A 120550-nucleotide genomic window follows, 5' to 3' on the forward strand; every position below is an offset into this window, starting at 1 on the left:
CCCCACACACTTTATTTTTTTGCTGAACCATTTGGAAGCAAGTTTCAATCAACATGATACTTCTCCCTTAAATATTTTAGCATGCATACCCCTAGATTGGAATAAAGATTTTCCTACGTAACTATAGTACTATCATTACATCTAAGAAAATTAAGAATAAATATCACCTAATATGCAGTGCATATTCAAAGTTCCCCCAAATCTCTGATATATAACTTTTATAGAAGTTTTTCCTTTAAGTCCAAGATCCAATCAAGATTTACCTATTACATGTGGTCATTAATATTGTGACCGAAAGTGGGGTCCATCTGCTCGCTGCTCAAAAGCCATTAAAGAGGTCAGCCTGGTGGAAAGGAAAGTTTGCTTTATTTCAGATGCTGGCAACTGAGGGAGTGGGAGGGTGGAGGGCAGACACCTGTCCAAAGGCCAACCCTCCGCCCCCCGCCCCGCACCAGCCACAACAATCAGGGGGCAAGAGCTTTTATAGATGGAGGGAGGGGGCTACATGCAGAAACAGCACAGTCAGCTCTGACAGTCATCTTGAAATTGATCATCGGTGGTCTGACCAGAGTCATCTTGATTGTTTTAGGTACAGCTAATCTTCAGTTCCATGATCGGTTTGTTCCCATTTCCTTGAGCCCAATTCTTGGAATTGTGGGAGCTTATGTCATAGCTACAGTCTGGTCATCGTGTAGTTAACTTCTTCCACCTGCTGGGGGTTTCAGAATCTGTAAGACAGCTCACAGGATGCGGCTAAGAATATTATCTATAGCCCTTGAGTAGAAACTAAAGAACCTTGACTATGCTCAATGACTAAACTATTATTACTTAGTCTTGTTGGACTACTTTTCTTTGCTTCTGCATTTTCTCCCTTCTCTGGTTAAACTCATTCTTTGGCTAAAGTTTTTCCACAGACAAAAGGCAGGCTGAGGACATGGTGGGGCATAGGACCATAGGGCCCTGCTCCATTTCAGTATCTCTAGTCTCTTTTATAGTAAAATAGACACCCCCTTCCCTGCCTCTCCCCTACCCGCCTGCCATTGTTGACTTTTTGGAAGAGCCCTCTCTTGCAGAATGCATTCTAGATCAGTGTTTCTCAGCTTGGGTGATTTTTACCCCCATGGGAAAATTGGCAATGTCTGGAGACGTTTCTGACTGTCACAACTTGGGAGGTGTATCTTAATCCTTTTGAGCTGCTATAACAAAATAGCATAGACTGGGTGGTTTATAAACAACAGAAATTTATTTATCACAGTTCTAGAGGCTGGGAATTCCAAGATCGAGGTGCCAGCAGGTTCGTGTCTGGTGAAGGCCCACTTCCTGGTTCATAGACTTTTTTTTTTGCTATAATCTCACATGGTGAAAGGAGGAAGGGAGATTTCTTGGGCTTCTTCTTCTTCTTTTTTTTTTTTTTTAAATCCATGTGGCTTGTGGGATTTTAGTTCCCTGACCAGGGATTGCACCCGGGTTGGACCTCTTTTATAAGGATACTAATTCCATTCATGAAGCCTCTACCTTCACAACCTAATCACCTCCCAAAGGTCCCACCTCCTAATGCTATCACTTTGGGGATTAGGATATCAACGTATGAACTTTGTGGTGGGGGGCACGAACATTCAATCTATAGCAAGGTGCTACTGGAATGTAGTGGGTAGGGGACAGGGATGCTTCTAAACATCCTACAATGCACAGAGCAATTCCCACAAGAAAGAATTAGCATCCTAAATTGTCAGTAGTGCCAAGGTTGAGAAACCCTGGTCCAGATTTATCTGATTGTTTACTTATGGTTAGGTTCAGGTTTGACACTTTTTTGGTGAGAAACCTACACAGATGATGTTGTGGCTTTTTAGTAAATCTCATCAGGAGGCACTTCTTGTCAAATTGTCCCTCTTGGTGGTCCCTAAGTCTGATCCTTTGGTTAGAGGGGAGACTGCTGAATCTCTCAACTGAAAAGCTACCTTTCCCGCTTTGCAGTTAATAAAAACTACAAAGGGATAGTTTGTAGTTTGGGGTGATACTTGGAGATCTTGTAAATATTCTATTGCCTCCAAATATTTTACCCAATAATTTAGCATCCATTGATAATCCTTGCCGGAACCAACTATTACATGGGGGATTTCAGAATGGTTGTTTTCTTTTATTCTATCATTCCTTCTATGATTTTTAGCTGGGATCCTTCTGTAAAGAAGAGCTTTTCATTTCTATTTTTCTTCATTTTACTATTGCTATGGACTAATGGAAAATTTAATTAACATATTATAAACAATTATCATCGTTAACGCATTTCGGTGCGCAAATTGCCACTAATTTGGCCAATGGGAGTCACTTTAAGCTGTCTCCTATGTCCTTTTGACATTTCCCTTAGTCTTTGAGCTTTCTTTAGTCTTCTTTTTTTAAAAAAAGATGCTTTATTATTTTAATTTTGACTTTTCATAGTTATTGGCCACATTCTCCACACTGTACATCTCATACCCATGACTCATTTACTTTGCAACCGGAAGTTTGAACCTCTTCGTCTCTCTCACTTATTTCTTTCCTCCCCCACCCTTTTTCTTAGCCTTCTTAGTCTTCTTTGCTTTCTGGCACAAAATACGTCCCAGGCTCACCTTCTACTTTCCCAGCCCCTGCCCTGGAATCATCTGTTTCTCCAAATATTCCTTTTTAAAAAAATTTTTTTAATGGGGCATAGTGTTCAGAACCAAGAACTGGGTGTGAGATATGTTCATTGCTACTAGAGTATCATTGCTTCTAAGCCCTTTCAGTTGACAGAGCAAAAATCATGAACTCTTGAAAAACATATGCATTTGAAAAAATCCTAACACCACCAATTCAAATTCAACAAATACCACTAGATCTCTGTCCTTCTATATTTGTAACTTCCTTCTCGCACAGTGAGAATCCTAGTTCTCAATGAAAGCAATACATACTTGTGCATTTGTTCTACCCTATAATATATCCAAAATTGTTTGCGGATTACTCCCCAATAATGATTTTTATTAGCCTGTGGTTTATCCCTTCCTTTTGTGAAAAAATTAATACAGATAGAAGTATTTCCAGAAAGGCGTAATAAAGGTCTCTGAAAATCTGGTCCTCCATTAGAGCAACAAAAACACGGGCAAAAAGGTGAAAATCAACTTTTTCAGAGCTCTGGAAATTAACCAAAGGCTTGCTAAAATTTGAGAAGGTTTTATTCAAGAAAAACAGCTAAAACTAGGTAAGAACAGAAAGCTTTCTGGAATTTTAACTTACCCTATTCTCCTCCCCTTCTCCTTAGCTTTGCAGTAGACATGAAACTAGTAGCTATGAAAACAAGCAGCCTAGAAGCTCCTGGAGGGGACAGAGTAGGTTTGAATCTCCCTGCAAAATCCCCAAGTTAGAGAACTATCACTATCTGATCTGTCTGGTAGCTCTCTAAGAATCTCCACTCTTAGGGCTTGTTTTTATTTGAACTGACTCAGAGCTCACTCCATGCAAACAGCCCTATCACCAGGGGATCTGTCGAAAAAAAAAAATCAGCAGTAATTGTTTAACATCACAGCTGCCAGAGGTGGTAATACCAGTTGGGGCTAACAAGGGGCTGACCAAAGAACTTGAAAGGAAAAGCTGGGGAATGAGATGTCCATAGAGGGCTTTGATAATATCTGACTTATTCTTGGAACTCTAGAAGGAAACCTGCATGTGCAGGGCTGTGCACATGTCCAAGAAAGACCTGAGAGGCCGCAACCTATCACTTCTGGCCAATCTTGAGGCTCTGCACAAGCAGGAAGTGAAGGATAAGGCAGAGTTGTAAACTACCTGCTGAAGCATTGATGTCATGACCAAACGCACATACAGAGCCCCTTGGCAAAGGCTGGGAATCTCTGTCCAATTATTAGCTGATTGTTAAACTAATTGAGTAGAGACTTCAGTGGCTGCATAGACCAGAAATACAGACTTTACAGAATTATTCCAGGAGAGTCGTTAAACAACAAATAGCAACAGCATTAATGACAAACTGGAACAACAATAAATTCTGGGGAGTTGGGAATCTGATTTCCAGAGTTGCCACATTATATTATTTAATATGTTCAGTTTTCAAGAAAAAAATTATGATTCATAATGAGGCATCATTCATTTCTGGACATAAAAGAATGGCCCATACACAGGAAAAAAAAGCAGTCAATAAGACCTGTCCCTGTGAAAGTCCAGACATTGGACTTACTAGATAAAGATTTTATTTTATTTTATTTTTAATTTATTTTTTTGTGGTACGCGGGCCTCTCACTGTTGCGGCCTCTCCCGTTGCGGAGCACAGGCTCCGACGCGCAGGCACAGTGGCCATGGCTCACGGGCCCAGCCGCTACGCGGCACGTGGGATCTTCCCAGACCGGGGCACGAACCCGTGTCCCCTGCATCGGCAGGCGGACTCTCAACCACTGTGCCACCAGGGAAGCCCTAGATAAAGATTTTAAATCAGCTATTATAAATGTGTTCAAAGAACTAAAGGAAACCATATCTAAAAAACTCAATTAAAGTATGAGAACAATGCTGCACCAAATAGAGAATATCAGTAAAGAAATGGAAATTATAAAAGGGGACCAAGTAGAAATTCAGGAGTTGAAAAGTATAATAACTGAAATGAAAAATTCACTAGAGGGTGCTAAACAGAAGATTTGAGCCGGAAGAAAGAATCAGCAAACTTGAAAACAGGTCATTTGATATCATCCAGTCTGAGAAACAGAAAGACAAAAGAATGAAGAAAAATGAACAGAGCCTAAGAGACCTGTGGGACACACATGGTCGAGCATACTAACTTATGAATAATGGGAGTCCCAGAAGGAGAGGAGAGAGAAAAAGAATAAAGAAATAATAGCAGAAAAATTCCCGAATCTGATGAAAAACATTCATTTGCACGTTCAGGAAACTCAACTAATTCCAAGTATGATATGCTCAAGTGATAAGTGATGCATACCTAGCTGCATCAAACTGTTGAAAACAAAAACCAACGAGCATATCTTGAAAGCAGCCAGAGGAAAGTGACTCATCACATAAAAGAAAATAATAACATTAACAGCTGACTTCTCATCAGAAACCATGGAGACCAGAAGGCAGTGGGATGACATATTCAAAGTGCTGAAGGAAAAAGATTGTCAACAAGCATTTCCATATCCAGCAAAATTATCCTTCAAAATGAAGGAGAAATTAAGACCTTCCCATATAAACAAAAACCAATAGAATTCATTGCTAGCGGACTTGCCCTAAAAACAATACTAAAGGGAGCCTTTCAGGCTGAAATGAAAGACTCAAATCCACACAAAGAAATAAAGAATAGCAATAAGCACATGAAAAGATATTCAACGTTATTAGCTGTCAGGGGAATGCAATTCCAAACCTCTATGTGGTACCACTTCACACTCACTAGGATAGCTAAAATAAAAAATGTAGACAATCAACAAGTGTTGGCAAAGATGTAGGGAATTTGGAACCCTCATACAGTGCTGGTAGAACTATAAAATGGTGTGGCCACTTTGGAAGACAGCTTGACAGTTCCTCAAAATTCTAGAGATAGAGTGGCCATATGAGCCAGCAATTCAGTTACACAAGTGAAATGAAAACATGTGTCCACACAATTTGTACATGTATATTACAGCAGTGTTGTATGGAAATCACCCACATGTCCCTCAACTGATAAATGGATAAACAAAATGTGGTGTATGCATACAGTGGAATATTATTTGGCCACAAAAGGAAACCAAATATGGATACATGTTACAAGACGGATGAATCTTGGAAATGTTATGCTTAGTGAACAAAGCCAGAACCAAAAGATAACATGCTGTACAATTCCATTTATATGAAATGCCTATAAATCCATATTCATGGAAAATAGATAAATGTTTGCCAGGAGCTGCGGGAAAAGGGGGATAGGGAGTGATTGTAATGAGCAAAGGGTTTCTTTTGGTGTTAATGAAAATGTTCTAAAGTTGGTTGTGGTGATGATTGCATATCTTCATGAATATACTAAAAACCAGGAAACGTGTACTTTAAAAGGGTGAATTTTACATTATATGATTTCTCAATAACACTGTAATAAAAATTAGGAAATATAGACAATATAGGCTTATTTCCCCACTTTTTTCTTAACAAAATATACCATACTATACTTTTGAACTCTGCTTTTTTTTTCACTTAACACTATATCTTGGCATTCTCTTCATACTAGTACTTAGAACTCTTCATTCTCTTTTATGGCTATGTAGTACTCAATTGTGTAGCTGTACTATCTTTAATTCAACAAGTTTCTTATGTAGGTGGCATTTGGGTTGTTTTTAATGTTTTGATATTAAAAATAATGCCACAATTAATAACCTTGTGCATTTGTTGTTTTATTTTTTGCAGATGTATCCCCGGGGTAAATTCCTTTAAAAGGGATTACTGAGTCGAGGTAAATGCCTATGAATATACAGTTTTGTTAAATATTGCCAAATTTTCCTTCCATAGCATTTGTTCCGTTTTGTTCTTCCAACAGCAGTGTAAGACAGTGCCTATTTTCCTCACAGCCTCACTAAAAGGGTAGGTTGTCAGTCAACCTCTTGAATTTTTGTCAATCAATGAGTGATAAACAGTATCTCTATAGTTTCATTTTGAATTCTACTTTGAGTGAAGTTGAACATCTTTTGATATGTTTAAAGAACTTTCTATGTCTTTTTTATTTGTTTGTTTGTTTTTGCGGTACGCGGGCGTCTCTCTGCCGTGGCCTCTCCCGTCGTGGAGCACAGGCTCCGGACGCGCAGGCTCAGCGGCCATGGCTTACGTGCCCAGCCGCTCCGCGGCATGTGGGATCTTACCGGACCGGGGCACGAACCCGCGTCCCCTGCATCGGCAGGCAGACTCCCAACCACTGCGCCACCAGGGAAGCCCTCTATGTCTTTTTTAATGAACTGCCACGTCCTTTGCCCATTTGGGCTTGTTTTTCTAGATTTTTACAGAGCTCTTTATATATTCTAGCTATTGACTATAAATATCATGTAAACTGGTGACTCCTAAACCATATGCTCATGCCTGAGCTCCAAATTTGCATATCCAACTATTTACTTTTTTTTTTCCAACTGTCTACTTCACACTTCCACTCAGATAACCAATAGGCATCTCACATGTACCATGGGAAAAACAGAACTCTATATTTTCCCCCTCAGTAAATCCTCACTTCAATAAATAAATATATCTCAATACCCAACATCTGACCATTTTTCTGTATCTTCTCTGATATAACCCCGACCAAGCCACCATCATTTATCTCTCTGACTATGGCAGCACTTCCTAGCAGTCCTCCCCACTTCCATCTTTATCTCTCCCCTCCCCCATAATCCATTTTCCCAAATTGTGAGCAGGATGATCTCTTTTTTTTTTTTTAACTTTTCCATTTTAATTAATTAATTAATTAATTAATTTTGGCTGTGCCGGGTCTTAGTTGTGGTATGCGGGATCTTTGTTGTGGCACGCGGGATCTTTTAGTTTTGGCATGTGGACTTCTTTTTTTTTTTTTTTTTCCGGTATGCGGGCTTCTCACTGTTGTGGCCTCTCCCGTTGCGGAGCACAGGCTCCGAACGCGCAGGCACAGCAGCCATGGCTCACGGGCCCAGCCGCTACGCGGCATGTGGGATCTTCCCAGACCGGGGCACGAACCCGTGTCCCCTGCATCGGCAGGCAGACTCTCAACCACTGCGCCACCAGGGAAGCCCGGCATGTGGACTTCTTAGTTGCAGCAGGTGGACTTCTTAGTTGTGGCATGCAGACTCTTAGTTGTGGCATGTGGGATCTAGTTCCCTGACCAGATATTAAACCCGGGCCCCCTGCACTGGGAGCGCAGAGTCTTACCCACTGGACCACCAGGGAAGTACCCAGGAAGAGCTCTTTTAAGAGTGTAAATCAAATCCTGTAGCTCTTCTCTTTAAAACTCTCCAGTGGATTCCCACAGTAGAAGGAATAAAATAGAATAGAATTCAATCCTTGTTGTGGCTTCAGTGTCTTACAGGATTTGACCCTTGCCTACCTCTCCAGGTGTTTCCCACCACTCTGGCCTTCATTCACCTTGCTCCACTCATCATGGCTTTCTTTTGTCTCCTGAATGTTACAAGTTTGTTACACTCTTAAGACTTATACTTTTCTCCTCTTTTTGCAAGAATATTCTTCCTCTCCTCATCTTCCTATGGCTGCCTCCATCTTCCCACTCAGGTCTCCTCCAAAGTAGCCTCATCCTCTATTGCTCTAGTTAGTTTTATTTGAAACTTCTTCCAAAACCAGTTGCTGCTCTGGACATTTCAGTTATATAAGCAATCAAATTCCCTGTCTTTTATAAAACCTATTTGAAGTTTTTTTACCCTCTTGCAACAATGATAAGTCTGGTTAATATATTTATAGAAATTTATCAACAATAAAGGTAGGGAAATAATGATTTGGGTACAGTTGCCTATTTATCTGAAAAAATTAAGTCAGATCCCCTACCTCTTATGATATAAAAAGTTATTCCTAGTAGATTAAAAAACTAAACATGAAAAACCGAAACTAGGGACTTCCCTGGTGGTCCAGTGCTTAAGACTTCGCCTTCCAATGCAGGAGGTGCGGGTTCGATCCCTGGTTGGGGAGCTAAGATCCCATGCGCCTTGCAGCCAAAAAACCAAAACATAAAACAGAAACAATATTGTAACAAATTCAATAAAGACTAGAAAAAAAAGAAAAACCAAAACTATAAAAATATTAGAGAAATATTGGAAAACTATTGAGAATACATTTATGAATTTGGAGGTGAGAAAGGCCTTCTTGGACAAGATAAAAAATCCAGAAGCTCTGAAAAGATATATAGGTTGACCATTAAAATGTAAAACTTCTGTAAGTAAATAACACGATTAGTGTTATTAAAATTAAAAGACAAATAAATAACAAACTGGAAGAAAATACACCATATAAAACATACAAAAAATTACTATCCAGAACACTTAAGAGCACGTGCAAATCAATAATAAAAGACAAACAGCCAATGACAAATGGGCAAAAGATATATAAAATTTATTGTAGATGAAATACAAACAGCTAGTAAAAATATGAAAAGATTCCTAACCTCACTGATATTCAGGGAAATGCTTATTAAAATGACATTAGGGACTTCCCTGGTGGTGCAATGGTTAAGAATCCACCTGCCAGGGGCTTCCCTGGTGGTGCAGTGGTTAAGAATCTGACTGCCAATGCAGGAGACATGGGTTCAAGCCCTGGTCCGGGAAGATCCCACATGCCATGGAGCAACTAAGCCCGTGAGCCACAACTACTGAGCCCGTGTGCCACAACTACTGAAGCCTGCGTGCCTAGAGCCTGTGCTCTGCAACAAGAAAAGCCACTGCAACCAGGGAAAGCCCGCATGCAACAACAAAGACCCAATGCTGCCAAAATAAATAAATTTATTTAAAAAAATAAAAAATAAAATGACATTAATATACTATAATCTTTTGTCCATCAGATTAGCAGATATAAAGAAGATTGATAAAAACCAGTGTTGGCACAGATGTACAGAAACAAATGTGTTCATACACTGTTGGTATATCATTGGTGTGATACTTTTTGAGAGTAATTTGTCAATATCTATTAAATGAAAAAGTGTTCATGACTTTTGATCTAGTAATTCTAAGGAGGTAGGTAAGTCTCCTGAAAAATCACTCATATAAGTGCCTAGATAGGTATGCATGCTCCTTGCAGCATTGCTTGTAAGCAATGAAAAACTTTAACCTAACCATTTACCAAAATGGAAAACTATGTGGGAGTTAAAAAGAATGAAGTAAAGCCATAGGTATTGACTATACTGTTGAGGAAAAAGGCAAGTTCAGAATAAATGTACAATATGATCATATCTATGTGAGGAAGATAAAACAGAGGTACATGTTTCTGCATGTTCATAGATGCATAAAAAAATGTCCGAAAGGATTCATACAAAGCTGGTAACAGTAGTTTGCCCTGGAGAGGGGTGTGGGATTGCGTGAGTGTTGGGAGGAGGAGAGGTTGAGGGATTACCTTTGCTTTATCTGCATCTTTGAAAAATTATAACTAGAATTTTAATCCAGTAATCTGAAAAAAATAAACGAGAAATAAAAAGAAGCATAACTTTTGGAGATATCATTGAAAATTCTAAAAATGCATTCAGTTGATAATAACATAGAAATGTAGGGGTATTTGCTGATATCTGATAGACACGGTTAGCCAGCACTGACAGCAAAAAGGCATACACTTTGGAGTGAGACAGACTTGGATTTGAATTCTAGTTCTTCCAGTTACTGTGTGACATGGACACGTCATTTAACCTCTCTGAGTTCTAGGATAATAAATGGAACCTATTGCAAAGGGGTGTTATGAGGATCGAGGAGAGAACACAGGTAGAATCTCTAGCACATAGTAGGTGCTCAGTTAAGTGGTGGGTATTATTATTATTATTGCTGGTTAAAATATGGTCTGTAAGCCAATGAGAAGTGAGAAGAAGATGAATGGTGATCAAATAGAATTGAATCACACAGGTTTAATCTGCAGACTAGACCATCTCACCATCAAGGATTCTTCATTATTTGCTCCATATATTCCTATTGTTATTCATTTGTTCATCCATCAATTCACTCATTCATCCAATAGGTATTTATTGAGCACTTCTTTTGTTAGGCTCTAGATATACATGAAATAAATGACTGTCCCTATTTTCTGGGAGTTGACATCTTCCCCCAATGGGAGGAAGAGACACATAGCTAGTTGGCAACAGAGCTCGGGAGTTACCCACCTGGGCACTGGACCAGACAATCTGGGTCTGATTTCCAGCTCTATCACTTACTGCTCTATGACTTTAGACGCATTATGTAACCTGTTTGGTCCCACCATCTATAAAATGACTTGACAACTGTTCCTGCCAGTTTAGAGGATTAAACGAGTTGATCCAAAGTAAAGCACTTTGTCCAGTGCCTGGCACATGGTATACACTAGTAAATGTTAGCCATTTTTATTTCCAGGCAATTATGCCACTGTGCGGTCAATGTTATCACAGATGAATTCTGAGAGAAGGGAGTAACTACCAGATCTAAACATACTTGTCTATCTAGCAAAATACATACATTAAATAAATGGATCCCTCTGTATTATTAATTTTTTTTTTTTTGGTATTTATTTGGCTGCGTCAGGTCTTAATTGCGGCACACGGGATTTTTGTTGTGGCATGCAAAATCTTTTGTTGCAGCGTGCGGGCTTCTCTCTAGTTGTGGCGCTCAGGCTCCAGAGTGCGAGGGCTCAAGTTGCCCTGCAGTCCGTGGGATCTTAGTTCCCTGACCAGGGATCGAACCCGCGTCCCCTGCATCGGAAGGTGGATTCTTAACCACTGGACCCTAGGGAAGTCCCAATCCCTCTACATTATTAATCACCAGTTAATATAGAACTGGAATAAGAACTGCTAGTCAGCATGAGATAAGCAATGTGATATAATTTCTGTGCAAAGCAAAGAAACTTCACATTTTAGTCTTGGGACATTATCTAGTATGAATGGGACAGTTCTGTTAGGCTTTGAAAATATTGGAAATTTCTGCCCCAGATCTCTAGGAATACCTTCAGGGACTGAATTCTAAGTTCCAGGGACCTGTCTTCCCCAGGATGGAAACTACTGATCTAGGAAAAAAAGGAAGGAAAGGAGAGAAGGAGAATAGGAAGTAGACATTTACAGAGCAACTACCATATATATATGTTAGGGGTTAGGTGCTTTATCTCTTTAGCCCTGCTGATGTGCCATAAGGCTGGTCTACTATCCCCATTTTAGAGATAAGTGAACAAGGGCTCGAAGAGGTTAAATAATGTGTTCCCTGGTGGTCCAGTGGATAAGACTTCACCTTCCAGTGCAGGGGGTGTGGGTTCGATCCCTAGTTGGGGAGCTAAGATCCCACATGCCTCATGGCCAAAATATAAAACAGAAGCAATATTGTAACAAATTCAAAAAAGACTTTAAAAATGGTCCACATCAAAAAAAAAAAAAAAGTGTTCTGGGTCAACAGCTAATCTGTGCCAGAATTCCAGGTCTTCTGATTCTATGCCTGGACCTCTTCCCTGGACATCAACCTGCATCTCATGAGAGTATGAGAGAGAAGTCATCCTTCTGTTTGTGGCACTCTCCCATATGTTTCTCAGTTGGGAGAGGGATTGGGGGAAAGACCAGTTGCAGCGATGATCACTGATCACCGTCTTCCCACTCCAGATCCTAGAAGGGGAGCTCGGCTTTTTTTTTTTTTTTTTTTTTTTTTTTGCCATGCTGTGTGGCTGTGGGATCTTAATTCCCCGACTAGGGATTGAACCTGGGCCCTCGGCAGTGAGAGTGTGGAGTCCTAACCTTTGGACTGCCAGGGAATTCCCTCATTGTCTGCTTTCTATGTCAGCTAAAATTTCATTTTACATCTAATCACCACTTTGGGTTCAAAGCTACTGCCTGACACTGACATGCTGTAGATATAGTATGACTATTCCTGTATGTCTCTATCTATTGATGAGGATCCTGTTCTTGCAGTATTACAAGCTAGTACCAAAAGGGGATAATCAGTGAGAGAGGGACCAGGCTGGGGGATTGTGGCTGAGGATATAATGGTGTCTGTCCCTGGTGGACTCTTCCTGGGGAACTCTTAGTGAGGAAGCCAGCATCCAGGTTGGGACTTTCCAAGTCTCCATGTGCCTGTGGGGAGACAGGGCCCCTGGGGTAGAGGCCCCTTGAGTCTTGTCCTTCCCCCACCACCTGCACTGAAGTTACCTATTATTGAAAGTCAGAGAAGTATGGTGCCATAACCCTACTCTTTGGTCCCTTTCTGCCCTTGAGGATCTGGGTCCTCGAGAGAGAGAACCCCAACACTCCTGTGTACTATCAGCTGATTGCCAAGTTGGGACACCTGGTCTGATAGCTATGCCTGCACTAGCTAGAAACCACAGGATAGAATTTTGACATGGAATTTATCCAGGAAAATTTGGTTTATCTACTCTGTGCCTACTGTCCACCTTCTGGGTTCTTGTGAGGAGTAAAATGAAATAATAAATGAGAAAGTACCTAGTAAACTTTAAAATGCAGCAAACTTATTATGGTCATTAGTATTATAGAATCGTGAGGCTGGAAATGACTGTAAAGATGATCTAGTCTAGTTCCCCAGATGTAGCAGGAATCCTTCTATACCACCTCTGACCAATTGTTAGCCAGCTTTTTTTTTTTTTTTTTTTTGTTAGCCAGCTTTAATTGTACACTTGCAGTGACAGGGATCTCATTTCCTGAAAGGTAGCCCCTTCTCTCTGGTCAACTCTGAGAAAAAGTTCTTCTTTAGTACCCACTGACCTCCAGGATTTGAGGACAGTCTTCACAGCCCAAGTCATTTTTAATTTTTTTTTACCCCCAGAGTACTTTTGCCTGATATTTCCATCAGAGAATAATTTTCAGATTCTTCATTCCCTGGGACTCTGCCCACACCAGCCGGCAGCGTATAATGGTGCCCAGAACAAACACAGCTAGCACTGCTGATGTGACCTAATCAGGGCAAAGTGCAGGACAGGCATCACCTCCTGTAATTTACACACTGTGACTCTTTTTTTTTCTTTTTTTCCAATGGTGAATTCTACCAAGAGTCTCTGTAGCTCTATTAATGAAGCCCGGAATGAGTGCTTTTCAGCAGTTGCATCGAATTTGCTCATTTTAAGTTTGTAAGTGGCAAATATTCCCAAATCTTTCTCACCTAAACGACATCAGCTTCCCAGGTTTACAATTAGTTTAAATGGACCCAGGTTAAGAAATATGATATTGTCAGCACCATAGAAGATAGGCTTTTAGGTACTATCCTTTATCCCATGCACTTCCCTCCCTGGTTCAGGAATCACTGTCATGGCTTCTGTGATGGTGGTTCTCTTTCCATCTTTATAGTTTACCAAGTATGTGTGCATGAGGTTTAGTTTTGCCTGTTTTGGAACTTTATATAAATGGAATCATGCTGTATGTATTATTTTATAATTTAATTCTTTTTCTCAAAGTTATGTTTGTGAGGTTCAACTCCATTGAATATGTAGCTGTAGTTTGTTCATTATTATTGCTGTAGCATATTCCATTGTATGAATATTTTAAAATTTATTTATCTATCCTGTTGATGAACACTTGGGTTATTTATTTATTGTATTATAAACTATGCCACCTTAGATATTCTTGTGTCTCCTATGGCACATGTACAATGTAATTGATAAGCAATCATTACATGTCTTTAAATCTTATCTCCCAATTTCTTTCAAAATATAAGAATCATATCTTTTACACTTAATAAAGGCTTTGAGCACACACTAATTTTCTTTAAAACATATGCCTAGGGGGTGGAATTCCTGGGTCTTAGAGTTTACCTAAAAATATGAAAATGTACATAACCCCTGCGGGCTCCTATGTGAATTCCAAATTGCTTTTTCAACCACCTCCTTTGCATGGGGAGCTCTATGTGTTTAGATCAGCAACCTGATCCTTTCTGAGTGACCTTGATCTTGAGGGCCTGGCTTCAAGTCCCAGATTATCAATGGCAATAAACATGCCTCTTGCTCACTAGGAGGAGCCCCTTTTGTGGAGGGCATCCGCATCTGCTATCTTTATGGTTCCTGCCTTGTGTTGGTCATCACCAGAGAGAGGGTGCACTGGGCTGTCCTATCCTGGACAAAGGTCTCCATGTTCAGCATGGATCTGCTTATCCAGGAAAGTCATTTAATGGGGGATTGGGGAAGCCACCCTGCTTGCTCTATAAAAGGCATACCGGCCATTCGAATATATTAACTGCTTAAAAAACTCAAGTTTGTATATAGGTCCTTCCCTAATGTTAGCAGGGTTTGGGGCAAAAGTACAAACAGATGCAACACGTCTACCTAAATTATTTAAAATTATAGATCACTCCAACTGTTAATCTTAATATATTCTATTCTATCTTGACAAATATGCATCTTTAATGACATGGAAGACCAGGTTCAAATTTAGAATTCCTGGACTCCTCAGGTTTATGCATTTGAATGAGGTGCTGGTGGGAGCGCTGGCCCTGGCCCACCTGCCATCTTTTTCCGTCTCTCTCTCCTGCACTAGGGATCTGTGTACACAGAAGCTCAAATGTCCAAGTGACGTGCCCCCTGCCCCAAACACAGCTGCCCCTTAGCCACTTCTAGGGATCCACAGACTCTGCCTTAGAGAAGATGGACCTGGGTAGAGCCCAGCCATTTGGGGAGGGAATTCTGGGGTCACAAGTTCCCAGAACTTGGTCCTGAAGGAGAGACACAGACACCATGTGGGCATGTCCCCTAGAACCTGTGGAAGGAATGTGGACAGAGCTGGGGTAGAGGTGCGCCTCTAATATATGGTGCCTATGCACAGGTGTAAGGGCGGTATTGTCTGCCTATCTCCCCTCTCCCCTCACGGGTGCAGGAACTGTGTCTGGCAGTATCCCCAGCACCTATCACGGTACCTGGAACTTAAAAGTCACATCCTATATAGGTGCTTAATGGAAAGGACGTCAGACATAGTTCCGCACACTTCACTTCATTTAAACTTTTAATAGCCATTATTGCAGACGAAGGCTGTGAGGTTCAAAGAGGTTAAGTGACTCGCCCAAGGTCACACAGCTACAACAGACAGTGGCTGGATTTGCCAGCCACTACTAGCCTACTCTCTCGCCCTTCTTTTCATTAGTATTCTTTCTTTGCCTCTGTGCTGGGGTGGAGGGCCCGGAGCGGCCCCTGCACAAGGCCGGGCCTTCCCCGCCGCCACTCTCCTTCTCTTCCCTCTCCCCCTCCTTCCCTATTCAGCCTCCCCCTCCTCCACCCCACCCTACCCGCCGCGCTCCCACAGCCCGCCCCGCTCCTCCTTCAGCCTGCACTCGCGCCGCGCTCCCCAACCCTTCGCGAAGCCCCGCCCCTTCCCTCAGGGGGACGTCACGTGCCGCCCCATCCCCCCGCGCCTGCGCGCTGCTTATTTCCCGCTGTCAGGATGAGGAGGCGGAGGTCGGCGCTCGGGTCCGTCTCTGCCCGCGGCTGTGGCGGCGCCGGCGGCTCCAGCCTTAGCGGTTCCTCCCTGGGCGGCGGCGGCGGCGGCTCGGTCGACGCCTCCTCCGCCAGCTGAGCCTGTGGGAGCCCGGGACGCCGCTTCCCCGCCCATCCCCGCTCCCGGAGGCCGGCCGCCCGGCCATGGCGCAGCCGGGCCCGGCTCCTCAGCCTGACGGTGAGTCGCCCACCATGGCAGGCGCGGCGGGCGCGGCCTGCCCGGCGCCGGCGTCGCGGGGAGACCTCCGGGCGGCGGGAAGGGCGCGCGCAGGCCCCGGGGGTGACCCTGCCGGGCGGAGGCGGGAGCGCGCAGGTTACGGCGCCGGCTGCGCGCGAGGGCGGTGCGGGGGCCTGGGCGGCCGTCGCTGGGGAGGGGGCGGGAGGTGCCGGCTTTAGCCCTGGCTAGGGTGGGGGTGGAGGGAGGGGCGTGAGGGGGCTGCTGGGGACCAGGCAGAAGCTGGGGAGCGTGGAGAGGGAGCTGCTGTGGGTAGCGGTGGGGCCGGCACGTGGGTTCTGCCCGTGGGGAGGATGGAAATCAGGAACATGTGCTATATTCGTTAAAGAAAAAAAAAAATTGCTTAGGTAGTGGTGATGTGCCCTCCCCACGCCCCGCCCCCCATCCATGCCACTGAACGCTTTGAGCTCAGTTTTGTGGCGTGAAACTGGTTGGGATCAGTTGCTGGATTTAGTAGCGTTCCTTGAGAGGCATTGTGGCTTAATGGTAAGTGCTGGGGCCTGGGCGTCTGCAGGACCTGGAGCCTTCACTAACAAGCACTATGCAGGTTTCTTAGCCTTTTTGAACTTGAGTATTCTCATGAAAAGAGGTTAATTCGAGCCTTTATATTTTACTTAGAAAGGAGGCAACATGTATTATGTAAACCGGTTAGTATTATTAAGGCGTTTTTTGGAAATAATGAGGAGAATGGTGAAGTCAAGGAAGCGTGTCTTTTATAGCACTTATATCCAAGGAAGGAAAAAGAGCCCCATCCTAATTAGTCCCAGGTGGTTGTCAGTCCTTCATGACCTTCTGGGAAATTGGCTTAAGCTCTGCTTCGGAGATTGACCACGTGGTTCCAGGTTTTACTACCTGGAGTTATGTTTGGAAAGACTGTGCCTGGTCCTTGGCAAGGTACTGCTGTATCTGGGCAAGAGAGTTCTTTCAGGTGTATTTCTGTAATCAGCGTGTGTGCTTAGAATCTTGTGTGAGTGGAATGTCGGGATTTGGTGCTGGGCCCATGGTAGGTGCTTAAAAACCTGCCTTTGCCTAGGATTGTCTCTTAAAATAATCTTTCATGAAGACCTTACTCTCTTTTGTTGCCTTTGAGGAACCTGAAACAATGTTATCAGATTTTAATGCTAGCTGCTTTCTTGGAAGTGTGTTCCAAAGCCTTTTTGCCTCTAGTTTTAGGTTTTGTTAGTTGCCTAAGGAGACATGTCTGGTACCCACATCTGGAGTTGTGTAAGAATCTGGTTGCTGTTTCTGTTTCAGTAGAACAGAAGGGAGGCATTTCTGGTGGACTGTTACAGGAAACAGGGATGTTTTCAGGCTACATTTTAATCCTCACCTTTTGCATTTGGTGTCAGGGAAGAAAACTACTTCCCGTTTCCACAAACACCTCTTTGTTTTTGCAGACAGAGGCAGAATAGAGAGAGCCCCAGTGGCTTCTGGTTCTGATCTGGAGTGGTAGGTATGCTTAGCTGGCAGCTGCCTTCTCTTGAGTTGCATGGAAACAAACGTCTAGGACGGCTCAGGTGACATGACAGTCTGGAATCAAAATTCCCTGCCTCTTTCTAGACGTGAAATGGTCTTCCTTGTAAATAGGCAGAAGTGACTAAGCACTTGAAAGAGGCTAGGAAAAATTAGCTTTAGGAAATCTTGTATTCTTAGTACAGGTTTATTCCCTGTTTTTCAAATCCTGTGACCGTGGGATGAGATTTAGTTTGCATAGATTGCAGTATTTATTTTCAGTTAATGTAGTAAATGAGCAGCCACAGCTACTGTTTACAGAAGGAGAGAGAATTCGGTGTATTTGAACGCTTTGTATCAGTGTCTTCTTAGAAGTTCATCTTGGGGATTTAATTTTTCTCTTTGGCTGAACTTAACATAGATCACTTCTTAACACTTCAGCTTTAAGCATGCTTGAATTTCCTAGCCCTGCTGATATTAAAAAAAAACAAAAACAGGGGCTTCCCTGGTGGCGCAGTGGTTGAGAGTCCGCCTGCCGATGCAGGGGACACGGGTCCGCCTGCCGATGCAGGGGACACGGGTTTGTGCCCCGGTCCGGGAAGATCCCACATGCCGCATAGCGGCTGGGCCCGTGAGCCATGGTCGCTGAGCCTGCGCCTCCGGAGCCTGTGCTCCGCAACGGGAGAGGCCACAACAGTGAGAGGCCCGAGTACCGCAAAAAAAACAAAAACAAAAACAAAAACACCAAACAATTGCAGAATTCTTTTGAGTTAAACTGGCAGTAAAAGATAACTTTACTTTTTGACTTTAATCTAGCTTTTATCCCATTTTATTTATTTATTTGGCTGCGCTGCGTGGCTTGTGTGCTCTTAGTTCCCTGACCAGGGATTGAACCCAGGCCCTCGGCAGTTAGAGCGCAGAGTCCTAACCACTGGACCTCCAGGGAATTCCCAGGTATCCCATTTTAGAGGCAGTTTTATTTTACGTTGACATTGTTTTCTTTTTCTTCTTTGACATAGGTTTATTTTTCATGGAGATATCGTAGATTAAGAAAAGAATTCATTTGTGTGTAAATCGACAGGGTAAAATGTAATAATTTTCTTTTAATTCTCTTTAATTTTTTCTTTTGTAAGTTTTTTGAAAACTATTTTTTTGATCATGCATCTTAGTTTACTCGTTTAGAACAAAGGTAACTTTAATAGTCAAAAAAATTTCAGCTTATTATTTCATTTTACCTTGATAATTCAAAGACTATATAGAATGTAAAATTTTTAAAATTTTAATATTTTTAAATCTAAGTTAAACTCTATCTTAGAAGCATTTGCTCTGATTTTACTTCATTTCTTTTTTATTTAAAAACACTGTATTCTAAAATCCTTCCATTAAAAAAGTATGGCTATTAAGAAGTGTGTCTCCTCCCATCTCCCAAAGGAAACCAGTATTAAGTTTTCTATCCTTCTTGATTTTTTCTATAGTTAACACAGACATGCTACCTTTTCCCCCTGAAATGGACGTGCTTTACATACATAGGTCTGTAACTTGTCTATTTTGCTTATAAGTGTTAGCTATAATTATCATATACTTGTAAATGGTTATGTGGCCATATAATATGCTATAGACACTGCATGCATTATTTCAGGAAACCTTCTTATCAGTGAGGTGGGTACTATTATAATATTGTTCCTGTTTTATTGATGAGGAAACTGAAGCACAGAGAAGTTGAAAGTGCCTAGAGTTACATAGCTAGAAGTGAGGGGAGCCAGGATTCAAATCCAGGTCACCTGATGCCAGAGCCCTCGATCTGTTTACTAGATCGTGGACTACTTTCCAGTTCAATGTTATAGATCGACCTCATTCTTGTTAAAGAATATTCTGTCATACACATGTACCACACATGATTTATTTGCCTATATCTTTATTGATGTTTTAATTTTTTCATTATAAGCAGTTCTGTAATAAATATTCTTGTACATATTTTTCAGGTACTTTTGCTTTTACTTCTGTAAGACTGTGAATTAAAGGGCATGAGCTCTGAGTGGATTAAATTTTAATAACCATTGCTAGCTTACTCTCAAAAAGTATCAATTTACATACCTGCCAATAGTATATGAGAGGATGGATTTCCTCTACACTTTTACAAACCCTGGATAATGTCAGTTGTTTTAAATTTGTATCTTCTGATAGACAAAAAAAAAAAAAAAGGTATTCTTCAGTTAACAAATGTTTGTGTGCCTAGTCTAGGCCAAGCCTTATGCTAGGCCCTAGGAAATAAAATGACGAAGAAACCCAAACCCAGTCCCTGTTCCTAGGTAGTGAATCAGAAGGCCGTTAATTAGATAATCCCACAGACAAGTACAAAACTGCTCAACAAATATGAGCGTGTAATACTGGCCAGGCACAATTCTAGATATTTGGAATACATCAGTGGGCAACACAGATAATAAATAACCCTGCCCTAGTGTGGGAGAAACAGATATTAAACAACAAACATAAGCAAAACATATGGATTGTTAGGTGATAAGTGCTATGGAAAAAAGAAAAAATAGAGCAGGGTAAAAGGAATGGGGATAGGCTGGTTTTAAATAGGGTGGTCAGAGTAGCCTTATTGCATAGATGACATTTGACCAGAGACTTGAAGGTGATAGAAGAGGTAATATGAGGATATCTGGAGGAAGAGTGTTCCAGACATAGGGATCAATTCTTGCAAATGCTTTAGGGAAGGAATGTGTGTGGCATGTTTGAGGGATGGCATGGAGGTCAGTGTGGCTAGAATGAAATTATTGGGGCAGTGGGTGGAAGGAGGTGGGAGAGGAAGGGAGAAGAGAGTAGTAGAATATGAGGTGAAAGGTAATGGGGTGGTGGCAGGTCTTCTGGGCTCTAGAAGCATTGCAAAGATTGGCTTTCACTATGGGGAATCATTAAAAATGTTTTGAGGAGAGGAGTGATGTGATCTGACATAACATTAAAAAAAAAAAAAAACCACTCTGGTTGGTAGATTGGCAGTAGAGTAAAGGAAGGCAAGGGAGGCATTAATCCAGGAAAGAGATGATGAGGCTGAGACCAGGGTGCATTGGTGGAGGTTATATTTCGAAGGCATGGCCAACAGGATTTGGATTAGGTATGGGATGCAAAAGAGAGAGGTAGTCAAGGATCATTAGGAAGTTTTTGGGCTGAGCAGCTGTGAGAGGTACACAATGCTGTAATTGAGGAATTTGACCCATTTAGTTAGTCCAGGAAAGGTTTCTGAGGAAGTGGTCCTAGAGCTGAGATCCAGTGGATGAGCAGGAGTCCCTTTTTGGAAGAAGCAGGATGAGTAAGATGACTGAAGAAAGGTCAGTGTGCCTGGGTAGAGATGATGAGAGGGTCAAATAGGTATAGGCTGGCCTGAGTGGGCTTTAGTGTTAGAGCTCCAAGGGAAGCCACTCAACGGTTTTAATCAAGTAGGTAAAATGATGGCTTTTTAATTTGTACTTTCCTGATAGTAATTATATATATTTATTTTTTCTTTTGTTGTGCAGAAAGCTTTAATTTTTATGTAGACCTGATCACTTTTAAAAAAAATATTTATTTTTATTTGGTTGTTCCAGGTCTTAGCTGTGGCATGTGGGCTCCTTAGTTGCAGCTCATGGGCTCCTTAGTTGTGGCATGCATATGGGATCTAGTTCCTCGGCCAGGGATTGAACCCGGGCCCCCTGCATTGGGAGCATGGAGTCTTAACCACTGTGCCACCAGGGAAGTCCTTTGACCATTTTAAAAAATTAATGGTTTCTGGGTTCTTAGGAAGACCTCTTTTTATTAAAAAAACAAAAAACAACCAAAAAAAACCCAGCAACAATGAAAACATCTCATTTTCACCACTTTCATAGTTTCATCTCATATATTTAGTACTTTAGACCATCTGGAATTTATTTTTAAATTTAACAGGTAAAGTTTAATATAAAGAATTATTAATTAAACAGGAGATTACCTAAGAGAAAAAAAAAAAAACCCTAAAGAATACAGGAATAGTAGATACAGGGAGCAGCTACTGCCTCAAGGCTAAGGCAGAGCACCTAGGGAAGGAACAAATCTTCAAGAGGCTGCTCCCAGAACTGAAATCCAGACTTTGTTGGAGAGGGTACAGCTGTGGCCCTCTGAAGGGCAGTGATCATTGAGGGACCACGTCTGTAGAACTTCCTGGAAAGCTGCTTTCTGGCTTGCTGGGGGAAGCTGCCTGCATCGGAATTTATTTTTGATGTGATATAGTGTTCTAACTTTATTTTTCTTCCAAGTGGATAAAGCCAATTTAAAAAAAAAAAAATTTATTTTATTTATTTATTTTTGGCCATGTTGGGTCTTCGTTGCTGCGCACGGGTTTTCTCTGGTTGAGGCGAGTGGGGGCTACTCTTCGTTGCGGTGCGCGGGCTCCTCATTGAGGTGGCTTCTCGTTGTGGAAAACGGGCTCTAGGCACTCCGGCTTCAGTAGTTGTGGCTCGCGGGCTCTAGAGCGCAGGCTCAGTAGTTGTGGTGTACGGGCTTAGTTCCTCCGCGGCATGTGGGATCTTCCCGGATCAGAGCTCGAACCCGTGTCCCCTGCATTGGCAGGTGGATTCTTAGCCACTGTGCCACCAGGGAAGCCCAAGCCAATTGTTTTAATACCATTTATTCAATAATCCATATATTTGGTTTGTTTATTATTACTTGATAAATCTCCCAACTACTAAACTTGATCAGAAACACAAAAGCCCTGAGCTTACCCCACAGTCTGACTAACACAGTCTCACTAACACAGACTAACTAACACAGTCTGTCCCAGCACACAGTAGCCTGGGATTGTGTAATAATCCTTTAATTTGTATGTCTTACCTGACTACCTGTGGATGGAACTGCCTTTGACTCTTAAGGGCTCTGATTTCTAAAATATCTTGAGTACATCATATACTAGGTTTTTATTCAGTGAAATTTCATGTGCTCTTTTTGTGTAATCAGTCATTACATTGAGTTTAGTCTTCATAGGAATATTTAGTAAACAATTCTGTTTATTTTTGTGTAGGACAGCTGTGCCAGGTAATGTGGAAGGGCTGTGGAAATGAACGAGATATAGTTCTGATTTCAGGAATTTTATGATCTAGTGGAGGGAATGGGCCTTAGGCACACTAATGTGAAATGAGCAGGTGCCTAGTGATAGTAGATAGTTCTCTGTTGGATCACAGGAGAAACTTACTACAAGTAGAACAGGGAGAGCTATGAAGGAAGGTGCCTTTGTTCAGTTTTCTCATTAGATACTTGAATCTCTTCCAAGTGGTAGACTAATTTCTGTTTGAATGCCTCTGGAGAGAGAAGGAACTCACGACATCCTAGTTTTGACTAGTTCTCATGTTTTGGTTATCCTTTAATTAACTGGAAATTTGCCTCACCATTACTTTTACTCACTGCAGATGTATTTAACCTATAGAGAGTAGTAGATATAGAGACATATCCCTGAAAAGAATCTTAAAGACTAGAGAGATTTTAGAGATCTCTAAAATTTTAGAGATCATTTTAGAGATGATCATTTAGAGATCATTTTAGAGATGAGGAAATTAAGGACTAAAGAAGCAGAAGTGACGTGCATTGTAGCAGAGCCAAAAGTAGAATTTAGTAGTGGAGTGGGGTTGTCACCTGTCTTCTGGTTACTGCTTCTGTTTATGTAGAATGAACTTTCTCTAGCTGCGTCATCATGACATTGCTAAAAAGGAATTATAGAATGGATGTAACTTGATTACAGTCAGAACGCATGAGACTTTTTCTTTTTTTAAAATATTTATTTACTTATTTGGCTGCGCTGGGTGTTCGTTGCGGCACGTGGGATCTTGGTTGCCGCATGTGGGATTTTTTAGTTGTGGCATGTGGGCTCTTAGTTGTGGCATGCGGGATCCAATTCCATGACCAGTGATCGAATCGTGGCCCCCTGCATTGGGAGCTTGGAGTCTTAACCACTGGACCACCAGGGAGGTCCTGAGACTTCCTTGATAATTATTTATTTTTCAATAATTGTAGATGCTGGAGGAACTGCCCCTGAGAAGGGAGAACCTGAAGTTATCAAGGAGAAAATACATATGGACTAGATCTCTGAGGAATTAAGAGCAGATAAGACGCATCAAGAGCTTGAGTGTCAGGAGGAGAGACAGGGATCTCATCCTCCAAAACAGAAGGGAAAAAGGAAAGGATGTGTGAGAAAGAAAGGTAGAGAAAACTCTTGAGGTAGAAGAGAAACTGACTAAATATAAGTGTAGTCTCCATTCTTTTATTCATTTATTCAACATATATGATTTGAGTATGAACTACGAACAGGGTAGACAAGGTGCCTGTCCTCATGGAAGTTGTTGTTTTGCAACCTTTATTACAGATGAGATTGTTTATACTTGGCTGGGTTCCTCATCTTAAGCACAGAACACAGAAAATAATTTGGCTATGTTCCCAGTTATCCTAAAGGTGATATAACCAGTACCATTTTAGATGCAAAAGAGAGAAGTTAATTCATTATGTACATTGAATACCTTGGGCATTAGGATTTAACTCTGTCATGGAACCTGGGTTGAGAAAGGCTGTTAGAATAAGTACAGGGTATGACTGGGTCCTTATTGTGGGAAGTCCAATGGGGTGGGGGTGGGGGAACCATGATGTGGGTTACTATTCCATTGGTTAAGTGTATGAAAAATCAATACAAACTTGATAGTTACCATTTAGTCCCAAATTGATGTCTACTTGATTGCTTTCTCTAAGCTCCTGCTATATTTATTATTTATAAATAAACTGCTGCTGCCCACCTGGCCTCCCTCCTCCGCCGCCATCTAGATCTTATATTCCCAGCTTTCTTAGCTACTATGGAATAGGGTCTACCTGACACTACTTCTGTCTTTCATTTTATTGTGAACCTAGTAAGCCTCAGTAGACAGTTACAGAAGGGCCATTAACAGGTTAGATCCATCTCTATTGCAAAAATTTGTTCTGCATTTACTCCTGACAGATGAAATCCAGTCTTCCTAGAGCATGGCCACTTTTTGTGGTAACTGTATTAGTAAATTGTTAACTTTGTTGGGCTGAAATCACTTCCCTACAACTTCTACACCATGGTTCTGGCCTCGTGAATGAGTCAAAATTAGTCTATTTTCTCTTCCACACAAAGGGTCTTCAGATATTTAAAGAGCTTGCTTCCATCTTGGCAGTTCCTCATGTGAGGGTTCTGTACCCTCTCCATTCTTTGCAGCTTGTTTTGCTTGGCTAGCCAGATGTTCTAATACCATGTAGTTTGCTAGTGCTCTTCCTAAAATGGTGTCCCTAATATTGGTGGAATATTCCAGACATGGAATCTATGTGACTCGTGCAACAAACAGCAAAGATGTTCTTTTTTGATCAAAACTCTCAACGCTTTTTGATGTATGCTAACGTTCCCTCAAATTTGTTTTATTTCTCTGTATCATATGGGTTCATAATAAAATGGAAGCTGTGATTTATTGAGGTGTTCTATGCCTTGCACTGTGTTGTGTATTTTTTTAAATTAGAGTAGTTTTATTTTCATAGCAAAATTGAACAGAAAGTACAGAGAGTTTCCTTATACCCCCTCCCTGTCAGACTCCCCGAACATCAACATTCCACACCAGTGTGGTACATTTTTAAACAATCGATGAACCTGCACATCATTATCGTCGAAAGTCCATCACTTACATTAGTGTTCACTCTTGGTGTTGTACATTCTGTGGGTTTGGACAAACATGCAATGCATCTATCCATTGACCATTGTAATATCATATAGAACAGTTTCACTGCCTTAGAAATGCCGTGTTCTACCTCCTCATCCCTCTTTTCCCCTGAATGCTTGGTAAACACTGATCTTTTTACTGTCTCCATGGTTTCTCCCTTTTCCAGAATGTTATATAGTTGGAATCATACAGCTATGTAGCCTTTTTCATATTGGCTTCTTTCACTTAGTAATATACATTTAAGGTTTCTTCATGTCTTTTTGTGGCTTGGTAGCCCATTTCTTTTTTTAGTACTGATTAATATTTCATTGTCTAGATGTACCAGTTATTCAGTTATTGAAGGACCTCATGATTGCTTCCAAGTTTTAGTAGTTATGAGTAAATTACTATAATGCAGATTTCTGTGTGGATCTAAGTTTTCCACTCATTTGGCTAAATATTAAGGAGTGTGATTGCTGGATTATATGGTAAGAGTATGTTGAAGTGGCTGTACCATTTTGCATTCCCACCAGCCACAAATGAGCATTCCTGTTGTTCCACTTTTTCCAGCATTCGGCAAGTGTCTGTGTTTTGGATTTTAGCCATTAGAGTAGATGTGTAGTGGTATCTCATTGTTTTAATTTGCAGTTCCCTAAAGACAGATGATGTTGAGGTTATTCACTATCTGTATATCTTCTTTTGTGAGGTGTCTGTTCAGAATTTTTGCTTAACTTTTAATGAGGTTGTTAATTTTCTTATTGTTCAGTTTTAAGAGTGCATTGTATATTTTGGATAACTGGACTTTATCAGATATGTCTTTTGCAAGTATTTTCTCCAAATCTGTGGCTTGTCTTTGCCCTTGACAGTGTTTTTCACAAACAGAAGTTTTAAATTTAATGAAATCCAACTTATAATTATTTCTTTCATAGATCATGCCTTTGGTGCAGTATCTAAAAAGTCATTGCCATAACTCAAGGTCATCTAGATTTTCTACTACGTTTCACTTTAGGAGTTTCATAGTTTTGCATTTTACATTTAGGTCTGTGACTCATTTTGAGTTATTTTTTTTGTAAAGGGTGTAAAGTCTGTAGCTAGATTTTTTTCTTTCATTTTTGCATGTGGATATCCAGTTGTTCCAGCACCATCATTTGTTGAAAAGACTGTCATTTCTCCATTGTATTGCCTGTCCTTCTTTGTCACAGATCAGCCTACTATATTCGTGGATCTATTCCTAGGCTCACCGTTCTGTTCCATTTATATATTTGTGTATTCTTTCATGGATGTGATTTTTAAATTTCTTAATTAAAAGATTTTTTGTGTCAAAAATAACAAATGTTTGTCAAAAATTTATAAGTGTATAATATGAAGGGAAAAGTCCATATAAGCTCATAAGCTCACCCCTCAGAGATAAACACTGATAAGGGTCTGGTAGATATTTTTCTGGTTTTTTAAAAAGAAATGTGTATTCTGATGATTTAAAAGTGGAATCCTGCTATATATGCTCTTCTCAACCTTCCTTTTTCTTTACTTTGTTTTTGATATAGATAATGTCATCATTTTTGAAATAGATCATTTTTGTGGCTGTGTAATACAGATACACTATAATTTTTTAAAGTAAGTCCCCATTGATGAATATTTGTGCCGTTATTATAAAACTTCAGCTAATATCCTTGTACCTGTCTTCACAGGCTCATGTGAGTGTTTTTGTGTTATAAGTTCCTTGAACCAAAATCACTGAGTCAAAGAATATGAACGTTTAAAAATTTAATGGCAGGACTTCTCTGGTGGTCCAGTGGCTAAGACTCCACTCTCCCAGTGTAGGGGGTCTGGCTTCGATACCTGCTCAGGGAACTAGATCCTGCATGCATGCCTCAACCAAGAGTCCAAATGCCATAACTAAAGATCTCGTGTGCTGCAACTAAGACCCGCCGCAGCCAAAATAAATAAGTAAACATTTAAAAATTTAATGGCAAATGTCAAATTCTTTTTCAGAAAGGTTGGACAATTTACAGGCTCACCATCAGGGTATAAGAGAACTTATAGCTCCTTGATTTAAGAAATTATTTGCATATGGGGAAGTTGACCTCTTTATCATGTGTGTAGCAAATGTAGCAAAAATTTCCCCCATTTTGTTTTTTAATTTCGAGATGTTTTGGCATATGGGTTTTATCAGTTTTTTCCTTAATGGCTTCTAGGTTTCCTTCTACCTCTTTGTCTATGTTACCTTCTAGTATTTACTTGTAAATGTTTGATCCCTTTGGAATTTATTTTGATGTAAAGGCTGAGATAGGAATCTAGCTTTTACTACTGTTTATTTTCAAATGGCTAGCCAGATATTATTGCACCATGTAGTGATTAATCCATTTTTCTCAATTGACTTTGAAATGCCACCATTTATTATATGCTAAATATCCAGGAATACCTGAGTCCGTTTCTGAATAATATTGTGTTTGATTGATTTATCTGTTCTGGTGTTATACCCATAGTTAAAATGACTTTTTTCCCTACTTTCTAATGTTTTAGTATTTTAAAGAGCCAGGAACCCTTCATTATTTATTTTCTAGAATTTTTCTGAACTATTCTTAGGTATTTACTCATTCAGATAAAATTTGGAATGATCACATTAAGTCTGCCCACCATGCTCCCCTCTACTGCACCCTTCCCCCTGCCAAAAAAAAGACCTTAAAAAAACCCTCATTGATTTAGTTATAAACTAAGGAGAAAGGTGTATCTTTAACAAGCATCTTTAGAGTGCCATAAAGCACTTTAAGTGCATTAATTATTTAATCCTCTGAATTCTTTAAGGTTGGTATTATCCCTATTTCACAATGAGGAAATGAAAGTTTAGTAAATTGCTCAGGATCCAGGTTCCCATGACTATTTAAATTCCACCCACTATCTCTCAGGTTAGTTTTATTTAAGTAAACTCTCAGATCATTAAAAAAGGGGCAAAGTTAAAACAAAAACCCAAGTTGTGTGTGTGTGTGTGTGCTTTTTAAACCATAAAGTACAAAGAAAGTATAAAGAAAACTGGACTTATAATTCTATCCTTTGGAATATTTTGTCATTTTAGTGTATTTCTGGCCATGTTTTATATCAACAAATAAAATTTTTAACCAGTTGATCATATTGCACATGTGGTTTTGTATTCTGCTATTTTTATTTTAATTATGATGTAAAATATTTCTGTGTTGTAAGCTTTTCAAAAAACGTTGGTTTTAAAAGTCTAATTTATCATATATTTGTTATACATTAAGTTATAAAAATAATTATTTTCCTATTACTGCCTATTTGATTATTTGTAAGATCTTGCTATTAGTAAATAATTCTACAGGAGACATCTTTGGACATTAGTCTTTGATGTCATCTTTGATTATTTCCCAGAGAGTTCTGGATCAAAAAATATGAGGTTTTGATATATTTATATATTGCTAAATTGCTTTCCAGATATCTCGTTCTAGTTTACATTTCTACCATTAGTGCTAATGTCTTTTAGTGTCACCTCACCCTTGTTAACATTAAGTATAGACTTAATTATTACCAGTAGCATAGGCAAAGTGGTATCTTATTGCTGTTTTAAGTTTCTAAATGCAACCTATAACAGCAATAAGATACCATTTTGGTGGGTGTGATTAGGCTTTAAAAAATGTATTGACCATTTGTTTTCTTTGTGCATTGCCTCTTCATGTCCTTTGCCATTTTCTTATTAATTTATAAATATCTTTATTTCATGGACATTGGCCTTTGTCTTTTCTTTGTTACAGATATTGTCCAAGTTTATTCTTTCTCTTATTGCTAATGCATGGTATAGAGAAGCCTAAGAATTCTTTTGAACAAACTTGATAATGCTTTGATACCTTCAAAGACCTGCTTTATCTCAGTATCAATTAGATATCCACTTATACTTTCTTCGTTTTTTTCTGAAATTGTTGGCCTTTTTTTTTTTTCAATATCATTTGAATTTTTAAGTTGTTTCTGTATGAGCTGTTTGTCAGGTTAGGACTTCCACATCTTTTATTAAGTCATTCGTTTTCTGTAAGCAGTTATTTTATAATTTTAGATAAAATTAATACTACCTATTGTAAACAATTTAGAAAATGCAGAAAAGCCTAAAAAAATTACCCAAAGATAATATCCATTCACTTATTGATATGTTATCTTTCCAGGGTTTTTATATGTATATTAATTATTTATTTTTTATTTTTTGGGTTGCATTGGGTCTTAGCTGCAGCATGCGGGATCTTCGTTGAGGTATGCGGGATCTTTCGTTGCAGCATGCAGGCTTCTCTAGTTGTGGCGTGTGGGTTTTCTCTTCTCTAGTTGTGCGTGGGCTCTCTAGCATGTGGGCTCTGTAGTTTGTGGCACGTGGGCTCTCTAGCGAAGGTGTGTGAGCTCAGTAGTTGTGGCACGTGAGCTTAGTTGCCCCACGGTGTGTGGGATCCTAGCTCCCCGACCAGGGATTGAACTCACGTCCCCTGCATTGGAAGGTGGATTCTTTACCACTGGGCCACCAGGGAAGTCACTATATGTATATTAAAATATATGAAAAAAACTCTTTTAAAAAAAGTTCAATGAAAATTCTAATATTTTTATAGGGTGTTGTTTCCACTTAAATTAAGTAATGTTATTGTTAATGACTGCATAGTAATCCATTGTATGGATTCCATAACATGATTAACTAGGTCTCTCTTGGTATATATTTAAATTTTTTTTCCCATTGCAGTTAACACTGTAGTAAACATCCTGCTACATATATCTCTAAATATTTATGCAAATACTTATCTTAATAACCTTTGAAACAACTAATAAGGATTTATGTACATTTAAATTTTGATACTTCTGATATATATACATTTTGATGTATTCTTTTGTATCAGGAATACCTCTCGTAGCAATTGGAAATCCAATCCCTAGTGGCTTAAACAAGTAAAGGGTTTTTTTGTGTGTAACAAGTTTAGAAGTAAAGCATTCCAAGGTTGGTTCAGTTGTTCAAGGATGTCCAAGTTCCTTCTATTTTTTTTCTTTCTTTTTAAAAAATATTTATTTATTTGGCTGCGCTGGGTCTTAGTTGCAGCATGTGGGATCTTTAGTTGTGGCACACAGGATCTTTAGTTGTGGCATGCGGATCTAGTTCCCTGACCAGGGCTCAAACCTGGGCGCCCTGCATTGGGAGCACAGTCTTAACTGCTGGATCACCAGGGAAGTCCTCCTTCTATTTTCTGTTTTCCTCCAGTGTGAGCCTGTTTGCTCACATCTTTATTATTTTTTACTTGCAGATTCACTTCTGATTTCATCTTGGGAGTATTTATTCCTTTAAATCTTTTAGTGTTTTTTTTTCTTTTTTCTTTTAGTATTTTCTTAGTTCTCTTTGTTGGGTTTTCTGTTTTAGGCACATGGATCATCCATATATTGGGCATTCTTTGTTTCTCATAGCTGTTTGCTTTTTCATTGCTTTACTTTTTTTCCTTTTCTTTGTAATTCATTGAGATTATTTCAGGTCTTTTTGATCTCTAACAGAATTGATTAATGGATTTCCTAATGTTGGGACAGATTTTGTATACCTGAGGTAAACTCAGCTTGTTTGTGATGGATTGTTCTGGTATGTATCTAGATTAGGTTTGCTAATGTTTTAACTTTTTTTTTTTGCAAAATTACATTCATAACTGAGATTGGCCTATAGTTTTACATTTTGGTACTACCTTGAGTTTTGGTGCCTTGATTATACTAGTCTAGTAAAATAAATTCGGAGACATTCCATCTTTTATTATGCTGAAGACAGTTTAAATAGCATAGGATATATTTATTCCTTGTAGATTTGATAGAATTTGTTACGGTCTCTTTCGAAAAGGTTTCATCTTGAAACTTGTATAGATACCTCATAATTTGGGGGGTCATTTTTCTGTTGTTAGACATTTGCTTGTTTCTGACGTTTTGGAATTCTGATGCTTTAAAGAAGTCAACATTCTTGTAATTAAATCTTTTTTTTTTTTGGCTGTGTTGGGTCTTCGTTGCTGCACGTGGGCTTTCTCTAGTTGCGGTGAGCAGGGGCTACTCTTTCACTGAGGTGCACAGGTTTCTCATTTGTGGTGCTTTCTCTTGTTGCGGAGCATGGGCTCTGGGGGTGTGAGTTTCAGTAGTTGCAGCATGTGGGCTTAGTTGCTCTGTGGCATGTGGGATCTTCCTGGACCAGGGATCGATCCCGTGTCCCCTGCATTGGCAGGCGGATTCTTAACCACAGCGCCACCAGGGAGTTCCTGCAATTAAATCTTCATGCATACTCATCATTATTACTTCTTTAGGATATATTTTTGGCAGTGAAATTGCTTTGTTGAAAAGTATACAGAATTTTAAGACTTTGGCTGTCGATTACTACATAGTTATCTGTCTTGAAACATACCCTGGATTTGTTTTAATCAGGTATGGTAAGGGGACAGAATTTTAGGATTAGAAGGGACTTTTTTTTTTTAATTGAAGTATAGTTGATTTACAGTGTTGTGTCAATTTCTGCTATACAGCAAAGTGATTCATATATATATATATTCTTTTTCATATTCTTTCCCATTATGGTTTTTTAAAAAATATTTATTTATTTATTTGGTTGCATTGGGTCTTAGTTGTGGTAGGCGGGCTCTTTAGTTGTGGCTCGCCAGCTCCTTAGTTGCCACACATGGGCTCCTTAGCTGTGGCATGCGAACTCTTAGTTGTGGCATGCGTATGGGATTTAGTTCCCTGACCAGGGATCAAACCCGGGCCCCTGCATTGGGAGCACAGAGTCTTAACCATTGTGCCACCAGGGAAGTCCCCCATTATGGTTTATCACAGGATATTGAATATAGTTCCTTGTACTCTACAGTGGGACCTTGTTGTTTATCAGTTCTATATATGATAGTTTGCATCTGCTAACCCCAAACTCCCAATCCATGCATCTCCCACCCTGCTTCCCCTTGGCAACCACAAGTCTGTCCTCTATGTCTGTGAGTCTGTTTCTGTTTCATAGGTAAGTTCATTTGTGTCATGTTTTAGATTCCATGTGTAAGTGATATCATATGGTATTTGTCTTTCTCTTTCTGACTTAACTTCACTTAGCATGATAATCTATAGTTGCATCCATGTTGCTGCAAATAGCATTATTTCATTTTTGTTAATGGCTGAGTAGTATTCCATTGTATATGTACCACATCTTGGTCCATTCATCTGTTGATGGACATTTAGGTTGTTTCCATGCCTTGGCTATTGTGAAAAGTGCTGCTATGAGCATAGGGGTGTATGTATTTTTTTGAATTTTAGTTTTGTCTGGATATATGCCCAGGAGTGGGATTGCTGGATCATATGAAAGCTTTGTTTTTATTTAATTAATTAATTTATCTATTTTATTTTTGGGTCTTTGTTGCTGCACGTGGGCTTTCTTTAGTGGCAGTGAGTGGGCTTCTCATTGCAGTGGCTTGTTGCGGAGCACAGGCTCTAGGCTCACAGGCTTCGGTAGTTGTGGCATGCGGGCTCAGTAGTTGTGGCTTGTGGGCTCTAGAGCGCAGTCTCAGTAGTTGTGGCACATGGGCTTAGTTGCTCCACGGCATGTGGGATCTTCCTGGACCAGGGCTTGAACCCATGACCCCTACATTGGCGGGCGGATTCTTAACCACTGCGCCACCAGGGAAGCCCCTGATGTTTTTAGTTTTTTGAGGAACCTCCATACTGTTTTCTGTAGTGGCCGCACCAACTTACATTCCCACCAACAGTAGGAGGGTTCCCTTTTCTCCACACCCTCTCCAGCATTTGTTATTTGTAGACTTTTTAATGATGGCTATTCTGACCAGTGTGAGATGGTACCTCATTGTAGGTTTGATTCGTGTTTCTCTAATAATTAGTGATGTTGAGCATATTTTCATGTGCCTTTTGGCCATCTGTATGTCTTCTTTGGAGAAATAACTATTTAGTTCTTTTGCCCATTTTTCGATTGGGTTGTTCGTTTTTTGTTGTTGAGTTGCATGAGCTGTTTGTATATTTTGGAAACTAAGCCCTTGTCAGTTGTATTGTTTGCAAATATTTACTCCCATTCCATAGGTTGTCTTTTCGTTTTGTTTATGGATTCCTTTTGGAAGGGACTTTTTACCTGTCTTCTAGTGTGTCACTTTGTATCTGAAGTTCTCAACCCTTCCTATCAGTTTATAACAGATTTCTTACCTTTGTCACTATTGACATTTTGCACTGTATTATTCTTTGTTGTGTATGACTGCCCTGTACATTGTAGGATGTTAAATAAGCAGCATCTTTGGCCCCTACCCACTAGATGCCAGTACCCTTACCCACGCACCCCCGCCCCCCGACCCCACCCCCGGTTGTGACAACCAAAAATGTCTCCAGACATTGCCAAATATCCTCTGGGAAGCAAAATCACCTCCAGTTGAGAACCACTGGTTTATAACAAAATGCTTTAGAATGCACTGTTACCATTCTGATAAAGTTATACAAATGACTTAAAAAAAACAAACCCTAACAGTATAATGCCTTTAGTGTGAAGGACAAGAACTTATAATTAAGTATATATATTTCAACATGTAAATTAACGTGTAACTAAATAAAAGAGCCACCCCTAGAAGGTGGTATTACACTTGTTTATAAGTCCTATATTAATCACTATTAAATACTTACAGTCACAGGGAAATCTTTCTAGGCCATGGCAGGTCAGTGTTTGAACCCAGCTCTGCCACTTCCTAGCGGTGCAACAATAGGCATTTTACTTAATTTCTCAGAATGTTTTCTCACCTATAACTGGGGATGGTATGCCTATTTTATGGTTTGTTTTGAAAATTTAATGAGCCAGTGTATAAAATAACTTGCCTAAGAGCTATATGTAAATTATATAATCCTTGCTACAACCCTAGAAGGTAGTACTATTCTAGTCCCCATTTTTACAGGTAGAGAGAAGGAACCAGTTTATAAGTGGCAGAGCGGGGATTCAAGCATTAATTCCAGAGCCTGTGCTTTCAACTATTATGCTGTACGGCTTCCCATATAATACCTGATGAATAGGGGATACTTAACTGTTAGCTCCTGTTATTTAATTCTTTTTTCTAGCTTTGAGAGACACCCCCTCACCCTCCTCCCCATGTCATTAACATCAGTGCTCTCTCCTGGAAATTTTTTTACCTACTGGTTTCTCATTTCCCCTTCAGGGACATATAATTAATCTTCTTCATCCACACTTAGGATAACTATTTATCAAAATTCTGATGCCTTTCTATGTATGACTTTGATATTTCTGAAAGGCTCATAAATAATGCATTCAACTTCCCTTATAAATAAAATAAAATGCTTGTCTTTTTATTACTTATTTATGAAGAACTTCTTTTCTGATAAATAACTTCTAATATCAGCTGTATGGTTATATTGTAGCCTTTTTATAACACAAGTGTAGGGAGATAAGAAATTACAAATACATTTTAGGTTTTCCATGTTACAATGAAGGACAGTATGTACATAGGGAATTTGATTTGTTTTACAGTATAATCAAACATGGTTCCAAGAGGTATCATATGTTGTGTTAGGCTTGACTTGTTCCTATGTAAACGATAAAAAAAAAAACTTCGAAAAAAAATCTTCAGAATATTCTGAGCAAATTTTCATTTTATATTAAAGGAATTTGGTAACCAGAAGTAATTAAATTTTTAATTAATAGTTCTCCACTGTGAATTGTATGTGTGAATATGTATAATGCCCCTTTATATGGAATGGTGGAGGGATGGTTTTACGGGTACATTATTTTTCAGCTGATTTAGACTTAAGCCCTCAAACACAGAAATGGTAAGACTTTAAAAAAAAAAAAAGCAAACTTAGTCTTTTATATGGAATTTTTTAAACACTTGAAAAGTAAAGAGTTTAGTATGTAGACCCACCACCCTCTCTCTGTGTATGATGATTACCAATGCATGGCGGGTCTTGTTTCACCTATAGCCCTCCCCACCTTCCCTCCTGGATTTTTCTTGTTGTTGTTTTTTTGTTTTTTAATTAATTAATTTATTTACTTTTGGCTGCATTGGGTCTTCGTTACTGCACGTGGGCTTTCTCTAGTTGGTTGAGCAGGGGCTACTCTTCATTGCGGTGCACGGGCTTCTCATTGCGGTGGCTTCTCTTGTTGTGGAGCACGGGCTCTAGGCGTGCGGGCTTCAGTAGTTGTGGCTTGCGGGCTCCAGTAGTTGTGGCTTACAGGCTTAGCTGCTCTGTGGCATGTGGAATCTTCCCAGACCAGGGATTGAACACGGGTCCCTTCCATTGCAGTGGTTAAGAATCTGCCTGCCAATGGAGGGGACCCGTGTTCAATCTCTGGTCCGGGAAGATCTGTGGCACGTGGGACACGGCTCCCCTCCATTGGCAGGCAGATTCTTAACCACTGTACCACCAGGGAGGTCCCCCCTCCTGGATTTTTTAATAGCAAAACTCAGACATTAGATGATTTCATTTGGAAACATTTTAGTATGTATGTAAACATAAAATGCAATACTACTATATCACCTAAAAACAGTAACTAATTCTTTAGTGTTTCTGAATATCTAGTCAGTGTTGAAATTTCCTCAGTTGTCTCAACTTAAAAAAAAAAAACTGTTCAAATCAGGATCCAAAATAAAAGCTATCCTTAAGATTGGTTGGTGTGTCCTGTCTGTTTTTTTCCCTTACAATTTGTCTGTTGAAGAAATCCACCCTGTAGATTGTTCACACCTGGAATTTCCTAATTGCATCCATGTTGTGTTGGTCTCCATATTCTTGTGCCTTCTGTGTTTCCTCTAAATTGGTAGTTTGATCTAAAGTAGTGATTAGGTCCAGGTTTTTGTTTGTTTGAAATATGGTTTTATGTGTTATATTTTTTTGTGGTTTGTTTTGCTTTTTAAAAGAATATTTCAAAGTGGTAGAGTGTACCTCTATCAGGAGGCTCATAATGTCTGGTTGTCTCTTTGAGATGTTAGGACTGTTGATCATTGCCTAGATTTCTCCATTCATTAGGATTTGTAAAATAGCAAGTTATTAGCTGGAATAGTTCTGTAAAGAAAAATTCTCCTTGTATATTTTGCTACCTTATGGTGTAGGAAATGGAGAATAAATGCTTACTACTTTTCTCTTTGGTTACCAGTTTTCAAAATAATGACTTGGTTGCCTAGAACCCTTCAAAGGTAACTAATCAGGGTTTTTTTTTCCTTCGTATATCATCAAGAACACATGGATTTAAATAATGTATATGTTTTGGGCTTCCCTGGTGGCGCAGTGGTTGAGAGTCCGCCTGCCGATGCAGGGGACACGGGTTCGTGCCCCGGTCCGGGAAGATCCCATATGCCACGGAGCGGCTGGGCCCGTGAGCCATGGCCGCTGAGCCCGTGCGTCCGGAGCCTGTGCTCCGCAACGGGAGAGGCCACAACAGTGAGAGGCCCGCGTACAGCAAAAAAAAAAAAAAAAAAGTATATGTTTTACTTCATTGTAGTTACTGATTATATTAGTTTACTATGGCTGCTCCAACAAATTACCATAACTGGGTGGCTTAAAACAACAGAAGTTTATTCTCTCACAGTTGAGGAGGCCAGACGTCCAGAATCAGTATCACTGGGCTGAAATCAAGTGTCAGCAGGTTTGTACTCCTTCCAGAGGTTCTAGGGGAGCATCTGTTCCTTGCCTCTTCCTGCTTCTGGTGGCTGCTGGCATTCCTTGGCTTCCTCACTCCAGTTTCTGCTTCTGTTATCACATTACATAGTCCTCTTTGTGTCTGCTGAGGAACTGCTGTTTCTTATAAGGGTAGATATGATTGCATTTATGGCCCACTGGATAGTCCAGGATAAACTACTCTTTTCAAGATCCTTAACTTAATTATATCTTTTACCGTATAAGGTAATATTTATACGTTTGGTGATTAGGAAATTAATACATCTGAGGGGAAGGGTTGGTTCAGCCTACCACACTGATGCTCAGATTATCTCATCTTTGGCCATTAAATCCTTTAAGTCGACTCCTTTGTTACAAAGGGAAGTCGTTTGATAAAACCCCAGTAGGTGCCAAGATGTTCCAGGTTTATCTTGTATACTTCCTGCCCCAGGCCGGGAATCAGAGTTTTTTCCAAGGAACCCTGGTTACTTTTTGTGGGAAACAGTATTTAGAGACCACATTCTAGGTGCTAGGGGCATAGCATGTATTTTTCTTAGCAATTTTTCTGAAATAAATTACACTTTTACCTTGTTTTCTTAAACAGAGTACACTGGATATCACTGAATCTTTTATCAATGACTTAGTATGAACATTAGTTTTGGGACCAAGCTATATACTGGTGACTTCCCCAGTGCTGCTGAATTTTTTAAAATTAGGTTTGTTTGCTTTTACTTTAAATGTAACCAAATTCCAGTTCAGTTTTAGTCATTGTTTTATTTTTTATTTTTTCTCTGTGACCCAGTCATCCAGTCTGTGGGATTTGTTTCTCACCTATGGGGCTTTTCAACGAACTGCACTAATCTCTAAACTCTGCTTTCTCTATATCCTTTGTTCTCTGACTCTAAGCAAAATTAAGTTTGTTAGGAGATAAAATTGGATCTTATAGAGTATAATAGTAAGTCAGATGGGAAGGGAAGTCTACTCAGGTAAGCATTCGAATGCATGAGGTTTTCATTTCTATTAAGCTTGAAGGCTCTTTTGGAGGTGGAGCAGTGTGGTGGGGATGGTGTGTGGAGGGCTAGTTGCTCTTTGATGCGTGGTGAACAGTGCCAGACCTCTGGTAACAGCTTTAGTAAAGGTATTTATTTATTTGAATTTGAAAACGATTCAGAGTTTAGCCAATAGCTTTAAAAAAAAACTTTATTTTAAAATGGTTTTAGACTTATGGAAAAGTTGGAAAGATAGGACAGAGTTTTCATATACTGCACATCCAGGATCCCTTGTTAAAAACATGATGTATTAGTATAGTACATTTGTCAAAATTAATGAACTAATATTGACACATTACTCTTAACTGAAGTCCCTGCTTTATTCAGATTTCCTTAGCTTTTTCTTTTTTGGCAGAAAAGTAGAATTTATTCGTGGGCGTGAGTAAGGAGGGGACAGTGCCAAGGCTCTCATGAGTCCAGGGCCCGCTATTTGTCCAGGGGCCACGATTAGGGGTGTATTTGACCCCACAGCCATCTGGGATGAGCCACTTTTCTGCCACCATATTTTCAAATTCATCTGTATTAAACTTAGTAAATCCCCACTTCTTGGAGATGTGGATCTTCTGGCAGCCAGAGCACTTCAGCTTGGCCCTGCGTAGGGCCTCAGTCACATGCTCCTTGTTCTGCAGCTTGGTGTGGGTGGACATTATGACTTGGCCTATGTGGACCCTGGCCACTGTGCCCTGGGGCTTTCCAAAGGCACCATGCATACCTGTCTGGAGCCTAGATTGGGGACAGCACACCAGTCACGAACGTTCACTGGAAAGGGCTGTTTCCAGGATCTCTTAGGGCAACCCATACAGGCAACAGGCTGCATACATTACGGAGGAGGCTGCTGTTTGCAGCCATTGCACACCGGGCCCCCACGGAGAAAAGAGCATGGTTGGCTTAATTGGCTGCAAAGCCTTAGTTTTTTCTTAACAAACTTTTTCTGTTTCTAGATACTATCTAGACACCACATTACATTTAGTCGCCATGTGTACTTTGGCTCCTCTGGACTGTGACAGTTTCTCTGACTTTTTGATGACCTAGTCAGTTTTAAGAAGCACTGATCCGGTATTTTTAGACTGTCCGTCGGTTGGGATCTGGCTGATGTTTTTCTCATGTATAGACTGGGATTGTGGGTTTTGGGGAGAAGACCACACAGGTAAAGTGCCACTTTTGTTGCATCATATCAAGGATGCATACTATCAGCGTGGCTTATCAGTGTTATCTGTGTTGATGCTAGCCTTGATCACCCCTGCTGGGTAGTGTTTGTTACAGTTTCAAGAAACTGAAGTTTCTTTCCCTCCCTCCCTGGCCTTTCCATACTGGTATCCTTTGGAAGGAAGTCAGTATGTGCCTCCACGTACTGTCATGAAATAAATCAACAGGGTTGATTATAAGCAGATTTTCTAGAGTTTTTTCTATCTTCTAACCAATGTTAACCTTTGTGGATTTTTTCTTTTAATCAGTGTCTAGCATTCTATGAGCAGTTTTTAAGAGAATGGTGATGGGAGTGACAATATGGTATGTTTCACTTAGTGTTTTTTGTTGCAAACAAAACATTTTGTCTGGTTTAAGCATAAAAGGAATTTTTGAGAAGATGTGAAGTAGTTTACAGAGTCATTGAGAAAGCAGGGAGACATAGATTGTAGGCCATTGGTTCTCAAACTCTAGCATGCATCTCAAGAGCTTATTAAAGCACATTTCTGGGCCCCACACCCAGAATTTCTGAATCAAGATGGTCTGGGATGGGGTCTGAGAATTTGCACTTTTAACATGTTCCCAGGTGATAGTGATTCTTTGGTCTCAGAAGCACACTTTGAGAATCACTGCTGTCTCTGGCTAAAAGCTGCCACAGAACTGGCCTGACAGGAAAGACTGTTTTCTCTGGTGCCGAGGAGCATATGAAGCTCCATTTTAATACAGTTGCTATTGCTACTTTCACTGATGCTGTTTCTGCTTCAGGAACTGGACTAACCACTGGGAAGCTACTGAAAGCCTTACAGCAGCAAGAATGGAACCTTGTTTCTTTACACTGCTCAATTCTGAACTGAAGTTGCATTTGTGTGTGTCTGATTGGAGAGCCTTAGGTGACATGCTTGCATTCTGGTTTCAAGCGAGAGTGGGAATTTGTGTTTGAATTCTGTTTTGGAGAGCTGAAACTCATAAAATGGAATGTCTTTAAATGTAGAAAGACTAAAAAATGATGGGGCAGCCATGGATATGACAGTTGTCTACTACAGCAGTGCTCTGCAAGGGGAGAAAGAACTTGCGCCAGAATGTAAATTAGTGTACTGCTTCCTTCATCAGAAAATGTCCGATGAACCGAGCAATGTGCTTAGGGTCTTAGTTGATTTTATGTTCTTACACAAACTCCTTATCTTATTAGACCAGTAACAGTCTGCATACTATAGTAGAGTAACACTGTGCTAACTGTAAAAGCACAGGGGAGAAGGGAATCTAGTGTTTTAAGATGACTGATCTTAGTGTATAAGTTGGCCCTGAAGTATGGTGATACTTGAAGCAGGCTGGCAAATTGGGAAAAATGGAGAGTGTAAGAAAAATAGAGGTAAAACTGAGAGCTCAAAATATACAGGGTATCACCCCCCACCATAAGCTCTCTAGAACAGTGCTGTCCAGTAGAGATGTAATGTGAGCCAAAGGGTGTAACTTAAGTTTTTTCTAGCAGCCACATTCAAAAAGTAAAAAAAATCAAAACAAACACTTCCAAATAGAGAAACAGGTGAAATAAATTTAAAAAAACAACAGCTTTATTGAGATTTAATTCATATAGCAAAATAATTTTAATTAAATTAAAACCATTAAAACCATTTAATTTAATTAAAACCATTAATTAATTAGTGGTTTTAACTCAAAACCACTAATCTTTTAGTTGCTATGGATTTTCCTTCTCTGGACATTACATATAAATGGAATCATACAATATGTAGCCTTTGGTGTCTGGCTTCTTTCACTTAACATAATGTTTTCAAGGCTCATCCATCTTGTAACTTGTCAGTACTTCATTCCTTTTTTGGACATATAATAGTCCGTTGTCTGAATATACCAAATTTTGTTTATCCATTCATCAGTTGATTGACATTTGGGTTTCCTTTTTTTAGCTATTATGAATAATGCTTCTCTGAACATTTGTGTATAACTTTCTGTGGAGATTAATAATGTATTTTATTTACCCAGTATATTCCAGATGTTACAGTTTCTACATGTGATCACTATAGAAAGTATTAATGAGATAATAAAATTTTTTTTGTGCTAAAGTCTTCAAAATTCCATATATATTTCATACTTAACACGTATCTTAATTTAGATAGCCACATTTCAGGTGTTCAGTAGACTCATGTAGCTAGTGGCTACCATATTGGAAAGACAAGAAGTAACTCATTGGGACTTACATGCAAAGTGGGGAAAGTCGCAGTTTCCCCTGTGTCAGAGATGTTTGCTTGCTGGCTCCTAGACAGATATGCATTACTGTCTTGCTCCCTTTGCCTTTGATTGTTCCCAGTTGAATACTCTTCTGTCCTTTGCTTCTTTAGATCTTTGCTATCTTTTAAAATCCTGACTTAAGTTCCTCTTCATCAGTGGGTTTTAGTTATTCCAGCTCACTTTTTCATTTACTTATTTATTTAGTAAATGTTTATTGAACACCTTCCATGTGCTAGCCACAGTTCTAGGTGTTAGAAATGTAGCAACGAGCAGAATACATAAAGTCTCAGTTTTCACTGAGGGTCTGCTTGAGTATGGAGCAATATTTAAACAGTCAGATATTTAGAGAAATAATTTCAGATAGTGATAAGTGCTATGAGGATAATAAAACTGGCTATGAGGATAGCATTTAGGCTGTTACCAAGCACTAATTTATTCTTGTGATTGTAAACACATACCACAATAAAGCTGATTAAAAAATAATTTATGCTAAAATTTACTAGTTTTAACTATATAGATTCATGAGTTTTCACAAACCTATATAGTTTGTAACCATCACCATAATTGTTTTATAGAACATTTTACCCCAGAAAGTTCTTTCATGACACTTTGTGGTTAAATTCCTCCCCCCACTTCTGGGCAAATGCTGATCTGCTTTCTGTCATTATAGTTTTGCCTTTTCTAGAATTTCATATAAGTGAGATCATACTTTTTGTATCTGATTTCTTTCACTGAGCATGATGTTATTGAGATTTAGCCATGTTGTGTGATTAGTAATGCATTCCTTTTTGTTGCTGTCTAATATTCCATTGTATGGATACACTATTATTGGTCCATTTATAGTGGGCATTTGGGTTATTTCCAATTTTTGGCTATTATAAGTAAAGCTGCTGCGAGCATTTGTGTACAAATCTTTGTGTGGAAATATCTTTTCATTTGTTGGATTTCTGTATCATATGGTAGGTGTGTGTTTGTAAGGAACAGCCAAACTGTTTTCCAAAGTGGTGGTACTATTTTGCATTCCCACCAGCAACCTTACTGACAGTTGGTTAATTCAAGCACAAAGTAAGGATTAAATGCAACTTCACTGATAGTGAATTCTCAGAGTTCCAAGCCAGGTCCTGAAGTGGCATGATGTAGTTCTACTTGTGAATGCCAGTAGAGTTAACAGGCATTCAGTTATTCAGAAAACTGAATTCTTTTTTTTTTTTTTGCGGTACACGGGCCTCTCACTGTTGTGGAGCACAGGCTCCGGATGCGCAGGCTCAGCAGCCATGGCTCACGGGCCTAGCCACTCTGCAGCATGTGGGATCTTCCCAGACCGGGATGCGAACCCGTGTCCCCTGCATCGGCAGGCAGACTCTCAACCACTGCGCCACCAGGGAAGCCCAGAAAACTGAATTCTTTTGGCTGTTTCCTTAAGTAAGCCTTCTTTAAGTTTTAAACTTAAGATATTTAAGTTTTGAATAGCTTTCTTTGTCTTGTAAGTGGGGCTCTAAAATATTTAAATATCCAATATTATCTGATAATAATATAAGCAGACTGATATCTGCTTATCAGTCCAGTGAGAGTCATGCTTTTTCTTTTTTTTGTCCAGTTTTTTTTTGTTTAATTTTTATTGGAGTATAGTTGCTTTACAATGTTGTGTTAGTGTCTGCTGTACAGCAAAGTGAATCAGCTATACATATACATATATCCCCTCTTTTTTGGATTTCCTTCCCATTTAGGTCACCACAGAGCATTGAGTAGAACTTCCTGTGCTATACAGTAGGTTCTCATTAGTTATCTATTTTTTTTTTTTTTGCGGTATGCGGGCCTCTCACTCTTGTGGCCTCTCCCGTGTGGAGCACAGGCTCCGGACGCGCAGGCTCAGCGGCCATGGCTCACGGGCCCAGCTGCTCCACGGCATGTGGGATCTTCCCGGACTGGGGCACGAACCCTCATCCCCTGCATCGGCAGGCAGACTCTCAACCACTGCGCCACCAGGGAAGCGCCAGTTATCTATTTTATACATAGTATCAATAGTGTATATATGTCAATCCCAGTCTTCCAATTCATCCCAGACCCCCTGCCCTTCCCCTTTGTATGCATATGTTTATTCTCTACCTCTGTGTCTCTATTTCTGCTTTGCAAATAAGGTCATCTATACCATTTTTCTAGATACCACATATGTGTTAATATACGATATTTGTTTTTCTGACTGACTTCACTCTGTATGACAGTCTCTAGGTTCATCCATGTCTCTGCAAATGACACAATCATGCTTTTTCATCTGGCTTGGCATTTGGTATTTGAAATAGTTGAGAAGTAGAATAATACCAGTTTGTACAAATTGAATAGGTAACTATCCATTTTTATCCATGCATATTTATATCAGCTGTTGAACACAGGCTTTTGACAGTTATGGTAATTGGGCTAAATGTAATCAGAAATTTAGGTGATTTAAAAATTATCTGGTAAAATGAATGTAATTGTGGTTGAACTGTATTGTATATCTTGACCAGTATTCAAAAATGTCCATAGTTTATTTCAACCATATAGTTAGCTTTTTTAAAAAATTGAAGTACAGTTGATTTACAGTGTCGTGTTAGTTTCACGTATACAGCACAGTGATTCAGTTATGTGTGTGTGTGTGCATATATTCTTTTTCAGATTCTTTTCCTTTATAGGTTATTACAAAATATTGAGTATAGTTCACTGTGCTATACAGTAGGTCTTTGTTGGTTATCTATTTAATATATAGTAGTGTGTATAGTTAATTTTTCAAGTTATCTTTATTTGTTTCAGACTTTGCATGGTTCACATTGTCAATATATATTCCATATGGGAGTATATGGTGGAATATAGCTTTATAGCCTTTAAAAATATAGGAATAGAGCCTGGAATATAGTTTATACTGCATTGTTTATCTACTGAACATTCCCTGAAATCCCCATTCTTTTGCTCACAGTTGCTTCTTTTCTCTGTTTTTTTGACTTTTTTCAAAACTTTGTTTACCTGCTTGTCTTAATTGATAACTTCGCTTAAATACAATTTCTGGAACACTTAAAAAGGAATTGATTATTAAGTAAGTGATTTATGAACATTTTAGAAAATAAAATGATTTTGTAGTTATCAATAGGAAGAATCTCTAGAACAAGTTGAGCCTAATGTACATCTCCATTTTTTTTAAGGACAGTTGTCAACCTGAAATTATTTAAATTCTGAAGTTGTTGATAATAACTATCATTTGAGTGCCTCTTATATGTGAGTTGCTTTTATATGATGGTATATTTAATCCTCATTGCATGTGATACTCTGCAAAATGGGTGTCATCTTTATTTTAATGAAATCTTGGAAAGGTTAAACTTGTTTTCCCCAGTTCATATAATGAAAGTGCTTGGGTTTGGGTTGAAGCACAAGCCTCTCTGAGTCTGAAATTGTAGATGGCTTATTTTTGAATTTTAATAAGGCATTTGACTATACTGGTATGAAATCATGGATAAGATGAAATGTGATTTGATACTGAGAATGGTTGGAATGAATTTGTAACTAACAGAGCAATCTAATATATCAGTATCAACCTCTCCTGAGATCTCGGGTGATGCACCAAAGGGCTCTCTATCTCTAGCTTTAACTTAAAACTTTGTTTTCAAACAAAACTCTGCAGTATGGCTGAACCGCACTAGTATAGGTTGGAGGAAGCCTTGGCTTAAGTTTAAGTGAAAAGGATTTAAGAACAGTGTTAGATTAACATTAATCTTCTGGGCTAACAATGACAATGTGAAGTCATGGCCAAAAAAAACTAGGGTAAATTTACAGTACATTATTAAGCATATAGCCCCCAGATATAATGTTTCTACTAAGCTGGTATTGAGTTAGGATCAGTGTGTCCTATTTTATGTAGAATTTTGACTAACTGTAGTGTTCAGAGAGAGCAACTGAGATAATGAAGAATTTAGAAGTTATTAAAGGGTTAGGAGATGTTTCATCTGGAGAAGAAAGGAGAGGGCAAGTATAGATGTTAGATATTAGAAATTTTCCTTGCTAATTCTGTAGGCCAAAACTAAGATCTCTCAGGAAGATGATTTAGGGTCCTGTTACTAAAAACAGATATTTATAACAGATGACCAATTGTCCAAGTAAAGGGGGAAGGATAATCTAAAATCTCTTAATGGTGGAATTGGCTACCCCATGAGGCAGTGAACTGAGTTATTAGATTTATGTTCATGTGTAAGCCATATGATCACATGTCTGTGTTGTTATCGAAATGGATTCCTACATGAGTTAGGAATTGGTGGTTTTCAAACTATTTTAACCTCTCTCCACAGTAAGAAACACTTTTTCCATTGCAACCCAGTTATGAAATAACACATACCCATATTAAATGTGTTGCTGATACTTCCTATTATATTTTATTAACTTTAAAAGGCAGACTGGGGCTTCCCTGGTGGTGCAGTGGTTGAGAGTCCACCTGCCGATGCAGGGGACATGGGTTCGTGCCCCGGTCTGGGAAGATCCCACATGCCGCGGAGCGGCTAGGCCCGTGAGCCATGGCCGCTGAGCCTGCGAGTCCGGAGCCTGTGCTCCGCAATGGGAGAGGCCCGTGTACCGCAAAAAAAAAAAAAAGGCAGACTGCTGGGGCTTCTCTGGTGGTACAGTGCTTAAGAAGCCGCCTGCCAATGCAGGGGACACGGGTTCGAGCCCTGGCCCAGGAAGATCCCACATGCCGTGGAGCAGCTAAGCCTGTGTGCTACAACTACTAAGCCCGCGTGCCGCAATTACTGAAGCCTGGGCACCTAGAGCCCGTGCTCCGCAACGAGAAGCCACAGCAATGAGGAGCCTGCGCACCGCAACGAAGAGCAGCCCCTGCTCGCCGCAACTAGAGAAAGCCCGTGCTCAGCAACGAAGACCCAATGCAGCCTCCCCCAAATAAATAAAATAAATAATAAATAAATAAATAAAAGGCAGATGGCTAATCACTAAATTGATGTAACAACTCACTAATGGATTGACATTTAGTTTGAAATACACTGGACTAGAATAATCTCTAAAATCCTTGCAACACTATGATCCTAATTATTCCCACTCAATAATGTAAACTAAAAATTAGACCCAGAAAATTCCACACTGCAAATGTCTAGAGGTTATTAGTTAATTTTGATCATTAACATCTCTAGGGAGGCTGAAAATTAGAAAATGTTCTTGTGTCTTTTGATTCTTCCCACCTTTATCCTTGCCACCCCTGCTACCCCTCTCCCAAATCAGTCTTTTCCATCCTTAATTCTGCTTTTGCCCTTTTGAAGACTTCTTAATTAGTTTTTCATTATCTCATTTTCCACCTGGATTAAAATTTGGTGCCAGTTCTTCATTTAATATTTTTCCTAGATTTATAACAACATTTTCAAGTCGTTTACATAAACACCTAATCTTTACATGAGAAATAATTGACTTTCTTATTTGAAACCCATTATTTAAAAAGTATTATTATCTTTTATCTGAAATATTATGACGCATACTTATTTAAGAGAGTTGCAAAAAAGAATAAAGAAAATAAGGATTTTCACTTTGGTTCACATAATGAAGGCTAAGAAGATGTTTTGTGTAAACTTCATCACCAGATGTTTTTTGTTTCAGAATGGTTCATCTGAGTAAATGGACAAGGTAAAAGGATGCAGTTTCTTAAAGTTGCTAAAGTCAGAGTTTGGAGGATTATATGAAGTGAATTGACAACTTTCTATTACACTAAAGAATTTATGATTATCTTTAGTATTATGGAAAAAGTTGATTCCCAAGTGCCATATCTGTTTCCTCTAATATTGTGAAGTGATTGGTAATGTTAACCCAGTTACCTGCTTGTGGACTGCTTTACTTTACTTTCTCTTTTCCCCTTCCTTCTTGAGGCATGCTAAGTAATTGTGGATTTACTTAATATTCTCTAAACAAAGCACAATTCAGTGGGTAGATTTACTGCAAATTATAATCATTTTTAGTAATTCCTCAAAGAGGCTGGACATGATTAGTTTTCAGAGTACAGGGAGAAGGTAGTTTCCTAGCTGGAAGGCCACTTCTGAAACAGAAGAGATTATTTTTTTAGAAAATTTATCTGTTTTAGCAAATTGTTTGTCCTGGGAAAATGTAAGTGTAGTTTTAAAAAATGACTATATAGTGTGTTAAAATATTTTAAGACCACTGAAGTAAGTTATGTGCACTTTTTATGAGCAAAGAGATTGAGATGGATTAATAAGATAAAATTATAATCAGTAAAACTAAAAAAAAAGATGAAGCACCTTATTATCTTTTAAGTTAAGCCCAATCAATGTAATATATCCCTTTTTAAAAAAATTATTTTTGGCTGCGTTGAATCTTCGTGGCTGCTTGCGGGCTTTTTCTCTGGTCGCGACGAACGGGGGCTACTCTTCGTTGCAGTGCACGGGCTTCTCATTGCGGTGGCTATTCTCATTGTGGGGCATGGGCTCTAGACGCACGGGCTTCAGTAGTTGTGGTTCATGGGCTCTAGAGGGCAAGCTCAGTAGTTGTGGCGCATGGGCTTAAGTTGCTCTGTGGCATGTGGGATCTTCCTGGAGCAGGGATGGAACCCGTGTCCCCTGCATTGGCAGGCAGCTTCTTAACCACTGCACCACCAGGGAAGTCCCTAATTTATCCTTTTAATTATGCTTTGATTCAGAAAGGCAACCACTCTGAATATAATTTGGCATATTCTTGCCAGTCTTTTTTTAATACATATATTTTCCAAAGATCATATTATATCTAATTTTATGTCTTTTTTAATGTAATTTTTCTGACTTGATATTATTCCATTGGATGAGTGTACGTACCTACCATACTTAACAGTTTCATTTTACTTTGTTTTTGTTTTTGTTTTGTTTGCGATACGCGGGCCTCTCACTGTTGTGGCCTCTCCCGTTGCGGAGCTCCGGACGCGCAGGCTCAGCGGCCATGGCTCACGGGCCCAGCCGCTCCGCGGCATGTGGGATCTTCCTGGACCGGGGCACGAACCCGTGTCCCCTGCATCGGCAGGCAGACTCTCAAGCACTGTGCCACCAGGGAAGCCCAACAGTTTCATTTTAAAAGCCAGTGATACACAGGTTAAGACTTCTGAGTTTCAGGAACTGTTCAGATTCTTTTGTTCCACTGGAGTTACGCTTTCTTCCTTGAAATAGGTGTTTTCTTGGAACATTTTTAAACAAAAAGATTCTGATTGTAGTAGTATTTGATCTAGACTACTAGTATTTTTTTTCTTTTCCCATTAATAGTGTCTCATCAAATTTAGTACACTCTTAGAGGAATGTAATAGTAGGACACAGCTTGAGGCTTAAAGATATTTTTAAGTTATTACATATTCTCCCATTCATATCAAAATTAGGGAAGGAGATATACCTAAGAATTATTGAATATTTCCTTCATTTATTTGCCATATTATTCTTTCCTTTCTGTATTGCTTAATTCAGACATTTTGGAAGGCACCTATGCTCACCCCTATACCACCAATGCAGACATTTTGAATAAATGATGTAATAATTTTTCCCTTTGGATATCAAGCATTAAAAGAAGCCATTGCAGGGCTTCCCTGGTGGCGCAGTGGTTGAGAGTCCGCCTGCCGATGCAGGGGACATGGGTTCGTGACCCGGTCCGGGAAGATCCCGCATGCCGCGGAGCGGCTGGGCCCGTGAGCCATGACCGCTGAGCCTGCGTGTCCGGAACCTGTGCTCCGCAATGGGAGAGGCCACAACAGTGAGAGGCCCGCGTATGGGGGTGGAGGGGGGAAGAAAAAAAAAAAAGGAAGCCATTGCATAACATAGTGTCCCTCCTTTTTTTATTACTCAAACGAAGGTAGCAATATACGGAATGTGTGGAATGTTTAACAAAGGCTGTTATACTAATAGCTGTCAGCTGTGAGTTACAGCAGGCTTAATATTGTTGAAGTTGGTGTTAACAGTTCATCCATGTTGATACAAGGTAGTAGGGAAGGATATGAGCTGGAAGTCTAAGCATGGAACTGAGTCAGAATCATGAGGCTGGAAGTGACTTCTGGTCTTTTGTCAAAGCCAGTTGATCACTCTGCTGTTTTCCCTTACTCATTAAAAAAAAAAAATTTTATTTATTTATTTGGCTGCACCAGGTCTTAATTGTGGCACACGGGATCTTTAGCTGTGGCACGTGGGATCTAGTTCCCTGAGCAGGGATCGAATCCTGGCCCCCTGCATTGGGAGAGTGGAGTCTTAACCTCTGGACCACCATGGAAGTCTCTCCTTACTCATTTAATATCAGTAAATCTCACTAGTTTACAGCTAACGTCCTTTTTTTTCTATATGCCAGGCTAAGTGGTTTTTACATGAACTATTAGCTAGTTATTGTGAACTGCTCGTCACCATGTTAGAAAAATAATAAAGTATTTTGTGTGATGAGATCTGTTTTCAGTTTGATTTGTGGTTGGTTGCTCATGCATTATGATATAGGATATGCCTGTTTGTAAACTTTCTAACTGTCTTATGCAAGGTGAATTGATTTTTCTACATATAGCAGTAGAGGCATTCTTGTAAAAAGCAGTTGTTTTGGCCTTTGTGTTGTAGAGTTGCAGTATGTTAGAAGTACTTGAGGTGGATTTAAAAAAAACTGGGGGGGGGATTTTAAGTTTTTTTATTAAGAAAACAAATAAGGGAGTTACTTGGTGTATCCTCAATGGGATCATGACTCCTGGAATTGAAATTTGTTCTGAATCGTGAGAGAGGCAGCCAGACCTGTGGGTGTGGATGGCGCCTGAACTGTGGGTCAGAGCCAGGACAGCGTTGGGAGTAGTGGAAACACGCTTAATCTTTATTGGCTGTAATTTTAAAGGCTGCATTTTAGTTTTTATTGATTCATTAGCCTTCGCTCCTAAATATAAATATAATGTTGAAAGGTATGGACATTTTGTGTGTGTGTGTATGTGAGTGTGTTTTAGTAGAAGGTAGTAGTGGGTGGGAATGTAGTTGTTAGGGAAAAGTAAGAACAGAGGGATCCTGCTTTTTCTTCTTTATTTTCCAGTGCCCTTCCTTAACCCATGTATTAATCAGTAGGTACCAGTAACTTTAAAATGTTAAGTGGAAAATTTGCTTAATTTATTTAACAATTGGAATTGGACAATAAAAATACCAAGACAAGTAAATAGCACAGAGAACCCATTTCCTTCATGATTTCAAATGGTAAATATGAAATAACTGCACGTTTCCTCCTTCCAGTGGATTCTCCATCCTTGTCTTTCTCCGAAGGTTAGCACATGTTCAGATGACCAGATGTCATTCTTTGCTTTGACCTAAAGATCCTAGATGTTTGCTCCTCAAAATGACTCCTCACCTTTAATGACATGGAACTCAAAGTAGCTGTCATTTCCTTTTTTTGCCATGGATTGCATCGATGCTGTTAGATCTGTAGTGAAGCTAGTTTGAAGATGTCATGGGAATGAGCAAATAGTGGTTTTAGTTAATTGTTTATTATCAAAGGAGTTGTAGAGAGCTTTGAAAAGCACATGGAAGAAATTAATGAGCCATAATTCTATTTCTCATAGACAAATCATTGGTGCATTTTTTCCAGTCTTTTTTCTGTGTGTTATAAAATTATAATCTCAATTAAATTGAGTAATAGGTTGTGGGGGGAAGACCTTCAGAGATAATCTCAGATCATGGTTAAAATTTTAGTAAATCATGATTATCTGGGGGTGGCTCGTTGTAGGGAACTGAGACCTCTGCTGACCTAGGTAATCAGGCAGAGGTGTTAGTACTGATAAGTATCCCCTGGAGCGATTAGGGTCATAGCTTTGTGGCTAGGTTGCTGTTGGGGAAAAGGAGGTCAGGGGTTTGGACTCCTGAATTTCCCTCTCCTTGCTTGAACCAAAAGACCCTCTGGGTTTGGTCAGAATAGGTGTTTATATAATTAGCTGTGGCCAAATTATAGAGCCCCTAAAGTAAAAATGTGTCCCAATCCCTGCCATACCACAATCAAGTTAATCTAAAAACCAGATAATCTCCCAGTCATTGAGAGTTCATACAGAATGTATGATTCTGTATCCTTTCTATATGAAAGGTTTCTTGATTATGATTTCAGTATAATGGTAATGAATCATCTTGAAATTGGTAGAGTAGTTCAGGCTGGTATGGCTGTCCTAATCAGGGTGCCCTTTAGATTTTGCTCATAACACTTGAGAGAGACAGAAGCTAGCAAGATTGGTAGTGGGTTCATTTGTGGGGTAAATAGCCCAAATAATCCAAAATTTAACAATTCTGTAAGTGGATTGACATTCTGTCAGTTATACAAAGGAACTTAGAAGCTTTCTTTTGGGAAATTTGCCTTATGCGATTCTCCATATATGTGCTGTTTCACTTTACATGATTCACTCACAATGTGTGTATTAAGTCTAGGAGAAGTGTCTTTTTTGAAAAATTAGAATTTCCTAGAATATATTAGATCTTTGGAAGAAGGTTGACCACTTGTTTCATTACAGAAATGTGTAGCCACAATACTAATTTATTCTTGTAACTTAATTTATGAATAAAAGTTATTACTTGTTAACTAGTATTTTTCTTTCCAGTTTCTCTTCAGCAACGGGTAGCAGAATTGGAAAAAATTAATGCAGAATTTTTACGTGCAAAGCAGCAGCTTGAGCAAGAATTTAATCAAAAGAGAGCAAAATTTAAAGAGTTGTATTTGGCTAAAGAGGGTAAGTTTATAAGTCTTCCCCTAACCCCCATACTAAAACTGCCTTAAAATGTCAAGTTTCTTGGTAGTACAATGTTAATTTTATCATTGAATAAATCTTGATTTTATTTCTACTTGCATAGTATAATAGAAGCCTATTTAGAGGCTAGGGTTAATAACGAAATTGAAAAACAAGTTGAATAATGCGTTATTCAGATAGTCCTTTGTCTTTTGCCCTTGATGATATTTAAGATGGTAGGCTAGATAGTCCTGGGACACAGGACTTTCAGTCCCCTTAGCACTTGGGAGATAGCCCCGGGCAAATCAGGACTGTTGGCATTCTAATAATAGCCTTAGCTGTGTTATAGTAAAACTGACATTTCATGTAATTTATTCAACAAATGTTAATTATCAGTTAATATGTTTAATACCTGCTATGAGGTGGGCATTGTGCCTAAGTGCTGGGTATACAGAAGGGGCAAGATTCATGTGGCTTTTTTACTCATAGGAGTTGAACTCTACTGAGGAAAACAGATTAAGTAATAGTGAGTTGTTTAAAAAAAAGCAAAGTGTATAAGGCCAATGTATGAGATCATATCATGAGGGAGATCTACTCTGAAGGATGAGGGAAAGGGTTTACATTTTGGGTATTGACATAGGAAAGTATAGATATGATTTCCACAGCCCTCTAGACCAGTGAGTGATTCTCAAAGTGTGATTGTGGAATAGCAGCATCAGCATTATTATCTCCTGGGAAACTTGTTAGAAATGCAAAATGTTGGATCCTACCCCAGACTTATTGAGCCAGACACTCTGGGATTAGGGTCTAGCAGTCAGTGTTTTAAGACGCTCACCAGGTAATTCAGATGCACACCAGATTTTGGGAACCACTGCTCTAGTATAGACCAGCAGCTCTCAAACTTTAAAGTGGATGAAAATCACCTGGAGAACTTGTTGGAACTCGGTATGTTGGGCTGGAGCCTGAGAATTTGCATTTCTAATAAACTTGTAGGCGACTGCAGTATGGTCAGTCCAAGGGCCACAGTTTGAGGACCACTACTCTCGACCAGTGATCCTTCAACTTTTAAGTTTATATAGTCTGTAAAATGATTATAAACATCCCTCACACCTTAAAAAAATTTTAATTTTAAACGTAAAAAATTCAAAGGATGTAAATTCTATCATATTGTTAACACTGACAATTTAAATTAAAACTCATGCTTTTAAACATATCCAGTGGAATCAATCATAGTGATTTAATATCCGTCACCATCCATTTAATAAAAAATACCTGAATAAATTCTTTAGGAATTTTACATTTTTCTCCTCCTTGTGTTAGGTGTGTGTTTTTTTTAATGTCTCCCTCAGAATTTTATTCTAAAAAGTGTTTTTTAGCACACAGACCTGAGTGTGCCTCAGAATTTTACCTATAGGGTTTGTTAAAACAAAGATTGCTGGGCCGCACCCCCAGAGTTTCTGATTCACTAGGTCTGTGGGATCCTAGAATTTGCATTTCTAGAAAGTTACCAGGTGATGCTGATATTGTTGGTTCAGGGGCCACACTTTGAGAACCACTAGCCTAAAGTAATATTTTGTGCTTGGAAGCCATTAAAAAAATTGGTCAGACGTCTCTGCAATAAAAATATGCATGTAAATTTCTTTTGTATTGAGATATCATTACAGTTAAAGTAGACAATTGATTACATAAATATTGTACGCATTTAAAAAATAATTATTAAGTTGTAAAAATTATTGGAAATGCAGGTCTTATGAGATATATTGCTTCTCCCTCCCAATTAAGTCATTAACCTCTGGTGAATATTATTAATGTCTAGAAAAAGGTATGTTTCAGTTTTTTTTTTTTAATGGATATAAGTTGGGAGTTCCCTGGTGGCCTAGTGGTTAGGATTCTGGGCTTTCACTGCTATGGCCCAGGTTCAGTCCCTGATCAGGGAACTGAGATCCCACAAGCTGCACGGTGTGGCAAAAAAAAAAAAAAAAAAAAAAAAAAGATATAAGTTAAGCCCTTGCTCTCATAAATAAGTAGACGGAAATAGAAGTGGGTTTTTTTTTTTTAATAGTGACTGTTATTCTCTTAACTCTTTCTGAATTACGTGTTAAATCACATAGTGGTCTAGCTTCAAAAATATTTTTATTCTGTAGGTTGACAACTCAAATAGATCTTCTTTCAGTTTTGTTGAAATAGACTTTGCAATCCACATGACCTGCCAAAAGATTCGTTACCCAGTTATTAGTCATTCACTTTTTAAAAATAAGTTTATTTATTCATTTATTTCTGGCTGTGTTGGGTCTTTGTTGCTGCACGCGCGCTTTCTCTAGTTGCGGCGAGCGCGGGCTACTCTTCATTGCGGTGTGCAGGCTTCTCATTGCGGTGGCTTCTCTTGTTGTGGAGCACGGGTTCTAAGTGCGTGGGCCTCAGTAGTTGTGGCATGTGGGCTCAGTAGTTGTGGCTCGCGGGCTCTAGAGCGCAGGCTCAGTAGTTGTGACACGGGCTTAGTTGCTCTGCGGCATGTGGGATCTTCCTGGACCAGGGCTTGAACCTGTGTCCCCTGCATTGGCAGGCGGATTCTTAACCACTGAGGCACCAGGGAAGCCCAGTCATTCACTTTTTTGTTACTGACATTGATATTTTAAATTGTTCCTCTGGTTTGATATCACAGAGAAGTTTTTACACAGTAAGGTAGTGAACCATAGTAAAACTCAGGATGGGTGAAAGCCTTTCATTTGTTAAGTAGGGAGAAGGGTGTTAAGAAAAGGAAGGTGGCCAAAGAGAATCTACACATAAATAGCTCTCTGTTTTAGGAAAGATTATTTATGGAAGTTGAGGATCTAGAGTTTGATTCCTTTAAAACAACATGTGCCTATGAATCCCTTGGAAAGTCTTTACGTACCCCCTCGGGTGTACCCCACTTTGAAGACCACTGTCCTGAAGTGGTGTTATTCAGACTATATGTTGTAACTCTTTGATGGATAGCAAAATTGAGTGCGTTGTGACCAGCAAGTTTTAAAAAGAAATGCAGTGGAAAGTAACAGCACGTTATTTACTTGGTAAGGTTAAGTAAGTATAATTGAACAAAATTTTTTGTTTCAGTTACATATACACACGTATGTATAGAGTTGTGTGATAAAATATATGTTTTGCTGTGAATTATGGTTAAAGCAGTTTGAAAGCCACTGTTCAATAAGCTGGAAGATTCCTAGGCCTCACAGAATTCAGCCCGTGGCTTGGAAAGGTTTACTGACTGTAGTGTGGGATGGGATTCTGTTTTCTTGTGGGTTGCAGGAGGGCTGGCTGTTCCCTATTAATTTTGTTCCTCCATAGGATGATAAGGAGATGGGAAAGCTGGTGTTCCTGTCTAGGCATGGTGGCAGTCTGCAAGGCACTGTGGAGGTTGGGATGAATGAAATATGGTTTTCATCTTCAAGAAAGTATAGTCTACTGGGGTAGATAATACATTTTGCACACTATCATTGTTATTTGAATATATGTTGTTGTCTTGAGAAATGAGTTCTGTCCAGTTCTTCAGTATGTTCATGTGAATTTTTTAACATCTTCCTTTTAAATTTTGTTTTAACGTTGAATTGATGAAATACTACTTTAAACTCTGTGCAATGGTATGTTCTTGTCAGGGTGAGTGTAATACATTTTAGTGTGTATGTATGAGGTCGTGGCAGTATTTCCTCTGATAACCAATTCAAACTCACTGTGATACTAGCTAGTGGCACTCTCTTTTCTCTTTACTTCTCACAACCAATAATTCTGACGCTTTATCATCCTCTCTACACTTTTTTTCTTTCAGTCTTTGCTTATCCAATAAATTCAAGTTTATCTTGTCCAAAGTTTGTTCATTTTGCTTTCTGTTTTTCTCTATCCCCAAATAAAGATGCTAGGGTTTCCTTATCTTCTTTTTTTAAATTATAAATGGACTTTTCTGTAAAATTCTGAATAAATGAAAATGACTAAGAACCTCTCATTTCTGAAATACATTATCAATTGCAGTTTTATATCTCTAAGCAGCTTGTCATATGGGTTTGTTCAAAAACATGCCTGCTATGTTAAATTGCTTTGACTGCGGCTAGACCCAAGAAATAATCTGTATGTGTACTATTGTATCTTTACTATCTGAAGTTCTCAGTGAACTTAAACTGGCCATAAAGAACAGGTGAGGTAACTTATTACAAAATTTCAAAGGGAATACTGTGATTCTTTTTAAGAGTTTTTGGTGTCATTTCTAAAGAAATTGCACAGTGTGTAAAAGGTAAATGTTGATTTAGTTTATGGCTTGGCTGATTGCCTATATCATAATAAAAAACAAATTGAAAGATGTCCTCTAAAGCAGCAGCTTATATTATTGCATGAAGTATATATCTAGTCTTCTGTGATTGTCACAGGTGATAACAGTATAAGCCATGGTTTTGATGTGTTCAGTAGTCTTTGTTTTATCTTTCAGCAAACCAGGTCACAGTAACCCCAGAAGTCCAAATACTGGTGTTTTTCCCAATAAGAATAGCTTTTGCTTTGGCGTTGTAATAGCTGTGCTTTCATTTATTTGGAGAGTGGCTGAAATATAAGTGCAAATAGTAATGAAGAGTGCTAATAAAAGGGATTATTACCTCTTGACTCCTCTTACTGTCTGTTCCTGCCTTAGTACCCATTCTTTTCCCAGCTTCTTCAACTGGGAATGTTACAAATATTTCTGAAAGTTTTGTTGGTTTTCTGTTGAACTTGAAAAAGAGATTTAGCTTTCAAAAAAATGTTTTTGATTTAGCTTTCTGCTTTAACCAATTTCAGTACAAAGCTTGGCACTGCAACAGTGTTTGTGTTTTGGAAATCCTCAATCTTGGGCAATGAGTAAGAGCCTGTTACACGAGGGAGCAAACAAAAGGCCATAGAGTTCTCAATTTGAAGGAGAATAGTAGAAATAGAGCTCATGTTAGTCACCAGAAGACAGTGGAATTTTCTAGTGGTGTTCAAAAGGATTTTGTACATGGTTATAACATATATAAAGCTCTGACGCTAACTAACCAGAGCAATAGTTAAAAGCTAGGTTTAGGAAGATATTTATGGTTCAGATGCCTTAAGTTGGTACTTAGATATGGAAATAAAATTAGAGTATATTTAAAAAATTAAAAACCATTAGAAATCTTGGAAACAATAAATAAATTGAAATAAGGTAAGTAGATGGTTTAAATGGTAGACACAGATTTTAAAAATTAGAAAATGGTATTGAGGAGTTCTCCCTCCCAGTGAGACAGAGAAATATCAAAGAGCAATTGACACAGAGGATGAGTTGAGTCTCCAACACACATCAAAAGAATTCCAGGAGAAGATAATGGAGGGAGTAGTAGAGAATATTTGAGGAGATAATAACTGAGATTTTTTCAAGCATTAAGAAACAGTAGTGAGTCCTCAACATAAATACTGAGTACCAAGTAGGGTAAATAATAGTAAATTCATACTTTGACGCATCTTAAACCGTGGAACCTCAAGAATGAAAAGAAAATATTGAAAGCTACCAGAGGGAAGTAATAATTATGCTGACAGGAGATACCACATAAGCAGAATAGATGCCTGGAGACAATGAAATAAGATCTTCAGAGTGCAGAGAAAAAGCAGTTGTCAACCTAAAATTTTATGTACAGCTAAATTATTTAAGAGGGAGAGCAAATAAGATATTTCAGGCATATAAAAACTGAGAGTGGGCTTCCCTGGTGGCGCAGTGGTTGGGAGTCTGCCTGCCGATGCAGGGGACACGGGTTCGTGCCCCGGTCCGGGAGGATCCCACATGCCGCGGAGCGGCTGGGCCCGTGAGCCATGGCCGCTGAGCCTGCGCGTCCGGAGCCTGTGCTCCGCAACGGGAGAGGCCACAGCATTGAGAGGCCCGCGTAACGAAAAAAAAAAAAAAAAAAAAAAAAAACTGAGAGCATTTATCGCCCACGTAAATCACCAGAAGAACTAGTAAAGATAACATTTACAAGAAAAGTAAACATAGAGGGAACATATAGGATATAAGAAACAGTACCAACCATAGAAACTAATAAATCTGACTATAAAAAACAAAACCAAAAAACTTCTGAGTTCATTTTAATTTTTTAAAAGAAGAAAATAAGACAAATGAGGCAATAATAACAAAATTGGAACTTATGGCAAACAGCATTGCGGGGACATAGAAGGGTATTTCACAATGAATGAAACAGTCTACAAAGAGGATGTAATAATCATGAACTTGTCTGTACCTAACAAAATAGCCATGGCATGTCATAAAGAAACAAAAGGTGATAGAATTACAAGAAGTTGATAACTGCACACATATGAGATGTTTAACATTATATCAATTGCTAGATCAAGCAGTAGGTAGATACAACAACTTTGAGCAACGGAATTTTAAAAAGTTTGATCTCCTAGGAATGATGTACCCAAGAAACTGAAAATATACATCCTTTTATATTCATAAGGAGCACTTAAAATATTGTGTATATCTCAAGGGAATACTCAACATATTTTAAAAGTCAAGCTACTTACCATGTTTTGTTACCTATTGCAGTTAGAAAGATTTTAAGCAACAATGTAAATGTTTTTTAAAGTTTGGAAACTAAGAATGCATTCCTGTTGCTCATGAGTTCAAGAGGAAGTCATAATGAAGATTGCAAAATATTTAGAATACAATGAATATACTTGTGGGATGCAGCTAAAACAATACTTTGAAAATAAGCTTATAACTTTAAAAACATTTATTAAAATTAATTTATTAAAAGACATGAGAGGGGCTTCCCTGGTGGCGCAGTGGTTGAGAGTCTGCCTGCCGATGCAGGGGACACGGGTTCGTGCCCCGGTCTGGGAAGATCCCACATGCCACGGAACGGTTGGGCCCGTGAGCCATGGCCGCTGAGCCTGCGCATCCGGAGCCTGTGCTCCACAACGGGAGAGGCCCGTATGCCGCAAAACAAACAAAAACAAAAACAAAAACAAAACAAAACAAAACATGAGAAATTGAAACTAAATGATCTAAATGTTCAACTCCAGAAGCTAGAAAAAAGAGTGAACCCAAAGGAAATAGAAGAAATAAAATAATAATAGAAATCAATGAAATAGAAAGCAAAGTTAAGAGTTAAGCTCAATAAAATCAAAAGCACATGTTTTGGATGAAAACTCTAATTTGAAAAGATACAAGTGTTCACAGCAGCACTGTATTTTTAAAAATTAAAAAAAATTTTAAGTATAGTTGATTTATAGTGTTACAAATACCACATAGTGTTTGTCTTTATGTATCTGACTTACTTCACTTAATATGATAACCCTATTTATAATAGCCAAGACATGGAAACAACCCAAGTGCCCATTAACTGATGATTGGTTTAAGAAGATGTGATATATAGAGATACACACACATACACACGCGCACGTGCGTGCACAATGGAATACTATTCAGCCATAAAAAGGAATGAACTATTGCCATTTGCAGCAACATAGATGGGCCTAGATGATATCATACTAAGAGAAGTAGGTTAGAGAAAGACAAATATATGATACCACTTATATGTAGAATCTAAAAAATAATACAAACGAATCTATATACAAAACAGAAACAGATTCACAGACATAGAAAACACACTTAAGGTTATCAAAGGGGAAAGGGAGATGGGGAGGGATACATTAGGCATATGGGATTAACAGATAACAAACTACTATACATAAGATAGATAAACAATAAGAAAGTACTATATAAAACAGGGAACTGTATTCAATATCTTATAATAACCTATAATGGAAAATAATATTAAAAAATATGTAACTGAATCAATTTGCTGTATACCTGAGACTAACACAATATTGTAAATCAACTATACTTAACTTAAAAAAAACCCACATCTTTTGGTTAAAAAAACTAATAAAAAGACACAATTACTGGTACAGTAGAGATGTGAAAACATAGGAGTATTGTGCATGTATGTCTATGCCAAAAAACATTGTAAATTTAGATGAATAATTTTCTAGGAAATATGAGTTACCAGAATTACCTCAAATAGAAACTGAATAAACCATAACCATAAGAGAAACGGAATCAATAAACAGAATTCTTACTCACAAAAGGATGTCACAGGCATAAGTTTTATAGGCAAATTTTAAAAAATCTTCAAGGAAAATTTGTTCCTATCTTTTATATACTGCGTTAGTAACAAGAAAAAACTAGAGAGCTATCCACTTCATTTTGTGGGATTAGTACAACGGAAGCAGTAATACTAGTGTACCAATAAACCAGTCTTGTTTATGACCATAGACTTTAAAATCCTAAATAAAATTGACTTCAGGGACTTCCCTGGTGGTCCAGTGGTTAGGACACTGTGCTTTCAGTGCAGGGGGCGCGGGTTCGATCCCTGGTCAGAGAACTAAGATCCCACACGCCACGCGGTGCAGTTAAAAAATTGTTTTTAAAAAATTGATTTCAGCGGAGTATTAAAACATAGTATATACCGTGACCATGCATACTAGGAGCACAAGGATAGTTTAACATTGCAACATCTATTGATGTAACTCACTGCATTAACAAATGAGAAAAACCAGAAAGCACATTCAATAAAAGTTAATACGCTTTAGTAATATGACTTTATACTAGTTCCTAGCAAATGAGGAATTGAGGGGGCCTCTCTGTTTCTATTAGAAACTAATAGAATATATTATACTTCATGATAAAACAAGATAAGAAGACCTATTGTCAGTACTTTAATTCATTTTAATACTGTAGGTCCTCCTAGCCAATGCAATAAAATAGAAGGAAATTAGTTATAAAATTTGGGAAGTTAATGACAATTTTGTCTCTGTGGAATCCATGTGATTAACAACATAGAGGAACCAAGAGAATCCACACTATTAGAACTAAAGAGTTATCAGCATTGTTGGTATGAAGATCACTATAGAAGAATCAATAATGTTTCTCCATATCAGTAACTAGAGAAGTAAAAGAAGAAAAAGCAACCCTGAAGTAAATTAAAAAAAGTAAAAATCATAATCCTTAGTCACTTGGGAATAAGTCTAAACAAAGGTGTGTACAACTTTTATAGAGGAAAGTTATAAAACAGTGTTAAAGGACATAAAAGAAAGCCTGAATAAATGGAATGAGATACCATGTTCATAGGTGGAAAGACTTAGTGTTGTAAAGATGCTAACTTTCACTTCAGTCTACAAATTGAGAGCAATTCCAGTGAAAATCTAGTTTATTCCCTTTTGGATCTTCCAGACTGTCTTCAGATTTACAAAGAAGAACAGGCTCAAGAAGATGGTGACCCACTATAGGTAACTGCCAATGTATAGGAAATGCAAAGAAAAAAGGAACAAGTTCATCTATATTTATAGGTTTGCAGTTAGCAAATCCAGACTGTGCGAAGTTCTATGAGACAACCTAGTTTCCTCAACAAATAAAGTACAAGGAGAAAAGAGATGGAGGGAGAAACCTATAGATTAATAGAGACTTAAGATAGATATCAACTAGCTGTAGTATATGGACGTTTTTGGATTCTGATTCAAAGAGCTGAACTGTTTTAAAAACATTAGACAAGTGGAAATTTCAACACTGGTTTGATGATATTCAGGTATTGTTAATTTTTTTCAGGTGTGAAAATGGTCCTTATAAAGTGAAATAAGGCAGTCAGAAAAAGACAGTATGATTCCATTTATATGAGGTGCCTAGAAAAATTAAACTTAGAGAAAGAAAGTAGAATGTGGTTGCCAAGGGCTTAGAGGAGGCAGGGAAATAGGGAGTTGCTGTTTAGTGGGTATAGTTTTAGTTTTGTAAGATGACAAGTTTTGGAGATTGGTTGCACAACAAGGTGAATAACTTAACACCACTGAACTGTACACTTAAAAATGATGAAAATGGTAAATTTTATGTTACATATACTTTTAAAAAATGGCCTTTATCTTTTAGGGTTACATACTGAAATATTTATGGGTAAATGATAAGTTTGAGAGGTCCATTTCTAGAATGGTAATATGAGGAGCTCCAGAGACCCACTGCCCAGCAAAACTTGGGAAAATTATTTTTAAGAACAACCATTTAAAGTCTCTAGAAGTAGTCCTAAGGCATATAGCAAATGAAACATTTTCCCAAGAAAATCTGTTAAATCTTGGTAAAAACAGAGTCTGGGACATTTGATCCATGAACCACTTCCTCCTTCTTCTCTCCCAGCCTGGTGTGATGGAAACTGCACTCCAGGCAGGTGATGCTGGGAACACAGGTTTCCCTCTCTCCTGAGTTCACAGTTGAGGACCCCCACCCCAGCCACTTGTAGAGGATAAGTATCAGTTGAGTGTGGCCAAGAGATCTGGAACTCTTTTCTTCCCTCTCACCCCTACTCCTTAGGATGCAGGCTCTAACTTGGGTGGTACATACTGAGAATATTGGGGCCCTGATAGCCTTTGCTCTAACTTGTTTGTTGGGTGGAGGTTCTATGCTGGGAGAAGCAAGCCAAGGACATCAGAGGCTACCACTTCATCTCCCACCACTCAGTGCCCTGTTTCTAAAGCAGATATATCACTCAGAAGAGCACCAGCAGGTAAGTATAGAGTTTGACGGATGTGGGTCAGGGAAAGAGATACTCAGAAGGGAGCCCTGCAAAAACTGTTGTCATCCCAGAGTGACTGCACATGTCCAAATCTGTACCTTCTGAGGAGCAACATCAGAGGTTTTACACTGCAGGAGTTGGAGGAAGTGGGAGAGAAGAAATAGACTTTACTAAAATCCAGTCAACCACTAAACAGCAGACAACAGTAACAAGCTGGTAAGGGAGTAGGGCTGAACCAGTTCTAGAGTTATTGCAGTGTATTACCAAAAATGTTTTCAAACAAAAAAAAATTAGGAGAAACTGTGGCCTATACAAAGGAAAAAAAACATGCAGTGCATGTGAGGGTGACCAGATGTCAGATTTAACAGACAGAGACTTCAAGGAAGTCATAAGTACATTTAAAGAGCTGAAGAAAACTATGCTTAAAGAAGTAAAGTGTGACAGTGTTTCATCAAATAGAGAATATCAATAAGGAGAAATTGTAACAAAGAACCCAGTGGAAATTCTGGGGTTGAAAATTATAATAACTAAAATGAAAAATTCACTATAGGAGCTCAACAGTAGATTTGAACTGGCAGAAGAAAGAATTTATTAACTTAAAGATAGGTCAGTTAAGATTATCCAGTCCGAAGTACAGAAAGAAAAGAGAAAAATGAAGAGCATTGTAGAAATGTGGGACATCATTAAATATGTCAGTAAACACATAATGGGAGTGCTAGAAAGAGAAAAGAGAGGAAAAGAAAAAATAATTGAAGAGGAAATGGATGAAAAATTTCCAAATTTGATGAAAAGCAGTAAATTGCACATCTAAGAAGCTCATTGAACTCCAAGTAGTATAGAGGTGTGCAAAGAGATCCACACAGAGACACATCATAAGATTAACAGCTGACTTCTCATTAGAAACAATGGAAGCAAGGCAGTGGGATTACATTTAATGCTCAAAGGGGGGAAAAAAAAACTGTTAACCAAGAAGCCTATATATAGCAAAAGCATCTTTTTAACATGAAGATGAAATAAAGATATTCTCAGATTAAAAAAAAAAACAAACGGCTTCCCTGGTGGCACAGTGGTTGAGAGTCTGCCTGCCAATGCAGGGGACATGGGTTTGTGCCCCGGTTTGGGAAGGTCCCACATACCGTGGAGCGGCTGGGCCCATGAGCCATGGCTGCTGAGCCTGCGCGTCCAGAGCCTGTGCTCTGCAACAGGAGAGGCCACAACAGTGAGAGGCCTGCATACCACAAAACAACAACAATAACAACAACAAAACCCCAAAAAACGGAGAGAATTTTTTTCTTAGCAGACTGCCTTATAAAAAATACTAAAGGAAGTTCTTCAGTTGAAAGCAAGTAATTATAGACAGTAATTTGAATTCATGTGAGAAAAACAGAGTCCCCAGTAAAGGTAATTGTGTATTTTTTATATGTATATATATACACACATAAAATACATATATATTTATATTTGCTTTATTGAGCCCATAGCATATGGAAATTTAGTATATTTGCCAATATCAGCACAAAGGAGTTGGATGGGAGGAAAGCTATATTGGACTAAGGAAATGACACCAGATAGTAATTCCAACCCACAAGATCAAGTGGAGAAAGCCAGAAATGGTATATAAGAAGGGCGATATAATAGATGGTATAAATATATACTTGGTCTCCTTTCTTTTCTCAGGTTTTTAAAGACAATTATATGAAGCAATAAGTATAGCAGTGTATCATTGGGTGTATAACATATATAGGTGGCAGTGTAATAGCAATAATAGTATAGACATGGAAAAAGGGAAGAGAGCTATAGAGGAGTAACATTTCTGTGTTTCATGGGTATTAGGGTTATACAGATCTGAAGTAGATTCTATTAAGATGTATATGGTAATAGGACTTACCTGGTGGTCCAGTGGGTAAGACTCTGTGCTTCCATTGCAGGGGGCCCGGGTTCAATCCCTGGTCGGGGAACTAGATCCCGCATGCCTGCTGCAGCTGAGAGTTTGCATGCTGCCACTAAGAGGTCCACATGCTGCAACTAAAAAGATCTTGCATGCCACAATGAAGATCCCATGTGCTGCAACTAAGACCCGGTGCAGCCTAAATAAATAAATAAATATTTTAAAAAAATAGATGTACATGGTAAGCCTTAGAGCAACCACTAAAGAAATAACACAAGAAAATATAATGAAATAATTTTGAAAGGAATTAATATGTTACATTAGAAATTATTCACTTAAGTCAAAAGAAAGCAATGAAAGAAGAACAGGAGCAAAAGGACATAAGATACAGTAAACAAAAGCTGCAAACTTAAATCCAACAATATTGTGACATTAATAGTATTAAATGTGAATGGATTAAAGAATCCAAACAAAAGGCAGAGAGTTTCAGAGTGGTTAATAAAACAAGATCCAACTATATGCTGTCCAGTTGATACATTTTAGATTCAAAGATACAAATAGAGTGAAAGTGAAAGTCTGAAAAAAATGTATTTTGCCTACAGCAACAATAAGAAAGCTGGAAAGACCATACTAATATCAGGGAAAATAGATTTTAAACCAAAAATGGTAGTAAAGAATGACATTTTATAGTGACAAAGGACCGATCCATCAGGAAGACAAAATAGTTACACATCTAACTACAGAGTCCCACAATACAGGAAGCAAACTGACAGAAATGAAGGGAGAGATACACAGTTTGACAATAAGAGTTGTATTTTTCAGTATTCCACGGAGAAGATCAACAAGGAAGTAGATTTGAGTATAAAAGGATTGATAATACAATGTTTGTTCTCTGACCACAATGGAATGAAATTTGGGAAACTCACAAATATGTGGAAATTAGGTAATACACTCCTGAGTAGTCAGTAGCTGGAAGAGAAATCACAAAGAAAATTAGAAAATGCTTTGAGATAAATGGAATTGTAGACATACCATTCCAATCCTTATGTGATGCAGCTACATCAGTCCTTAGACATATGTAACTATAAATGCCTGTATAAAAAATGAAATATTTCAAATCACTAATCTTTCACCTTAAGACACTGGAAAAAGTGTTAATGAAACCTACAGCAAGTAGAAGGAAGGAATTAATAAGATTAAAGTAAAAAATCAGTGAAGTACAGAATAGAAAAATCAGTGATGAAAATCAATGAAACTGATAGTGCTTTCTTTGGAAAGACCAACAAATTGACAAATCTTTAGCTAGATTGACCAAGAAATGAATACAGGGCCATTACTACTGACCTTACAGAAATTAAAAAGAAGTGTAAGGGAATACTGTGAATGAGGAAGTGGACAAATTCCTAGAAAGATACAAATACCGACTGAAGAAGTAGAAAATCTGAATTAGACCCATAGCAAATAAAGAGATTGAATTTGTAATTTAAAAACTACCCACAAAATATGAAAAGAAAAGCCTAGGTTCAGATGGCTTAAGTAGTGAATTTTACCATATGTTCAAAGAATTAATACTAATTCTTCTCAAACTCTCCTAAAAAGTAGACAGGAAGGATGCACTTCCATACTCATTTTATGAAGCTAGTATTATTACCCTATATCAAAACAACATGGACATCACAAGCAAAAAACAAAACGAAAAAATTACAGACCAATATTCCTTATGGATATAGATGCAAAAATCCTCAGCAAAATACTAGCAAGAAATTCAGCAACACATAAGAAGAATGATATACCATGACTAAATTGGATTTTTCCTAACAATGCAAGGTTGGTTCAATACCTGAAAAATCAGTTAATGTAACGCACCACATTAATAGGATGAAAAACAAAAACTTACGATCGTCCCTGAAGACACAGAAAAGGCATTTGACAAAATTCAACACCCTTTTATGATAAAAACACTAACCGAACTAGGAACAGAAGGAAACTTCAACCTGATAAAGGGCATCTACAAAAAGCCCGAAGCTAACATTATCACACTTAATGGTTAAAGACTGAATGCTTTCTCCGTAAGATTGGAACAAGACAGTGATGTCCACTTTCACCACTTCTATTCATCCAGAGCAATTAGGCCAAAAGGAAACGGGGCGGGTGGGGGAATAAAAAGGAATCCAGATTGGAAGGGAGAAGTAAAACTATTTCTATTCTTAGATAACCTTTTATATAGAAAAACATAGGGAATCCACTAAAAAAAACATTTGTAGTAATATATGAATTCAGCAGGGTTGCAGGATACAAGATGAATATACAAAAACCAGTTGTATTTCCATACACTTCCAACGAGTAATCTGAAAATGAAATTAAGGAAACAATTTCGGTTACAATAGCATCAAAAATGAATAATAGAACTTCCCTGGCAGTCCAGTGGTTAAGAGTCCACGCTTCCACTGCACCACTGCAGGGGGCACAGGTTCAATCCCTGGTCCGGGAAGATCCCACATGCTGTGTGGTGTGGCCAAAAAAAAAAAAAAAGAATAATAAATTTAACAAGTGTACTTATTGTACACTTACACTCTGGGAAGTTCAAAAACACTGGTGAAAAAAAACTTAGAGGTCTAAATAACTGGAAAGACATCCCATGTTCATACATCAAGAGATTTAGCATTAGCAATACTCCCCTGATATACAGATGTAATGCAGTGTCTTTCAGTATCTCAGTTGCTTGCTTTGTAGAAGTTGACAGTTTGACCCTAAAATTTGTGTGAAAATGCTAGGGATCCAGAACAGCCAAATATTCTTGGAAAACAAAGTTGGAGGAATCACAAAACTTACTACAAAGCAACAGTAATCAAGATAGTGTGTGGTTCTGGTATAAGGATAGGAGTAATTCAGTGTAATAGAATTGTGAATCCAGAAATATATACGAAAAATTGATTTCCTGCAAGGTGCCAAAACAATTTAGCAGGGCAGGAATCATCTTTTAAATGAAGTGTATTGAGACATCTGGATGTCTACATGCTATAGAAGGACATTGGATCCCAGGCATCTACAAAAGTGTCAAGGACCCTAGGTTTAAAAAGTAAGCTATAAAACTCTTAGGAGAAAATGTAGGGGTAAATCTTTGTGACTTTGGATTCAGCAGTGATTTCTTAGATGTGACACTACAAGCAGAAACAAACAATGAAAAATTAGATAAGTTGGACTTTGTGAGAAATTAAAAAATTTTGTGCTCCCAAGTGCACTATCCAAAAAGTGAAAAGACAATCCACCAAATGGGAGAAAAGTTTGCAAATATTGTATCAGATAAGGGACTTTTATCTAGCTTATATAAAGAACTCTTACAATTCAATAATAAAAGACAGCCCAATTAAAAATGGTGAACAGTTCTGAATAGACATTTATCCAGAGAAGATACATAAATGGTCAGTAAGCACATGTTAAGATGCTCAGTGTCATTATCTACCAGGGAAGCACAAAATTACAATGAGATGCCACTTCACACCCATTAAGATGGCTATATCCAAGTCAGTTAATAACAAGAGTTGGCAAAGATGTGGAAAATCAAAACCCTCATACATTGCTGACAGGAATGTTAAATGGTCTAGTAACTTTGTAAAACAGCCTTTCACTTCCTCAAATGGTTAATCATAGAGTTACCATTTGACCCAGCAGTTCCACTTCTAAGTATATACAAGAGAAAAGAAAACATGTCCATACATAAATTTCTATGTGAATTTTCATAGCAGCATTATTCATAGTAGTCAAAAAGTGACGAACAACCAAATATCTGTCAACTGATACATGAATAAACAAATTGTTTTTGTTATTCCTCCATAAAAAGGAATGACATACTCAGAGTACAACATAGATGAACCTTGAAAGAACTATGGTAAGTGACAAAAGCCAGTCACAAAGTATGTATGATTCCATTTATATGAAATGTCCAGAATAGGTGATAGGGATAGAAAGTAGATTAGTGGTTGCCGAAGACTGCCAGGTTAGAGGGTTGGGGGGTGATAAAAAGTATTGAATTTCTTTCTGGGGTGATTAAAATGTTCCAAAGTTGATTGTGGTGATGGTTGCACCAGTCTGTGAATACGTTAAAACAATGAGCAATCACTACACACCTATTAAAATGGCTCAAATCTAAAACACCAAAAGCTGCTGATGATGTGGAGCAACAGGTACTTTCATTCATTGCTGGTGGGAATGCAAAATGGTACAGCCACTTTGGAAGGCAGTTTGGCAGTTTCTTACAAAAGTAAATATACTCTTAGCATATGATTCAGCAATTTTGATCCTTGGTATTTACCTGAATGAGTTGAAAATGTATGTCCATGCAAAAACCTGCACATGGATGTTTATAGCAACTTTATTCATAATTGCCAAAACTTGGAAGCAACCAAGATGTCCTTCAGTAGATGAGCAGGTGAACTGTGGTACAGTGGAATATTCAGTGTGAAAAGGAAATGAGCTATCAAGTCGTGAAAAGTCATAGAGGAAACAGATGTGTATTATGAAGTGAAAGAAGCCAATCTGAAAAGAATCTGTGTGATTCTAACTGTATGACTTTCTGGAAAAGGCAAAACTATCGAGACAGTGAAAAAGCTAAGTGGTTGCCAGGGGTTAGGAGGATAGGAGGAATGACTAAGCAAAGCAGAGAGGATTTTTAGGGGAGTGAAACTTCTCTGCATAAGATTGGTGGACACACATCATTATACATTATCCTGATGTAAACTGTGGACTGCGACTAATAAGGATGTGTCACTGTAAGTTCAGAGATGGTGACAGAAGTACTGCTGTGGTGGGGGATGTCAGCAGTAGAGGAGGTTGTGCGTGGGGAGGCAGGGAGTTTATGGGAACTCTGTACTTTCTGCTCAGTTTCGCTGTGGATCCAACATTGCTCTAAAAAGTAAGGTTTATTAATTTAAAAAAATGTCTGTGACTTATCTCAAAACAATAAGTTGTAGAATGCAAACTGGTGGATGGGACAAGATTGCCTGCGGGGGTATGGTTGCTGGATCTGAGTGATTGGTGCATGAGGCTTATAATAATTTTTGATATCTGGGAGGCCAAGTCCCCCCACTTTATTCAAAACTATCATGGGCTTTTAAAATTATTTACTATGGACAATTTTAAACATACACAAGATTATGCTAAATATTATAAATAATGCTATACTAGTCTAGACAATATAGTATTGGCATGAGAATAGACAAATAGACCATATTTATAGCATAGAGGTTTCATAATCAGATCCACATATATGTGGAAATTTGATATACGACATAGATGACATTATAAACATGGGAAGACTGGGGCAAGAGTTTAGAACAAGGGGAACATCTGTATAGAAAAAGTAGATTCCTAGCTCACACGTGAATGCCCCTGAACTATAATAGCTGATCTGTTGGTACTCTGGTATTGCAGTTAACGAATGAGGTAGTTGCATGTATTAGCAATCTCAAAAACTGATAGATGTGAGGTAATTGCAGAAGAATACTGTGCTACGAGAGCCTTAAGGTTTAAAAACCTGTAACATAAAGGTGTAAAATATGCATGGTAATGATAACTCCAAATTCCTGATAGTTGTTACTCTGAAGAAAGTAGTGTATTTGTAATGTTTCATTTCTTAAGGTTAAAAAGAAATTGAAGCTGATGTAGCAATAATGTTAAAAATTATTAAGCCAGGTGATAGGTAATAGGTGTCCATTACAGAATTCTTTATATTTGTTTCTGTGAAGTATTTTATAAAGTATGAGTATCACCAAATGAAGTGTCTTGTTTGGATCCTAATTCAAACAAATCTTCAAGAAGACATTTTAGTGGCAATTGGGGAAATTTCAGTAAGATTGAGTATTAGATTATATCAAACAATTATTAGTTAGGTGTGACAGTGGCACTGTGTACATGTAAGAAAATATCCATGTTGTCAGAGATGCATATGTAGTGCATTAGATACTGTAATACAGTTTCTGGGACTTACTTTTAAAAAAGAATAGTTGAAATAAATGGCAAAATCATTATAATTGGTGATAGGTATGTGGAAGATTGTTGTAATATAATGCTCTCAACTTTTGAGTTTGTAAATCTTCATAATTACATATGCAAAAACAAAAAATTGTTCTTTAATAATAATTTGTACTATTGGCTACCATGTTTGAATTGCTTTGTTACAAAATTTTTTTAAAGTTCTATTTGTTTCCTGGTTTAAATATACACATATACATATATTTAACATATATACTATATATCATGTATAATAAATAATGTATATTATGTCTTATGTAAATATTTATAAAGTGAGTCAGGAATAAAATTTGATCCACTCTTCCTCCAGGATCTCTATACTGCTTTTAACTGTGAGGAAGCATGCCAAAATTAGTATTTAGGTTTATTATTTATTTGCAGTTTTTCTTTTCATGGTGACAATGTGGTAGTGAATAGCTCTGGGAGATTTCCAAGAAGTCAAAAGTAGCAGGGATAATTAGCATGAGGAGGTGTTAAGTATATAGACTTGAGCCTTGACAGAATTGTATTAATTTCTCAGAAATTAATAAAGTATTCCAGAAATAATGCTTTGTCTTTTATTTCACATTTTATGAAATAGCGCTTAGAATATAGAGCTGATACACACACACACTTTTGTGGTTTCACATGTTTATGTCTTTACTCAGTTTCTGGGTCATTCCCAGTCACACACCTACCACTATTTATTAGGTAGCCATCTTGCCTTCAGGATACTTTAGATAGTTACTTTCTGCAACTAATGCTTATAACTGTCTGGCTAGTGTTTCAAAATATTTTAATAGTGGGGACAAAATGATGTGAAACTGACGTTGAGAGAGTAAAGATTTCTTAAATGACTTCACTTAAAATTAGTATGACTAGGTTTTTTCCTGTTACTTGAACTACCAAATTGTTAATTCCTGTGATTGTTTGATAATGAGGAATATCTTTACAACTTTTAAAAGTTCTTTCATTGATACTATCTATTTGACGTTTTTCAAGTACTTAGAAGTTTATACAGAAAAGTGTTGCCATTATTCTGGCTTGATGGCCTTGTGATTCCATTAAAGTTACACAGCTGTTAGTAGTAGCGTTAGAACTTAAATTGTTTTCATGGCTGGTCGAGGTAGTTATTGTGCTCCGTAAAGGAAATTGATGACTTTGCAAAGATGAACAGTTCTTCTGCATAAATATTTTTTAAAAAGGAAGTTGAGGGCTTCCCTGGTGGCGCAGTGGTTGAGAGTCCGCCTGCCGATGCAGGGGACACAGGTTCGTGCCCCGGTCCGGGAAGATCCCACATTCCGCGGAGCGGCTAGGCCCGTGAGCCATGGCCGCTGAGCCTGCGTGTCCGGAGCCTGTGCTCCACAACGGGAGAGGCCACAACAGTGAGAGGCCCGCGTACCGCAAAAAAAAAAAAAACAAGGAAGTTGAGACAAACAGCAGCAGACTGGGAACAGTTTTGTAAGATAAAATAGTATTAATATCCAGTATGTATAAAATATTCTCCCAAATTAGAAGAAAAACAATTCATTGGAAATCACAGGTAAAAGATATCACCAAAGAGGAAATACTGGTCGCTAATAAATGTATGAAAAGATACTCAACCTCTCTATTAATAGGGAAATATAGATTTTAAAGCTCACCATTTTCTACCCATGATGTTGGCAAGGACTTAAAAAAATGGAAAATAGTGACTGTTGGTAAGGGTGTGAGAAAACAGACACACCCCTATATACTGTTGGTAGGTTCATCTTTTTTGGAAGTCAGTTTGGCCGAACAGATATCCTACTTAGGCTTAAATCATGTAGTAGGCACATCAGATCAATTTAATATTTAACAGATGGTAAAGGGGTGCCGAGAAATTAATCCCAACTTTAAAAAAGCCTAGACCTAGTTATCTGCCATGTACTCTGGCTTTCTTTTATTAACCATTTCTTGAATTGTGTTTCAATAACTTGTTTTATCATTAAAACAACTTTCTGAGGTGGGTATTTTTATTCTAATTTTGTCGATGTGGAAACTGAGGCCAGAGAGGTTAAATAAGTTAGCCAGTGGGTGAAAGAGCCTAAATTTAGTTCTACAACTATATGGCCTTAATCGCTCTTCGGTTAGGTCGTTAATAATTGATTCGTGATACCCAGCATACGGTAAATCTTACCTTTATTAAAATGATTTTCTAAGTTAACATATAAAAATGTAATGCTTAATTTTTTCATTAGAATGTCAGCCTGATAAAGGTAAACTTTTCATTAATGGAAAGTCTTTTTTTTCCCTAGAGGATCTGAAGAGGCAAAATGCAGTTTTACAAGCTGCACAAGATGATTTGGGACATCTTCGGACACAGCTGTGGGAAGCCCAAGCAGAGATGGAAAATATCAAGGCCATTGCCACGGTGTCTGAGAATACCAAGCAAGAAGCTATAGATGAAGTGAAAAGACAGTGGAGAGAAGAAGTTGCTTCACTTCAGGCTGTTATGAAAGGTAAAGATAAAGACAGATCTATTTTATGATTTTCTAACATAACTGATTCTGATGATTGAGAACATTTTCAGAAGGTCTTAAAATATATCCTGAGTTTCATTTACATTTCATTTGTGGCTTTATGTATTACCATCTTCAAGATGTACTGTCATATTCAAAATAAAAGGGAAGCCAATGGATATATCATCTGTATCTTTAACAAATTTAATAATGGAGAATTATGATGAGAGTGTTACAGAGATACTGCATTAAATGAAAACTATAGTTCATTATAAGGTTTAAAGCAGGGCTTCATAATGGATTTTCTTATAGGAGAGGCAGGCCAGTAATGTCAATGAATGAAGCTGTGTGTGGGCACAGGAAGTGTGCAGAACTGGAGAGACCTCCCATGCAAAGAGTGAAGTTACTATTTACACTTATTAGTTCCAGCTAATTATTGCCCATCCAGGCCAGTGTTGCCATAATGTTACATTGTAAAGAAAAATTTGGATTTTTATGTGAAATCTTCACTCAGTCTATGAGGTAGAGTGGCCTGTGGGTTAGAATAGGCTTTATGAGCTACCAGCTGGTGACCCTTGGTCCAAAGGAAGAGTAGTAGTTTAGTCTCTATCAACTTTTAGCACTAGTGCTTATTAATTCCTGCATTTCTGAAAAAATGATAATGAAATAAGCTGCCCCCTGAATCTTTGGGTTTCCAGAATTAGTTTTGTTAATAATATAAATGTGAAATAGTGATGACTTTTTTTCCCGTCTTCGCAGTTATGTGTCACTTTTGCCTTAGTACTCTGTGAGAAGGCAGGTAAGACAAGCACTGTTTTCTGAGTTTGTGGCCATCACCTAGGGATTACTCTAAGCCTCATGTTACATTCCTGACCATAACAGCTTACCCAAATAAGAGTTCGTTTTTTTCACATGAGAAATCCAGAGGTAGGTAACCTAGGGCTGGGTACAGTGGTTCCTGATGTCATCACTGTCCTAGGCTCCTTCAGCTTTTCTTTTCCTTCACCCTTAGCATGTGGTTTTCAACTTCATTTTGCCTTGTGGCTGAAAAAAATGACTGCTCTTCCTCTACTCCGCCTGAGTAAAGCAAAAACTTTCTAGAAATCTCCAGCATATTTCCCCCCGCCCCACAACCCCACACACACTTTATAGAGGTTTCTGATTACACATAACTACCAAGGCATCTAGAAACTCTAGTTTTAAAATTGGCCGTTGACTTCTAAACAAAATTGGGGTTTTGTTAGTAAGAAAGAAGAAAGAGTGGAAATTAATGGACAACCAGCAGTGTTTATCACATGTTTTTAGATTGTATTAAAGATAAAGTCATTTTGTAAAGACTTTATAGAATTTGTCTCAAGTTAGAATCTTGGGTTATAGTAAAAACATTCTGAAAATATATCCCTTTTCTCACCCTTTCAGGCATATAGTTGTATTGGGGTGACACGTTATATTTGTCTTAGGAGTCATAGTGTTGTATCTAAGAACATAGGGTTTAGAGTTGGCCTTAGGTTTGAATTCTAGCTCTGTTTCTTTCTGGTTATGAAATATTGGCCAGAGTATTTAACCTCTCCTGAGCTTTCCTCATCTGTAAAATAACATGTGGCACAGGTTTATTGTGAAGATTAGAGATGATTTAAGGTCCTTAGCAAAATTTCTACGTGTAGTAAGAACTAGAAATGTTAGTTTAGTGCTTTTGTTTTTAGTGAATTAAAAGATTTCCAGAAACTAGGCTTAAATTCTTTATATAACTACTTCTAAAATTTTAGTGTGCCAGGACATTTTTTCCAGAATGCTTAGAAATATTTGGTGATGTTTTGTAGAAACAGTTCGTGACTATGAACATCAGTTCCACCTTAGGCTGGAGCAGGAGCGGACACAGTGGGCACAGTATCGAGAATCCGCAGAGAGGGAAATAGCTGATTTAAGGAGAAGGCTGTCTGAAGGTCAAGAGGAGGAAAATTTAGAAAATGAAATGAAAAAGGTATGAAGGAATGTATTCATCTGTAGAAATATTTCAGTCCAAATATTTTTGTTGTAATGCTTCAACTAATATCATTATGGTAATAGAAGTTGTACTTTTTTGTTTTCTGTTAGAGAAATTATTTGGACACAGACTTAAATATAGTACTAAACAATTTGATGACCTTCCCCCAGATATATGTTTGGCTGAGCCCCTCATCTTCAAATCTTTGACCAATTGCCTCCACCTCATGAGGCCTATCCTGACCACCCCATTTAACATTGCAACCTGCCCACCTCCCTCCCCCACCTACCACAACTTGCTCTTATCCTGTTCTAATTTTTCTTTTTCCATAACATTTATTTCCTTATAATGTACATAGAGTTCACCTATTTATTATGTTTAGTACTGTTTGCTGCCTTTTCCTCCTTACTAGAATGCAAGCTTCACGAGGGCAGAAGTCTTATTTGTTGTGTATCCTAAATGCTTAGAGTAGTGTCTCGCGCATAGGTGCTTAGTAAATATTTGTTGAATGAGTGTTGTTGCTTGGTGTTTGTGTCTAAACTGAAGCCTGAGAACAGATTTTAGTTTTCCTTCTTTCTCAGTATACCTTGGTTCCTGTGGACGAATGTACTGCATATTATGCTTGAACATTTTACCGTAAGATGCCTGACCATAGAACAACTAAATATAAGATGAAATATTTTATCATTGAGAAAATTTAAAAAGCTTTTTGGCCAGTTTGATTATGTAAGCTTTTACTTTATTTTTTTATTTTAATTAAAAAAATTTTTATTGGAGTATAGTTGATTTACAATGTTGTGTTAGTTTTAGGTGTACAGCAAAGTGAATCAGTTATACATATACATATATCCACTCTTTTTTCTTTTCTTTTTTAAGATTCTTTCCCCACGTAGGCCATTACAGAAACTTTTTTTTTTTTTTTTGTGGTACGTGGGCCTCTCACTGTTGTGGCCTCTCCCGTGGCGGAGCACAGGCTCCGGACACGCAGGCTCAGCAGCCATGGCTCACGGGCCTAGCCACTCCGCGGCATGTGGGATCTTCCTGGACCGGGGCACGAACCCGTGTCCCCTGCATCGGCAGGCGAACTCTCAACCACTGCGCCACCAGGGAAGCCCCAGAAACTTTTAATTTATTAATTTATATACATACATACATTTGAAATCACATATAAAATAATAATTAGAGTTTGATTTTTCTTTTCAGTTGAATTAATCATAGTCTTGGTTCATACAAGGACCACTTTTATATATTTAGAAGTTTATTTAATTTTTTTTTTATAGTATAAAAATCATATGAGAACTCAACACCCAAAACAAAAGCTTGAACCTTGAGGAATAGTTAGTTACATTGTCTTATTTCAGGAAAAGATTGTAATTCAGCTTCTTCATGAGGATCTGACAATGTCTTCATGATCACTAGTCACTTAGTCATCTACCGTAGTTAGCCGAAGTAGGTAGCCTTCAATTCTGTCAGGTTGTTTCCGAGTAATTCATAGTTGATGCTGTCATTAGACATTTTATTCAGAGCCACAGTACCATTCACATGAGGATAGTTTTTTTTTTTTATTCTTCTTATATATTCATAGTCATAATTTCTGCAGTCTGCCACTTTTTATCCTTTTTAAAATTTTTATTTTTTAAAGTTAACTTTATTTTTTAGAACAGTTCTCGATTTACAGAAAAATTGTGAAGATACTACACAGTTCCCATATACTCCACTCCCAGTTTCCCCTATTAACGTCTTAATGTTAGTATGGTACATTTGTCACAATTAATAAGTCAGTATTGATTATTGTTAACTAAAGTCCTTTCTTTGTATTCAGATTTCATTAGTTTTTACCCAAGTCCTTTTTTCTGTTCCAAAATCCCATCCAGGATACCACATTACATTTAGTCATGTCTCTTAGGCTTCTCTTGGCTGTGATAGTGTCTCAGCTTTTCCTTGTTTTTAATGACCTTTCTGTTATTCAAAAAAATCATCTTTAAAAGTTTTGTTATGATATGCATCACTTGGAATTGTGAGGTCATCGTTGCATTAATAAATAACTCAATCTGTATTAAATTCTTTGCTTCTTCTCTCCTTTTTTTTCCCTGATGATTTTAATCAGCAGACCTCTATAAGCGTCCCAAATTAGCCTTGGCTGAAGATATTTTAAGCTCACATGTCTTTTCCAAACAGGACTTAGTTCAAAATAAAATAAATGATGAAATGACTTTGCAAGCACTGGAAAACAAAGTGTGTCTCTCTTTTCTGAGAGATAATCTTTTTTTTTTTTTAAATCTCCACTCACATTTTGGCATAGAACATATTTTCCCTATCATGAACACTTTAGGAGAAGCTTGGACTGTTTTAAATTCAGTGAATAAGATTAATTTTCATTTTCACTAGAAGGAAAAAAGCTAACTTTTTGAGTCTGCCTTTGTTTCTGTGTGAATATACGTGTGTGTATATAAAATAAAATTAAGTTTCTTACCAACTTACTAGTTTATGGATGTTGTTTCCTTTTAATCCATGTTTTTGAGAATGAAGGATGGAAAGCAGCATGGTTTTAAGGGTTATTTTTTGGGTTTGTTTCATGTAGATATCAAAAGTAAAATGATAAATACCCTGTTTAAATAATTAGATGGAAGCCCTTTTATAGAAACATAATTTTCTAATATTTTAGGAAATGTTCTATTTTTTATGTTAAAAAAATTAATTAGTCCTTTCAGTATTTGTAAGAGATTATGGTTTCATTAATTTAGTAACCAGAATTATAAAAATTATTTATTATATGCATTTCCTTTTATATATAGATATTTTCCAACTCAGTTACTCAACTAATTAAAAAGTCAAATTTGTGGCTGCTTTCACTTTCTGAGACAGACTGCATTCTCTCTGTGGAATGTGTATCTCTCTAAATAAACCTGCTTTCACTTAAAAAAAAAAAAAGTCAAATTTGTCTTAGTGGATCCATTTTCCTACTTATTCCCAAGTTCTAAACGGAATATTTGGGAAAGCTGTAATTATGACTTGACATTCAAAGTAATGCAGCATTTAAAAGTTAGACGTGGTTCAATTTTGTGAGTGCTAATACAGTGCCTGCTAGACTAATTTATTATACTAATTTTAATAAGTGGAGAGGTCAGAGTTTTTTAGAAAAGCAATAAATCAATAAGTTGTAGCATTTAATTCTTTTTAACCATAGGCCCAAGAGGATGCTGAAAAACTTCGGTCTGTTGTGATGCCTATGGAGAAGGAAATTGCAGCTTTGAAAGATAAACTGACAGAGGCTGAAGACAAGATTAAAGAGCTGGAGGCCTCAAAGGTTGTGAAACATTGTAATCCATTTGCTTGAAACCAAGGTTTTGCCCTAATGCTATGAGCAAAATTAGAATACTAAGGGGGTAAACTGTAATTTAAACTATGCATCTTAAGACTCTTGCTTTCTTGAAAATGCAAGAAAATGTTTGGAGATGATTTCTCCTTATGGATATTTAAAATAATGACAGTAGTGATGCTTGTGCTGCTTTGTTACAAAGTCAGTGTTTATTTTCTTATCAAAATGAGACCTGATCTCTCTTGTTTTGTTATGAAGGAAAATAAAGTTTTCGAAGGTGACTTTGTTTTCTGACATCAGCCCCAGAATTGATCTTTGACATAGCTATAGTGTGGCTGGATTTGTTGGCTATAAAGACGCAACAGAAAAAATACAAGGGGATGTCAAACATTTTAATAATTAAAGTAGGAAAGAAAGAAAAAAAATTTAGAGGTAGTAAACAGAAACACAACATAGGAATGTAGAAATACATATAGGAGTGTAGAAATGGGCATGTATCAATAATCCTAGTAAGTGATAATTACCTACTAAAAGAGACTAGATTTTAAAAATCTAAATTTATATTGCTTATAAGACGTATACCTAAAATAAAATGATAAAGTAGGATTGGAAAAAAAAAGAGACTTAAAGCAATGCCTTGTAAATTCTAATCAAAAGAAACTTGGTTTAGCAATTGTAATATGAAACAGATAGGATGAAAGGAAAACAGAATTAATAGAGATAAAGAGGGACCCCTTCTAATTTATAATTCATCAGTGAGATATGACAGTCTTGCACTTGAATGCATCTTACATAGCCTTGAAATATGTGAACTAAAAAGTGACAATTATGAGGGGAAATTGACATTCACAATTATAGTAGGAGATTTAAACTGTCCTTTAGCAAATGATAGTGCAAGCAGAAAAAACATATTAGTAGGGATATAGGGGTTTTGAGCAACTTGATTAATAATTTAGATGTAATAGACATAGAATCCTGTCACTAAGAGAGTGAGAGAGAGATTATATTTCATACACTAGTAGAGCATAGTAGTTAAGAGCTCAACATTTATTAGGTGGATGACCTTGGGCAAATTAATTAATCTTACTGTGCTTTGGTTTGCCCAACCGTAAAATGGGGATAATACTACCTCCTTCATAAGGCTGTTATGAAGATTATATAAGTTAACACATAAGGCACTTAGGATAGTGCATGGAATAAATATTGTTATTTTTAGGTACATTATACTTTTCATAATGTCACAAAGGAAATGTCATCAGATTTTGAAGATTTGATGTTAATACACATCCAAATCTCTGACCACAGGTTATTAAATTATTTACAATAAAATATGAGATGAAATGTCTGGAAAATGAAAAAAATTTAACTCTTATGGAAAAAAGAATTATAAAATATTTAGAGTGATTTGAATTTTTTACTCAAGAATCTAAAAATAGAACAATAGTACAAACAGTATGAATGGAAGGAAATAATGCAGGTAAGAGCAGAAATTAGTGAAATAGAAAAGCCAAAGGAAAATTGTGAATATAATGAAAAAAATGAAAAAAGTAGTAAGATAGGCAAACCTGATAAGACTAATTAGGAAAAAAGAAAAAAGACTTAAACCATTATAAATGAAAGAGGGAAATAACTACAAATCAGTAGAGACTTAAAAATAATAAATACTATGGACAATGTCACAGCAATAAGTTTGAAATGAAGTAAGGTTGATGAAATGAAAAAATTTCTGATAGGAAATAATTAGCCAATATTGTCTCAAGATAAAATAGGAGAGCCGATGTAGTTAGTAACTATTAAAGAAAGTGAATTTATAGTCAGAATCTCCTTTTCTCCTGTCTCCTATCCTCCAACAGACATTAGACTCAGTTAGTTTTGCAGACAGGTTTTTCCAAAGCTCTTGGAAAGAGATAATCCTTATATTTTACAAACTGTGTTAGAGAACAGAAAAAGAGGGAAAGCTCTCCAACTCATTTTATGAGACATAACTTCATTACAAACAAACTCACAAAAAGGTATTAAAAGAAAATTTTAGATCTATCTCATTTAGGAATACAGAAACAAAAATTTTCAGCTGTGTAGTTAAAAAAAAGGAAAAGAAAAAGCAAAAAAGACATCATGATCAAAAAGGGATATTCCCAGGAATTTAGGATGGTATATCACCAGAAAACCTATTATTTTTATATACCACATAAAAAGATTATAGGAGAAGAGTAGTAAATTCATCTTAGATTCAGAAAGGCATTTGATAAATTTAAACACCCAATAACGTATTAAAGGGCTATTTATCAAACCTTCAGCAAACATCATACTTAATGATGAATGTTTAGCAGCCTTACCATTAATGATGGGAACATATGAGGAGGCCCATGCTCAGTGATTTTGCTTAGATTGTTTATGTGCTCCTAGGTGATAAGATAAGCCAAGGTAAAGAAATGAGGCATAATAACTGGAAAGAAAGTGGTGAAACTCATTTTTTGTATAGGAAGGCAAGAGGATATTCAGACATACAATTAGGAAAGTTGTTTCCAGCAAGATCAACATGCAAAAATTGTAGTGTTTGTGTACCCCAGTAATATCCAACTTACAAATGCAATGGGGAAAAATTCCTGTTCACAATAGCAAACAAACAAACAAAACCTGTATTAGTTACCTGAGAATATATCTAAATAAAAATGAGTAAGATCTTTATGGAACACATTATAAATGAAAATTTGAATACATGTGTGCTCCTGAGTGAGAAAATACTGTATTGTAAAGCAGGCAGTAGTATATCCCCAAATTAATCTGTAAATTCAAAATTCCCCTCAAAATCCAGCAGGGTTTAATAAGGAACTCGATAAGTAGATCCTAGAATTCATATGGACAAACAAAGGATCAGAAATACACCCAACAAAATTTTTTTAAATTAATTAATTGAATTTATTTATTTTTGACTGTGTTGGGTCTTCATTGCTGCACGCGGGCTTTCTCTAGTTGCAGCGAGCGGGGGGCTACTCCTCGTTGCAGTGCACGGGCTTGCTCATTGCGGTGGCTTCTCTTGTGGCGCACAGGCTCTAGGAGCGTGGGCTTCAGTAGTTGTGGCTCGCGGGCTCAGTAGTTGTGGCTTGTGGGCTCTAGAGCACAGGCTCAGTAGTTGTGGCGTACGGGCTTAGTTGCTCCGTGGCATGTGGGATTTTCCCGGACCAGGGCTCAAACCCATGTCCCCTGCATTGGCAGGCAGATTCTTAACCATTGGACCAGCAGGGAAGCCCCGACACCCAGCAAAATTTTGAAGAAGGCAAGGTATGGAGACTTGCCCTACCTACCAGTATTAAGACTTACAGTAGCTTTACTGTTACTGTAGCTACTGTAATTAAGATAGTTTGTTGCTGGTTTAAAGATAAACAAATGGACCAGTGGAACAGAATAGAGAGCCCAGAAATATATCCATATATATATGGAAATTTGATATTTGACAGGTGGCATTACAAGTCAGTGGGAAAAGTATGGATTATTTAAAAAAGTTATAAATATGGATTAAAGTGAGGTTAGCTTTCTACCTCACACTTTTCAAAAATTAATTTCAGTGAAATGTTTAAAAAGGAGAATATGTTATGTGAGATACAAAAACATTTCTTAAATAAGGTAAAAATACTGTGAAAGAAGAGATTGACAAATTTGCCTACATTAGAATATAAAACTTCCTTATTAAAAGATACCACAAAAAGTTGAAAAGAAAATTATAGACTGTTAAAAGTTATCTATACCTGACAAAAAATTAGTGTCCAAAATTAATAAAAATTGCCATGTCCATAAGTGACAAATGGCCCAACAGAGAAACAAGCAAAGAATATGAACAAGCAGTTCACAAAAGAGGAAGTTAAGGAATGTGAAAAGATATTCAGTCTCACTAGAAATCAAGGAAATGTAAGTGAAAATCAAATGCCGTTTTATTCTAACCAGATTTAAGTCTTACAAGATAAATTTGTTGTGTTTATCCACGATTGGAGTGTGTGAAACTCTTCCCACTTTTCAGCTGCTGTTGTGAAGTTGGAATCCCTGTTGAATATTTTGGGAGTTCTCCGGCCCTTGTTATTTCCCTTTACTTTCTCCTGCACAGATGCTGATACCATGTAATTCCATAAAGATAGCTTTCAGTGGTTTGTCCCCGCCCTCTAATTATCGCTTTTTTTTCTTTTTGGTAGATGTTCATGTATTCTGAGTTCTGTTATCTTATTAGTGCTGTTGTTAGGGTGTGTGGAATTCAAGAAAATCCATGTATCACACATTCACTGTCACCATCTTCCCAGAGTTCTGCTCAGTAGTTTTTGAATGTTAGAAATTAATTCATTATTTATAGAGTCAAATATTTATTCTAAGAAGTAATAGCTAATAGAGTTAGTGGTTATATACCACCATTTTATATCTGACATATTGACTTTCCTTTATCATTAACTGAATTACCACCTCTCCAGGTGATAGGGAAAGTGCCTGACAACAGTCAGCACTTTGTCACGCTTGGTTAGTGTATAGTACGTTTCTGGTTGTCTGACAGCCTCCAGTGAAGCCTCAGATGGCAGCTTAAATAATCATTTTAGTCCATGACCAGTGCTAATGTATTGTATTAATGGTCTAGGAGTAAAGATAACTGAAAACAGATCAGCCAGCTATTTCAAGTTGAAGAAATGGGAAGATAAAAGGCATAAATGTAACCTTGAAAGTGAAATTAGACATAACCATTTGAAAAAGTTGAAAGTTAGTTTAAATGGCCACAATTTAGGAAGGGCAATTTGTAAGGAAGGGTAGAGCAAGTGATTTTTTTAATCACTTTCTGGGGCAAGATTGCATTTTATTTTGGTTGGAACTATTTCAGATATTAGACTATATTGTTAATATTTGAAAATTATAGTTAATTGTTCAACAGAAATAAGACATTAAAAAAAAAGATGTGATTTTAAAAAGTATTCTGCACTTGGCTTCAAGTTTATGTTTATTACAGTATGAGACAGGTTGTTTTTTCCATCATGGCTTCCTCTTTTTTCCTTACATGAATTTATGTCTATGAAAATGTCTCCTTTTTGTAAATTTAAGGCATTTGGAATTACCAGAAATCAAAGAAAAGCAGACTTGAAAGAGTATGATACCATTTTTATCTTTAGAAAATACTGTTTAAAAAACAACAAAAATAAGGGGCTTCCCTGGTGGCGCAGTGGTTGAGAGTCCGCCTGCTGATGCAGGGGACACAGGTTCGTGCCCCGGTCCAGGAAGATCCCACATGCCGCGGAGCAGCTGGGCCCGTGAGCCATGGCTGCTGAGCCTGTGCGTCCGGAGCCTGTGCTCCGCAACGGGAGAGGCCACAACAGTGAGAGGCCCGCGTACCACAGAAAGAAAGAAACAAACAAAAAAACAACAAAAATAAAAAATAAAAAACAACAACCTGGGTTCACTGAGTATGTGATAAAATGAGCACATGTGTATGTTGCTCTGGGAATACAAATTGGAACCACGTTATTAAAAGCAAGGTACAAAATTGTCATGTGTAATCTCAATTGTATATTTACTCTGGTGATGATTATGGATAATGCTTACTATTAATTATTGTCAATTATGTTATTTTCCCAGTTTTCTTTAGTAAGTATATGTTTGTTTTGTAATTAAAAATTATAAATGTTAATTTGGGGGTAAATTTAAATTTACATAAATATAAATGTAAACTTTTTTCAAGGCACCTCCAGAACTTACCACCATACCTAAGGTAGACACTGTTGGAAATTTTAGTTTAATCGAATTGCATCTTTTTCAGGTTAAAGAACTGAATCATTATCTGGAAGCTGAAAAGTCTTGTAGGACTGATCTGGAGATGTACGTGGCTGTTTTGAATACTCAGAAATCTGTTTTACAGGAAGATGCTGAGAAACTTCGGAAAGAATTGCATGAAGGTAAATATATATTCTTTATATTTTTAATCTCAGTCTGTAAGAGAACTATGTAAGTAAAAGTGATATTGATTAATAACAGTAACAAGTTCCAAAATGCCAATCCAACATGTTAGTGATTCAGTTTAAGCTTTGCAGTTGGTTTGAAAAGATATTTGGATTGTTAATGGTTTCTGTTTCCTCCAGGACCCCAGTAAGAATTCATAGGGCACAAACTCTGGGCAGAAAGATAATAGAAAGTTGCTGCTTAAACTGCTTTTGCTTCAGACCTATTTTGGTGGAGGTGAATTAGCAAAAGTGAAAATGGGACAGAGAGGGCAGATAGTATATTCTAGTGTTCTTAAGTAGCACCCCTGTTTATAAGAGATAATTTTGATTTCGCTAGTCTGGTAGCAGAGTGATGCAGAAATTGACCCTGTTTTCTCAGGTTAGGGGATAGGCTTATCCTTTCCCATTAAAATATATGTTTGTCTTTAATTCTTTTAGTTAATCTTGTATACCCGAGATTCGTAACCTTTTCGTGTCACAGACTCCTTTGGCAGTCTTGTGAAGCCCTCTCAGAATAATGTTTTTAATACATAAAATACATAGAATTATAAAAGATAGCAATTATGTTATAAAACAGTTATCAAAATATAAATAACTGCAAACTTATAGTAATAAATGTGCTATTTTATCAATGCATTAAATAACAAGGTCTAGTACCAGGTTTAATAACTACTGTAATTTTGAAGTCTGATGAGCATAAATAATATATTAAGATATCTGCCACAACTGTACTGAGATACAAAAGTATCTATGACTCCTGTTAGTGACCAAGTCATGGGTATTGTTATACTTACTGTGGTTTGTTGTCTATATTTTATAATTGAAGGAAATGATAAATTTCAGTTAGAGATTAGTGAAAATAAAGATCTAAATTTTTACCTCATCTAAATGCATGGACCTCTTGAAATCTTATATTCATTGCAGGTTATACTAGTAACATGTTTTAATATGAAAATTTAGGACTGTGGTCATGGAAAATATAGCTCTTCCATAAATAATTCAGGTTTGCATAGGAGTTAGGTTTTTATTCCAAATAGTGGGAAGTTGAAATTATATAAGCCTACAGAATTATTTTATAAAATGTTATTAAAGTAATCTAGTGTTTGAGTCTTTGGCTCTCAGGAAATGCTTTTCAAAAGTGCTGTTGCAGTCAAAAAGACACTCAAACTCTGAAAGGATGTCCAGAAGAAAAAGGACTTTCTGTTTAACCTATGTGTCCCAACCCTTCCAGAAATAGTGCAAGACTACCAGACCTTCCTAATATACCTGGAGAAGTATCTGAGAAGTTTCACTAAAATGAGTAAGGGGGTAGAGTAATTTCTACTGAGACATTCATACCAAAAAAGTAGTATTTACGTGAAAAGAAGATAGTTAAAAATTGAGCAGCAGTGTAAATTAGAGCCTAAATTGGGGAAATTAGATATGCAACCAAGTGCAGTGCAGTTTCATATCATATGTGCTAGGAAGTGTGTTAGGAGGCAACGGTGCCATGAATAGGCTTCTTAAAAGAGGTTGTTAACTGGAGTTTTGAAAGATAGGTAGGTGTTTGTCAGGTCGTCAGAGAGGAGCATGGCATTCAAGGCCATTTGCATGTGGTGTAACAAGGTAGCGAAACTGTAAGAAATATAGTTCAGCAAGATTAAAATGCAATAGGCATTGGAGCAAAATGTGAGACAGGAGAGGTAGACATGGGCCAGATCCTGGAGACCTTATGCTAAGGATTCTGGATTTTATCGTATTGGTAATAAGGAGGCTCTGAAGGATTTAGAAATATTTCTTGTCCTAAATAACAGCTTTACCGAGATAAGGTACCTGTTCAGTGATGTTTAATATATTCACAAAGTTGTACACCATCAGCACTACCTACCTCCAGAACATTTTCATTACTCCAAAAAGAAATTTTGTACCCATTCCCCGTCATTCCCTATTCTCTTCTTCCCCCCAGCCCCTGGCTACCACTAATCTACTTTCTGTCTCTATAGATTTGCCTATTCTGCACTTCTGTATAAATGGGATTACATAGTATGAGGCCTTTTGTGTCTGGCTTCTCTGAAGGGTTTTAAGCTTGAGAGTGGTAATGTTTTACCTTCTAGAGAGTTCAGTTTTACAGCAGTGTGGAGGATAGAATACAGAGGGCCAGACGAATGGCAGGAAGGGTTCTGAAGAGACTCCTGTTGTAGTTGTCTAAGTCCTAAGTCTAAGGCAGAAGGCAGAAGATGGAGTGTCACATCACACAGGAAGTAGCATTAGTAGGCCTCTGTCACAGTTGAATGTGTTGGGTGAGGAAAAGTCAGAAGTATGAGTTGTCTCTCAGGTTTCTGGCTTGGGTAACTGGGTAGATGGGCTGATAGATGATACCATCTATTCTTTTTTTCCCCAAAGAAGATGGCTGAGCTGATGAATATCAGTAACACAAGCATTTACAAAGATTCTTTGACTTATCCTGAGAGGTCAAAACTAAATGGACTCAAGAAGGATTCCTGGATAACAAGATTTATTCAGAGTGTATTAAAGACAATTAGGAGTGGTTACTATCTGTTTTCCCTTTAGAGCAATGTTTCCCAAATTGTATTCCCTAGAACATTTGTTACGTGAGTGGCACTGTGGAAAGGATTTTTTTGTCAAATAAATTTGGGAGGTATTGTATTATATATCAGCTTACAAGAGAACACAGACATACTTAAGACCCTGAGTTCAAAGTCCTGCAGTAAAGAAATCTTTAAAAAAAAGTTTTTATCCCAAGGTTTCTGAAACTCACTGAGCACAGAAGTCTTTTTTTCACATGTTGCTCTTCCTAGGAACACACTTTGGGAGACTCTGCTTAGACAGGTGGTGTGGGGACAGCTGCCTTGTCCTATGGCAGGTTGCCCCTGGGTTCTTGTCAGAGGCAGAATCCCAGACCGGGTGGACCTTTGGTCAGGTCTAGTTTAGTTAGTCCTATGTTAAAGAAATTGCCTGCCATTAAAATTCAGTGTTTTTGATTGGGGGATTCCTAAACAGTATGCCATCTCTTGGAGCAAGAGCGACAGCAGCACAACCAGTTGAAACACACGTGGCAGAAGGCCAATGACCAGTTCCTGGAATCTCAGCGTTTGCTGATGAGGGACATGCAGCGAATGGAAATTGTGCTAACTTCAGAACAGCTCCGACAAGTTGAAGAACTGAAGAAGAAAGATCAGGTGAATACCAGTTTTGTAGGACTTGTTTGCCTTGTTAATAAACCACTCCACCCCGACACATGATCATACTTCTTTATGTATATTATAGATTGACTTAAGCCTGAAACAAAGTTGATGTATGCCATTTCAAAAAACATAATAGCTACATTTGAGGGATTTTGCTTTTCAACTTTAGAAATGGCCTTGTCTGGGGGGAAGGGGAAGAACTGATTTAGAAATGATCCTCTTCAGTCTGCAGGATGCAGTAGTGCATATTTCTGAGAAAATCTTTCTCTGCAGTTCTGTCCAGTTCTCCTAGGGCTCCTGAATTGTGTTAATCCAGGCCATGTCTTTTGTGACATTGCTCTAAAAGCCTTATTAGACAGTGATGGGTGGGGATGGAGAGGCTGAGTGATATGAAAAGGCAGGTGTCTAGAGGGCTGCATACCCAGGATCCTGTTTTCTCCTTATCTTAAAAAACAATTATTTAAATTATATGAGTAATACATAAATACATTCTCATGTTAAAATATTTTGGTTTAAATACAAAGTGAAAAAATAAAGTGATAAAGTGAAAATCTCCCTTGACATCTCACATACTTCCTTCGCAGAAATAACCCCTTTTGTAATCAGGAATAATCAGTTTGGAAGGTAGTATTCCACACCACTTATATGTGTTTATAAGTGTATATTCAGTTTTCTTTTTTTTCCCCCCATACAACTGAAATCATAGTATAAGTATTTATTCTGTAGCTTATTTTTCTCATAAGCATCATCTTGGATATATTTTCACTTTAGAGATCTATCTCATTCTTGTTAGCTGGTAACATGGATGTACTTATATTTGATTTAATCCATCTCTTTGTAGTGGGCATCTAGATGGTTTCTTCTTCTTTTTTTTTTTTGTCATTTCAAATAGTTTTGCAGCTAATATCCTATACTATGTTGTGTATGTGTGCAAATATTTCCCTAGGATAGCTGTGTAGAAGCTTTTGTAGGTACTGTAAGAAATATTTTAAATTATCTTGTGTAACTTAGGTTAGATTTTGTTTTTCAGAAGTTTCTTCCTTTTTAAATTTCTTTTCTCTTAATTGATTCATTCATCTTGTGTGTAGACACAGTCAGCTTGAGGATTTAGATTCTAAAGTACAGATACAATCATGCTTTTCCTGCTTCCCATTAGAATAGTCTAAATTCCAGAACTGGTCATTTAAGGCCTATGCGCCAGCGTTGTGCTAAGGCTTTATATGTAAAGCTTTATCTCATGTGGTTCCCAAAACAGAAAAACACACAACAAAAGTTCCCATATGAGATAGGGACTAATGGCCTATCTGAGGGTTGACTAATCTCTGATTCCACAGTCTAAGCACTTAATCACCACCCCCTTCTCAATGTACCTCACTACTCATGTGCCTGCCCTTTTTTAGTCACATGAGATTATTCAGTATTCCCCACATGCCTGCTCTTCCTTGCCCCTCTCCCTTTTACATACTTCTTTACTCCCTGGAACCCTTGCTTGTCTCCTCTCACACAATTGGCACTCATCTTACTGATTCTTCAAGATCCAGCTCAAGTGTTACCTTCTTTCGGCCCCCCTTTCTAGCTCCCTCAGATGAAATCTTTTGTTTTCGCTCCTGTAGAACCTTGTACATGCTTATATAGTGATGTAAATCGTGTATTTGTCCCTCCCCACTAGAGTGTTTTGCGGGGGGGCATTGAAGGTATCTTTGATCTTTGTTGAGTGAATTATTACATCAGCTTCAATCATTCATTGGTATTTCATATAAGTTTGTACATGTTTCAAATGGATGTGTAATGCTGTAACTTTTTCCTATTTGTTTTACATAATAAGCCGAAGGAACATTCTATGTAAATTTTCTTTCTCAAATCACTTGAAGAAGAGGTGGGTGATTTGCTCTCTTTTGTTTTGCCTTCATGTAGTATACTTGTATATTTGTTTTGAGTGGTTAAAGAACTGTGGGAATCATTAAGTATAGATTACCTGGGTAATATGTATTTTTTCTTCCTAACTTTTAGGAGGAAGATGAACAACAAAGACTTAGTAAGGGAAAGGATCATAAGAAAACAAATGTTGAGGAAGAAGTAAAAATACCAGTAGTGTGTGCTTTAACTCATGAAGAATCTTCAGCCCAGTTATCAAATGAGGAGGTATAATGAATCTATAATTAAAATCATCGTATACACAGTGTTAACCATTTTTAGCTTCTCATACATCAGTTAGTTACATTGTTCATATGGGAAGTGGGTAGTAGCTACTAGCTGAAAATTAGATAAAGTGATAATACTTTATTTTCAACTGTTTTTACAGTATTATAGGTAGTACAATTTGAAACATGCAGTTTCTCTCATGGTCTGCGAAACAATTAGACGTTCTTTTTTCTAGCGGTTCCAAAATTAAAACGTTAGAAGAAAATTTAAATAATATCTGCAAAATCTTTTTTGATATGAATAAATGTTTCTAATACTTTGAGCTTTTGTTTAAAAGAGATTTTATCTAAAGTATTGAAACACTTAATTCTCTATGGCCTGTATTTGAGTATTATCAGGTATTAGATCTTAAGCCCTGAGAAGAGTGTGTGGGGTTTGGCAGATTGTGATGGAGTAGGGTAGAACATTTCAGGTATTGGGAATGGGCAGAGTAGAGAGACCTGGAGGTGGAAAGTGTAAAGTGGTGTTCCTGTGGCCTCATCGCCTCTCACCCACATGTGGCAAGGGCCTCCTCATTACATTTTCTGTCTTCAGCCTGTCCCATTCCACTGTACCCTCAGCATTACTGTCAGATTTATTTTTCTTAAGTGCAGCTATAGTCAGGCTACTCCCCTAGTCAGAACCACCACTCACTCCCATTACCTACATAATTAAGTGCAACTTCCTCACTCAGACAGTCAAGACCCTTCATAATATGCACTCTCTTTTAGCCACATTGCTCTTCTTGTGCTATACTCTCTGCCTTGCACATTGGTTCTTTTACCTGGAATGCTTACGTCCCTCTGCCTTTCTGAGTTCTGGAATTCTTCTATTCATCCTTCAAGACTCAAGCTGATATCTCTTCTTCAGGGAAGGAAATGCTTCTGTTAATTGACTTTAGGGTAAAAACTAAGTTCCCCAGCTTGCCATACAAGGGCCTTTGGAGTTGAATTGACCCTTCCAGCCTTAGCATACTCTCCACTTCATCACAGCCAGACGTTTCTACTAGCTGTCCATGCTCATATGCATTGTTTATACTGTCCCTGCTGTTTAGAGATTCATACTTACTCCCCCCCCAACTACCTCCTTTCCCTGCCTGGTGAACCAGTTTCAGGTAAATTGGATAAGGGTCTTTTCTCACTTTCAAAGGTATTATGTTTCTGTTTAGTTTGCAGATTTACACTGAGCCATGTAAAATCTACTTGCTGGTGGCTCGTATTTCCATGTTTATGGATTATTTGACATTGAAAAAATGCTTTAAAAAAATCCTAGTGGACACTGAAAAGTATGATGTAATTGTTTTTGTACATTCTTTCTCTTGGCTCATACGCTGAGAACCTTGCCCTGATTCTGCTTTGTCTTTTTTTTTAAATAGACTTCCAAGAGAATGTCTCAATTTTTGCGTACTGCCAAATATCATGCAGTCCTGCGTCCAGCAATGTTTGGCAAAGTTTCAAACTTAAAAAAAATATATTTTAGCAGGAAAACAGGAAAAGGAAATTTGTTGTGATTTACAGTGAAGCACTTAAAATTTTTTAATAGTGTTTTAACAGATTTATACTGTATATTGTGCATAACATTTTCTGACATTGAAATATAGCCTTTCAGATCTGATGTTTTGCAGTTTGAATGTTGAATGTACTTGTTTTGTATTGAGAGGCAGTGACAGTTTACTTTAGCCTGTTGATTTAAAGTTAATGTGGAATGCTTTGGAGACTTAGGTATATTGCTAAAGCCACTTAAAATTTGTAGGACCCTATATCTTCTTTAACCTAAATGCTTAGAATATGCTTTTCTCACCACAAAAGTAATATGTATTCATTATGGAAAATTTGGAAAGTACAGAAAGTCATACAAAATAAAAATAACTAATAAATTCTACTAGCCAGAGATACCACCACTAACATTTTGGTATGTACCTCTCCTTTCCCTCTTTTTCCATTTCCAAAGGTAACATATGTGTGTTTCTATTTGTACTTTTAAAACATAATACAGATTGTAACTGTACATGATGTTTTATGTACATTTTTCCCCCTACTTAAATCTGTCTTTAAAGGTTTTGGCACATCAGTAAGTGTTTTCCCCCACAATTATATTTAATGACTAACAGTATTTCAGCATGTAAATGTACCATAATTCCTTAGTCTCCTACAAATTGATTTGTGCCCAGGTTTTAATTTATAAAGGTGACCAAGTGGTGACATAGAGAGGTTAATGCCATTGAACAAAAAGTTTAATGTTACAGTCCCTCTAGAAATGAGAGTCATGGTACACTGTGCAGAGTCACATGGAGAAGCACCAGAGTTGGTCATGAAGTAAAAGCAGGAGTAAGGGGAAAGCATGGACCACAGCCATTATTGGGAGTTTTGAGGGAAAGGTAGGGCAGGGTAAATAGCATAGGACTGGCTAGTTTGAATAAATCCAGTGGGCTTTGGGGCATAGAGTCTATCTTCAGTTTTCTGGTACCTGGCCCTGGGTTGATTTAGAGCAGGGGAAATACTGGCTTGGTGTGTAAGAGTTAGATAAAGGAGTTGGTTGGGAGTATCGACTTGAGATTGGCTGATTTAGATGTGAAAGACATATTCATAGGTAAGTTGTTTATTATTTCTAGGAATTAGCTAGTTTGGAAGAGGCAGTCTCTCCTCAGCCAGCAAGGCCTTCAAAAGTTCATAAACATCATAAAATATAGAAAATAAGCATGATTAACACACTAACAGATAGTCAATTGTTTCATTTTTCACTAGTAAAAAAAATTTTCATTATTATGAGTAATGCCATAATGCTATTATATATAATTCTTCTTTGTATAAAAGTCATGGACTTATCTGATTACTCCCTTCATGTAAGTTCTTGGGAAGAGAACTGCTGAGTTTAAGAGCATAAGCAAGCATATTGTTGAATCATCTTTCAGAAACAGTGTAACAGTTTACATACCCCTACAAGTATATGTTCCTTATAAGTATTGTTATCAGCATGGTAGTCTGGTGTTTTTTAAATGTCCCTCACAACTTTCTTGCCCCTATCCCCTTCCTTCTTTGGTGTCACAGTAGCATTGTGTTAATATATGATAGCATTAGATGTCGTGTTCCTTTATAAGCTAACAGAATGCTCGCTCTCCAATTTTTATTAGGGTGCTTATTTGGGACCTTTGCCATAGCTAGCTCAGTGTATACTAGATTTGTGTTCCTCAGCCATCGGAATTTCACAGATTAAAAAACCTTAAAAAAGAACTTTAAAAAGAAGTAAATGGAGGAATTAACATAAAAGTTGTCAACTTTTTATTATACCAAGTAAGGATATTTTTAAAACATTGAAAAATAATCTGTATTTTAGTCTTTTCCAGTTCATGAAAAGAAGGGCATTTAACAACAAAACGTAGAAAAGATAGTATCTTAAAATAAAAGCCAGTTCTTTAAATTGAATAAATTTGGTTTCAAGAAAAACTTGCTACATTTTCCTTGCTTTCTGATTTTCCTACAGACTGTGCTAGAATGGTACTGGTGTGCTGTTTTGACTTTGGGAGTGTGCCGCACCACATTAAAAAAGAATTGAAATGGAATTCACACAACAAAAAATTAACCATTTAAAACGTGCAATTCAGTGGCCTTTAGTACATTTACAATGTTGTGCAACCATTACCTGTCTAGTTTCAGAAGATTGTCATTGCCCCCAAAAGAGACGAGACCCCTTATATCACTAAGGAGTCACTCCCTACTCTCCTTTCCCTTTAACCTCTGGCAGTCACTAATTTGTTTTTGGTCCCTGTGGATTTACTTATTCTGGGTATTTCATAGAGATGGAATCCTACAGTGTGTGACCGTTTGCCTCTGGCTTCTTTCACTTGATGCAGCCTTATTTAACATGTTGATTACACCTTGTTTGAAACTTAGTTTCTAGCGTACAACATTATCCTCATTTCCCTTCTGTTCTGGGTACTCCTTCCTCTGTCCGTCCCCAAAATGGACAAAATTGATCTCAGGGCCTTGCCCTTGGCTTTCTTCATATCCTCCAGACTCATCCTAAGTGTTCTGATTTGCTGCCGTGGCTTTAATTATTACTTTATAGTGGTTACTCCCAAGTCTCTATCTAAAGACTTCTTTGTCCCTCTATTGGGTGGACGTCTGTACTTGGATATACAGCAGGCACCTCGTGTTCCATATACCCAATACTGAATTTCAGGAGACCTTCCCTGATTCTTATGTCTGGGCTGAATTCCTCTCCTTGAGCTCCCAGAGCATTCAGTACATAGCTGTAGCCTGTCATTTTATTGAATATGATATTCTAATAGCCTGTTTACTTGGTTCACTTGTTTATTTTTTTCATGAAACTAAGCATTTTGAAGTCAGAGATTGTTCACATTTGTATCCTGAGTGCTTGGTTTAGTGCCCAGGATATAGAAGACACTCAATAAATGTTTGTTCAATGAATATATGAAGGCAGCACACTAAAGATTGTCATGTGTAACGTGTGGCAAAATACTTTATAAAATATGGTAGTTTTTCTCTTTGAAAATATCAGGAATTGTCTAACTGGCAATGTATTTTTCACATTTCAGGAGCATTTAGATAGCACCCATGGTTCAGTCCATTCTTTAGATGCAGACTTACTGTTGCCATCCGGGGATCCATTCAGTAAATCAGACAATGACATGTTTAAAGATGGACTCAGGAGAGCACAGTCTACAGACAGCTTGGGAACCTCAGGCTCACTGCAATCCAAAGCTTTAGGCTATAACTACAAAGCAAAATCTGCTGGGAACCTGGACGAATCAGATTTTGGACCGTTAGTAGGAGCAGATTCGGTGACTGAGAACTTTGATACCGCCTCCCTTGGGTCACTGCAAATGCCAAGTGGGTTTATGTTAACCAAAGATCAGGAAAGAGCAATCAAGGCGATGACACCAGAACAAGAAGAAACAGCATCCCTCCTGTCTAGTGTCACACAGGGTATGGAAAGTGCTTATGTGTCTCCCAGTGGTTACCGCTTAGTCAGTGAGACAGAATGGAATCTCCTGCAGAAAGAGGTGAGTTATCTTCCTGGCTTCTCCTCTGCTCACTTTGAGGGATACTGGGTAGCTCTGGATTTATTGTTCATTCAAGAGATGGTCCCTGGAGTCAATGCTCGCACTTGTTGCCAGCAAATGAGTGTTAACCTATATTGTCTGACCCTTATCATTGTCTGCTTTGGCTGTTCCTGGTGATTATGACAGAGGAGGGAACTGACTAGCTGATTGTGTTAAGTGTGAACTTCTCCACCTGAAGTCACATCTCTTTAAGTTGGAGTGATCTGCTTGAATAGCATAGCTAACTTTGTGTAGCCCGAATTTGGTTTCCTTGCAGTTTTCTATTATCTCAGTGTATTCCAAGATGCATATTCTTTCATCTTTCCTTGAGGTCTAAAGTACAAATGCTTTTCAGCAGTTGATGCTTAGAATGAGTTTAAGGAGGGGGTGGAAAATATGGGAGAGAAGGGAAGGCAACCTTTAATGAGGTTAATTTTCCCCCTAATAATATTTGCAAGCTCAGAAGTAGGATTAGGAGATAAAAACTTAAATATGTATTTGCATAGTGCTTTACAGATTACAAAGCCTTTTCACAGACCTCTTCTCTTTGAGCTTCTTGATAATAATGAGACAATCAGGGCATGATTTTCTCCAACTTATCTGGCTCAGAAAGGTCAAATGAGTTGCTCAAGTTTCCCCTTCGACTTAGTAGCAAAACCTGGGTTAGGATACAGGTTTCATGACTTCCAGTGCTTTCTTTTACTCAGGGCTACTTCTCTTTAAAGAAGCTGTTGATTAGCAAGTGGTACAGCTTATTAAGCCTGAAAGAAACTGTTCTCCTTGGTCTCATGCAGAACGTTTGGGAAGGTGCTATTTAATTGTTTCATACCTCCTTTGTGCTTGGAGCTGGTGAAATGGTTAATTTGCACTCCACCCTTCCCCATCCCCTCCCTTGTTGGGTAGTATTGATTTAAATTGTGAGTGCCATGGTGTAGTACCTTTTGCTTTCCTTGTGTTTCCCTCAAATGCGGTGTTTTGTGGCCCTTAGCCTCTTGATGATAAAGTTGTGTCCCTTGTTTTCCTGTCATACTTATATTGGACTTACGATTTTTTAGAATCCAGCTCTCTATTGTAACTACTTGCCATAAGTCCCTGAATAAATTGTTTACTCCATTTTCTACTTTGAGTAACATAGGTAAGACTGCACGTGTTCCTCAAGTATGTGATGTAGACTTGTTTTGTTCTGCCTGATAAGAGGTAATTTTGGTGCCCTTCAGGTACATAATGCTGGAAATAAACTTGGTAGACGTTGTGATATGTGTTCCAATTATGAAAAACAGTTACAAGGAATTCAGATTCAAGAGGCTGAAACAAGAGACCAGGTGAGTTTCTTTTGGGGTGTGCGAAATTGGTGAGCTGTTGTAGTTTTCATTGGAGGTGTTGAATTAATTGCCCTTCACCCCTCCCAATTTGCTTTATGAAGTATATTCATCTTGTTAAGTCTGAAATAATCTGGTACGTGCAACATCAGTTACATTTCCAGTGGGAGCACACTATAGAATTTTTGCTTTTGTGTGTCTTTGCTTCATTAGCTTGTCCAATACCACACAGGTCAGCTCAGCTGGCATATCTCTTCTCCCAACCTGTTCCTTCTGCCCAAGGCCTAGAAGTGTTATTGTCAGGAATGCATGCACTTGGAAAGTGCTTTATGATACAGAGATTTAGGGAGATAAGGGGTTGGGTTGACTGTTGCTTCTAATTGGATAAAACTTAATTGGATATTACATTAATCAGTGTTTGTACTCTTCATTGCTTATTGCCTAATCCTTGTCATAAATTTGTTGAAGTAAGTTTAATTTGCAGGGTCACAGAAATTAAGATTTGGTAGATTAGGTATGCTGAAACTGACAAGTACCTTTCCAAATACAGTGCCTAATAATGGGTTCCCTGCTAACATTTAGGAAATGATGTAGAACTTCATGAGAGTAAACTTGTGAAAGTATATGTAAGGAAAAAATAACTTTTTTCTTATATTTCCAAATTGTTCTTTGGTTATTATGGAGAGTGTTACCCTAGTCTTCAAAATAAGCTTAAGCAGGTTAGAATGATGGTTTAATTAAATTTCAGATGCCTTTGGCGTTAATTTTCTCCATATATGCTTTATTTTTTAGATGGCTTAGAGGTAAATTTCTAAAGCTATTTGTGAAGCCTCTATATCAGTAGTTGGTCTCTGATAGTGTGGTATAGGAATGGGGTATCTTGGATTCCATAGTCGTGTCAATAGACATTTTACTCTTGCTTCATCTGTGCAGGCACTTCGCTGGGTTCTGAGTATTCAGATACAGAGAGAACACCGTACTGCCCATAGGGAGCTTTCAGTCTTGCAATCCAAGCCATCAGTTCAATATGGTTTGTTCCTGTACATGTACAAGTAGAACTAGAGGATGAGCAGAGGCATCTAAATTAACTATGGGCTGTTAACTAGGGAAGGTAACAGTTCAGCTAAGTTTGTTTTAGAGCTAGAGTAAAAATTAATTAGGAAAAGAAGTGGAGAAAGGGTGTTCAAGGAGAGGAAATGTATACAAAGGAACAGTTATGAAGGAAAATTGTGTGTTCTAGGAAGTATGAATAGTTTATGTGGCTGGGCATAAGGGGGGGTTGTGTGAGAGAGAGAGAGAAAGAGAGAGTGGAGAGAGAGTGGGGGGAAAATAGTGGGAGAGGAAGCTACAAAGGGAAGGCCATGATGAGATTATGGAGGGAGGGGTGTGATGACTGAAGGGATTTAAATTTTACCCTGAAGACTTTGGGAGGCATTTAAGGATTTTAAGTAGGGAAATAATATGATTTGACTTTCATTTTAGAAATATTTATTGTGTTAGAGTGGATTATAGATTGGCAGCAGAAGATAGAGTCAGGGAGGCCAGTGCCCTAGCCTAGAAGACCCAGGAGGAAAAGCAGATATTTTCAAATGAGATAATGGATATGAAAAATGTTTTGTTAACTGTAAAGCACAGTATAGTTGTCGAATGAGGTAATTCATCTCAATTTTTTCCCAAATTGACAAATTTGTTTCTCAGGAAAAAAGATTAGGTTTAAAAAAATTTTCTGGAGGTAGGGATTTTTTTTTAAATTTATGAAAATTCTGGTACTTCCTTCTAATTGACGTTTAAAATTGCATAGGTGAAAAAGCTACAGGTGATGCTAAGGCAAGCAAATGACCAGTTAGAGAAGACAATGAGAGATAAACAGGAGCTGGAAGACTTCATAAAGCAGAGCACTGAAGATTCAAGTCACCAGGTAAGTGAGGGTTTTAGAATGTGGCCCCTGGGAGATGACTGAGTTGTTTAAATACAAGCGTTTTGAAAACCTAGTAAGGTTTCTTTCTTGCCCTAAAGATCTGGGAGTTCTGTTTTCCCTCAGATAAGAATATCTCAAACTGATCTTTCTCTGGTGTCTGTTTTACAGATTTAAGGAAAGTAACTTTTGCAATAACTCGTTAGTAAATATCAGGAGGCTCTGGTTCTCTTTTCCCCTTGGATTTTTATTAGGTTTTTCTGCTGCACAAGAAACCTGCTGACAAGAAAGATGCTAGTTATCTTCTTTTTGACTTTTTGAAAAATACCATGCATAGGAAAAAACGTGACCGTATACAGATGTACCAAACACATCTGAACTAACATCTGTGTAACCACCAAGATCGAGTAATAGAAAATTAGCTAGTAGCCCAGAAGCCCTCACTTTCCCCCTCCACTTACTACTTCCTCCCTAGAGGTAATTACAGTCCTAATGTCGAACACCATTAGATTAGCTTTGTCTGCTTTCTTATTTTAACAAATGAATCATATAGTCCGTATTCAATGAATGACACAGTCATTCATTGTGTTTGTCTTCCTCCATTCAACATTGTGAGGTTCCTACTCACAAATGTGTGTGGTAGTTGTTATTTTCATTGTTGTATACTCGTACCATTGTATGGATATAATTTATCCATCTTAATGTTATGAGCATTTGGGTTGTTTCCAGTTGTGGGATATTATGAATAATTCTACTTTGAAATTTCTGTATAGAGCTTGTTGCACATGTTGCTGCTGGGTATGTGCTTAGGAGTGGAATGCCTGGGTCAAAATGTTCAAAATGTATGTCAACTTTTGGAGATAATAGTGCCAGAAAGTGGTTGTATGAATTTATACTCTCCCCAGCAATGTATGAGAAGAATTCCTGTGGGTCTGCAGTCTCGACAGACTTCATTTTGTGTTATTTTAATTATAGCCATTTTGGTGGGTGTGTAATGGCATTTCATGGTGGCTTAGTTTGCATTTCTCTTACGACCATTGAGGTTATTTAGCATTTTTCATGTCTGTTAGCCATTGGGATATCGTGTGTGTGTGTGTGTGTGTGTGTGTGTGTGTGTGTGTGTGCTTGTTTGTGTGTTTGAAATTACTTTTCAAGTCTTATGCTTGATATTTTATTGGGTTGTCTTTTTTTTTTTTCCCACTTTTCTGATAGGAGTTCTTTATATAATCTTATTAGAGCCTTTTGGTGATGTGTCCCAAATGTCTTCTACTCAGTACCTTAGATTTTCATTATTTTAATGGTGTCTTTTGATGAACAGAAGTTCTTAATTTTAATGTAGTCAAATTTATTGATCTTTTCTTTATGATGAGTGATTTTTATCCTGGTTTTTAGAAGAATATTTTCTTACCCTGGGGTTATATGAAGATATTTTCATGTGTTTTGTAGAAGCTTCATTGTTTATAACCACTCATATTTATATCTAAAATCCATCTAGAACTGACTTTTATGTATAAGCTGTAGATATGGGTAAATTTTTATTTTATTTTTTCATATGGAGAGTCGGTTCCTGTACCATTTAGTGAAAAGGTCACCTTTTTCTCACTGCTGTGCAAGATCATCTTTGTTAACTATCAAGTGAGTGTACATGTGTGGGTCAGTTTGAGGACTCTTTTATTTGATTAGTCTATTTGCCTATTTTTGTGCCAGATTCTGTGCTGTAATTTATAGTAAATTTTTCATTTGTTTCTTTAAATGAAACATAAAGTTAGAAACTTTACAGTTTAGAAACATATAGTTTCTAAAAACTATAAAAGTTTTTCTCTGCTGAGAACTATGTTTTCATTCGTTTCAACAGTATTTACCTTTACACCAGGCAGCATAGTTACAATAGCTACTTTAAAGTCTTTGGTAAGTCCAACCTAGGTCATCATGGAGTTGGCATGTGTTGATTTTCTTTCCTCTTGAGAATTGGCCACATTTTCCTGATTCTTTCTATGTCAAGTACTTTTAGATTGATCTTGGAGATTATGAATATTTTATTGTGAGACTCTCAGTTCTGTTAACCTGATTAGGTTCGTTCATAAGTTCTGTCTTGCCTTCTGTAGTAGGTAGTTCTAATGTCAGTTCATTTTTAAAAGCCTTTGCAGTGCTCCTTTGGACGTGTCCATGTATGTATATAGCTCAGGGGTCAGTGTGAGACTTGTGCTGGTTCATGCACAGAATTAGGGGATCCTTTTTGTAGCTCTTTTCTCTCAGTACCACTCTACTTGTCAGCTCATGGGTCCCCTGTCGTGGCCCTGTGATCAGAAAAACAGTTGTTTGTCCTGTGCTGCTGCATCTGTTGTGGCTTCACAACTGGGGCAGCTCTCAGATTCATGCTGGCAGAAAATAGGGGAAAAAAACCCAAATAAGTAGTAAACTGCAGTATGAATTGTTTCTTCCCGTTTTGATTTCCCTCCCTAAACTGTCTGCTTTTGCTTATGTTTTAGAGTCCTCAGGTAGTTGCTTTTTGTATTTTTTCCAGAGTTTTTAGTTGTAATAAGGGGAGAGAATGGCCTTGGTGGGCTTAGTCCATCTTGGACAGTGCCAAAAGTCTCCATTCTCTCATATTTTTGTTTATTAGACATATCTTTTTCTTTCCACCTTCATTCAAAAAGGATACTCTGTGGTCAGGTATAGAATTCTGAGTATTTATGATATTTTCTTTCAGCACTTTGAAGTTCTTATTCCATTGCTTCTGGCTTCCATGTTTCTGATGAGAAGTCAGCTGTAAGTCTTATTGTTGTTCCTTTGAAGGTGAAATGTTATTTTTTCCGTGGCTGTTGTAAAGATGTTCGTTTTGGCTTTTGTTATTAACAGTTTTACTGTGCTATATACCTAGGTGCGTCTTTCTTCATATTTCTGCTGTTTGGAGTTCACAGGGTTTCTTGGATCTCTGAGTTAATGTCTTATATCGTGATTGGAATATTCTCAGCCATATGTCTCTTTAAAAATTTGTTTTTATTGAGATAAACACAAAGTGCATAAATCTCAAGTGTACAATTTGGTGGATTTTAATGTGTGAAAAATTTTACTAGGGTAATAAATCATCATCTGCATCAAGATACTGAACATTTCTAATACGCTCATGTTCTTTGCTAATAAGTAAATACCCCACCTGCCTGTTCTTAGAGGTAGCCAGTATTCTAACTGTTAACGCTATGTTTTAGAATTGCTTGTTGCTGGACTTCATATAAATGGAATCATATAGTATGTAGCCTTTTGCATCTGGTCTGTTGGGTCATTATGTCTGTGAGACTTATCCATATTGTTCTGTGTCTCAGTAGTTAGATTTTAATGCTGTGTATATTCTATAACATGAGTATACCATAATTCATTTATCCATTCTACAGTTGAGAGATATTTGGATTGTGTCTGGTTTTTGGATATTGTGAATGAATACATTTTTTAACATTCTTGTACATGTCTTTTAGTGGACATGTGGACTTATTTCTCTCGAGTATACATAGTAGTGAAATTACGGAATTTTTGAGTTTTTGCACAGGCATATTTTTAGCTCTACCAGCTATTTCCATTGGCTGTTACTTCTTCAAATATTTGTATATGTTAGATGTTCGCATTGCATCTGCATGGCTTCTTTAATCTCTCTTCTGTATTTCCCATCGTTTTTGTCTTTGTTTATTATCTTCATATCACTAATTTTCTCTTCAAATAGGCCTAATCTGTTAAACTCATCCATTGTATTTTTAATTTGGATAATTGATTTTTTAAGTTTATTTCCATTTGGTTATTTTTCATCGTTTCCATTTCTCTGGTGGTTCTAAATTTCTGAACAGATCAAATACAGTTATTTTAAAGTCTGCTTCTAATAACATATCTGGATTCATTGTAGCTCTCTTTTTGTTATCTGTTTTGTTTTTTATCATAGTCTTTTATTTATTTTTAATTAATTTTTGGCTGTGTTGGGTCTTCGTTGCTGGGCACGGGCTTTCTCTAGTTGCAGCAGATGGGGGCTACTCTTTGTTGTGGTGCGCAGGCTTCTCATTGCAGTGGTTTCTTGTTGTGGAGCACGGGCTACAGTAGTGTGGCTTGCAGGCTCTAGAGCACACACTCAGTAATTGTGGCACATGAGCTTAGTTGCTTTGCGGCATGTGGGACCTTCCCAGACCAGGGCTCAAACCTGTGTCCCCTGCATTGGCAGGTGGCTTCTTAAACACTGCGCCACCAGGGAAGTCCCTATCATAGTCTTCCCTTATGCATTCTTAACTTGAGGTACTAGACATTATATGTGAAAATTGTTGAAATAAAGCCATTTTTCTTATGAGAGGCAGGCAACTAGTTGTACTAACAATCCTGGATCACCTTAATTCATTTATGGGAATTGAGATTATATGAAGTTGTGAAGGTTGGATTATTTTAACTTCTTCCCTTACTATAGGGTGTGTCCCTTTGGAGACCCAGTCCAAAGTGCAGGCTGTTTACCAGGGATCCCTTTGTGTATTGGGTCTTGGACTCTTAACTTTTGCCACCCTGTGCTGGGGTTTTCAGACGCTCTGCTCAGCTTCTCAGTGCTGCCTCTGCTTCTTTTGGAGTTGGCACATGCTTCTGGAGAAGAGCTGTTCAGATGCTGCACCCAGTTCTCCATGTGTCTTCATTCTGGTCCTTGGCTCTGTGATTCTTTTCTGCCTTGTTCTCCCATGCCTTCATGTAGGTGTCTTTCATATTTTTGTCTGGTTTTCTTAATTGGCAGGAAGGTTGGTTCACATCACCTATTCTGCCACTACTGGAAACAAAATTCTGACAATAATCATTTTTTAAATGTCTAAACAAATTTATTTTGATTTATTTTATAACTCTTATGTATGAGTCATCAACTTTCACATAAACCCCTCGTCAGGAACACTAAAACTAATTCAAGAGAGTTTATCATGTGTCTTTTGCTCTTAAGTAAACCACCTTAGAATACTGCTAGTTCAGGGAAGCTAGTTCAGGGAAGATTCATTTATCCTTTAAACTGGGGTTTTTTTGTGGACAGAGTTTCAAATTTTTTATTGATTTTTAATTAGCTCCTTTAAGAATAATATTTATAACTGTGTCACATGGATTAGTATCTATGTCTAGAGACGCATATAATGCTGTTGTTCATGTATGGCAGCGTATGACCCCTGGGGACTTTGGGTACTGCTTTGTGTCATCTGAAAGGCTGAGGCTTTGTACCCAGTAGATGCACACATATCTGTTGAATGATAGATGAGTGGGGTTTGATGAACTAATAAAATCAGTTCCGGACATTAAATAAGCAGGAGATGGAAGAGTTAGTTTCAGAATAACCAGATTCCTAACTAAATTCTCTGTGTATGAATTTTTTTTTTCTTTCAAGATCTCTGCACTTGTCCTAAGAGCCCAAGCATCTGAGATCTTACTTGAAGAGTTACAACAGGGGTTTTCCCAGGCAAAGAGGGATGTTCAGGAACAGATGGTAAGTTAACATTTAAATAAACATTAACTATGTTAAATATATTCTATCTTGAAATAATCTTTGATGTGACTTTATCTTCCTGGCCAAAGTGGTTACCATTATGTTCTCCAGAGCCTACAGAATGTTAGTAATGGACAAGATTATGTAAAGACATTATTCTTTTTTTAAACCTACCTCTTGACCAAAAAAATTATCACCTTTAACTTAATTTTTCTTCGATTTGAGAAACCTAAATAAAATAAACTATGGACCAGCATTTAATTTTTAGCTCTAAATACAAGCTAAAAGTTGAAATCTCTCAAAGCCCTAGGAGGTACAGCTTTTGAGCAGTCACTGTGCTTTTCCTGGACAGCTAATATATTTAAAACAACCTCAGTAATTTCATAGGGTTTACGATAACACATGTACCATAACTGCTGTGGCACTGGAAAACTTCCAGAAGGCTGTCAATTTTGAGAGGAACAGGAACAGAGAGCTTCTTAATAAGAGCCGCCTGGAACCTCTGCAGAATTGTTCTCCAGCTTCGGGCCTCTTCCTCAGCAGTCAGGCTCCACTTGCCTTGCTCTTCCTTTTTCTCAAAGTTGGAACCCTGCATCTGATGGCCCTTCATAAACTATAGCAGAGTTGGTCCTGCTGGGGTGATCCTACAGAGTTGCCTCTTGTCCAGCTCTTGCAGGGTTGACAGAAAAACAAACTCCAAGTTGTATGGTAATGGTTTGTTTTTGATTGGCATTGGGTCAGTATCTGAATGGCCTTTGAGCTGATCCCTAAATACTAGCCCTGGTCTATTGAGAAACATCTCACTCTAATCAATGACCAGAGAGAGTTTCATATCTTTTCATTAATTAGAGAATATGAAATAATAATTGTTGATCTCAAGGACACTGTTAAATGCTGACAAAGTTTCATAGTGTTTAGCCTCCTTACAATCCCCGTCCCCTCTCATCTTCCTTCTCATCTTTTAAAACTCACCTGCTTTTGCAAACATTTTTCAAGTTGATTCCACTTAAAATGAACATTGCAGGTGACATTGAAGAATTGTTGAAATTAAGGCTGAGGTCTTGTGAACTTTAATATCTTACCATTTTCTTGAAATTACCTTTAAATGTTCTTACACTGAGAAAGATAAACTCAATTTCTTAGGCCCCTTCAAAGAAGAGTAGCTATGGTAGTGGTTGGGATCTTAATATTTCCCCCGAACTATTTATTTTGAAAAATTTCAAACTTAGAGTTGTTTATGGAGTGAACATTCATAAAATCTTCACTTAGGTTTTGCCACATTTTTACTGCTTGCAATTGTTTCTCAGTCTCTCTCTTTCATATATGTGTATGTTATATTACATATGTATTTGTTTATTTTTCTGAGCCATTTGGAAATAAGTTGTAGACATAATGACACTCCTAAATATTTCAGTATGTATGTCCTAACAACAAAGAAGTTTTCCTGCATAATCACAATACTGTTATTGTATGCTTAAAATGTAACCATTGACCCTGAAAGTCCTTGATTGCTTTTGAGTGGAGGTTTTACTTTTTGATCAAGGAACTAGTCAAGGATCACGTATTGTATTTTGTTGTCATGTCACTTTAGTCTCCTTTAATCTAGAACAGTCACCCACTTTTTGATTTTGGCTTTTATGACATTAACATTTTTTTTTTTTTTTTTTTTTTTTTTTTTTTTTTTTTTGCGGTACGCGGGCCTCTCACTATTGTGGCCTCTCCCGTTGCAGAGCACAGGCTCCGGACACGCAGGCTCAGCAGCCATGGCTCACGGGCCCAGCCGCTCCGCGGCATGTGGGATCCTCCCGGACCGGGGCACGAACCCGCGTCCCCTGCATCGGCAGGCGGACTCTCAACCACTGCGCCACCAGGGAAGGCCCATGACATTAACATTTTTGAAGCGTCCAGACCATTTGCCTTGTAGAATGCATTTGTCTGATTATTTCCACATGGTTCAAGTTAGACATTTTGGCAAGAATACTACATGGATGAAATGATTCAATGGAAAGTTCATAACAAGAGGCATGTTATGATGGGTGGTTCCATTGTTGGTGATGTTAAGTTTGATCACTTGGTTAAGGCGATCACAGTCGTTTTAGAATGACTACATTAATATTGCTGCCAACAGCAAACTTACTAAGTGAAGTTCAGCATTTCTTTGTTGGCCCTCCATATCCACGGTTTCCACATCTGTGGATACAGAGGGCTGACTGGAAGTGACTTGAGCATCTCAGTTTTTGGTATGGGAGTGTGTCTTGGAACCAGTCCTCTGCGGATACCAAGAGACACCTGTAGTTCTTTTTACCCTTAGAATGTTATGCCAGGTAAAGGTTTACAGTCTGGGTGCTGTGTTCAAAATTTACTTGAAATGATTTTTCTCTCTGTGGTTATCAATTTGATACAAACAGAAACAAATGGAGCTATGTATTACATTTTTGGATTTTCTTTTTTGATTGACTTTTTTGTTTTTTGAACGTGCAGCATTGTTCATAAGTCAGAACTATAAAAGTATATAAACACTCAGAAGTTTCACTTCCATTCCCTGTCCCTTTCACCCTCTTCCCACCAACTCCTATACATGATCATTTAAATTTATTTTTGGTTTATCCTTGTTTTTCTCTTTACAAAAATAAACAAATATAAACATATTCTTCTTTCCCTTCTTTTATATCCAAAACGTCGTGGGATGCTAATATTTTGTTGTAAATGGGTTGAAAGTGAGCATAAAGCAACGATTGATTCTGGTCTGAAATAAGTAAGAGCCAGCAGAATTAACCAAAACTTATGCATGACCTTGCCTGCGTACCAGCAGTCTATTTGTCCTTCAGGATGCAGCAGTCACCTTTTGTGGGAAATGTTCTTGAACCCTCTCCACTAATTAGGTACCCTTTGTCCTTTTATCACTGCTGTACCCCTTGTCTGTTACAGCACTCGTAGTATGGTTGGGTAATTTTTGGTTTACTTATCTTTCCCTCCACTGTACCATGTACTTCTCTAGGGCAAAGTCTATCTTTTATCCCTGTATTCTCCATGGGCAGCAAATCACCTAGTGTAGAGTAGTAGCTGCTGAACAAATGTTGGATGTGGAGTAATCTACACTTATGTATATGTTCAATGGTTAGTAGTAAAAATTAGCAGAAATACTTTTGCAGAATTTTATCTTATACTCAAATTAGATGGACTTTTATATTGATATAAATTCATATGAAATACCTAAAATTGTTGTAAACATCAGCAAGTGGAAGAAGGAACGTGTTCCATTTTAAGAATGAGCCGCTCAAATCTCCTGCATTTCCTAAGCATAAAGCCTCTTGATGGCGTCTAATATTTGGGGTCCTTGGGCCATTCATAGTGATCCTGAGCTTGAACATATGTATATGTAATGAAAGATGAAGATACTGCTTTTTGTTTATCCCTGCCTCCTGTGGAACGCATGCTGTGAGGAAATAGGAGTTGTCTTGGAGTACACACTTTTTTTGATATGTCTTGATTACGTCCACCTCTTCCATTGAGCTAGAGATGCTGGTCCTAGGGATATGGGGGAAGAAATTCATTACTTTTAAGCTGTTGGTAGAAACAGTGGAGAATAAGCTCAGATACTTGCTTCATTTCCTGTCCCCCTGAATATATGTAAGGGCTGTAAACCAATAAATCTCTGAGCTGCTTTTTTTAAGTCTTACAGAGCTTTATCATGTACTGTCCATCCTCAGCCCTTATTTCATTTGGCCTTTGTTTTTCTCTGGTGCAGTTATCAGCAGATAGGATTTACCTTTCTGGCTGTGATTAGTATCTTTTTCTATTTTAGGCAGTGCTGATGCAGTCACGGGAACAGGTTTCAGAAGAGCTGGTGAGGTTACAGAAAGACAATGACAGTCTTCAGGGAAAGCATAGCTTGCATGTGTCATTACAACAAGCAGAAGACTTCATTCTCCCAGACACTATAGAGGTAACTTATTTTCTGTAAGATCAAAAATGTAAACAAGTACATTTTCTGAAATGGCTACAAATTCTTTTTTAAAAAGTCTACAAATAAATGCTGGAGAGGGTGTGGAGAAAAGGGAATCCTCCTACATTGTTGTTGGGAATGTAAGTTGGTGCAGTCGCTATGGAAAACAATATGGAGGTTCCCCAGAAAACTAAATAGAGTTGCCTTATGATCCAGCAGTCCCACTCCTGGGCATATATCCAGACAAAACTATAATTCAAAAAGATACATGCACCCCTATGTTCATAGCAGCACTATTCATAATAGCCAAGACATGGAAACAACCCAAATGTCCCTCAGCAGATGATTGGGGGCTTCTCTGGTGGTGCGATGGTTAAGAATCCACCTGCCAATGCAGGGAACGTGGGTTCAATCCCCAGTCTGGGAAAACCTGCATGCCGTGGACCACCTAAGCCCATGTGCCACAACTACTGAGCCTGCGTGCCACAACTACTGAAGCCTGTGCACCACAACTACTGAAGCCTGCACGCTCTAGGACCCGTGTGCCACAACTACTGAGCCTGTGTGCTGCAACTACTAAAGCCCGTGCTCCACAACAGGAGAAGCCACCGCAATGAGAAGACCACGCACCACGATGACGAGTAGCCCCCGCTCACCACAACTAGAGAAAGCCTGTGTGCAGCAACGAAGACCCAATGCAGCCCCCCCCCAAAAAAAGATGAATGGATAAAGAAGGTGTGGTACATAATATACAATGGAATACTACTCAGCCATAAAAAAGAACAAAATAATGCCATTTGCAGCAACATGGATGCAACTAGAGATTATCATACTCAGTGAAGTTAAGTCAGAAAGAGAAATTCCATGTGATATCACTTATATATGGAATCTAAATATGACACAAATTTATGAAACAGACTCACAGACATAGGGAACAGAATTGTGGTTGCCAAGGGGGAGGGAGGGTGGCGGAGGGATGGACTGGGAGTTTGGGGTTAGTAGATGCAAACTATTGCATATAGAATGGATAAACAACAAGGACCTACTGTATAGCACAGGGAACTATATTCAGTATCTTGAGATTAACCGTAATGGAAAAGAATGTATGTTTATATATGTATAACTGAGTCACTTTGCTGTACAGCATATACTAACACAATATTATAAATCAGCTATACTTCAATTTGAGTGAAGTAAGTCAGAAAGACAAAAACAAATACTTACGCTAACGCATATATATGGAATCCAAAAAAATGGTACTGATGAACCTAGTGGCAGGGCAGGAATAAAGACACAGATGTAGAGAACGGACTTGAGGACACGGTGGGAAGGGGAAGCTGGGACGAAGTGAGAGATTAGCACTGACATATATACACTACCAAATGTAAAATGGATGGCTAGTGGGAAGCATAAGGAGGTCAGCTCCATGCTTTGTGACGACCTAGAGGGGTGGGATAGGGAGGGTGGGAGGGAGGCTCAGGAGGGAGGGGATATGGGAATATATGTATATACATAGGGCTGATTTCACTTTGTTGTATAGCAGAAACTGACACAACAGTGTAAAGCAATTATACTCCAATAAAGATGAAGAAAAAAAAAAGGATTCCCTGGCGGTCCAGTGGCTAGGACTCTGTACTTTCACTGCTGAGGGCTCAGGTTCAATCCCTGGTCAGGGAACTAAGACCCCCGCAAGCCACGTGACGTGGCAAGCAAACAAACAAATACATACATACATACATACATACATACATACAGGCTTTATTGGGATGTAATTCACATACCAAATAATTCAGCCATTTAAAGTGTACAATACAGTGGTTTTTAATATATTCTCAGATGTGTAGCCCTCACCACAGTATTTTCATCACCTCAAAGACAAACCCCTTACCTTTTATTCAGCCCTTCCTCCCCAAGGCTTAAGCAACTACTAATCTTTCTGTGTATAGGTTGTCCTGTCTTTCTTTCCTATGAATGGAATCATACAATTTGTGGTCTTTTGTGTCTGGCTTCTTTCACATATCTTAGTGTTTTCAATGTTCATCCATGTCATACCATGTATAAGTACTACTATGATTTTTATGACCAAAAAATTATACTCCACTATATGGATATTTTGTTTATCCATTTGTCTGTTGATAGATATTTGGGTTGTTTCCACTTTGGACTATGAATAATGTTGCTATAAACATTCATGTATAGGTTTTGGTGTGGACATATGTTTTCATTTCTCTTGGGTAGAAACCTAGGAGTGGACTTGCTGGGTCATATGAGAACCCTGTTTTATCATTTGAGGATTTCTCCACAACCTCACTAACACTCATCGTTATCTCACATTGTGATTATAGCTATCCTGGTGGGTGTGAAATGGTATCTTATTGTACTCTTGATTCGCATCTCCCTAATGGTTAATGATATTGAGCATCTTTTCATGTGTTTATTGGCCATTTTTATATCTTCCTTGGAGAAACGTCTATTCAGATCCTTTGCTTACTATTTTATTTTATTTTTTTTTTGCGGTACGCGGGCCTCTCACTGTTGTGGCCTCTCCCACTGCGGAGCACAGGCTCCGGACGTGCAGGCTCAGTGGCCATGGCTCACGGGCCCAGCCGCTCCGTGGCATGTGGGATCTTCCCGGACCGGGGCACGAACTCATGTCCCCTGCATCGGCAGGCGGACTCTCAACCACTGCGCCACCAGGGAAGCCCTGCTTACTCTTAAATTGGGTTATTTGCTTTTTATTTCTTTGAGTTATAAGAGTTCTTTATACTAGATACAAGTCCCTTATCAGGTAGATGATTTACAGATATTTTCTCCCATTCTGTGGATTGTCTTTTTCATTTTTTTTTCTTTTTCATTTTCTTGATGGTGTCCTTTGAAGCACAAAAGTTTTTAATTTTGATAAAGTCCAGTTTATTTTTTTCTTCTGTTGCTCATGCTTTCAGTGTCATATCTAAGAATCCTTTGCCAAATCGAAGGTCTGTATTATTCTTGTAGGACCAGATTGAGAGGGCACCAGAAATTAAATATTTGAAGGGGGTCACCATGCTGGCTCCTTGTGATATCTGTTTTTCTATATAGCACTTAGGGCACAGCACACTCAGCCTCCTTCTGTCTACCGATAATTTTTATGGCATTTGCTCACTTCCATTCTTTTGTGGTTGGGAGAATCAGGGCTGCAAACCCAGACGTTTCCTGAGACATTCATAAGTATCTCCTTAACTTTTTTCAGACTTTATATTCATACGTTTTTTTGGTTTTTTTTTTACAAATTTATTTATCTTTGGCCGCGTTGGGTCTTTGTTGCTGTGCGCGGGCTTTCTCTAGTTGCGGCGAGTGGGGGCTACTCCTCGTTGCGGTGCATGGTCTTATTGTGGTGGCTTCTCTTGTTGCGGAGCATGGGCTCTAGGCACACGGGCTTCAGTAGTTGTGGCACGTGGGCTCAGTAGTTGTGGCTTGCGGGCTCTGGAGCTCTCAGGCTCAGTAGTTGTGGCTCACGGGCTTAGTTACTCAGCGGCATGTGGGATCTTCCTGGACCAGGGCTCGAATCTGTGTCCCCTGCATTGGTAGGCGGATCTTAACCACTGCACCACCAGGGAAGTCCCTCATACATTTTAAAACCTTTCAACATCATGAAAAGTATCATCTTAGGCTAAACCCAAGTAAACACTACAAACAGTATAGGCAAAGATGAGGTTTCATAGAGCAACTCTCAAAACGAAATAGAAAATACATTTCCTGTAAGATCCTTCTGTTCTTTTTTTTTTAAAGAAATTTATAATTGTTAAATTTTTAAAAGTCAGACATTACAGAGATTTATAGTTTTGTAAGTAACAGTTTTTCCTAATCCTGCCCTGATGATTCAACCCCTACTGTTTGGACCTCGTTCTTTTTTCCCATATAGATTTTAACATGACTCTCAGTTTTTGTTTTTATTTGCTCATTTACACAGGCTCCGTTGCCTACCCTGCCATTAGCTCCTTGCTCTCCCTCTCCTTTCCCTGCCCTCCCCCAGCTTGTGGTCTCAGCTCAGGTTACTGACACTCTGGAGAGCTCTCTCTCCTTTCTGAACTGGTGACTGATCTCATCAAGGAGAAAGTGTTGGGGACCTGTCTATTTTTGCTGTCAGCATACCACTTCCCACCTCTGTTAAACTTTTCACTTGGCAGGAAAGGTTCCTCTCTTCCATGTTCTATAAGGACTTTTTGTACCTAGATTTAAAAAAAATTCCACGAATCCTTGAAGGTTATAACCAGTCTAGCCTGTAAACCTTGATTCTGTAATAAATCTTATGAAATTTTTCTTGATACAGTTTTTCAAGAAAAACTGCCTTTTTTTTTCCTGCTGTTCTTTAATTTATATATACATTTGGTAGTTATCTAAGAATCCCAGTTTTTACTTTAGAGTTGCTTTAGGATATAATTGGGAGGATATTTGCGGGGGTGGGTGGAGGAGGAATTTTAAAAGAAGACAACAACAATTTAGGGAAAAAATAAAATAAGATTTAAACTGAATTTATTACAGAAAAACAGCTGATCACCTTAGAAAGCCTCTCTTTGCCATACCTGCCTCTGGCCTAACAGTACTTTGCTTTTGTGGTAGGTGTTCAACAAGTGTTTGTTTGAATGAATAAATGAATAAGTAAGTACATTTTGTCCTCTTGGAGTTCATACTTGCTTCTGAGTTTCAGTCTTTTTGGTCCTCATTCACTAACTCCCTTCAAATTTAAGCAGGTAATAGTGGAAGTGTCTAAGCTATTCATAGTGAATCCCACATTGTAAGTCACTTCAAATTTTAATTTTTCCATTTATGAAACAGTTTTGAGGGAAAAATATGTAGTTCACCGTACACATTTTCTAGTTAGTAATGCTATTTCTTTAACATACTGAATAATAACATGGCATAACACCTGCCCCTTGAAGCCAAGAGTGAGTTGGAGTTCAAAGTCCTAAATTTTGAACCGTCTAAAACAACATCTGAAATTCTGGTTGCAGAAAATCTTTAGCTTTTTTTGTTTATTTTCTTTCACCCTTATAAACCCAATATCCATTTGTTTCTTGAAACTAGGCGCTCCGGGAGTTGGTATTAAAATACCGTGAGAACATCATTAATGTGCGGACAGCAGCAGATCACGTGGAAGAAAAGCTGAAGGCTGAAATACTTTTCCTGAAAGAGCAGATTCAAGCAGAACAGTGTTTAAAAGAAAACCTCGAAGAAACTCTGCAGCTAGAAATAGAAAACTGCAAGGAAGAAATAGGTGAAGATAAAAGTGATGTAGTTTAGAATTGAAGGCACTAAATAAAACTTTTTCTCTGGTTATAACAGTCTTAGAATGTAGAAAACAAAGTATAGGAAAGAACTAAGTAAGGACTCAGTCCCTTTCTCCAGATGTTGATATATCCAGTGATTAGGAGTTAAAAAAAACACCCCAAAACTCATCTTTTTAGGGGCTCTGGTGGCCTCTCTGGCAATTACTAATAGATAGGAAATTCAGGACTTGAACCCAGACACTGGGGAATATGAGTAGATGGGTGGCATTTCCTTGCAGAACTCAGAAGTGTTAACAGACTCCTGCTGGGATTAGCTCCCCCCGCCCTGCCCCCGAGCTAGGTATAGGTATTTGATGCAGAGTCAGTTTATGCCTTGGTGTTCTCGTGTGGACTCTCACTTTTCCTGAGCTTGATTATGATGCTGATTGGTTGGGGATAATTTTGAGAAAGGGATGTTGGTCCCTCACCCCCATTCTGCCCACTGTGTTCAGTACAGCATTTGACTTTCATTGCATGAGATTGAGCTTATGGGGGAAAGGGGTGTTTTAAGAAAACATTTAAATGCAAAATAATAAATGCTAACATGTCTCCTCCTTTTTTCCTCCTAGCTTCCATTTCTAGCCTAAAAGCTGAATTAGAAAGAATAAAAGTAGAAAAAGGACAGGTGAGTTTCATGAGTTTCAAATTGATTCTGTCAGCAGCCAGTATTTATTTATTGAATCCTACTGTGCTAGACTCAAGGAATGAAATATAGTTAGGACATAGTCCCTGCCTTCAGGCAACTCCTGGGAAAAATACAGTGGAATATGGCCGTGATGATGGTAGAGACCATTTAATGAGAGCCTGCTCTGTGTGGACTGGAGGAGGTACAGGGAAGACTAAGATGTGACTCAGCCTGGAGCTTCCACTGTGGTGGAAGGACAGGCAAGCTGTGGTCTTGACATGATAGATACTTAAAAGCTACAAAATACTTAGATACTTAAAGCTACAAAATCTTTTACAAACAGGAGGTGATGTTTTCTAGTTGGCTTAGAGTCTCCTTCTCTTAGACACCATGAACACCTTTTGGTAGATGACCCCATTTAGCTTACTGGCCTCGTTATTCATTGACTCAATGACCTTTGCTGCTGTGCTGCCCTGCCTTGCCAAACTCCTGCCTCCACCTTGCCCCGCTTCTGACATCTCACTCCAGGCTCATGACCCCTGTCTACCATCTTTCCAGCCCTTAATCCCGTAGGTTCATCTGTCTGAGTACCTCATTCAGACCTTCAGTTCCTTAAACTTTTCCTTTTCTGCTGGTTTTAGCAACTTCTTCTTTCTTTCCTTCTAAGCAGCATCTGACATGGCTTGCCTCTTCAACTAGTCTCCCATTAACTCCTGCAAGCCCCCGATTCCTTGTTCTTGTGCTACCCCCACTTGACACCGCCTGACCCTGGACTCATCCTGGTGCCCACCTTCTGTGCCTCTGCCCCCCCGCTGCTGGTCCGCTGGAACGAGGGGCACCACGCGGGCTTGCTGCCGGGCGCTGCTCAGCAGCCTTTCATTTGCTCTTTTTTAATAGTTTATTTATTTATGGATGGATGGATGGATGGATGGATGGATGGCTGTGTTGGGTCATCGTTTCTGTGCGAGGACTTTCTCTAGTTGCGGTGAGCGGGGGCCACTCTTCATTGCGGTACGCGAGCCTCTCACTGTCGCGGCCTCTCGTTGCGGAGCACAGGCTCCAGACGCGCAGGCTCAGTAGTTGTGGCTCACGGGTCCAGTTGCTTCACGGCATGTGGGATCTTCCCAGACCAGGGCTCGAACCCGTGTCCCCTGCATGGGCAGGTAGATTCTCAACCATGTACCACCAGGGAAGCCCCTCTCCTTTCCATTCCTCACAGTGGACGTTTCAGTCGCCGCTCAGCGCGCCCCCTCGTGACAGCGCGTGGCGGCCTTGTGCCCCCGTCGTGAGCAGGGCCCACCTTCAGCTCCTCGGTCGCGTGCTCTCCTGCTTTGCTTCCCAGCCTTCTCGCTTCTTCAGAGGAAAGGGTGACCTGTTCTGACTAGTCTTGTGTCACTGCACATGTGCTTTGACTGGGTCCGTCACATCTTTTCCTGGCATCCTCTCCATCTTCCCCTTCCAGTGTGGGCCTTGAATTCTGCCTCTTTGTCTTTTCCATTATGCATAACCAATCTCAGAGGTCTCCTGGTAAGAGGGGAAAAGTTTCTCTTTGGATTGTACTTCTTTCTACAGCTACCAGTCCTTCTTCCTTTTATACCCAGAGTTCTTGAAAGAGTCATCTCCACTGCCTGACCTCCCAGTCACTCCTCAGCCCACTACAATCAGGCTTTGGCTCCCACTGTGCTGTCAGGTTACACTGGCAAAGTCGCCAGCGTTCCAACGTGTCCCACCTTTCCCACTCCCTCTGCCACTGTTTGGGTTGACTTCAGTGCTCACCTGGCTCATTGTAACAGCCTAACTTCTTTCCCTGCCTCCAAAATTGATCCCCTTCAAATTTCATTTTCATATTGAAACCAAGGTGATTATAAACTTGACTGTGAGCAGTCTGGTTTAAAACCCTTCAGTAGTTCCCTTTATCTATAGCCCAGCTGGGATCTCCTGCCTCACCACTGCCTCTCCAGCCCCAGCCTCCAGGGCCCCAGAACTCTGTGCTGTAATGTAGCAAGAGCTCACCTCAGTTCTTTAACTCATTTTTTTATACGTCAACTCCCTCTTTTTGGAGTATCTCCCTCCGCCTCCCCCTTCCCACCCTTTAAGGGTCAGATGTCATCTCTTCAAGGAAGCCCTTCCCAACTTTTCTGGCAGAATTAAGTGCTTCTTCATCCATGTTCACATGGCATAGTTAACTTACATGTCTGTTTCTCCTGATTTTTCCATCCCCAGGCCTTAGAACATAGGAGGTGCCTAATAAATGTTTAATTAGAGAAAGAGTAGGTCTTGAAGAATCAATAGAAGATCCACAGATATCAAAGGGTAAGAAGAGCATTCCAAGCATAGCCAGTATCCAGGGCCTAGGAGGATGCGAGCTTGGGTGCATTTCTCCAGGCTGCAGGCTCCTCCAGGCAGATGTGCTGTGACCTGTAGGGAGTTTCTGTGTGTTTCAGCTTTTCCCTTTTTCACAGTTGGAGTCCACATTAAGAGAGAAGTCTCAACAGCTTGAGAGCCTTCAGGAGATGAAGATCACTTTGGAAGAACAGTTAAAGAAAGAAACTGCTGCTAAGGTGACATTTTTGTTGGTAGTTTCGTAAAAAAGCAGTGTGAAGAACGTAGAATCACACCTTCACTGTTTAAAAAACAAAGCCTTGCTGCTTTGAAATAGTGGCACCTTCTGAAAGTTGGCAAGACTCCGCTTGCAGAAAGAAAATGGAACGACTTCATCTCAGAGTTGGGTCACATGTGCACACTGCCAGCTCCGGAGGTCTGTGCCACAGGCTTAACTGGCTTTTTAGGCGTTGAGCTAAAGGCCATGAACCAAACTTGGCACTGCCATAGCCAGAAGCATTGCTTTGGAAGTGCCATTCCATTCGATTGATTTATGAAATATTGTACTGAACCATATTTGCTGCCTAAATTCTGATTAGTCCTGTTAGAATAAAAATGCATGGGGCTAACTGTGGGGGAAGTTTGGTTTTGGTGGGCTGTGATCTAACCTTTAAGTGTAAAAACGTTGTGTATGTGTTATTTAATAGATCTCTGTTTTTAGAAAGGCTCCCGCACAGGGGGTCCTTCTGAAGAGTTTCCCTGTAAGGAAGACTGGGGGATAGCTGGGGCTGCCTAAGGCATATTCATTGAGAATTTTCCTGGCAGATGCTTGACTGTTGTGGTTGTCAGAGGAAATCCCTAAAGATCCTGTCCTGTTGCTATGACAGCTACTGATCTTACAGCAGCTGCTTTTTGATGATTAATCATTGTCACCAGGCTGCTGGGGGTGAGGGGTGGAGCGCGGCACTTTCATTCATTTTTAATTTGGCTCTCATACTCAGTTCCTTTTAGGACCTAGAACAAGTACCTTAGGCAGTGTGCACCGTTGCCCTGTAAAGATAGAGTCAAAGGGAGACTAACAGGATACAGGAATATGATGGGAACCCACCTTTCCTCTCTAGTAGTAGGAAACGACAAGTGCCTAGATTTCCTGAGTGGTTTGACGTATGGCTCTCCAGCATTAATCCTCATTCAAAACTTGTATTTTTTTAGGTTACTGTTGAACAACTAATGTTTGAAGAGAAGAACAAAGCTCAGAGGTTGCAGACAGAACTAGATGTCAGTGAACAAGTCCAGAGAGATTTTGTAAAGCTTTCTCAGACCCTTCAGGTGAGGCATTTGGGGAACCCCTGGACAGAACGCTGAGGAGGCACTTTTGGGGTTCTTGGTACCCAGGAGAATTTGCTAATCCCTGACTGGCCCACTGACAATAGCTAGAGGATTGGAAATTATGGCTGCCCCTGCCCCAGCTCCAAATGCCGGCCTGGTCATTTAAGCTGGAAACCCTTTTCCTCTTCCTTGCTGGCCCTTAAGGGTAAAATATAAAGTCCTTAGCGTAGCATGTAAGACTCTTCCCAGCCAGGCCTATCCCTTCGTTTTGTCCATCTCTCTGCCTTACATTTTATATTCTATGTTCTAATTTTTAAAAACTACTTGTGGTTCCTTGCCCACAGCTTGTGTTCCCTCTGGAAGCATGGCCCCCTTGCTCCTTTCTTCCAGGGCCCTGCTTAGCTTTGTCCTCCCTGTGGAACCCTCTCTAGGTCCCCAAGCTGGTATAGTGACATTTAGTATATTGTGCTAAAACTCTATATAAGCTTGATCTTTTCCCCCAACTGAACTGTGGGTTCTCAAGAGGTCAAGGATCAGGTCTCATTCATCTCCATGGCCCCAGCACCTTATACTGGGTCTGTTACACGGCGGCTTTTTTGGGGAATTGTTTTTTTGGATTTAATTGTTCTTGCTGCCTCTTTTCTTTGAAGTGAGTAGTTTCTGTTGAGTTAATCTCCATTTCAGCTAAACCAGTCAGAGTGAACCAGAAGGTCTAGGCAGGAGCCGTCTGCACTTACCTCGCTGCATTATTTCTCTAGGTGCAGTTAGAGCGGATCCGGCAAGCAGACTCCTTGGAGAGAATCCGGGCAATTCTGAACGATACCAAACTGACAGACATTAACCAGCTCCCTGAGACATGACACCCTCATGGCAGGACTCTAGCCTGCACTTTGGGTTTTTAACTCATCTTTAGAGCAACATTAATTATTATTTAACTCTTAACTGAAGAAGATGTCACACACAGAAAAAGGAAGACTGGAGAAATGCTTAATTCTAGTGGGGAGACTGTGCAGCACGGAGCAGCAAACAGCCAGGGTAATTTGCAGTAAAAAAGACCTTTCAACTGGGAACGCTAGCCAGACTCCAGACCTGATTCCAGGGAGTGTGGGATCAGATTTGGTGATGGAGGAAGTGCTGTTTCCTTGCCTGCTTTAGTCAACATTTCCCTGCCCTTCAGCACCATCCCAGTAGTGTTTGAAATGGCATTTCCTGTTCATAGCTGTTGCAAGAGAGAATTTGTTTCTGTTGTCTTGAGTTCATCAGTAACAGTATTCAGCTAGCAGACAGAGGTGGAGTATGCCGTATGAATATTTTATATTAAAATATGAAGTTTGAGAGCAGCCCACTGGCTAGTGACTGTATTTCCTAGCTCAGTGTATTTTTTTTTTTAACCATTTTATCTTGCATTGGAGGACCTTAAATGCTACTGAAACTTGCCTGAGAACCATAAGACGGTGGCAGACAACCAATTCAGTGGAATTGGAACCGAATTAATTATGAGGACTTGCAAACTTGGCTGGGGCTATTGGAAGTTGAGGTTACAGGAAAAGCACAAGAAACTGTTTGGAAGCACTTTTCCTGCTACCTGGGTAAGTTGCGTGGACTCACAGGTACCAGGGTCAAGGTGAACTGGCACCATCTACTCTTCTGAAAACTGTTTTAGTTTAGTTATTGGATCAGTGGAAAAAATATTAATAAAACAAGCTATGTCTGACATCTAGTACAAATTCATAAGTCTGCTGCTTATTTTATTTTCAACTCGAGTCAGTGGGCCTGAGTACATACTTGTTTCAAAAGTGTCAAATACAAAAGTGGTGATAACTGGGTTTGGCAGATACCTATTTTGTATTTTTCTTTTATATTTTAGACCTGGAGTGTGATAATGCTTGTGGTGAAGTTGGGGAAAACCCAGTTAGTTGATCAGTCTGGAAATCTGCTTTGTCATTTCTATGAGATTAGATTCCTTTCCTGTGTGGATAAAGTTTCAGTGAACAGGTTGTCTTTGCCGTAGCCTTATGAAGTGTTGCAGAAAGCACAGGATGGATTTATATTCACTGTTTACCTGCAGTACTGTTAGCCAATGGAAGACTACACCGTTTAATTCATCATACAGATGGTTCAAAAGTAAAACTGTTGTTTTCAAATTTTTGTGATTGATTGGTGTTGTGTAACGGCAGAGTACTTGAAGGAACCATATGGAAATTAAGTGGATTGAGTAGATTGTTTGGCTCACATAAAGCTACAACTTTAAATTGTTATAAATGAAGTCATAATGGACTAGCCCTAAAGATCTTTATTTCTGTCTTCCATAGGACAGGACAAGGTAAGGCCTACATACCTCATTCCTTGGGCTATTGCTGTAGTCTTACATTCATGATTATGAATTTTGAAAGTAAACACTAATTATGGAAATAGTGCTGTAGGCTTGCATGCATGAAACATTATTTTAATTGGTCTAAAGTCCCTTTGTATAAAGTACTACTCTGTTTCCTTTAAAGGAAACATGTATCCTCATTGAGTTACAGGGAATTTTATTAATTCTAAAAATGCAATCACTTTAAATTATATTAGTGTCAGACTAGTCCCTTGGATAAACTCCAAGCTGATTTGTTTCAGATTATTAAAATTGGCACCATAAATCAAGATGGATAATTAATTCATAACCTTCCTGAACGAACTGAACTACAACTCCCAGGGAACTGCTTGGCTGAGACTGGGTACCTTGCTGATGCTGATGTTTTTCTCCATAAGATGGTACTGGGCCAATAAAACTCATGATTAGGAAACTGTTAGCAGTCTCTACAGTGGCAGATGCAAATTGCTGTAACCCAGTTTTTTGAGAAAAATACGCTAGAAAAACTCAAACTGAGACTAGGTTTTGTTAACAGTCTCTACTTCTGGTATGAAACACTTCTTTAAACTGGGTTTTCTTTATAAGTGGGAAACTGATTTAGAAGGTAGTATTTAGCCCTTCGAGACAAAAGAAAAGGTCAGCTGGGTTTCACGAGTGTTCCTGTGCTTGCATTCAGTCTGTGTACACATGTTCCCATGCATGTCTAACCTGATTTACCTCTTACCTGTAACCTACCTTACCATGTGGCTTTTAATTGGCAGTCACTCAGCCATTTCTAGGCAGGTACGGTATTACCTTTCAGAACTCATTGGCAGGTATAAAAATATTACCTAATGCTAAAAGACAAAATCATATACTGTATACCAAGCTGTTTCTCCATTTGAGATCCTACATGTGCACCTCATACCCACTCAGTGACATGTATTGGGACACAGAGCGCAGCCGAACTCAGCTCTGAAAGGAAATACTGCCTGTCGAGGAAGTGAGCCAGCAGTGGCCTTGCAATTGTGGATACCGAGTTCTGCTGTGAGCAGATTTCAGGTATAACCATTTGTTAACTGTACTGAAGGCGTGTCCT

The 120550-nt window shown here is 38.4% G+C and overlaps 1 protein-coding gene and 1 non-coding gene across 5 annotated transcripts; one reads left to right on the plus strand and one right to left on the minus strand.

Annotated features, from left to right (window-relative positions):
• The first annotated feature begins 15988 nt into the window (after positions 1 to 15988).
• On the plus strand, positions 15989 to 118842 carry RABEP1 (rabaptin, RAB GTPase binding effector protein 1). 4 transcript variants are annotated; one of them, XM_032615242.1, is made up of 18 exons: positions 15989 to 16243; positions 52120 to 52248; positions 72981 to 73184; positions 75005 to 75165; positions 78356 to 78475; positions 84270 to 84405; positions 87451 to 87629; positions 89646 to 89777; positions 94372 to 94839; positions 96096 to 96200; positions 97999 to 98115; positions 103493 to 103591; positions 107397 to 107537; positions 112602 to 112791; positions 113413 to 113468; positions 115931 to 116029; positions 117003 to 117119; positions 117878 to 118842. In XM_032615242.1, exons 1-18 carry the CDS (start codon positions 16210 to 16212, stop codon positions 117977 to 117979), a joined length of 2589 nt encoding a protein of 862 aa, XP_032471133.1. In that variant the 5' UTR covers positions 15989 to 16209; the 3' UTR covers positions 117980 to 118842. The 4 variants fall into 4 exon arrangements, with proteins under 4 accessions (XP_032471133.1, XP_032471136.1, XP_032471134.1 ...); XM_032615244.1 differs by lacking the exon at positions 15989 to 16243 and adding an exon at positions 42052 to 42974; XM_032615245.1 differs by lacking the exon at positions 94372 to 94839 and having other exon boundaries at positions 117878 to 118154.
• On the minus strand, positions 38891 to 39025 carry LOC116746480. The gene has a single exon (XR_004347737.1). It is a non-coding gene; the product is annotated as a small nucleolar RNA SNORA70 (small nucleolar RNA).
• Positions 118843 to 120550: the final 1708 nt, after the last annotated feature.

This window comes from Phocoena sinus, chromosome 20 (assembly GCF_008692025.1).
Source record: "Phocoena sinus isolate mPhoSin1 chromosome 20, mPhoSin1.pri, whole genome shotgun sequence".
Classification (NCBI taxonomy): domain Eukaryota; kingdom Metazoa; phylum Chordata; class Mammalia; order Artiodactyla; family Phocoenidae; genus Phocoena; species Phocoena sinus.

Coding starts and splice junctions, on each gene's coding strand:
- RABEP1 (XM_032615242.1), top strand. CDS start 16,210: ATGGCGCAGCCGGGCCCGGCTCCTCAGCCTGACG. Junction 75,166..78,355: donor TAGAAAATGAAATGAAAAAG/GTATGAAGGAAT, acceptor TTTTAACCATAG/GCCCAAGAGGATGCTGAAAA. Junction 98,116..103,492: donor CTGAAGATTCAAGTCACCAG/GTAAGTGAGGGT, acceptor TTTTCTTTCAAG/ATCTCTGCACTTGTCCTAAG.